The sequence below is a fragment of the Ixodes scapularis genome, unplaced genomic scaffold, assembly GCF_016920785.2.
Source record: "Ixodes scapularis isolate PalLabHiFi unplaced genomic scaffold, ASM1692078v2 PGA_scaffold3__209_contigs__length_174095766, whole genome shotgun sequence".
Taxonomy (NCBI): domain Eukaryota; kingdom Metazoa; phylum Arthropoda; class Arachnida; order Ixodida; family Ixodidae; genus Ixodes; species Ixodes scapularis.
Window position 1 is genome coordinate 139,922,277 of NW_024609868.1, and position 144,179 is coordinate 140,066,455.

General features: G+C 44.4%; 1 protein-coding gene across 1 annotated transcript; it reads right to left on the reverse strand.

The window, feature by feature from the left end:
• Positions 1-839: 839 nt before the first annotated feature.
• Positions 840-91,536, reverse strand: LOC120849933 (nose resistant to fluoxetine protein 6-like). The gene is made up of 11 exons (XM_040222244.3): positions 91,221-91,536; positions 38,858-39,040; positions 30,947-31,040; positions 29,096-29,182; positions 21,912-22,077; positions 20,902-20,984; positions 17,312-17,434; positions 13,168-13,288; positions 5,224-5,410; positions 3,977-4,119; positions 840-1,109 (listed from the first exon to the last, which is right to left on the reverse strand). Exons 1-11 carry the CDS (start codon positions 91,534-91,536, stop codon positions 840-842), a joined length of 1,773 nt encoding a protein of 590 aa, XP_040078178.1.
• Positions 91,537-144,179: the final 52,643 nt, after the last annotated feature.

A 144,179-nucleotide genomic window follows, 5' to 3' on the forward strand; every position in this document is an offset into this window, starting at 1 on the left:
TTTTAACGGGCACGCGTTCCAAAGGTCAGAAGGAACGGGGAACGAGCTTTGGTTCCTTTTCTTGAGGAACGTGAACAACACTGAGGACGACCATACCTCCTTACTTTCTTATCAGTCACCGCTGATCATATCATGTTATTGATATGATTTCTTAAAGAAGAAAAAACTCAGGGCGTGGTTTATAAGATCCCTTGTGCAGATTGTCCAGCCACTTACATCGGCGAGACAAAGAATTTTAATGAAAGAATACGCCAACACAAAAACGACGTTCGCAAGCTCGACCACGAGCGCAGCGCAGTCGCCGAGCACTGCGAAGTCAAAGACCACCGGATTGACTTCGACAACACCAGCATTATCGACGCAGAAACTAACAACCGACATAGGCTTTTCGTCGAGTCCTGGCATATTCAAACGACGCCAGGCAACATAAATAGGTGCCTTGGTGCTTTACCAACAGTGTATGTGAACGGGCTTCGCCATATTCATGAAAGAAGAAGATCGAGAAATGCGCCACATCCCTGAGAAAAGAAAAAGAAGATCGAAAAACGTCGCTCCTCAACGGCCACAGTCGCCCCTGACGAAGAACCGAGTCGGTTCGAAACGTAGGGCCCCTACATGTTTAGGAATTGGTTGGTTGCCATATTTTAATTATTGTATTCCCCAACCAGAGAGATTTCTCTCAAATGTTTAGTTTCATGTTATTGCTTCTTTAAGAAGCAATTCAAAACCTTGAACGCCAGGCGCGCAACAAACACATTGGTCCCTTGAAAGCATACAATAGTGGAACATGCCTGTGGTAATTACAATGAGAAGATGAGTTATAGACATCGGTGTGGCACTCAAAGGTGGCTTGACTGTCCAGCAGTGATAGCACCGTTCCTGTTCCCGTCCTGCATTCCCTTTTTCTTAACGAGCACGTCCGGCGCACTGAAGTTCTTAAATGCGTCGTCCACGAAAGGTTTGTCGTCGTTGGTACCACTCGGCTTCTCGGGCCGCCTGCTAGGCATCAGGATTAGTTTTTCGAGGCGCCCCGTTGGTGCCTCGCAGACGACGAACAGCACGACGCTCAGGAGGTAGCTGGTAACAAGGGCGCCGAAGCACTGCGTCACCTGGAAAGAAAGGTGCAGGAAAGACTCCTTCTTAATTTAGCAGTTCATCTCACAAGTGCCTTACAAAGTTGAGCGCCGATTAAAACGTAGTGTCCGAGAAAAGGAGGCGACATATACGGTAACGCCTTGAGTTGAGGAGCAAAGAGGTGATTAGTTTCCATACCGAGGAACGCATCTTATAATTGTATTTATTAATTTCACCAACATAATGTTTATGGACTGTTTTGGCATAAAGGCGCTTAAATTGTTTTGTTTTTTTTGTAGACGTTTTGATTCTAGAAAATAATAGTAGATTTGACACCGATGGTGGGTCTGATTTTCAATAATTATAAGAACGTTTCAAATTAGGGGGACCCAAAGCTTGGGGGCCCCTTAGGCTCACCACTGCGTATGTGACGAACCCAAACTGCGTTTTGGGTTTTGGGTCGGCGCTCGTTCCTAACTAAAATTAAAAAAAAAGTAGCATGGGGCCTCTGTTCGCGTGGGGCCTGGTTACGTCGCCAGACATGCGGATCCCTTTCCGCTCGTTGCGGAGCGAATTCGTCATTGTCGCTGCCGTATTAGCCACGTTCGTTGCCAGTGAATGATGCCGCCGGCTTTCGTTTTGGTTTATCTCGCTCAAAAGGCAAATCCCGAGCGCGTAGCTCGGCCCATTTTAAAGATCGCCATCTGATTCTGGCCTTTCCTAAGCCTAAAGAGACTCGTTAACCATTGACATGGTAACGTCACGCTAGTCATAGGGTCCTTGAATGTTCCCAGAGTAGCGAAATCCATTTAGCCCGCTTCCCGGAAGTGAATCTCTTCAGAATCCAGTTTTGATTGGCTGGTTTACCCTTGGTGGAGGTTATCAGTCGGCCATTTTGGAGGTAGGCCCAAAACAACAAAAGAAGTATCTAAAACATTTCCTCGTTACCACGGCAGTAGTGGGTACCCACTGATGCGAGCTCTGGGAATCGATGTGTTAGGACTGTACGAAACGTGCGTTGGTTTTCTCTAGATTTTTTTCTTTATATATCGAGTAGTCGCTAATCTGGTTCGCCAAACAAGGTTGCCGGCTCATATGCTCGCTCCGGTGGCGCTGGTGCTGCGTTCGAATCACTAAGCCTGAGACGCTAGGCCTAACACTGTACTTCGATGTGTTTTGAGGCGACAGAGAGAGACGTGACAGCGAGAAGGATGTCACGTACCGCTCGGAACGAAAGAAAAAAAAAACTTTAATAAAAACAAACCAGTGTCGCCTCAAGTCATGAATGTGGATTGAAGAGCTTACACTAAAACGAACGCTGTACTGCAGGCTCTACGCTTCGACCGTGCAGTGCAGCGCCATGTAGGGGTCGTGACTGCTGTGCTGGGACTCGACTCTCAAGCGAAGATTGGGAGGTTTGGTACTCCGGAAAACATTCAGTGACTCAAGCTACTTCGAGACCATGAGCGGATTCTCTTAGCTCGATCAGCCGAGCGTTCGTGACACTTTACCTGTAGCTAAAAAACAAGTCTTACAAGGCTTTTCAAGTCGCTCTAGCTCAAACTTAAATAAAGCAACGGCTTGCAGAGTATGCTGGACCGCCTTCGTTTCGGTTTCGGCATAGTTGAAGGTCAGTGACAAAAGTTAAACGCGGCACACGAGCGCGACAAAGAATTTGAGAACGAGCAACTGATTAAAGCGCTACAGATTGAATTGTTTTGACTGAAATCGTCTAACGTTATACTGATTATAGTTTGTCTTTTGTAGCCGGGTTCATTAGGTTTTACGTTAACTATGATTTGCAAACAAGAAGTTAGTGTTAAAAGCATGCGTTTATGTTTTTTTTTTGTTTTTTTTTTTCAATATACGTTTGACAGCGTTAACGGCTTTGCAAGCTTGAAACGCAAGCACTCCGCTCTGCGTTGAGAAAACGCTACTCTATAAGCCGGCAGCGACAATCTTGTTGCGTTTGTGTTCCCCGATTTTAAGGACACCAAAACGTGTGGGGCCATCTGCTCTAAAAACCTTTAAGGTTATCTTACGGCTCCGTTAACATATTAGGTGTGCTCCAAAAGCGCGTAGATACATAGTACAAAAATATATAAACATAAAAAGAGGGAACATCACTGCAGAAAACGAAAACACAGAATAGCTTGTAGGTGCATTAATTTGGTTAAAGTTAGTTTTATCATAAACTTGCTGTCAAATTATGTACTATTTATATAAGGTATAGAGAATGTGAAAGATTAACTATACTATTTTGGTGATTTGAGCTAGTTAATATACAAGCTCTCTTGTTTTAATTTCTGCCTCAGCGAAGCTTTACTACGTTGAACGTTTAACTATGTTTATAAGGAAAATGCGAACATGTATGTTTAGATTATGAGATCAGACAGTTTCCTGATGTATCTTTATTTTGTTATTACAATTGCGTTCAAGAGTTTTAACTATTTGTGAGAAACAGGCTTTATTTCAAGGCAATGTCTTCTGATAAACGTTATGATCAGTGTTATACGACAGTTTTCTATGGCTGACTGAAACACTTAGCTTTTATAAGCTGCAAGCCTGATGACTATGCAAAACTTTGGATTCTACACGCATATCAACAAACGGTGTGTACTCCGCTTTGATTACAAAAATTAGTATGTGCGTGTAAAAACAAACATTGTTAAGGTGGTCAGTTGGGCGAGTCTGCGCTGATTAACCATATTTAAGATGCGCACAAAAAGACAAGGACGAAGAAAAATAAAACACACAGACAACAGACAAGTGAGCTTGTTTGTTGTCGGCGTGTTTCTCTTCTCAGTCTGTCTTTTCGAGTGCATATTTAGTCCTGTGTAAACACAAGTAACGACCACGAAAAGCTTAAGCCCCATGACGGTCCCACTTGTTCATCACTTACCATGGTGACATGTGAGAAAAAGAGCCTTTCTCTCGCTGTGCACAGGCGAATAAAGTAGTATGGTACATGAAGTAAATAAACGCCGAATGATAGCCGGCTGAGTGGAGAGAATGCTCCCCAAGAGAGGAAGTGGCAGATGAAGCCTGTGAAAGAACATCATGAATATAAACATTGCGTGGAGAAAATGAGAACTCAAGTTATTAGGGTAAATAGAATATTACTTTTATGACCAATATTTATTCATCACCGCCGAAACAAGTGAAAGATACAACGCTTATTTTATTTTAATATATTTCGTATCAGAACTCTTGCCAATACCAGGGTAAAACTATATGAATGTTCATAGTTACGGAAATACGTACAGACACATGTATCGTCATAAAATAGTAATATTTATATACTTTTGCCCCTACACCTTTTTTTGCGTTCAAAAGATTTCTTTATTTTTGTGAATTACTGGAGTGGCTTTTATTTTACGTTTTGCTTGACTGAAATCGTGCGTTTCTTTTATATATCTTAAATACGCCATTATTTTTTTTTAATTTTTATTGAAAGTACAAAGATTGAAGTGGGCGTCCAAACGTCCGCCTGACATGATAACCGTAGCACAGAGTAGTGGGATCGGAGAAATTAGGTTGATTAGTAAATATCTAAAATTGTTAGTGGCTTTGCAGTAACAAGGAAGCCATTTACAGATATTCGAGTACATCTTTGTCCATAAGTAATGTCAAGGTATGCCGTTTGGTATCTGAGATTCACCATAAGAGTTTGAAAAAAAATATTTTCTCCGCAAGAAGAGAACTATAGTCTTTTAAGTGGATGACAGCACGTGCAGTACATACGACATATTAAAACCATAAACCTGCACGAAAAGCAAAGCTATTTTGCTTTTGAGGAACAAAACAAGGAAGCTGAATCTGCAGGGCTTAATTAAAAAAAAACATGGTAATGCGAGATGTACAATATTTACAGCAAACTTGTAACATTTAAAGACGCATAAAAAGAATTACAACACACACCGCCTGCGTACGTATCTTCATTTCGCTTTCCTGTCCCGGGTTCAGGCCGGTCATGTGTTCACGAGGTCGACTGAGCGCTGACTGCCATTTTTCTTTTAAGTAAATGTTCAAATTGTTTGCGAGGTCATGACATTCACAAACTTGTCAATAAAATGGTGGTAAAAAAATCGGAAGTGCAAGACATGGTTTATAGCAGTAGTAGCCTTAAGACGATGATGGCATACTCACTTCCTCTTCCGGTGGCGCATGCAAAGGTGAGCCAGGAGAGCCAGATAGCCCAAAGAAGGCGTTCGGAGAAGGCGAACGACAGCTTGGCCCACTCCGGTGGATGCGCACCCCTGTTCCACTCGTACATGCTAAGAATAGCTGTCAGTCCGCATATCGCAGTGATGAGCCACATGCCTGCTTGGAACAGCTGAAACAAAACCGAAAAGAAGGTTTTTTTATTGCAGCTTTGTGCACTTGATTAGCCGTGCAACTTTCGCTTCACGTATAGTACCAAGGTTAACCTTAGCTTACGCCGATTAAAATTCAATTGCAATATTGGGAGAACGATCGACGTAATTTTCATATTCAATTACAAACCCTCCTATTTTGTTGATGTTTCTCCCAGCAAGAAGTTTATGTCCATGTGCATAATGATTGTACCCTGCGAATAAAGTTCTTAATCACAATGTTTCTGCGGCATCTTTTGGAGCTTGTGGCTAACATTGCAGTTTTTGTTTGTTTGTTATATAAATAGAAGCCGATGAAGAGGAAGCAATGAGTGCGCGCGGGGTTGCGTGAGATCCTCGAGCTTCTGTTCAAATGATCAGGGGGAGGATGCAAAGCTTGTGGCATCGGTCTCTACTCGCTGCTCGTTCGCGCTCAAAGGCAGAACGCCGTCGTTTGCTGTTCGGCGCTCGCTTTTGTCACTGCGTCTTTGGCTGGCGCCGAAATTCTACCATTGCCTCCTTGGCGTAGTGATGGAGCTCTGAGCTTCTGATCATGTGGACGCGGGTTCTATTCACGTCGGGACGTGTTCAAAATTTTGTTCCTTCTTCTAAGTTATATGTTCTTACACTATTGAAAAATCCAGCAAAAACTTCCAGTGACATACGGTGAACGTGCAGTGACATCCGGTGAACTTCCAATGACATCCGGTGAAACCTGGTGAAGTTTCACTCGTTTTCATCCGAAACCAGCATAGTTTACCACTCTTTGTCAGAATATTTGCCGGCAAACAGATTTTGCTGGAACTTCACCTTAAGCGGGTTTTCAGATTTCGCTGGAATGTCATCGGCAGCTATTTTTGTTCACCAGACTCCCCGGTTTTGCTGGAAGTGTTACCGGAAACGAGAGACTCGTTTCACTTGTTTACAAAAATTCACTGTAAGCCGACGCGAAAGGAGGGGGAAGCCGAGACGAGCCGGGGACTGAACCTCTAATTCAGGCGCCTAATACGCACCAAGGACAAGTTCCCACGCACCCTCTCTCATTCGCATTGGGTTCATAGGGGAAAAGTGAGGAGGTCCTTTTGCTCTTTTGAAGACAACCGGTTTCTTTGTCCGTAAACGAGCAGCGGCCCTGAACGGATGCTCAGTGTAGGCCATGTGTGCGGCCTGTATCTTCCAGAGCAGGTGGGTGTGCGGATAAAAAGAAAATATCTTTCAGCGACCTGTTCCTTACGCCTTACGTCCGTCCGGCTTCAGAAGCATCCAGTGAGCGAAAAAGACGTCGGAGGCGCCGTGACTGTGCACGTGATTTCTCAACGGCGGCGGATGTTCGTTCTGCGCCATCATGGTTTTCGCTACGCGTGCTACTGACAGTGTTTATGTGTGCGCGTGGTGAACCCGCGGCGACGGCATCAGTGACGACACCATGACTGTGTCCATGATACATTCTCAACGGCTGCGGATGTTGGTGCACGTTCGGGGTTCTCACTAAACGTGCTACTGACAGTGTGTGTTTGTGTCCGTGTGGAGCACCTGCTTGGTTTTATTAGTTGAACTACCGTACATCTAGAAATTTACCCAGCGACATTGTGAGTACCTTGAAAGATATCTTTTGCCACAAAGAACTCAGTTGTTCCTATTCGGTCTGAGTGCTTTTGTCTACAGCTGTGCAAACTCTTTCATTGGTATCAACCCTGCAAATTAAAGAAATGAAACTTTCAGGATTCTTCTTTCTGAACTAACCGCGTTTTATTTGTTACCAAACCGTCCAGCGTTTGGTGAACATACACCACCCACAGTTCACAGGCTTCTTTCTAAATGCCTTCCGTTGACGCCCGAAAGAAAAAACACAGTAAGTTCTTGTAAACTGCGGAGAATGCAATGATTTCCGGTAAATTCCGGTTTTAGCGGAAGTAAAAGGAGTCCGATTATCCAGTAAAATAATTTTTACAGAATATTAAATTCCAGTAAAAAATCGTTTTCAATGTAGATATATGTACAGGCTGTATTCTGAACGGCGTTTTACAAGATTCATAGCAGTTTCCAAGATGTTCCGTGGTTGAACGTAGCACAAAGTTGCAGTTAAGGGCTCGATGTAGTCCAATGTCTTCAGCACTGCCGCCAGCGGAGGTCGGCCTAGCTAGGCCAGTCATGGCGCGCCTAATATGGGCCTCTGTACAACCCGCCTCTATCGCTCCCAGGCTCCGGGACTCGGGCTGCTAGTGTGCAAGTGCGTCGATCCAGGGGAGCCCACGCGGAGCATTCTGGCCTGGCTAACCTGGCGCGAAACAGAGGAAGACTTATTCCGCGACGTCGCCGACAAAGTGCGGCGGCCGCCACCGCCTGTTGCGTTGGCTACACCGAACCACCGGACTGTAGATTGACGGCTCTTCGACAACGTGACGTAGGCAGGGCGCATGTATGCGCGCGCCCGCGTGTCGTCGGACTATATCGAGCCATTTAGGTTTCTAACGTTAGCTAGCTGAAGCTTTGCTTCGTGATCTTAGTTTAGACCTTATAATGTCATCGAGTTCAGGGTGACTGTGACTCGAGCCTTGCAGTATCAAAATGAAACTATCGTAATGGCAAATATTTTCAGAAGGGAGAAATTTATGTGTTCAGATTTTTAAAATAAATACGATAAAATACGAAAAGTTTTCGCCGGTAGAATTTTTGTTGATTCAGGTCTCTTGCATGAACTTCCAATCCCGAGGTCACAACTTCAGTGGTCCCCAGGAGAGGACACTTCAGCTTCTTTTGAAATTTCGCACTAGAGACAAATGGTTCGCCAAGGTATGCTGAGAGCAACGGGTCATGATAAATCTGGGTCTCGACAATATTCATTGTTTGTCTCCAGATTGGAGCGGACAAATTGTACTTAAATAAAGAAGGGGTAATGTTTATAGCAGTGAAATCTATGATACTTTAGATTTTATTAGAAGTATCGTTTAGCTGAAATTTCCATGCTCCCGAGCGACTACGTCCAGGTGTTTCTTATTATTTTAAGAGATCAACAGTTATTGATGCAACGCCTCTTTTCTATATTTGTCACGTGACAGTTATTATTACGGATGGTGAAAGAAACAATGAAAAATGAAGCAGCGGAAATATTATTCGATAAAAGCGATTTTTCTTCCATTCAGGGTACGTTTGTTTCCGCAATTTTCTTTTTTAATTAAATAAAAATAGGTGCACTGTAAAATTAGATTTAGAATGTTTTAAAAATTAAAAATTTAACAACAACAAACACTTAGAAAACACGCCTCGAATTTTATTAAAAATGAAGTCCGAAAAACGAAATCCTATACTTCATTTCACCTCAATTTCGGGTGCAGGCGACGCTACAAGGTGATGTGACCAATCAGACGGCGTGTAACGTACATCACCATGGTCTTAGGTATGTTTATGTACGTCCTCTATCACGCTGAACCAATCTCATATAGATAAGGCCCAGTTATTTCCGCTTGAAAGCTGATAGATAGGTATCATTAGCCGATTAGTGTCGGCTGCCTCTGGACTTAAGTTGAAGCACAATATAGAGCTTTCTATCGTTTATCACGCGGCTGAAAAATGATAAATCACTGAGCAGTAAATGCATGCCCAGTGTCCAATATACAGCGCATGCTCAGAAGACATTCTACAGCCCAGGAGACAATGATGGCAGGGCGCAGATGGCGATGTTTGCAAAAGGTCTATAGTGGCAGGTTAAATTAAAACTATATCAGCAGATCACGTGATGGGCTGGAAGACCCGCTCCACTAGCGTTGTCTCAATAATGTCGGCTGGTAATTAAAGGGTTATATTAAAAGCAAATCGAATCAAATTGGCACACTTCTAGATTTAGATTTATCACGTGTCGTAAGATATGGTTTCGTTTTGTTTCAACTAAGAAAGATTGAGCTGAGTGATGGCATCTCGATTACATTAGGTCAAGCCACGAGAATCGAACGCTACGTGCCGTTTGCTTACGTACATTTTAAATGGCCCATGTAACAATGACATCAAAGCTGCTTACTATGCGAACAAGACGTGAGGGCGCCAGTGTAAGTTTATAAGTGTAGAATTACCCGAGACTGCAGTGACGATAAAAAACCGGCAGGACATCAGTCCCTCATGGCATTAACTGGATAATAATATTTCAAAGCAGTCAAGTTGCTAAAATAAAAGGGCTGTACAACACTAGAGCGCATGACACTAGAGCGCCGACATTAGAGCGCCGACAGTAGAGCGCCACGACGTTGGCGCGCGCGACACGAGAGCGCCGCGACGTTAGAGCGCACGACTCGAGAGCGCAGCGACGTTAGCGCGCGCGACTCGAGAGCGCAGCGACATTAGCACGCGTATCATTAGAGCGCCCGTCACTAGAGCGCACAACCAGTTTAGCGCGAGTGGCCCGACCCGACCGACCACTTAATGTGCTTTAAGTGAAATGAATGAGTCGACGAAATGTTTGCGTGTGACAAACCAAGAAATGTTACAAAAAGCTGACAGGCAGAAAAAAATATATATCAGTAGCATTCATTTCCGCAGTAAAAAAACATCGCAGCTGACCTAGCTTCATTAGTTCTTTGATTTTAATTGATAAAGTTCACCACCGACCTGACTAATATTTAGTTTAACTTGTTTTACAACTTTCAAAAGGAAAGAAGCTACATGTAACATGCTTAACCGTATGCTGGGGTTTTCAAGATCAATTTCGGGAAAGAAGCTCTCGTGCCAAGTGTCATAAGTTTACCATCCATATTGTCACAAATGACAAAATTACTAAACTCTTAATCCGGGAACCTGTGCCGACAATGAAAATGACATATGCGTTCATGTCAGCGTAGCAGAGGGATCGAGCGCGGGGGCGAGACTGGCAGCATCCGGTGCGGTAGGCACCATTTCCTATGCGCTTCTCGGAATCTGGCCGCCACAGATCTTGACATATTGGTTGTGTCTCTGGAGACGTTTTTGTCAGAAAAAAACTGACCTACGAATCCTACAATCAATCCTTTAAATTTACTACCTGTGGCACTATCATTGTGTAGAAGTTCGGTCTCTATTCATGTCTAAAACTTTTCTGTTTAAACTTTTATTTCTGTCTGTGCTGCCGTTTTTTCTTCGATATTCATATATTTCTGAAATCTTTGGTATCCGTATATTTCTGAATCAAAGCACTCTCATTCGGCCCTAGAATATTGGACTACTTTTTAAGAACAATGATGAAGAAGCTATGATTCTGTAGAATGGAAAGAACGGACAACGCGATAGACAAGTCTTTCTTCTTTGTAGACTCTTTTCTGGGACATGCAAAAAGGGCATTATCTTTAGGTTGTGTTCTATCAACAACAGAAGGCAACGTCGTCACCGCACCCGACGCAACGAATAAGGATTTTAGAAAACAAAATTCTCAAATATATTTCACAGATTTGCAGGGGAGGTTTTTCTGTATCCGTCAAAAGGCTGAAAATCTCTGCATCCGATAAAATTGCACTGAGCTAGCTCCGGTGTGTGTTTTGCTTTGAGTTTTTTAGCGATGAGCTTTCTTCATTACGGTCATGGACGTCACAATACTATTTAAAATTATGTGAGGGACGTCTAAATAATCACTAAATAGATCGGAGCCCAAATGCCCGTCAAGAATAGACCAAATATAGCAAAAAGTAAACTATTTATAGTATATATGTATATCCGAGAAGGCGCACCGCAGCACAGTGAAGAAATCTCAGACTCACTGCTCCATCCAAATGAAGATGCGCTCTCGTGTCGAGCGCTAAACTGGTCTTGCGATCTCGTGTCGCGCGCCCATCTGGTTGTGCGCTCTCGCGTCGCGCGCTCACTGGTCATGCGCTCTCTTGACGTGCGCTCTAGTGTCAAGCGCGCTACTGTCGCAGCGTCCTCGTGTCGCGCGCTCTAACGTCGGCGCTCTAGTGTCGCGCGCTCTAAAGGCGCTCTCCCAAATAAAAGTTATGCAATCTGTGTCGCGGATTCGAGATCTGCTTCGATGTACATAAACTATACTGCCGTTATATGTTGATGTAGAGTGATGCTGTGTGTTGCGAAGTTGTGATCTGCTTCCATGTATATAAATACTCTTGCCGTCATTTAACCCAACTGTGCATCACAAGAAGCCTGCTTGTGTGTATTCAAGTGTAATTCCAAAAGGCGCTGCGGGTATTGGATAAGTGAATAAATAAAATAAATAGTATGTGCATTACTTATTCTTCAGTGGTTCATTTAAGGAGCCGATTATTATTTCGCCGAGCTCTTTAGAAATGCGTCACCTTTAATCGCCATATTTCTCATCCACACAATTGATTTACATCCCAGCCGCTGATCGCGTATAGCACCCAATTTTAAGCTGTTAGTTCATAAATGTGTGATAATCTTGGTCTTTTTTTTTTTTTTTTGTTCTGGCCAATGAGAGTGACGGATCGGTCATTGTCATTCTTCTCCGGAAAACTTCAATATATATTGTAACCTCCTCAGTTAACAAATATAAATATAGCTATCTATGTCCTATATACGTGACAGGTTGACTTCATATTAAAGTGTCTGAAAGACATGATCGCGTTTAATTTAATTGTCCTTGCGGCTTTTGAATGATACCCCGAACCTTGAAGCCCAGGCCTTGTCATAGTCAGTTGAGTCGTGGTGAGCATTGCCTGTACCGTCTCACCATGTTTAACACACCACGTATGCTAAATGGCTAATGCGAAGAAACGTCTCGTACTGCATTATCGAGGACCTTTGAGGGAAGTCGTTCTTTAGATTGGTCTCTTTTCAAATCTTAGAATTCGTATTACACGACACACTACACAGATGCAAGCGTGTAAATTATGTCAGTATATCTAGCAGATTCAGATCTATTAAAAGAGCTGCGGCGCTAGCAGCCAAATTTTGAGTTGAGAGATCAGCTGCAGAGAAGACCGACCCAATAAGCAGCCCCTTAATCAACACACAGACGTGCTAACCCGCACCGCCATCCCCTTACACTCTCCACTGCGCTTCATTTTAACATCGTTAGCACCTGTCTGGCATCTGTACACTATCTCATCAGACTATCATTAGGTGCTTCTCCAAAAGCCTCCATTGTATTAGCTGGCTATCTTTGTATGGGGTATGACGGGAGAACCAAATATAAAAATTACTGTTACTAAAATCTTTGAGGCGAATAAAATACATTATATTGACACAGTATAAGTATTCAAGTAGCAAAACGTGTAAAGGGTTTATTTTCAACATTTAACAGACAATCGGCTAAAATGTTAATATTAAATCTCTAAAAAAACGTGCTGCTTCTTGACTGTGGTATATTTCTCCTGATATTAAACACCCGTCGAAGGTAAGGGTCTTAGAGACAATCGATGGTATATAAGTAGGAAAAGTCCCAGTGGCCGTTTGATTTATGTGGTTTTATCGCCGTTTGTTAGCAGAATGATGGGTAGTGAAATCACAAAGAACTGTTTATTTGCCGCGTCTACATTCGTTGTGCTAATCATATTTCACTCTCTCCAATGTCTAACATTTAATTGCTCTGAAGGATAAGGCTTCCTAGAATCAGAGCTCAATTTCTCTGCGCAGCTCTGGTAGGTGTGCTTGAATGTAGAGAGGCATCTGAGAAAGGCTCTTGAATCAGTGTTCACCAGAGCCTACCGAACGTGTTATACACTCAACTGACAAACGTGTTCACAGTAAACCATCGGCATGATCTGCTAGTTTAATGAAAAATAAGGAACCCTCCAGAGGCACCTACCTTGCTGATTTTCACAGAACTGTACTTGATAAGCAGCTGTTGTGTAATGGCGCCAAGGAAGAATGCGGCCCCGTGGTAGGACGGGTGAGGGTACACCTCATTTAAGGTGCCGACGGCGACCCTGAAAAATGCAATATAATGTATTAGGAGCCACGGCCCTTTTTAGTAAAACGTACAACAAAATTGCGTTTTAGAGCGCAGCTCTTAAGGCTCTGTTATACTCCGACGTAACGAGCGCGCAAACTAACGCTGGCCGAAGTTGGCTACGTCACGTCAGTCACGCCGCTTGCGTCGAAAATTCGCCCTCTTTAAGAGGTATCCACACGAAGGAGAAATCCGCCCCTTTCCTCCGCGGAGCGCGCATCACGTGCGACATACGTCATTCCTTTTTGACTCCTCGCGGCGCCGTTCTCCTCCGTGGCGGAGGCGCGGAGGCTTCGTACTCTTAGCATGAAAGCTGCGCCGGTGCACGCGGCGGAGTCGGGGACGGAGTTTCTCGGGTTGTTGACGTCACGACATTCGTCCGCGGAGTTCTCCTTCGTGTGGACACCCCTTTATACTCCGGCGGGGCCCTGGCGGCTCCCGTGGCGAGCGTCGGTGTGCCGCCGGCGCGGCTCATGCGCAGAATCTGTCTACGAGGGCACGTTTCCTGCGAGAGTGCGCCATTTCCGGTTCTTTTTCGTTTCGAATAGCAGACGAAAATACTCGCGCTTCTTGAGCGCCAAGTTCAAGCGATGGCGTGGGCGTACTTTGCACGACGAAAACTCGCACTTGCACTGTTGGTGCACCACCTGCGCCGCAAACGTAGGCGGTCAATGTACATACGGTACATCTTTGACAAGTGTGCGGTCTACGGTACTGAAGCTTCCTCGTGTCGTAGACACACGCGTGAGGACGAATTCCCTCGATCAGCTTCTCGACCGACCGAGTCCGATTCTTCAAGCATGACGCCCCACAGAGTGGTGCTCCCGTCGTCTGCTATTGCTCGTATTCGCCGCGCTTTCCGCGCGAGGGCTGCCGGGAGCCAGCGCGTGATGCAACCTGGTACGGCGTCGCAGGCGCGGCCGGCGCGGAATACGGCATGCTCAAATTTGGCGTCGAGGCGGTCAGGCTGCGTCGAACGCCGCCGGTCGCGTCGGTCACGCCACGACGCCGGAGTAAAGAGCGTCGGGTTTTTGCCGACATGACGTCGCTGTGACGCGCGCGCACGCGCGTACGCGTTACGTCGTAGTATAACAGAGCCTTTAGGCGCCCGTTTCCGGCTTGAGCGGCGTCGGCGTCGCCGTCGGCGTAACCGCGCGGTGCTTAATGGGTAAATCGCCCCGCTAAATTTAGCGGAAAAATTTCCCCGCTAAATCTAGCGGAAAAATTTCCCCGCTATATCTAGCGGAAAAATTTCCCCGCTAAATCTAGCGGAAAAATTTTCCCGCTAAATCTAGCGGAAAAATTTCCCCGCTAAATCTAGTGGAAAAATTTCACCGCTAAATTTAGCTGAAAATATCTCCGCTAGATCTAGCGGGAAAATTTACCCCTAAATCTAGCGGAAAAATTCCCCCGGTAAATCTAGCGGAAAATTTTCCTCGCTAAATCTAGCGGAAAACATTTCCGCGCTAAATCTAGCGGAAAAATTTCCCCGCTACATCTAGCGGGGAAATTTTGGTCACGTGACCGGGGGGGTCACATGACCTGGGGAGTCACGTGACCCCTCCCCCTAGGTCACGTGACACCCCCAGGTCACGTGACCCCCTCCCGAGATCACGTGACCTCACAGGGGGTCACGTGACCCTTTCCCCTATGTCACGTGACCCTCCCTGAGAACACGTGGCCCTCAGTACCCTTCCCTCCTCCTCCTCAAGAGCTGCGCTCCAATTCGGCGTTACAGGGAGTTGTAAACGGCTTCGACTTTTTTTTTCCTTAAAAAAAAAATTATCTCACGCTTTGAAAGATCACAAAGGACTACTACTTTAAGAACCAGTGTAACTTCAAGGTTTAAGCTAGAGCTCGGTTACACTGTACTTTTACCGCAATGAGCTTCTCTCAGCTAGCGAGGAATTTGACAAATATAGAAAATAACCACCGATAAATTCATTGTCCAACACTTTACGCGGGAGTCACTAAAATAGGAGCTAAATCAGGGACGACGTTTTAATCAAAAAGCAACGAAAATAATATAACTATCGTTGTACGAGAATGTCGACAAACATTAGGGTGTAGTACGCATACATTATGCCATTTTGGTACGCAGTTTTATTTTCCATAGGTTGAAAATTCAAGTCGTATATGATTCAGTCCGGAAATGCTTGTCACTATTTCGGTGTTTACCGTGTCACACGTACATGATGTCCCTTCTTCCTATCATATGTTTTTTTCTTGCAAGCTTATATATCATGACCTTCTCATGTCATGACCTTACAAATTATGGTATTTGATCTTTTGTTTTATATTTTAATTAACTTACTACAAATTCTGAATTGAAATGAATATCGATAAATTCTTCTAGCAATAGTCGTTTTCCACAAGCAGTAATCAGTCATTTGTCTTGCCATTTAAAACCTAGTACCTGCGGGCAACTTTTCATTTTGCTGCTTAAACGAGCGTGCAGTCGAGCTGGTTCAATACTGACATGGTAACACCGGAGCTGGAGGAACCAGGACAGACAATACAAAGCTCCGATTGGCTTTGTGTTCTCCATCCCGTTTATCCCTTCTCCTGGGTAACTATCTCGCGTTTTGTGTTTTGGCGCTCGACTGGCGCACCGTTGGCTGTCTTAAGAAAGCCACAGCGAGTTCGATTACCTCGAGGCGTTTGATAAGCACTAATTATCGAGACATATTGCCACGAATGACAAGTGATGAGGCGATAGTAACTGAAGAAACTAAACGTTGAATGGGGCGGACTTGCGCCCAAAACAAAAATAAAAAGTGAAAAGAAGAAAAGAGCAGAGCGTCGCGCGCGTCGATGTCGGCAAAACCGCAGGATCGAGCGCTGGGGCGAGACTGGCGCAGCATGCCACGCGGATCCCCTTTTGTACACGCGTGGGCTTCTGGAACATTCGGCCTAGAACGTTCGGCTCGTAGAACATTTGTAACTGGATCGGACGAGAAGGTTCTCGAACTTACAAGAACGCCATCTAGAAAGAATAAATAAAAGAGCATTCCGCTCCCTGGAATCGAACCAAGATCCTTCGCGCGACAGCCAAGCACGCTGACCACTGGGCCACGCACGCGCTCGCTCAGCAACACGCGTGGCATTACTCCCCCCTTTTAAAAGCGCATCACCTCGATGCGACATGCCAAGAAACAAAACACAAAAACAAACAAAAATAATGGCAAACTACGTAAATTTGTGAAATACAGTCCTATCGAGCATAGTAAAAAACACGCTTCACAGTCCTATCGAACGTAGTACGCCTCGAGGCATGCGACGTGGACGACTTCCGGTTGTGCAGTGCGGTGCGATGAGTTCCGTATTCCTGGAATCGAACTCGAATCCTTCGCGCCATAGTCAAGCACGCTAACTACTCGGCCACGCACGCGCTCACTCGGCAACGCGCGTGGCAATATCTATCATTTTGGATTGCATGACGGAGTTTACATAAAGTCTACTAAGCGCAAGCCGAAAAATAGATTGTTACGCCTATTTTGCGGCTGTGGTGCAGCGGCTGAACGGGTTAGTTTACCAATTGTTGGGATGCACTCACAGCTACCGAAAGAGCTGTGGCTCACACTCACAGTTATCCAACACGGCTCACGCACTGGACTTGTTTGCTTCAGAAACACGCAGAGAAAAACAACAAATGCCGTGAGATTGCACTTCTGGTGCGGCTTAATGGCCTCCATTATCTCATGGCGTCGGGTGCGCTTTGCTTATGTGAAAGCGGAAGCATAATATTTGTTAATCAGATAACAGTTGTCCAAAAAAGCTTAGCGCCATTGTCCGAAACGGCGTAAAGCACGACAGCCTCACACCGGAACGGATCTGCCGCCTATGTTGAGGCACATTTTTCCGCGTTACTTTGGGTACATAATTCTTGTACGTCTCTTTATTGCTTGCCAACTGTGTGCCTTGGCATGCGCAAGCCGCTATAGGGAATAAACCTTTTGTTAGAACAATACTTATGTCTAGAAAGAAATATAATGCTTACGTGAAATTATCTGCCATAGGAACGGCGAATGGCGTGTACACTGTGTTATGTACCTCCCACATGGAGATGGTGCAAGCGATCAATGACAGCACACTGAACATGGTGACGGCAGTCCACAATCTCCTAGAAAGATAAAGTTTGCTTAATAACATATATAAAACCTTTACTTTTCTAAGACAACAAACAACTAGAGACCAGAGTAATTCAAGCCTTGATAACGGGACTTTGAGCCATACTAGCTACCTTGTGAGGAAGAAAAAGTTCAAATGTACTACCTACTAATACTGTGTCGTGGATATAAAATACCTAAGTGATACATTTTATCTCGAACTGGTTTTGAGCAAGATTCATTCATCAAGCGCCTTGCAGTGATTGCCTTTAGCCACAAAATAGTGTGGCAAATAATTATATAAACTCACAAAGTCGATAAAGGACTAGTTCATTCAAACGCAGTCTTTGTTATTTTGTCACACATTAAACGGTTTTATTTGAGCTCTTCGGTATTTTATATTGATTGATTACTTGTCTCGTTGCTCAGTGTAGCTCCCTTGTACCCGTTCATAAACGTGCACAGCCGAAAGGTAGGTCGCAGACATCATGCGAAACCCTTTTGAAACTATTTGAATGACTAATACAGTGCAATAATTGAAAATATTGAAGTACATAGGAAGCACACTGGCTCCGTCTAAAACTTTATGATTAAATATCTAGCACAACATCGCTGTTGGAAGCACAAATTGGTGTAATTACTAAACGGGTCACTTCGCCAAAGGTTAAGAATGCTTTAAAATTGCCATTTGAAATGCACTTATTACTCCTTCAAGATAACGCCGCCGACCGTGCTGGACTTCAGTGTATGAATACAAAGTTGTCATTTGAATTGTGTTTGCCTGAAATCTACTCCTTATCATTTTTCTTTGAATCACTTTTATTTGGCACATTCCTTTTAAATATTTGCTTCCGGTGGTATACAATAGGTTCTAGCACTTTTCAGAATGCAATGTTTTCTTGCGATAGTGAATAATGACGTTATATTGTCCAGTATCTCCCATACCAAAACTGAGGGGAAAAAATAGGGCTGTGCTTCAGCATTACGCAATATCATTTCTGTCTTCCATGAAAGATTGCCTGCCTGTCCCTACTCTTCCGTGTCCATTTATTTTGTTTGCATATTTAAAAATACTATAATTCTCTCCTCCGTATATAATCTGAAGAACCTAATGCAATATGTGTCGGTGTACAAAACACACAAAAAATATATTAAAATTACATATAACAATATTATATTAACAAGACATTCTTACAAATAAAAAGGTTACAATTAGCAAATGTGGCTCACCGAAACAGGAAGCTACTTACTTTAATACGAAAATATTAACCATTATTAACAATCATCATTGCCAAGATATACTGGTTAACAAAATCATCGCACCATAAAGAGATATGACATGCGCATACCCAAAACGACACGGAGCAGCAACAACCCGTCATTCATAACGCGACAAAAAATATATTGTGAGGGTGTTTTGGGGACAAAGAATAAGCAGGTGGAGACGACAGTTTGCCCAGCCAAGAATGAATCTATTCTGAAACGCGCGCGCAATCACGCCTCAGCACGCGCTGTCCATCGAGCACTTCGGCGCCCAAGTTGGCAGCGCTGGTCGCGCTACTTGGTCGGCACAAATGGTCCCTCTTCGGAGAAGGTCATTCTGGCCGAAAGGTAGAGCCAGCATGCTAAGGTTCGGGCTGGCGAGGTTTCACTTAGCGAAAGCTAAAACGTCTCAAATATACCAGATTCGAATTTGAGTGTATTTGAAGTACAGTTGATAATTGTAAGTACACAAAAAATAGACCGAAAACGTACACTTCTTTTTTTTTTACTTAGTACTAAAATATATTTCTGAAAATATTTTTAAAATACCCTCACTTAAACTACGCCTGAAGTTCCTTTCATGCGTTCTGAAATATGTAAATTCTAAATTAGTAGACACAGAATACCTTTCACATAGATTTCTTAAAATATTTATTTATTTTATGCACAATATACTCCAACCCTAATAAAAATGCAGCTATCAAAATATGTCCAGAATGCTCTTAAAATTCCTGGAAATCGTAAATACCGTTGTGTTACACCTAAGTATGCTTTGACTGCAATACTGTGGTAGTTTGACTTAAACTACCGAAGTATTGAAAAGTTCGCCTATCCGAAGTTCACTTCAAGCAGATGTGGAGTACAGTGAAGTGCCTAAAGACAACATTTGATTAGTTTGTCAATTGAGCTCTGCAACATCGCACTGATAAATCATCACAGTTTATGTTATTGTTTCCTTTTTATATCAAGAACACACCTGATGAGTTTCTTGCACACCAATCACAAACCGGGCTCGGAAACTACAACCACAACACTTGTTGACGCTGGAAAGCTTCAGCAGTGCTGTGAGCAGATATGTTTGGCGTGGTTGTGTTTGCGCAATGTTAGTTCACTGAATGTATATACTCACCACTCTACGTGATGTGAGTAACATTAATATAGTGACGTTAATGGCCGTATTAAATAGTCAACTAGTAAAGAAGAGAAAAATAACTATTTTAAAGTGAAGAAACTGCCTTGAATCGCTTCGTCCTGAGTAGTGCTATGCAGAGAAGCAATAACATTTCTCCTAGGAGCCGTTTTTGTGGATATTGTTTTAGCGACTGGGCCAAATTATTATTAGTTATACCAATGCTTTTTAGTAAGAGATCTCGTCCACGAACTTCAAAACACTGTTTCCCCTTTGACAGACTCCTGAGGAGAAGATCCAAAACTTGAAACCTCAATAAGTGCAGAGGTCGTCCAGTACCTCCAATACGTAGACTATATAAGGCTCTGGAGCAGACAACGGGACTGTGATTCAGATGTTCATTGCGTCATGGTGTTTGTGTTTGTGTTCGTTTCTAATGTGTAATTGTGGAATGTATGCGGTAGTAATTTCAAATACCACAAGAATACCATTTACTCACAAAATCCAAAATAAAAAAAAAATTATGTAGCAGGTTTTTAACGCACAAATGGCATCTTGAGGTGGAAGGAATTAGATTTTTGGTATATCTAAAATCTCTTGATTAACGTCTATGATATATGTTGAACACCTTACGCGCGAATATCAAATGTGTACAAAATAATACAGAACGAATACAAAATAATACGCATATTCAATATATTTCAACTATCTTTCAACTGCAGCCACAACGTACATGAATGGACCCAGACAAACAGAACATTTAGCTATGTACAACGAACTAGCCCAAACCAAAGTCCTAGCTTTATATATCCTCCTTGATCAATAAAATTCTCACAAAAGAATATTTTTATTTGCTTACATTTTTTATATATAGAGTATTAGAGTACTGTTCTGATATTTCCAATAACGATGATCAATTAAAATACAATGGCTGTGCAAAGGCTTTGGTGGCATATCGAGTGACATTATCGGGGTCATCGAAACTATCTCTTAAAACACTAATATCCTCAATCACTGAAAAACACCCGGTAGATACAGTGTGGGCAAACAGCGTAGGGCACATCAATAGCCATTGTAGTATCTACTTACTTCTTGAAGAGCTGAATGATGAACACCGTCACCACGAAGAGCTGAAAATCTGTGGACATGTACCAAAGGTGGCCGTACATCCCCTGTAATAAAAACACAATACACAAGAACTGCATAAAGTGTGAATGCATACATCCCAGTATATGGTGCTCATGTGTCTTACGGATTTAAAACCACGCATGTCACGTGTCTTATTTCAATGCACAATTAAAGTATCTGTCATTATCATATATTTCGGTTAAATATAATTGCATTTAAGTCAAACTTTCTGTGCCCCTTTACTTTTCAAACAATTATCGCCCGCCGATCCTCAGCAAAGTTGGTTATGTGCAGCTGGGGTGTTTGTTCGTCCCCTCCACCCCCTCCTTCGCCTCATATACGGCGTTTCCCTTTTAGTGCTTGCGTAGCGGAAGCTTCAATTCACTGCTCCGGGCTTTCAGCATGGCTCGCGAGCACACACCCTCGTGCTATACAAGCGTCGTTCAGGGCGACATGATCGTGCTCATAGCTTCGGCTTTTACCCAATGCCAAGTGTAGTGTCGCAATCCTCGCGATATCAAACAGAGATAACTCAAAATTAGATCATTATTACGTTCTCTTCAGCTTCCCAGCGAAGTTGAATCTTGCGGCTGCTGACCACTTGTATTTTGTAAATTTAATCGTCTCCAGCAGAACTTTACTATGTCTTTATGCACTAATTTGGTAATTGGGGTCCGATGCTTTGCTTTTCCATTATCTTCTGGCGCGAAGTTAGTTTCATTAAAGAGGAACGTGAACACTAGATGTTGGTTTAAAGCGGCGTGATGATGGCGTACGCGGGAGGATGCTACACGCATAGTAAACCTACTTTATATTTAAAAAAATTCAGTTTCTGACGATGTTCATCAAATATTCATATCTCAGCGTGCCTTCTTTTTAATAATAAAACTGTATTACTAATATATGTTGTAGCGCTGTGTATGCCCATAGACAATGTACTCTTTCATTATGCATTCCAGAGTATCACTTACAATGTGAAGGTCCTTCGTGAAGTTCCGAATTTGAAGCAGAAGCGCCCAGTACTGGTTTCTAAACTCCGTATAAAAACTGCCAAAAATCTCTTTTGCGTTGGGTCCATTGATAAAGAGGGGCAACAGGAACGTGCACATAATAACGAAGAAGATTGGCACTGTGCCCCTGCGGAAAGAAGAATACAGCGACTCTAGCATGGAGCTCATTCTGGATTAGATAAAGCAGACTTCCGTTGCATACTGCTCGAAATAGAGTATATATTGTCACGAATGACGAGGTGACAAACGAGGAATAACTGAGGTAACTGAAACGTTTAATGGGGCGAACTTGTGCCCAAAACCACAAGGAAACAGAAGATTACAACAGAGCGTCGCCGGCGTCGAAGCCGGGGTAACAGCAGGATCGAACGCCGGGGCGAGACAGACCGGAGATTGCCACCTGGGGTCATTTATGTACGCGCCTTGGCTTCTGAAACAATCGGCAGAGAACGTTCGGCGATTAGAGCATTCGCAACTCGATCAGAAGAGAATATTGTCAAACTCACGAGAACGCCAAGTTGCAAGAATAAATAAAAGAACATTCCACTGACTGAACTCGAACCTCGACATTTTCTTGCGAGAGTCAAGCACGGTAACCACTCGGTCACGCACGCGGTCGCTCGCCGACGCGTGTGGCATTTCTCCCCAATTTAAAAAAGGCATCGTCTTGATGCCACGTGAAAGGCAACAAAATAAAACAAGAAACAAAGCCACAAAAACAAATGAATTGGCAAATACGGAAGCTGGCAAAACACAATATTATCAAAAGTTGCACAAGATCACAGTTCACAGTCATATCGCGCGTAGTACGGCTTGAGGCACACGATGTAGGCGACTTACGCTCGTGAAGAGCGGCGTGATGAAGTCCGTGCTCCGTCCGGCCTCACCTCGTAGTCCAAATCGCCGTGTCGACGAAGCACTCTGTAGGGTCCGAAGTAGCGCTTCAGGAGTTTCTCGCTTAGACCGCGTCGTCGTATCGGTTTACAAACCCACACACGGTCTACAGGTTTGAAGCGAACGTCGATCCGGCGAAGGTTGTACCGGGTAGCATTGACACGTCGTTGACCTTGAAATCGGAGTCGGGCGAACTGGCGAACTTCCTCGGCTCGTTGAGCAACCACCGGGGCGTTGGGGATACTATCGTCAACTAGGTCGTGGGGTAGCATCGCGTCGAGCATTGTCGTTACTTTTCTGCCATACACCAGCTGAAACGGGGTTAATGTTGTGGTCTCTTCCACCGCCGTGTTGTAAGCAAACGTGACGTAGGCTAACACCTCGTTCCATGTCTTGTGCTCTACGTCGACATACATGGCGATGATGTCGGCGATAGTTTTGTTCAGCGGTTGTGTTAGTTTATTTGCCTGCGGATGGTACGCAGTGGTTCGACTGTGACCGGTGCCACTGAGACGAAGGATCACTCGCGTCAGCTGGGTCATGAACGATGATCCACAGTCTGTTATGAGGACTTCGGAGGCGCCGTGCCGGAGAAAAATATACTCGATGAAAAACTTGGCGACTTCAGCAGCCGTACCTGATCAAAGGGCTTTCGTCTCGGCGTACGGTGTGAGATAATCTGTGGTGACGTTTGTTCAGCGGTTTTCTGACATTGACGGCGGGAAATGGTCAATTAAATCCATTCCGACCTGCTGGAACGGCGTGGACGTGGGAGAGATCGGATGCGGAAGTCCTGACGGCTTTGTCGGCAGTTTCTTGCTTCGCTCACACTCGTGGCATAATCGAGTGTAGAGGTGAACGGTCTTCGGTAGCCTCGGCCAGTAGTACTTTTCTCCAATCCTGGCGAGCCTCCTGCTGTAGCCAAGGTTTCCAGCCGCTGGGTCGTCATGGCATCCTTGGAAGATTTCTTCTCGAAGACCAGAAGGAATACCCAACACCCCTGCCGTGTGATTATGGACATAGTTCTCTTTGTACAGCAACCCTTCCTGTATGGAGAAGGTAGGCAGGATTCGTAAGAAAGCACGGGGAACCGCACTCGCTCGTCCCTCTAGGTGCTCGATGAGCGCTCGTAGTTTAGGGTCGTCACGTTGGAGTGCTGCCATGTCACTGATATCCAGAGTGCTGAGGGAACACTCATCGTCGTCGTTTTTGATGCAGGCAGTAAGTAGGCAGGACCGGCCTCGACTGGGGCCCTTGACAGGCAGTCGGCGTCATTGTGCTTCCGACCGGATTTGTACACCACGGTCATGTCAAATTCCTGCAGTCGTAAGCTCCAGCGGGCGAGGCGTTCGGGGGGTCCTTCAGATTCGCGAGCCAGCAAAGCGAGTGGTGGTCCCTCGACCGCGCGAAACGGACTTCAATACTAACATGGGCGGAACTTTGTTATTGCCCAGATGACAGGAAGACACTTCTTTTGAGTCGTTGAGGAGTTCCTCTCCGCCTTAGGCAGCGTCCGAGTCACGTATGCGATGACTCGCTCTGCCCCGTCTTGCATTTGGACTAGTACCGCGCCAAGTGCGGTGTTACTGGCGTCCGCGTGGATCTCTGTTTTACCAAACTGGTCACAATGGACAAGACTCGGGGGCGTCTGGAGTCTTCGTTTGAGCTCATTGAATGACCGCTGGTGTTCTTTTGTCCATTCAAACTTTACGGCGTCTTTCGTGAGGTGCGTCAGCGGTGCGGACAGCTTGGCGAAGTCCCGAATAAACCATCTGTAGTACGCACAGAGTCCGAGAATTCTTCTCACGGTCTTCTTGTCAGAGGGCGGTTTAAACAAAACTAGGGCACGAGTCTTTCCGGGGTCAAAGAAAACACCTTTGTTGTTTACAACGTTGCCAAGGAACTTTAGTTCACCATAGGCGAACCGACACTTTGTTGGCTTGAGTGACAGGCCGGCGGTCTTGATGGCTTGAAGCACGGCTCGAAGTTGCCTCAGGTGTACGTCGAAACCGCGTGAAAATACCACGACGTCGTCCAGGTAGACACGGAACCTCTGCCATTTCAGACCGTCCAGCACGATGCCCATGACACGCCGGAAGATGGCTGGTGCTGTACAAATTCCGAACGGCATCACTTTGAATTCGTACAGGCCGTTGGGGGTGACGAACGCATTTTTTTCGCGGTAACGTTCGTCGACTTCAGTCTGCCAGTAACCCGTCCACAGGTCCATCGACGAAAAAATGTCGGGAGTGGCGCAGCCGGTCTAACGTATCGTTGATGCGGGGGAGCGGATAGACATCCCTCTTTGCCACCACGTTCAGTCGATGATAGTCATCGCAGAACCTCAGCGTCCCGTCCTTCTTTTTTACAAGGACAACAGGGGACACACACGGACTTCTTGAGGGCTGAATGATGTCGTCGTTGAGCATTTCCTCGATTTGATCCTGAATCACCTTTCTTTCCTTTAAAGCGACTTGATACGGCGACCGGTGGTCAGGGAGCCCGTCCTCGTCGGTAATAATGCAAAGTTTCGCCATTGGTGTTTGACGAACTTTCGACGACGTGGCAAAACAGTCACTAGATTCGGCGAGGAGGTCAAGTAGTTGCCTGCGCTTGGGAGCTGGTAGCCCGGGGTTGAAGCCGAACTGCAGCGGTGACGTGCTCATCTGCTGTGACGACGAGGTTTCCTCGGATATTGCGGTGAGCACGGCTGGCGTCCGAAGCTCTCGACGTGGTCCACGATGCTGCCCTTCGTTAGGTGCTGCGGCTCCTGTCGCAAGTTTGTGACGAAAAGAGTTGTACGTCCTTCGTGGAGATCCGTCACGCCTCGTGCGACGCCCATTTCTTTTTGAATGAGCAGTTGGACGCTGCCTTCCAGAAGAGCTTTGCCGCGCATGGCTGCGTCGGTTATGGCGGTGACGAAAACACTCGACCGCGGCGGCAGGTTCACATGGTCGGCGATAACTCCGATCGCGGTTGACGTGTTGTTGTTCTGCAAGGAAGTAAGAACAGGCTTTCGCAGCGTCAACTGGTTTTACCCGAGGTTGAAGACGGTGCCGTGCTCGCAGAGAAAATCTGTTCCAGGGATAACGTCTTTCGCACAGTCTTGCACAACGACGAACTTCACAGGACACGTCTCACAGTGGATATCGACGCGAGATGTGCATCTTCCGATGGTGTGATAAGGTGCCCTCCAGCGGTTCGTATTTGAGGTCCATCGCACGGCGTCGTCACTTTATGTAGTTTGCGAGAGAGCCTCCCACTTATGAGTGAATAGTCTGCTCCGGTGTCCACGAGTGCCAATGCGTCGTAGACGTCGATAACAACATTAAGATTGTTGAACACCGATGCAGGAGCGTCATTGTTATGTGTAGCGTCGGGAAAGTGGGACCGCTCTGTCGTTCTTGGAGCCTCTATATTTGAGTCGTCCTCGGCAACGCCACCTCTCTGCGTTGCCGCAGTTAGTTTCCCCGGCGAGGAGCGAGAGGCGACAGGCTTTCCCGTCGGGGTGGGTGCATCGGCGAAGCTGGACGTCGCAGCGACAGCGACCGGAACTCATGGCGGGACGCAGGCTCGGGGGACTGAGGTCGTTGCAGGTACTTGTCGATCTCCCGAGAGCGTTTACCATAACGGGGGTGCGGGTCGTTCGGGTAGAATCTGCGCAGCCCGAGTCGTCCGTATGGGCATCGGCGGTAGGTGTGGTCGGCTTCCCCGTGGTGGAAGCACAGAGGGTGTCGGTCGGGCGTCCGCCATACTTCGGTCTTCTGGGGTGCGCGGGGCTCCTGGCAGGCGTACTGAGCCTAGCCGTCGTGGCGTCGGTCGTGCTGCGCCGCAAGAGACTGCCATCGGGGCGGCGCGGCGTAGGCGCGAGGAGGAGGCGGTGGCTGTCGGGCCACTCTGGCGTAAGTCAACGTGTGGTCCTCGGAAGCTGCCACGACGTCGGGAGCCTCTGGTTGAATGGCTTTCTGAACTTCATCCCGCACGGCCTCAGTGATGGAAAACGAAGCTGGTCTGTCAGTGGCAGGTAGCAGCTGTCAGAGCTCTTCCCGGACGATGTCGCGAATAATCTTGCGAATTGTTGGGATACTGGAGCAAAGGGCGCCGCTAGATGCCCTGAGGGCAGCGAGGCCGGACAGTCTCCGGTAGTGGATGGCTCTGGCTTGCAGGGCACACTTGATGCTCGTTGCCTCGGCGACAAAATCTTTGACAGTTGTCGGAGGGCTTCGGACTAGTCCACCGAAAATGTCTCTCACACCCCGCATGAGGATTCGTAGTTTCTTCTCTTCTGTAGCCCGAGGGTCGCCGCGGGCGCTCAGGCGCAGAGCGCCCTCCACAAAGCCGGTGACGCTCTCGTTGGGGCCCTGGGCTCTGGTTCGCAGTAGGTCTTCGGCTCTCTCTCGGTGGTGGTGGTTGATGAATGTACCCTTCAGTTCGGTCCTGAAAATGTCCCACGACGTCAAAGAGGACTCATGATCTTCCCACCAGTGCTTGGCGGCCCCCTCCAGCGAAAAATAGACCTTGTGCAGGCGCTGATTGTTGGTCCAGCCATTGTGGCGGGCAACGCGTTCATACTGGTCAATCCAGTCTTTGACGTCTTCGCATTGCTCGCCGTAGAAGGGAGCAGCCGTCCGCGGTGCGACGGGCAGGTAAACGACGCCAGAAAGTGCCAGGGTCTGGGGCTGGTTGGCCATTGTCGTCTTCTTCGGTTTGTGCTTGTCCGGCAGCAAAGCCAATTCAGGAGCCTGTCTCTCGATGCGGAGGCCGGCCCGAGTTTCACGTTCCTCGCATAGCGGTCTTCTCGACGGGCTTGGAATGGGACTTGCGCTGCGGGCCCTCGTAGGAGTACTCTGCACGGACATCCGTTACCCCGCACCTCCGCCAAAGTGTCCCCAATGGCGAGGTGAAAAACGAGGAATAACTGAGGAAACCGAAACGTTTATTGAGGCGGACTTGTGCCTAAACCAAAAGGAAACAGAAGATTACAACAGAGCGTCGCGGGTGTCGAAGTCGGCGTAACAGCCGGATCGAACGCTGGGGCAAGACTGACCGCATATCGCCACCATCGGCCTTGAACGATGGGCGACTAGAACATTCGGAACTCGATCAGACGAGAATGTTCTCGAATTTACGAGAGCGCGAAGTTGAAAGAATAAATAAAAGAACATTCCCCTGACTGGAATCGTACCTAGACTTTCCGCACGACAGTCAAGCGCGGTGGGTCGCTCGCCGACGCGCGTGGCAATATGTTGTGTTGGAAGTTTCAAACTTATTCTGAGATTTATCCATTCCGATTGCACCGTTATCCAAATTTATGTTTTTATCATTATCTAATAAATATTTTTAAACGTAATAGAATTCAAAAGGTTCGTCACACTACACGAACACATTCAAAACAAGAAAGATGCACCGAAATTGCTTTTTGGTTATAGAACAGATAACCTTGAATGTTGAGCGAATAATTATTATTTTGAATGTTTTTAAATGGCCGTTCCAGTTTTTTTAGAACGCGCTCTTCCCTTCTTTTAGATATTACAACAAGACGCCACTGTAGTAACGGTAATAGTGGTAGCTACAAAACGCTACTTATGTAATCAGGGCTATCAATAAAAGGACTATAAGGGATATCAGACATATTTACGAAACTTAATAGAAGAAATAACTTAACAGAAAACTTGTTTCGAACGATGCGGAGAGCAGGTTGTCTGCTTCTTGCGAAGGAGTTGTGTTAACCTCAGGACGTCGCCAAGCTCTTATGGGCTGATTGAAACAAACAGTGGGTAGACCTCAATGCTAGATGCCTAAACGCCTATCCACTATTTTTTTCAATCAACCAATAAGAGCTTACCGTTCTGACACAGTCGCAACCCTTGCGCAAAAAAGCACACGTCTTGCTCTCCGCATACCACCTAATTATATTGTCGCGATCTACTTCTCTCATAAATAAAAAAAATACTCTGAATGATATTTGCAGTAACCACCATAGGGGATAGAATAGCAAAACAGTATAGCGACTACCCTAACGATGCCTTTGATGCGTAGTGTGTCTCATGCCCGCAACAGCTATTTATACCCATTTTGTTCTCTGCCTTCGGAGCCAAGTTTAAGTGGTGTAATGCTACAATTTATAAAAATTTGCACATATAAATAATTTGGACATTTCAATATCATACAGTAGGTACCACAATAAATAAAAAACTCCTATACCATGGACACCGTGGTCACTATACCTTAAGCATTTTTGCAGCTCTTACCTAATCCACCGCCGGACGAGAACAATGCATCCTCCAACAAATCCGTTGACGCGTTCTCTCATCAGGTTGTACGTCAGAAGAAAGCCGCTGAAAAGGCGTAATAGATAATTGTGACTCACAGTGTCGAATTGCAACGCATCATATGACAATGCGAATATTATCGATAAGCTTGTTTCCTCTTTTAGAGTGTCGCGTACTCCGGAATTATTTTACACTTAAACAATGCTGGTTAGTTAAAAAATTAATCGTTTCGCACACCTGATATGACAACCATATAAAAACAATTTATTTGCTCGTAGCCTTAATTTAGGGTGAGAAGCGAGGGAGGACGCTACGTGGTGAAAGATGAAGGCCTTGAACACTGTTGTGTACTTAGAAATACAATATGAAAACAAACATTATCTTAGATTGTCCACTAGGCTGTGAATGAGGTTTATATAAAGTTAAAAAAATAACACATCGAGATGTTGGTTTAATTAGGACATCGCAAAAGCATACAGGTAATCAGCTACTTTTATCACAGCATATGCCGTGCGCAAAGTAGTTAACGATGGTGTGCAGTGCTTTATTTCTCGAAGCAGCGAGGTATTTCATTGTTGCAAATAATTATGTTTTATGAGCAAACTCAATTTGAGTATTTGCACATGGCATTATAGTTAACTCGTCTGGAATTCTTAAATAAAAAATTAGTGCGACCAAATAAAAGCTACGCCTGAAAAAAAAAGAAAGAAAAAAACGGACATTTTCTTCTTTTTTTAAGCTAGATAATACCATGGTGTCCTACAAAGCATATCTTATCTATTAATAAACTTGCAGTAACTACGGATGAGTTGTTTATAGAGCAGAAATTGACCATGTACATAGACCTTTCAAGAGTGCATTTTGATTAATCATCATGGGATCGTTATAACGACTTAGGATAAAAGACTGTTTCACCGTAATAATTTTAAGCACATAATTCGTCACTTGGAGCTGTTTGAAAACAAGCATCAATCACTTGGTGAAGAGGTTCTTCGCACTGGATTTGTTAGTGCACTCAGTGGTAGTCTTGTTAATATCTAACCAATCCCCGCAAATAATCACCTATCTGGCTGCCTGCCTATTTTGATTCAAGTAGCACCTACCCGCATTCGTTCCACTTTTCAGGACTCATCTCTTCTGGTCTAATACTGTATATTTCTATTTTAAATGCCCCCAATCAAAAATCGCCTAGCGCATGCTGCAATTTATCCTGATGGTCCTGGTTTTTTTGGTTTTTTTTTTGTCCACATCGCTCAATCGATTTGGGTGTCTAAATATCATAACCTGCTAACAAGCCCAAAATAAAATGACCGCCCATATTTTACGATGTCAGTAAGTAATTTAATGTTTTTACGGATTGGAAAAAAAGAGAACCTGGACACTGACTTTCTTTGATGCTTGCCTTTTTTGCCATTCACCTTCGTGGAGAATCCACAGCTGCTGAACTGGGAAGTTCTGAAAGCTATCACATTGTGTTTTCCAATGGCTTACAAGTCATCCATTTGAATTTGTCCTCTTTTGCATGCAGACACGTAATAAACCACATGTCCTGCGTGTCAAAAGGTTCTATCCCCAGCAGCGAATTACAACAAGCTTCGGGCTTCACAAAACGCCGAACACCTAGCCACTAAACTTTTCACACTCATGGGCTAGCTGTGATAGAATTTATTCTATCAAGAATTACACCGATACAAAAATAGGTGATTCTTTTTTGACTATGCTTCACGAGTAAGTAAATTTTAACATTTATTTTATAGTTAGAATAGATTGGTGCTAAATGCAAACCTTGAAATGAAACCCCCGATAATATATTTTTATCAGAATACTCACGCCAGAAAGAGGAAGGTGTCCACACTCAGGTAGCCAGCCGTTATAAAGCAGCCTGCGATGTCGTCGCCATAGTGAAGTGCATTGACCAGACGAGCTGAGGAGAAGAAAAGCATAAAAGTGCATTGATTTAGATGCTTTGACAAATTATTGTGCTACATCAACGATTTCCTAAATGCCCATGTGCATGCTTTCCAGCTATTTTCTCGATACTTCTCTCATTTGATAGTCAATACAGGTTGTTAAGGCAAACTTGTTCTAAGACTCAAAAAAAATAAAATCTTTGGCGCATGTTATAAGAGAGAAACGGGGATATCGTATTGTCGACAGACCAATGCAGCAAGATAATATAATTTTTGTGATGGTTTAAACTGGCTAATTGACCCAGAGTAATTAGCTATAATTTTAAATAAGAACTAGTGCTCGGACCTTACTATAAAATAATCGTAGTCCGGGTTGAGGTGCATCCAATGGTATCGCTTTCATGAAAGTAGTGTTTTTGTGTCTAATTATTTCGAGCTTTGTGTAAAACAAAACAAAAAAAACTCAAGCGCTTTTTTAAGGCCTTAAGATATGAACGCAGGAAGGCTACTTGCATGTTAACGAAACAAATGGATATCTCTAAACACTTTTCATAGCTTTTGTAATTGAACACTTGACCACAGAAACCTCTAAACGATCATGCGTGAAGAATACTGCGCTATTAAACAATACACGCGCAGCGTGCACAGGTGTAATTAACCGACCAACCGACTTCAATAGTTGTGGTGAGAGAAACGTATAATCTTCTTCCGTCCACCGAGCACCGAATTCAAGCGCTGCATTTTCAGCAAAATTGAACTAAATTACTGGAGTATCTCAGCGGCTGAAACAAGTAAATATACGAAGTGCATTTTAGATTATATTGTAGACCATCATTAATGCGGTGTAGTCCCAACAGGAGTAACGGCCAACGTTCGCGCTGACTACATGCCTTTTTAAGAACGGAATATGCCCTTCGTTTAGTTCTTCTAGTAATCCCAGAAACAATTTTTGACGAATAAAGGAAAGAATGCTCCAGGTGGCCATGCACTACAAAACACCGAGCGATGGTGCAGATTAGGAATGTTCTTCACGCGTATTCAGTTTTGCAGACTTAATCTCCACCTCTACGTAGGTGCATAAAATAAACTATGTTTTTTTTTTGTTTTTGTTTTTTTTTTTTTTTTACAATTGCATTCAGACTTTGGTCTTCCAAATGTTAACTATTGTATTTTTTTTTCGAATCAACGAATACTGAAATATGATGAGACAGGTGTTTCTTGTCAAATAAAACAATACACGTGCAGTTAACAGACAAATGCATGTCTATATGTTGCACATTATTGCCGCGCGCGCAGCTGGCCAAGTAGGCAGCGCGCGCGTGGCCCAACGGTTATCGCGCCTGCCTCCCACGCGGAAAGCCAGGGTTCGATTCCTGGGAGCGACGTGTACTTTGTTTATTCCGGCAATTCAGTGTTCTCGAAAATTAGCGAATCCTGTTGCTAGTTCGAGGTCCGAATGTTCTACGCGTCGAACTTTCTACGCCGATTATTCCAGAAGCCCACGCGTGCACCTAAGGGGTTTCGCGTGGCGAGCCAAAGTCAGTTTCGCCTCAGCGTTCGATCCTGCTACTTCACCGCCCGTGACGCTGTGTTTTTATCTTTCTTTTACCTTTTATTTTTTGGGCGCAAGTTTGTCCCCTTAAACGTTTAGTTTCTTCAGTTATTATTGCCTCATCACCTGTCATTCGTGACATTTTGGTGGAGATGCGGGGTACCATCCTATGCCCGTAAAGCGTACACCTACGAAGACACCCGGCCCGACTGAGGTGCTCAGCCCCGGAAGGCTACCCTTCGCCGAAGACGCCGAAGCCTGAAGAAGCCGTCGGACGAGAGGTCAGTCCCCTGAATTGGGTCTCTTGCCCGAGAACCGGAGGAAGAAAATACCGTCCATGATCACCGCACCCGTCGTCATCCTGCCCGTCCCTCCCCGTACTCCGACGCCCTTTCACCGCGAAGTCTACGAGGATGTCGAAGACTGGCTGCAGCATTACGAACGTGTAGCTCGCCACAACGAATGGACGGATGAGCAACGCCTCCAGAATCTGTACTTCTCGCTGGAGGGCACCTCGATGCGCTGGTTTGAAAACCACGAAGCCTCCTTCACTACATGGTAGTCCTGCGTCGCCGAACTGAAGCGGACGTTCCTTAACCACAACCGTCGCCAGCGAGCAGAGGACCTACTTCAAACAAGGGCGCAGGGCCCCAACGAAAGCGTGACCAGCTTTGTTGAGGATGTCCTTCGGCTAAGTGCCCGAGCGGATCCGGAGGTCGCAGAGGAAAAGAAACTTCGAGTCCTCATGCGTGGCGTCGAGGCAGAAATTTTCGGAGGCCTGGTCCGCAACCCCCCGACGGCCGTCGATGCTTTTGTGAGTGAAGCTACCAACATCGAGCGCGCACTGACTGCCCGAGCAAGCCACTACCACCGAATCGCCGGCGCGCCTGCTGCTCCAACTGTCGCTGCTTCCCTTCTGGACATGAATACCAGTAGTGCCGACAGCCTTCGAGAGATCGTCCGTGAAGTCGTCCGGGAAGAACTCCAGAAGATACTTCCCGCTGCGGATCGCCCGTCCTCACTGTCGCTCGCCGAAGTCGTCCGGGAGGAAGTTCACCGAGCCTTCCAACTTGAGGTTCCGATCAACACGACGACGCCAGAGGAGCCGACTTTGAGTTACGCCGCCATGGCCCGACGACCGCCGCAAGCAAACCGCCAGGCCACGGCGCCACCCCGTCGAGACCTTCCGATGCCACAGTATCCTCGACGCCAGAAAGGACAAGTCCAGGACGTCCGCCCGGAGCAACCCTTGCCGAGGAAGACCGACGTGTGGCGAACGGCCGACCGACGCCCGCTCTGCAACCACTGCGGGGAAGCCGACCATGTGTACCGCCGATGCTCATACCGACGACTCGGGCTGTGCGGATTCCACCCAAACGACCCGCGCCCCCGCTATGGTGAACGCCCTCGAGAGATCGACGAGTACCTGCGACGACCTCAGTCTCCCGAGCCTGCGTCCCACCGAGAGTTCCGGTCGCCGTCGCCACGACGTCCAGCTTCACCGATGCACCGACCCCGACGTGAAAGCCTGTCACCCCTCGCTCCTCGCCGGGGAAAATAGGCGCGGCAGCCCCTGGAGGTGGAGTTGCCAAAGACGACCGACGCCAAGATCCTCCACGAATGTCGGAGGGCCCCCACTTGAAAGCTACCAGAGACCGAAATGACGCCCCTGCAGCGGTGTCCAATAGCCTAAACGTCGTCATCGACGGCCACGACGCATCAGCACTCGTGGACACCGGAGCAGACTACTCAGTCCCGAGTGGAAGGCTCTCCCGCCGCCTTCGAAAAGTCACGACGCCGTGGGATGGACCTCAAATACGAACCGCCGGAGGGCACCTCATCACGGCGGTTGGGAGATGCACTGCTCGCGACGAGATCCACGGTGAGACGTGCCCTGTCAAGTTCGTCGTTCTGGAAGACTGTCCGAGAGACGTTATCCTGGGAATGGACTTTCTCTGCGAGTATGACGCCGTCATCGACCTCGGAGAAAACCGGCTGACGCCACGAAAACCTGCTCCATCAGCGCAGGAACAGAAAGCGGCGTCGCCCGCGTTATGTCTTCGCAAACCACGTGAACCTACCACCGCGGTCAAGTGTTTTCGTACCCGTCGGGGTTGATGAGAATTTCTGCGGTGACGTTTTGCTCGAAAGAAGCCTCCAGTTGCTTCTAGGATGAGGGATCGGCATCGCAAGAGGCGTCGCGGAGCTCCAAGACGGACACACTGTCGCACTCGCAACGAACTTCCGACAGGAGGCCCAGCAGCTTACGAAAGGCACCGCCATGGGTCACGCCGAGGAGCTCCCGGACTCAGCCGCGATCGCCGGAATATCAGAAGACCTCTCTTCGTGGCCACCCAAGACAACGCCGCCTTCGCACTTTGACATCGACCCAACCCTGTCTACCCACAAAGACGACAACTCGGTGACCTTCTCGCCGAGTTCAATGGGTGCTTCTTCACATCGTCAAAGGTGCGCCAAACGACCGTTGCGAAGCATCGAATTGTCACTGAAGACAACGCGCTTCCTGTTCATCAGTCGCCGTACCGTGTTTTTGTGAAAGAGAGACAAGTCATCCAGAATCAGGTCCAAGAAATGCTCGATGACGACAATGTCCAGCCCTCAAGCAGCCCGTGGGCTTCAGCGGTAGTCCTTGTGAAAAAGAAAGACGAGACTCTTCGGCTCTGCGTGGTCTGTCGCCGACTGAACGCTTTAACAAAAAAGGACGTCTACCCGCTGCCACGCATCGATGACACCCTGGACCGGCTCCGCCACGCCCGATACTTTTCGTTGATGGACGTGAACTGTCGGTACTGGCAGATCGAGGTCGACGAACGAGATCCTTAAAAGACTGCCTTCGTCACGCCGGACGGGCTGTACTAATTTAAAGTGATGCCGTTCAGACTATGCGCAGAACCGGCGACGTTGCAACGCGTAATGGACACCGTTCTTTCCGGCTTGAAATGGCAAAGTTGTTTCGTCTATCTCGACGACGTCGTGGTATTCGCCAGTGACTTTGACGAGCACCTCAGACGCTTGCGAGCCGTGCTACAGGCTATCCAGAATGCCGGACTGACACTGAAGCCGTCAAAATGTCGGTTTGCTTACGGTGAGCTCAAATTCCTGGACCATGTCGTGAGTGCTCAAGGTGTATGTCCTGACCCTGCAAAAACATCCGCTGTCGCCAAATTTCCGAAGCCATCAGACAAGAAAGCCGTACGAAGATTTCTTGGGCTGTGCGCATACTACAGGCGTTTCGTTTGCAATTTTGACAAGATTTCTGCACCGCTCACGCATCTGACGAAGGACGACGTGAACTTCCAGTAGGGGGAGGCGAAAGAACAAGGGTTCAACGAACCGAAGGAAAGACTTCAGTCGCCCCCTATCCTCGGACACTTCGATCCATCACTGGAAACGGAAGTTCACACGGACACCAGCAACGCCGGGCTAGGTGCGGTGCTCGTCCATAGACAAAACAGAGCAGAGAGGGTGATCGCTTACGCAAGCCGGGCACTGTCGAAGGCAGAGGAAGATTACTCGGCAACCGACAAGGAATGTCTCGCTGTGGTCTGGGCGTTAACCAAGTTCCGCCCATACCTGTACGGGACCCCGTTCCGCGTAATCCCGGACCACCACGCAATCTGTTGGCTCGCCAACCTCAAGGACCCGTCAGGACGCCTCGCTTGCTGGAGCTTTCGACTGCAAGAATTCGGCGTGACCATTGTGCACAAGTCTGGTCGCAAGCATAATGACGCCGATTGTTTGTCTAGGGCACCAGTCGCATCTCCTCCCGACAGCACCGACGACGATGATGACGCCCGTTTTGTCGGAGCTATTTCAGATACCGACATGGGAGCACCTCAACGAGACGATCCCGAACGTCGCGCCGTGATCGACCACCTCGAAGCTCAAGGGTGCTCAGTTCCGCGAGTCTTTTCCCGAGACTTGCCCAGCTACGTTCTGCGGCGAGGCGTGCTCTTTAAGGAAAACTTTGGAACGAGCAACCCTGCCTGGCTGCTGGTTGTTCCGGCCAGCCTGCGAGAAAAAATTTTTCAAGCATGCCATGACGACCCGACGGCTGGACACTTTGGCTACAGCAGGACGCTCGCCCGGATTTGTGACAAGTACTACTGGCGGAGACTCCCGAAAACAGTCCACCTGTACACACGGTCGTGCCATGGGTGCCAAGGACGTAAGAAACCTCCGACTAAGCCAGCAGGACTCCTGCAGTCGATACCTGCACCGACTACGCCCTTCGAGCAGGTCGGAATGGATTTACTTGGGCCGTTCCCAACATCGACACAAGGAAATCGGTGGATTATCGTCGCGACCGATTATATTATACGATACGCCGCGACGAAAGCCCTGCCATCGGGAACAGCTGTAGAAGTCGCCAAGTTTTTTGTCGAGTCTATTCTCTTTCGACAGGGAGCACCTGAAGTGCTGATCACAGATCGCACGTCATCCTTCATGGCGCAGCTGACTCAAGAAGTTCTTCGGCTCAGTCCTACCATCCATCGACGAACAACCGCTTATCATCCGCAGACCAACAGGCTAACGGAGCGGCTCAACAAGACGATTGCCGACATGATCTCCATGTATGTCGACGTAGAGCGCAAAACATGGGATCAGGTGTTGCCGTACGTCACGTTTGCGTACAACACAGCGGTGCAAGAAACCACGGCAATGACACCGTTCCAACTGGTACACGGCCGAACGGTTATGACAATTCTCGACGCCATGCTGCCTCACGTGCCGGCCGACGATGGCAACGACGACGCTCAACTGATCTCGCAACGCGCGGAAGAAGCTCGCCAACTGGCAAGAATCAAGATTTATGACCAACAGCGGGTCGATGCACGCCGCTATAACCTTCGTCGCCGGGACGTCCACTTTCAACCCGGAGACCGGGTGTTGGTGTGGACACCGATACGCCGCCGTGGTCTCAGCGAGAAACTCCTGAAACGCTACTTCGGACAATACAAAGTGCTTCATCCACTCGGAGATCTGAACTACGAGGTGATTCCCGACGGAGCACGGACTTCATCACGCCAGCCTCCACGACCAGAAGTCGTCCGCGTCGTGCGCATGAAGCCATACTATGCTCGATAGGACTGTGGACCTTATGTGCTCCAAATGACTCTTTAGTTTACCGTTATGTCTTTTTGCTTTGTATTGTTTTGTGCTGCATCGGGGAGTTGCATTTTTTAAAGGGGGGGGGGGGGGAGTAATTCCGCGCGCGCAGCTGGCCAAGTAGGCAGCGCGCGCGTGGCCTAACGGTTATCGTGCCTTCCTCCCACGCGAAAAGCCAGGGTTCGATTCCTGGGAGCGACGTGTATTTTGTTTATTCCTGCAATTTAGTGTTCTGAAAAATTCGCGAATCTTGTTGCTTGTTCGAGGTCCGAATGGTTGTACGCGTCGAACTTTCTACGGCGATTATCGCAGAAGCCCACGCGTGTACATAAGGGGGTTTCGCGTGTTGAGCCAAAGTCAGTTTCGTCTCAGCATTCGATCCTGCTGCTTCGCCGCCTTCGACGCCCGCGACGCTCTGTTGTTATCTTTCTTTTTCCTTTAAGTTTTTAGGCACAAGTTCGCCCCATTGCACGTTTAGTTTCTTCAGTTATTATCGCGTCATCGCTTGTCATTCGTGACAATATTCATTATATGTGGTACCTTATTACAAACATGAAACGGAAAACAAATTGTGATATTTAGAGTTTTTCCAGGACGACATGAAGCTCTTGCTAATAGCCATCAGCAATGGGCCGGCTTTGTTTAGATTTTATTTGTGACCACCCAGTAACTATTTTTCATTACTCTTGAATTGGTGCCGTGTAAGAGCGGAAACAGATGGCAAGACAAGAAGCGAAGTAAGCAAACATCCAGCGCTGTGTTTGTAGGTAGTCTCCACCGATATTAGAGCCCCATATGCCGTCACAGTTAAGTTGGCGGTACTAAGGAACGTTTTGCCGGAGGCACTTCATTTTTAGGGAGGAAATAGAACAAAGACTTACCCACTTTCATGACCCAAGCAAAATGTGCCTGGACAAAGCGAACCGATCTTCAGGCGTCTGAAATCGCCTTGTCGAATGGGTCTCCGATATTGTTAAATTGTGCTAATTATTTCTAGTCCAGTGTTTTCTTTTATATAAATTTTTTTAATGTCTTTACCTGAATCATGCACACACTAACCAAATATATGCCTTTCAACCTAATACATGTGAGATTTCAACTGCAATACATCTTGAAATTTATGAATTCAAGGAATCGACAACCGCTCACAGACGTTGGAATAGTTGAAGGTGCCGTACGAGTGGCCAAGAACGACCCAGACGATGCTGAAGAACCGGATTCCGTGCAGGAAGCGAAGCTTGTAAGCGTCCGACTGCTTGTCATTGTTTACAGCCAGCATAGTTCTTGTGCTCGCAGGAATGGAGAAGGCCGTTAAGTACTTGACCAGTTTTCCTGCGGTAAGAAAAATTGTCACGTGTTGTGAGCACTTTAAACTGGGATATATTTCCAGAAGAAAATAATTCATTAGGAGAGATAGACTGAAATTGTGTCAATAACTAGAAAAAATAAACACTTTGTGTACAAACATTTCATTCTAATACTAACCCCCAGACTTTGTGAAAAATGCTTTCCTGTTCACTTCTGAAAAAAAACACAAAAAACGAGGCTCTGTGTATTTCTTATTAAACTGCCAATAAATGATATCAGAAACATAAATTCACAAAGCGCTTGTTTAAAAAAATTGATATGTTCGATTACAAAATCTTTCTGAATGCCACCTCACAGTTGAAAACGTTTCTTTGGCAGGTCATACGACTAGTAAACTTCACGCTCCAAAGCATTGTGAACATTTTTAACGTCCAAAACTCGGTAACGCAGGGAGCAGCTAATTTAAACGGCGTCTTTTGCTTCGTAATTTTGAGGCATGTGTGTGGGGTTTTGCTTTGATCGCACGACTCCTTCCGAATATTTCACACAATCAGATCTCAATATTCAATGATTTTTAATTTTTGACTGTGAATCTGGTCTTACGCTTTACTGATCCCTTTAAATATTAAAGTTTTAATATAATTAATATGAATCTACACTTGTTGTCGGGGGCTAGCATGGGGTCTAATAAAAAAAAAGTTTACAGTGAGGCAGGCAAAATATTTACATTATAAAATAAAATTAAAGAAACCGCACAACAAAGTAGGCATGCAAGTGTTCTTTTTTTCATTAAACACAAGATTATAAGTATCCAGTCTTGTATGTCCCCCTAAAAGTCAACAACACAATTAGGCATATTAGCTTGTCTTTTCAGTTTTACGGTGTTGGATATGATATTTCAGCTGAAAATAAACTACTCTTTAATTTGATTTTTTTTTATTCAGGATTTAGACTTAAGATTATTTTAAGATAATTACTTGCTGCAGTCTTCGAATTTTATGACGAAACATAGGCTTTCTCTCTCATTTCTGAATAGCACGCGGGTAACCAACTACTAATTTGTAAAGGTGCGCCTAGCGATGGACGACTTTTCAGAAAGGAGAGTATCCAAAAATATACAGAGACAATGAACGCACAACATTAGCGCGCTAGTTGACGCTGTGCCAAATATAGGCCCATGAGCAATAAGCAAATGCGTTACTAAGGCCCATTTTATTAAGTACTTTACTGGTCAAATAACAGACAGCACAATCCCTCACGCATGCTAAAGCCACATCACGACACGTTTGCAGGCTTAGGAAATTTTTTTAATTGCCTTAGAGTATACATGAAGTGCGGGAGATCAATATGGAGTGCATTATGAGGTATAAAATGCGGGTATTTGAGTGTGGAAAGGTAGAAAGACGTGTTACTTATCATATGTGGAGTGCATGTTCCTGTGTTCCAACGTGCACGTTTCAAGTCAGATTCACTTTAGTGCCAGGTCTCTCATATCGATCACTGACATGTTTCCTATTTTGTAACCTCCTAAACAATAGCACAAGATATGCAAAGAGTCCTCAAAGCATTATCATTTCCTAAGAAACTACACTTTTATGATTTTGTGAGTGAATGATTGTATTTTCAAAGAGTGTTCACTTCTGGACAAGGAGTAGATCATTCCTCGAGCAGCGTTGGGATTTATAGCGTGAAACATAATTGCTACTTTCAAATTTTTTTTCGACAGTTTAGAGAGATATTCTACGAAAACTAATTGGAGCTCAAAAGACGAAGACAAGAAAGGGACACATACACGGCGTTTACTCTAACCCAGGTGTAAGAATATCGCTGTCTCTACTGTGCTCGGGGAGTTCTTTTATAAGTTTAAAGTGTGCCGTCAAGTTATTAAAACGCATACTAATATACTTCCATTAAACAAAGGGGACTTAACTGCTTTCTTAGATACCGCTGCATTATTTATAATATAAATCAGACACAAAATACAGCATGCACAATCTAGTTTAGGGTTAGAAAAATGTTTCTGGCCTATATTCGAACATAAAAAAAGCAATCATATCTCCAGTTACCTACCTCGAGACGCATCTTTCCCATAGCGATATTTCTGGATGAGATCAATCGCTGTGCTTAAAACCAGGACCAAAGCGAGCACGCAGAGGAACATACTGAACAATAACAGTTCGATAATAATATTTTGACATTTACATACACATTACACGTCACTTTGGAATGCTAAACATTCATAAGAACATATTATACAACAACGCACCTATCGGTGTCGGTATGCGTCAAAGTTTTGATACGGAAAGTATTCTCAGCAAATAGAAGACATTGAGGGGACCGCGTGAGATTGTAGTCACTGCAACGTTCTGGTTCACCAGGAGCAGTGTTTGTTTTATAGAACAAATTTAATATGCAGAAAGCAGGGATCAACAACTACCCGCAGCTTCGGATTCATAAAAAAATTGCTAGAATTTCTGGGTTGAAACAATGGTGAATAGGCGAAAATCACACTTTACGAAGTTGAGTGCAAATATTCAGCAGGCACAACTACTATATCTATCTTTTAACTCCAAAACCTCTTGTTTTGACATTTTAGTAACTTGCCTATAGTGTGTAATGCTACTTTAATTAGGGAAGCAATCGAATATTACGAATACGCAAAAAAAAGTGGAACTTGATTTTTTTTGCTTTTTAGTTTGGAGCTTGAGAGGAAAAACTGGGCACATAAAAATCACACACTTTTAAATTAGAAAAAATAACGCTTGCACAAATATTGACATACATGTTCAGTGAAGATAATTTATTGTCTATTACCAACAGTACATTCGAAACTTTGTTAACTAAAATGAGAAGTCATAGCTGACGGGACGGCAGCAGCCGACATCGAAATTGAACATATCTCAAATGCATAACCTAATAACGCAATGCGAAAGATGCATATCAAAGTATATGGTTAAAACAAAAGCATTCAGTGAGACTTCCAACACATTTTATTGTCAGTTTAAAATCAGGCTTTTATAGAAGTGTCGAGGCAATAATCTTATTAGACTCTGTTTTTTATATACTGCAAAAATTGGTGAACGCCTAAGCATTAGATTCAATTTATACAACATACAAAAAAAATTATCTTCCCCGGAAACGAATTTGGCCAAATGATCAGTTGATTAGATACTAATAGAAAGAAATAGCTACAATAACAATGGCAAGTTGTCTAATTGCCTATCACCACACATAAGAAGACCACTCAAATGTTTTAGATCGTAACAATATCTCGTTTTGGGGTCATAACACAGTAAGGAAACCTGAAAAACCTTAACATTAAAATATGCGTGGCATTTACCACTTTTCAAACCGCGGCCAAGACATCGCGATACGACTCTTTTCTAAGATATATCTCAAAAAAGGGATGTTCGTAGGTTAATTCGCAAAACACCATCATTCATTCACTACACACCTGCCCATATTAGTTGATCAACGTGTAATTTTTTAGAGCCCAGGTTCGCAAACCATGCCCTTCAGGAACGACAGCCAAAAGGCGAAATACGGTTAAAAAGAAAGGCCATGGCGCGCTTTCTCACTTGAGTTGACTTCTTTTGATCATGGCTTTACACAAAGGGCGCGTGACCTTCGAAATTCCAGTCCGTGACAAAAGGACGGACGACCTCAATGGAAAGGTAGCTGTTGTAAACCCATCATTTTTACCCGGCGGTAAAGTTCAGTATCCTGGTCACAAGCACAGTCATTCCCTATACCATTACTGAATAAGGCCAGCCATCGTAGTTTCGCGATTTGCAAACATCGAAACCTTAGCGATCCAGAACTGAATAATTTGGGTATCAGCACGTCCATTATATATACTTCGATCGCTATCCAACCAATTATAGAGTTTATTTATGAGAAAGGAACAAACGGTCATATGAAGGGCATATAATTGTTTCTACTATCGACTACTGCTTTGAATGCATATAATGCCCTATGATCCATTGCCTGCAAGCAATCTAGTCTTCACTTTGAAATATTAACAACCAAACCTGGCAAATAGAAAGGAATCAAAAGGTAAGCGTTAAACGCACTTTGTTTTCTGCCATCATTAGCTGTATTCAAGATTACGGTTGTATTGACACGTAATGTGTAATGCGTCTCAACTAACAATTGCTTTACGTGAAGACAAGGAGCATCCCAAACTTGGGTCCGGCAGGTATTCTTGAATTAATCATATAGGCACAACATCTGCTCGAATTAGATGGTGTATATCATAATATTAGCAATATTCCACCTTATACAATATGTGCGACAAATATACTCGTTCGGTGTTGTTCTTCTTACGAAGAATTATGTTGATCACAATCTGTGGCAAATATATCTGGGAAACGTGAAAGCCTGAACGTTGGCGAACTGTGTGGTCTTAAACTCAGATAATAAAATGATTCTATCATTTTGGTAAAGTTGACATTTTGGGTTAGCTACTTTGTGTGCTAAATACCTCCCTACCTTTTTGGAAATGCAAGCTATTTGTTTCTTTGAAACTTACTTTTTAGGGCTGTAATTCTTTCCCTGCACAAATGGCCACTTAGCAGTTAATACTTACTTGGTCATTTGGTCTGTCGAGAATGTTGATAAAGTTAAAAGAAACAGGGACATATCGCTGTGTATTGGGATAACCGAAATACTGGAATTGGTGTACCATAGCGATGCAGGATGATAATCTTTTATTGAAGCCTTTTCGTTTTATTAATTAGAGCGTTTTGTGTGACAACCAAATTTAAAGGTCTGATCGCATCAGCAGTGAAGAAAAGAGCAAATGTCTGCATATGTTTACTGATGTAAAACTGTCAGCTGTGACTATGACTCAAGTATTTCAAATGTTTATAATTTGGAAAACACGACAATAATAAAAAAGTATTTGAAAGAAAGATAGCAATGAAATATGGTAACAGAAAATGTACTTCTATTTTCTGAACGCGGGTTGTCACTGAGGCAGTGATGATTAAACAAAAAAAATAGGATTACGAGGTCAGCGACGTACATTTTTAGGGTTCGCAATACATTAGTTGAGGAAACAACCACCACAGTTATCTGGCTAGCACACTAAACTAATAACCTTTTTACTATTGTTTTCTTGACCACTTTCATTTTCAAGAGACTCATTATATGAAGGTAAACTGATACAACAATGTGTAATTCCAACACGTTTGCAGGTATTCATCGATCTGTTTTTTGCGTTCTTTGCGCTTAAAAGCTAGGTAAAACAAACAAAGAGCACAGAAACGTACGTCCGGAGTAATGATGACAGCTAAGTCGTAGTCCACCTGCGCGGCTCGCCATTATTTCGGCCACGAGTCCTTGGTAAATGTGGCGACGTCGCGCTGCCCAGATAATGGCGGACCACTCCGAAACAAGTACGTCACTCTCTTCAATTTTGGGTCAAAGTGTCAAACAAAACAAAATGTACAAGTTGAAAAGAAATCTAAAATTGAACATTTCGACTTAATGGACGCCATGAACTCGATAGCGAAAAACATGCAAGTTCGTACAATTCAATTGTTACGTGTATTTAGATACAGATAAACGTTTATCTAAAAAAAAAAAAAACTTCTGCAAAAATACTTTTTGACGTTACCGTTTGCAACCGCAAACCTCTCAAAATGTAAGAGAATGACAACTCCGTCGTACTCAAAGAGCGTGAAGGGGCATTCTGCGGGACATTCCGCAATTGACTTTTTGCCATCCCTTGACTTCAACTTTGACCAACCATTCAGAGCATGAAACATTCCATCAATAATGTTCGGGCCTCCACCGGCGCTTCTCCCCAATCTTTTTCCGATCTAAATTTCTCAATCGTTATTTGTTTGGGTCGTTCGAGGCATTAGAAGTGAGCGCCACGAAATTTCACATCCACTTCGAGGGTAATTATTTTCAACTGATCGAGAGCAGGCGTTTTCCGGGGGACATACGGCATACAAACTATCCCATAACGTAATGACAAGTCTTTTTCCTGCCGGGGCGCCTTACCGGAACGTCGTGCCTACTTGTGATGAGCGGTCTTACTTTGGTCAGTCCTCGAACGCCGGCGTATACGTCAAGACGTTGGGGCCTAGACCTCGCCGTCTTAAAGCACCCCCCTCGCGCACTTTGTTTTAGTGAGAAAAACCAGCCACAGCAAATTTCCTTATGCAACACGACCGCCAGCGAGCAAGCCACGAGTGCTAACGGGCCATCGAGGGACGAGAAGTGCGAGAACGATCAGTGGCCGCCAAGGCCTTCTCTAGAGCTCGAGTGGCTGAGCAAGCCAAGCGAGCCACAGGAGGAACGGGAGGAAGAGTAGAAGGAAGGGAAGAGACGCAACAGAGGGTGCGAGCGGGCGAGGACGATAAGTTCGTCTCCGAGCGGTGTTCCTTGGTGGGACTGCTGGCAGCCCTTCAAGTACTGCGAAAAACAAGACCTTGTCCGTTGTCGATCGTTTTTTCGCACTTGTCAGCGTTTGTACCGGGTGTTGGTCGTTACAGAGGGCAGCATTAGAGACGCGAAACTTTGTGGTGCCGCCGGACAAAAAGTCGTGTTCGTCGCTCTAGTGGGACGACAATGTAGCGCGTTTCCTAAAAATCCACCAATGCATCTTCATGTAATTTCTGCTTTGTACTTCGGTACCACGTTTCCTACTACTTAAAAGGACACCGACACCCCTCAAAATGTTTTTTTCATTTTTTGCCAGGCACTTTATTATGGTTTTCGGAGGACTAGCCAATTAATATTTTGCAACAGAGTAGCGTATATTTTTATTAAAGCCAAAACATGCGACTGCTCAAAACCGAAATCGAAACCCGCGCTCGGAGGTCGGAGAAGTGGAGAGGGGAGAGTGGAGTGGCGGAAGACACGTGGCTACACTCGTACCATGCTCTTCTTTTTTTTTCCCCTCTGCGTAGCAGACGACATGCGTGGCGGCGTAGCGGGAACTGTTTGCCGTGCGATTCTTTTGCGTTGCGTGAAGATGTTGCGTGAAGAGCTGGCTCACATGCCCTGCGTCCGAAAAAAATTGGAAATGTACGACAGATTTTTCGAACGATCAACGGGATCGGCACCAATGGCTGGCTGCAATTCCTGGAGAACATTTACGGGCACCTCGGAAAGCGGACGCTACCTGATTTCTAGGCTCCTTGTATTTTGTGGAAAGTGATTACATTGAGTTCGCAGGGGTCAAAAAGGAAATCCCATACCATTTAGTTCAACGACGTTTTGTCCACAACATTTGTTTGTCATTTTTTTGTTTGTTGCTTCAGTGATAAATGTAAAAAAAAGGCGAAAAAATAAACATCGCAAAATGTTTGAAAAAATAAATAAAAAGGCACGATACCCTGGATCGAACCCGGTCCTGCCGCGTGTGAAGCGGACGTCTTTCCACTGATCTACTGGCAACTCTTCCTCAGTAATAATGCAGCCGGTAAACTGTAAGTTGGAAAGTTTGCTGCCGATTTTCCTCCAGCAAAAGCACTCCCGGGTCGAAGTCGGGAAGCACCACGTATTGGCGACATTCGCACCTAGTAAAAAAATTGCAGGCGTGCATATTCAACTCGAAGTAGACACGTTGTGCTAGACGTGTGCGCGAGCGATGTTTTCAGCCACGGGAAGGGAGCGACGGCTCGGCGACGTCATCGTGCAAATCGGCTTGGTGGTCGGGCGTGTCGTACGGAATGAATACCAATTTGTTTGATCAGTCCCCAATTATTCTTTTAAAGGCAGACAGTATTCGCCGGTACCGCGAGCGACAGTTCTGAAGTAGAGGTCCCACGCCCGTCGTCCGCTAGCTGCCAGCTTCCGGTTCTCTGTGGAACTTTTCTTTTTAAGCAACGTATTTGCAGCTTTTTAAAAGCCACAAAAAATGGGTTTTATTTTTTTCTTTCTATTTTTAATAGTGAGTGTGTGCCTTCAATGGCCAACGACTTTGATTAAATTCGGTGGTCGCGTCGTAACATCAGAAAACCGCCCGTGACCAAGGAAAAGAGAGTGAGCGAGACTCGAAACAGTCAGTTCTTGATCGGCGGTGTTCGGGCGGAAAGAAGCCGAATTTCGAGTCGCTAATTGTGTTCTGGGTAGTTGGGCTCTCATATGTCATGTACAACTAAAATCCCGGCGAGCATAAATACCCTGTCAGTGTCCCTTTAAATGTCCGAAAGAATAGCGCACAGCACACTTTTTGTTTCCTGAATTTCGGCAACAGCTCTGGCATATTCTGACGCCGGGTAACGCATCTCTCATTGAGAATTAATTATTCAAGTTCATATTTTTAATGTCAAGTGGCGTATTCCATGCACTGTTTTCGCCGCTTATCCACGAACACTGTCTTTTTTAAGTCAGCCGCGGTGGATAAGGTTATCCTGCCGAACTGCCCGAACAAGGAAATAATCACGCGGTAAAGTAAAAACGCTTTGCATGTTCACTATACCGGTTGCTGGTTAGGCGCGCGTGGCAAGCTGCATGCGATTTCTCAGGTTGCTACTCTCACAAAACGCTTTTGTTTGTTTTTTATCCACAACATTACATGGCAAAACCGTCAATTGTTCTGGTTGGTCACGGACAGGGCAAAGGAAACACAATGCAAATTCACCTCGGTGAAGAACGGAAAGAACTTCGCGAGAAAAAGCATGGGATTATCACTGTGGCGGATTAGCTAAGCTGTATGTTTAGAGACAATTGTGGTGCTCCTATGGATAGTTTTCAGTTCTTAAACTGTTCCATACTTTGAAATAGTTCGAAGAACCTTCGAATGTTTCGTTTAGTATGTCCCATGTGAATTAACAAAGTATTATAATATGTTGTCATCAGCTTATTGCGGTAGTTCGCGACTTAAGCACAATCATGGAGGCTTTCATTCTAACTGAGATTAATATTAATGAGGAAATTACAAATATTTTTTTTCGATTCGTGGTTATGCTCGTTTAGCAGTTACAAGACCGTCTGATAGAAGGTGGGAGGTATATGCGTTTCTGTAAACATTTGGTACGCAAGTCAGATTGCCATAACAATGACACATGCTGAGGTGCTTAGGTCTCCAGATAGCTGCCAAGGTTTTTCTGTCGTCCTCAATTCAGTCTATCGTCCGGGGTCAAGACACTGAATTTTTTTATTGAAGTAGTTGATAAAGCTCTATCGGAGCTTAGCGTGATAAGTCAGTTCTGCTTGGCAGACGACTTTAATAAAAATAACATGGATTCCTTACGCCATATTGTATGCTACTATCTTAATTTAATTCAGCCTACGGTATGAAGCCTGCACTACAGGCACCAACTCAGAAATTATTTTTGGGCGACAGATTAGTTTCGTCGTGTATCGGCCATATTTATATAAGTATATTTAACAAAACCACGAAAGCCGCAATGATAATAAAAAAATAGCGTTTTATTACATTCTTGCTTTCCAGGTGAGCTGAAAAAAAAAGTGGACGGTTCAAATAAATAGATGAAAACATAAGAACTGATCAAGTGCATTTCGATCAAATATTAGGTAACCACAACTGGAAAGTTTTTTTTAATTGGGTAGAAGCATTGAATTTGTAAGATACGTTAATTGACTAATCCTCTCTATTTTGATCCTTGTATAAAAAAGGTGAAAAAAAAATAACGACAACCTGACCAACAGTGGCGGACGACAGAAGTTTTATCTACAATAAATTATCGCAACTTTCTTTGGAAACATGGCAAACATTCGCCAATAAATGTATCACCGAAAAGCTAGTTCAAAATAGCAAGGAATCAATCACGCGCCCAAAATACGTTTCTCTAAGTGTAGATATTTTAAAATTAACTTGAAAAAAATCGGTTTGATAACAAGAAAACTTGGAAATTAGCCAATCGGGTTCGAGCGGGCACAAAACGTCTTTCGATTGATGACATGACATAAAAGTCATTTCCGCCTGTTTGGGAATAAAACGATTGATGACTTCAACACCTTTTTGCTCGTATCTCCGGGACAAACCACAATAGTCAGGATGCAACTAATGTTACGCTGAGTGTGGTTAATGAGGCTTCAGCATTTAATCCCTTGATATCTGAAGGTAAGCGACGTGATTATCTATATTCAATAAAAGAAAGAAAATCACGGGGCCTCGAGAAATTACGCCTACGTAAGATACGAAGAAACTTTTATAAACATGTTATTCTAGAGGTGCTGAATAATGTCTTTGAAACAGGAAATTGTCCAGCAGGAATGAAAACAGGGGTTGTGAAGCCGCGGTATGAAGGAGGTTCAGCGAGAGATTATGAAAAAAACTATCGACTAATATCTATACTGTCGTGCACTGCAAACTTACTAGAAAAACACTTGTTAAAGGTAATGAGCTGTTTTTCAGATCGCTTTGACCTATTATCCGATCACCAGTACTGTTTGGGTTCGACTTATTCTCAAGCTTTATTAGAAAAATTAGCCGACGCACGTTATGAGAATTGCTACACCTGTGCAGTGTTCCTGCATGCGTCAAAAGATTTCGATAGCATAAATCACGAAATACTGTGTTCTAAATTAAACAAACTTGGTTTTAGGGGTCCATCCTTTTCGTATTTGAAAAGGGCACCTCCCAGGACTATCCCAAGCCGTGTCTTTTAAAAGTAGCAAAAGCCTTAGAAGTTCTCTGACTGCAGGGGTGCCGCAAGGCTCAGTTCTGTCTCCCTTGCTGTTTAGCCTTTTTTTAAATGATCTCCATAATGCTGACTCAAAATATAAAATATAACAATAACCAGGCGACACGGTTTTGATGTCATGGCCCGGGTTCAAAAACTTCAAAAATATTGTTATTTACACAACGGACTGGTTCTATGCTAACTTAATTTAAGTTAATGCTTCAACGACAAAACTTCTTTCCTTTAGGCACCCGCTCAAGAAGGTGGATCTATCAAGTATTGTAGCGGCTGTATACTTACACCTGTAGTTCTTGTGGCTGCGAACCTCTTCAGTATGTCAAATCGGTAAAATGCCTGGGTATGTACTTCGACAGTGACTTGTCATGGTGCACTCATATGACGTATTTATGTAAACAATTAAGAAGCGTATCATGTCGTCGTTACATTTCAACCTATTCCTGCCCTTCTGTTAGAAAAGCGATAGCAGAAGCCTTGGCACATGCTACCTATGGTACGGTATACCCATTTTTTCAGCCTGTTCCGTTCTTTAGCGCGACAGGGCAAATGTTTCATTAAAATGTATTTTGAAAAACATTATTATGTATATTTCGCAAACTTCAACTTTCGTCTTTCGAGGGACTTTAAAAAAAAAACACACACAGCCGTCCCACAGCACTTCTGGTATTCTGTGTTTTAAACGCCATATCTACAGCAGCGACGAATGAGACCATCACTTCGTTTCTTTGTACTGCGCATCAGAAGAAGGTATGTTGAGAGTACGCGAATGTTTTATGTACCACGGGTTTTCAACCACCCACCAGAGTTATTCCTTTTTAAAACATATAAATAGAAACTCACAAAAAGCACTGCGAAACTTAGACCAGTGAGATGGCATTTTCTGTTACCATGTGCTAAGATGTATCAAATGTTTTTTTTTTCTCTTTCGTCAATACAGTCTAGTTTTTCTGAAGCATGTTTAAAGGGTAAATAGATATACTCATTTTCTAATTATACCAAGACTTCTGCACTTGCCGAGCTAGGTACATATCAGTGTTGTACGTAACGGCGTTCCTGGAACGCGTTCCTTTCAGGAAGAACGAAGGAACGCCGCCGTTCCAATTTGCACCGGTGGAACTGGAATGGAGCTCGTTACTTTTTTACTGGAGCGGAAAAAGGAAAGGCGTTCCTTTTTTTCGTCCAGTGGGGTAATTTTTATTTTATTTCTAAGAGAGAAATTCTAAAAGCATCAAAAGAATATCTTTACGAAGATCAAGATCCCGTTAACTTTCTGGTTACTTATATTGGGGTTTATTTTGTGTGGTGTTTGCTTGGTAACAGTCGGTTTCAGGAGATCTAATGGACTTCGATTCCTTTTTCAGTGCCCGAGACTGCGGTACAAAGGGCGAAACTTTTAGTCGAAGAATAAGACGCAGGAAGAGGGACGTATGTTTTAAACACAGCTACTTTCTGTGCATCCACGAATCCTCATACACTCAGAAATCTAGGACCAACTACAGCCCTCACTAAACTTCCACAAAGAGACCTACATTTACAACAAAAATAAAAAACAGGTTAACAGACATAAAAAAAAATCCTTGTATCCCGAACACTAGTCACTTAAAAGATACACAAAAATTAATCTTTGTACCTTCACTCATTGTCCCCCACCCTCAAACTGTACGAATCCGACTTTAACGAAGAAGGACTTGTAGTTTTCAAGATTGATCTTCCAAATGCCCTACTCTGTTTATCACTTGCTCGTCTTGAGGACGGCAACATCGGGAATCAACTGTTGTTAAGTTCGAACAAGGGACTTTGTTAGATTGAAACGTGTGAGGTTGTTGTAAAACGTTCGTGCAATGTGGGGTAACAGTACATTTGGCTCGTCTGAATCGCTCGCCAAAAACATGAGTGCAGTTAAAACCTTTGATTTTTAAAGGTGAATATATCAACAAATGAAACCCTTCTTCCGCTTGTTTTCTTCTCCTGGTGCTTTTCCATCACGGCACACAAATGTGTATGTTCCCATTTAATGGGATAGCTAAAATAACAAAGAAGAAAACTTTCCTCGATCTAACTAAATATTGTAATAAGCAAAATACAAAAGTAACGTATATGTAACGATACGTTCCATTTTTTAACTGTAACGGGAACGAGTTCCTTTTTCACATATGGAACTTGTAACGGGAACGCTTTCCAAAAATCGGAAGGAACGAGGAACGTTCTTTCGTCCCTTTTTTCGAGGAACGTGTAGAACACTGGTACATATGCCCCTGAGGATTATTCCGGATCGCTAGTTGAATTTTGGACATCGTTACTCATGAAAAGAAAGCTATGTTCTGTGTTCTATGTTCTACTGAAACAACATCAAACTGGGCGGGTGTAAACACATAGTACTTACATAATTCCGGCTTGCGTGTCGTCAATAGGCGGAACCTGGTCTGTCACGCAGTCTTGTACCTTTATCTCCATGTCGCTGATCAGAACTGAAAGACAAGTGCGAAGCAGAAGGTTAGAAGAAAAAAATTACAAGATCGAAGTTTTTTGCTTTCGTGTTTTACAATCTTAGTTTCTTTCTTTTTACTTCTGGCCATTCTTCAAAATTCTTATATACGCTAGGGGCAAAGGAAATGAAGAATATACGAGGATTACGAGCAGGTAGAACAAGGACGAACCTATAGAGGCCCCGACGTGTGTAATGCAAGTCATAAGTAAACCCTGCTGCGCCGCAGGCAAATGTCCAAGTATACGCGGTTCCTCTTTGTACAGGGCTCGCAAGTATGCGAGTTGTGTACAAACAGGAACCTTTCTAGAATGATCACAACGCAAAGAGACCTAGGATGGCTCCGTAAGATAGGTGGCTTTATTCATTCCTGTTTTGTTATGAAAGACAGGGTGGAAGAATTCTAGTCTTAGTTTTTTACTTCTACATTCGGGTGTTTCACATCCCAGCCTAGCTTTCATATCTGTAACACTAGCATAAGGGTCATTGTTGTTCAGTACAAAACGCGCGGCTTGATTTAGATTTTTTTCTAGTTTATTGAGAAGGAAATCGGAATCAGGGTTCTACACAACGCACTCGTAATCAAGGATAGTTCTTACCAAAGAAACATAAAGTGTTTCTTTAAGGTTTCGTGACGCGGATCTAAAATTTCGGCGGATAAAATAAACAATTGTACTAGCCTTTCCGATTGTACGGTCTATATGGCTGTTCTGTTTATAGGGAATCCGCAAACATCACTCCTAGGTAAACATACTCGAAAAGAGTACATAAAATGGTCCCGTTAATTAGGAAGCTTTGAGAATCGCGCAACTTACTTGTTATGAAAGGAATATGTTTGAATTTACTTAAATTTAGGCTCATTTTCTATTGATTGCACCAAGAAGATAAAATGTTTATGTCGGTTTGTAATATAACAGGGTCGCCTGACTTCTTTATTTCCCTGTATAATACGCAGTCATCGGCGAACAGTTTAATATGAGACTTCATATTTTCGGTGATGTCATTTATGTTTTGAGAAAAAGTAAAGGCCCTAAGACACCCTCTTGTGGCACACCCGACGTAACCCGAGTTGATGTGGATAGAGAACCGCAATATTTAAAGCACTCCATGCATTTGGTGGGGAGAACTCGACCACAAGTTTTAAAACTTTTTTCAGCATTATACACAAATGTCCTAAGTAAACGCAGTTTACTCGAGCTTTCAATTGAAATTGTGGCAACCACAAAACGAACAAATATATATGCGAAGTAATTTACCCTTATGGAAGAGGTGGCGCCCACTGTAAATATATTTTGTTGTAAAAAACCTGAGCAAATTGATTTGCCTGGACGAGCGGTTTAACGTCTAATGACGTGTTTTCTTTTCAATATTCACGCAAACACAGAAATACGAGACTAGCTGGCTTACTGGAGAAAATATATCACAAAACCAACACAAACTTCAGAAGGGAATAACATGTGCCACCATCACTTCTCTTCAAATAGCGGGCATAAAGCGCAATCCCGTTCATGTTAACAAACCCCCTATCGGTCTTTTAGAACAACGTAGGTCACTATTTTAATCAAGAGATGGACATTTTTTTGTCTTTAGTTACATTTGCAAAACGTAGAAGTGGCGTAATTCATTTTTATACCAAAAGTGAAGTCGCACGAAATAAACTATTTTAGTTTGTATTTTTAGAGCAAACAAAAAGCCGAAAATCGTAATCAACGCCATTACGGTGGGCATAAAAACACAGCAGTAAAATTTGTCCTAGATTAAAAAAAAGGGTTAGTTCTCTTTGGCCTTACTAATTAGATTGACAATCAATTTTTTTTGGGTGCCTAAAGGTGTTCGATTTTTCAGGTGAAATGTATCTGAGATGGAGAGAATCTATCTAAATATAAATGCGATTCATGCTGTCTTTTTTGTTGTAAATATTAGTGCTGTCGGATAAATGTACGCCTTCCTGAACCTGAAACCATTAAGAACCGTATAATCAAAGCCAATGAGAGACTAGATTTAAAGCGGTACTCTACTCTTTATTATTCAAGGTTATTTTATCGTCTTTTCCTTTTTCAGTCGTGTGCCTACCACGCGCTCTAGCGATGGCAAAAGAATATAAAAGAAATTGCAAGACGTTAAAAAAAATCTGGTTTCTGTTTTACTTGTTATTCACTACGGGGATATCATGGAGGCAGTTCGACCCTCTTCGAAGCGCTACGTTCATCTCGAATCATTGATGTTGCAACATACCGGAATATGAACTTCTTAGGAATGCGCTCATATTGGATTCATTACGTTTTCGAATGACAAGAAAGGGGTCGCACTACTCATTCGCAGTTTTATTGCATACTAATTTGAGTTTCGGAACTTTGGTGTTGCATCACAAATTTAACAAAATCCAACATTTAAATTTCTCAGAGTCACCCAAAAACACTGTTTTTATATTCTCCATCGAGTTTAAAATTCTGTTTTCGAATCAATTCGTTCCAAAATAATGAACTTTTGGAGAATAAAAGTAACCTTTTATAACAATGGTGTTTCACCAACCATTGTGAATGTTATTAATATTTGTTAAAAACGAGAATTAAAAAAATGATTCACTCGAAATGAAGTGTTTAAACTAGGCACACGTCAAGGTGGGATTGAAGAGCAGTATCTAGAAACTATTTACCTAAACTGTACTAATACTTTTTTTAATATTTGTCTCATAGGAAACTTTCCAATAGGGGTTTGCTTCCCGTTGTCAATGGAAAGAAGTCGTAAAACTAAATTCTCCTCCGCGCTAAAAATATAGGGGGGCACTTTATGTCACGTGTGCTTTAGGGAGAATCGCGGTTGTTAGCCATATTCATTCCGCAGCGAAAAGAACACGGAGGAGGAGAAAAGGACAAGCAGAACAAAAGAACGCTGACTCCTAACTAATTTATTTTGAAAGAGGAGAAAAAGAAGCCACAGAAATGAACCGCAAGTAATAGTTAATAAGGAGAGCACAAATTAGAAAAAACTAGAAAAAATATCGGCAAACATGGTTGTTTTCAACGAAAAAGAAAAAGGAAGAGGAAATCGCAAAGCACGCCCATGAAACAAGATACAGAAAATAAAATAAATATCAAATATAAAGAACAGGAAAGATAGAATACGGCACATTTTTAGTGCAGGCTGCCTAAATTAACTTGCCTTAATCGTTGGCTAAGAATGTCACCTCCTTTGCACTTAACAAAAGAAAAGGATGGCAAACGCATTGCTGTCCTATTTTTCGAATTTTATACGCCTCGAATACCTTTCGGGTAGTCCGATCTTCAAATTCCCCGAGTGTAGTTGTGTCAATGAAAGTCGGTGTGCACTGGCAGGTGACAGATTGTTTAGGCAGGGTTTAGGCAGGCGTGAAGGAAATTAAAATTATCTCTAAGCCGGTCTTTGAGGCATCTTTCAGTCTGTACTATGGAGCAACCACCTCACCTTCGGGGGCTCTTGTAAACTGCAGCTTGCGTGCAGGAAACGAACTTGCTTTTGCATTCTTAGTGGCAAGCGGTTTGTAAACGATTTCACATTACAAAGCTCACCTCTGCGCAGGTCTTAGATAAACTTTGGGGGGTAGAAAACACCACTGGGTCATCTTACCTGCTGGCTATTTGTTTTAAATTGCGGGACACTGTGTGCAGGCACGGGACTACTACTGGGCGCTTTCTTAGTACATTTTGCCTGGTGCTGCTAACGCCTTTAACGTCCTTCAACAAGGATTTCATTACCTCTCTTAAAACTGCCAGAGGAAAACCAAATTCCTTAAGGCGTTCAAGCTGAGATCTACAACTGTCCTTAACGGCGTGATTACGTGACTTTGCCAGGGTCGAGCCTAGAATGTAGATGGCTATGCCACTTTTGACAATCTTAGAATGAGAGGAAGTGGAAGGCGAAATGTCTTTCTTTGGCAGAAAAGAAAAAGACCAGCATAGGCGATTGACTTGTGCCGACAAGGATAAATCTAAAAAAAAGCAGGTTCCCGTCCTTGGGTTGCTTAAACGTAAACTTTAGACCTGATGCGCACTTTGCAAAAGTTTCCGATGCTAGATTTCTAACACATGACTTTATTTTGACGCTCCAATGTTCTGAGGAGATGAATCTTGATAAGATAACAAGGCGTAAGCTTTTGAATAAGTAACCAATATGAACTTCTTGGTACCGGTTTTTCAGTGACGGGAATCGAATATTTGCAAACTCTTTTTTCGCAAATTCGCATGTCTGTTTTTTTTTGTGTATTACGTGTATGAAAATATGTTTAACGTTTGAGGCAAACAATAAGACACAAATGGAGCCATTAGTTAAAATGCTCTTCAAAAGCAGGAATCAAACAGTAACATACATGTGGCGACTAAAAAACAAATTGTACTTCTAAAGAAAAAAAAACTCCCACTTGGTTTACTAAGTTGTTCACTAGAATATTATTAGCGCCAAAAACTGCGGTTAATCGTCAGGTATATGTAAACAAAAGTTTCCAATTTCTGCGTTTTATTGGTATGTTGATATCAGTGTAATATTATTAATGCAATTTTAACATTTACAACCAATGCTGTCAAAATAAGCTCGCAAAAAAGGTAACGGTTGAATATTATACTTTGTTGGTGAATTAGAGCCATAATATATTTCTAACCATACAGAGTGACTTCGTTTTGACCTCAATAGCATCGTTCACTCACAGTGATTTCATTCAGTGTTCAATCACTATTGAATCAATAGCGACTCTTCACCCTTCGGGTGTCACAAAGACTCTTTCGGGAAAACCCAGAATACAGTGGAAAACGGTTCCCACTAAATTTGGTGGAAAACGTTCCTCCGTCAAATTTATTGAGAGTACTAGAATCAGTTCATAATTGTCGCAATTCGTATCATGTCATGTACCCCATGTCGCGAGGGTGGAGCCTCAGCACATGTTCTTGATATAAATAATAAATAACTCAGCAAGAAAAGATTTAGGAATGCTATTGGATTACACCACTTATGGTAGTGGCCAAAGAGATAACACACATTTAGAAAAAAATATTGTTTTAATATTACCTTACTACACTCTCTTGAAAAGATTTCCCTTTTTTTGCACTTAGACATTGTAAGCAAAACCCCTCAGACTGCAGGAAGCAACAGGTGACGAGGGGCGAAATCACAAAATATGCGCCCTACACTCGAGGCGACTGAATCCTCTGCTTTCGAGAAAAGTTAGCAGTGAACTTCCTTAGGCTTCAAAGCGCCTCTTATTTTCGTCTTCTTTTTCTTTTGGACGCTTTCGGGAAGTAAGAATTTCGCCGACCCGACCACACCCTAGTTAGTAGTGTCAAGGTACGGTCACATTTTTGAACAGCGTCTTTCTTCTCGAGGCATTTCCTTCTTGCAGAGCTAAGACGTGCTGGGCTTTCTGCACTGACGAACATCTGGCATGAAAGCAGGTCATTAACCTAAAAAAAGTCCCGTAAAATTGCAACAAAAAACCCAGCAAATATTTACTATTTGACTGTGCCGGTTACAAAAAAAGCGTCATAATCAACAATTATTTCTTTTTGTAAACCCAAAGCAGGTATTCGGTGTCTTACCTATAACATTATACGCATAATAACAACAACAACAAAAAAAGAGGACCGGCATCCTTTAATTCCGCACTACCAGCATCCGTCCCTTGTATGGTTCTTTGAACCTCTTCCGTCAACGTGTTGCTGTAATCTCTCACAGCTGCATTGAGTTGGGATTCTTCGCGCAAGGTAGGGAAAGAAAGCGGGAGAACTTACTGAGTTTGAAAAATGTTTCCAGGTCCTCCTCGCAACACTCGTGCGGAACACAGAGACCAATTCTGACACCGTGGACTCTCTTGTCTTGTTGATACCTTGCAAACACCGGTGTCTGAAAAAAGATATAATAAAACCGCAAACTGTAAACGTTAACTCCAACACAGACCCGTCGCTTTGGGCAGTGAAACAATAATATTTTAAAAGAAAGGACTTCCAATGATCAAACGATCACCACTTTGGCTAGCATCTTAGATCTACTTTTTTTTAAGATTTCCAAGAAAGAATTATACTTTGTGGTTGGTCGTACATTTCTGCGAACGTGTATTTGAATTTATTTTATTTTGTCCAAGCTTCTCAATTTAAGTTTTATAAAGCTTGCCATTGAATTTCGGTGTATCGATTTGGTTTTTGTTTTTTGCTTCACGGTGTCCTGATCATGTAATAAAGTTCATTAGGTAAGAGGTTGTTATAATTCACATTTATATATATTTCTAGACCATCATTGATATAGATGGCTTGTTCAACATCATGAGATAACCATGCTAACTGTCTTATTTTAAGATCTGCCATTGTTTTAAGGTATATAAATCTCTACAACTTTTTCACGCGCAGCCATGGTAAAAAGAAATAAAAACACCGGAGCCCGCGCCATTTCGAGCCTGCAGAGAAGTTCAGTAGAACTTGATTTACATCTCCGGTTTTTTGCCGTGAAATTACATTCACCCTTCATTCACCACTTGCAACGCGACACTCGCCGGTTTACCTGTAGGCGCACTTTTGGTTTGTAGCGCTTTATTATTTAAACGTTGTCAACTACGGCCGGAAACAAAAGTGCAGTGCAGAGTGATTTCACGGCCTGAATTCGGGTTTCAATCAATGAAAGCTGACTTTTATTGGAACAAAATGACAGCGGTGATAATACAAAATCCACGCCCCTTCCAAACTAAATTAAAATGGGTTCAACGAAATGACTAAGAAGAATTCGTGAACAAAATACTCAGGTCGTGAGGGTGCACGATCAGTCACCGGAAAGGCAGGCGCTACTATGAAAGACAGGCATCCCTCGTACCCGGCCACTCAAGTGCACAGCGCAAAGGCAGTGTCGTTGCCGTTGAATAACAAGAATGAGAAGTGTCGCGATAAATAATAAAAAAAGTCGATCCTGTGGTTGAAACACTCTCCCGATTTGCCGCTGTGAGGCATCCTAAGCATCGCTCGGTCGTCGCTCTGTTAGCATTTATTTTGACCACGGCTGAATGTGACGCTGAATTTTGGAAGAATACAACTTCCACCAGAGACGCAGTGCCACCAAACGCTCACTAGATGAACGGCATGTCGCTGGAAAGATCGGCCTTTTCCCACCCTTGACCCCATGACCTCTGCACGATTAACAGAGCGCTCTACAGACTGAGATAACTGGGAACTAGCCACCAGTTAAGCAAACGGATGTTAGCAGTTACCACTAGTCTTGATCGTACACACCACAAGGGTGAGTATGACTTTTAATGGTCATGTGTTGACAGTTTAACGTGAGTCTTAATGTGGAGTATATTTACGCAAGGGTAAGTTCTTAACTTATGACGTTGATTCTTGCCACGCGCCTTGCTTTGCCTTTCAACACACCTGGTGAACTTTGAACACTTCTGGAGCACCCAGAGAGCTGAACGACATCAGGAAGACTCGCACGGTCTCAAAGTATTCACTGCATTTAATGACAGCTAAAGGAGTAACAAACAAAAAGCCTTCCATCCATGTTTTGTATTATGAAAGTTCAATGAATGCACAGGAACGTCGAAGAGCGCGCCCGCATGGAATGTTTACCATGTTATTTGCGTCACCAAAACTAAAGCATGCATGACCGAATGCTTAGTCTCTGCCCAAATTTAACCCTGGTTATCTAGGCCAGCTGCCAACGTTGCAATGCTTATCGTTACCTGATTTGAAATACACTGTGACTTTAGAAAATTTTCTATGGGTAAATCAAACTCGTTCCCGGTAGAGGACGTCATTCATCTCTGTGTGTTCGTTTGTTTCGTCAGCCACCATATTTCCATCAAAAACTCGCGTATGATATTATAATTCATGGCTAAATATACACGACCTGAATTACTAGATCATACCGCATCCCTACATATTGGTGTATAGTCCATAAATAAAAGTGGTATACTGATCATAAAGAAAGAGCGTACATGACCTCTATAATTGATTTGCTTTTACTACCGATTTTCTTTTTATATTGCGTTGTCTTGATTGAAATTAGGGTTACCGAGATCTGTTCCAGCTGCATAAAAACAGCATTCTCTTTGCGTGCCCCGCATCGCTCTTTGTTGAAAATAAGCCATGTTGAACGTGCCGATCAGATCACAAGTTCGTAAATGTTGCTATCTAAATTTGCACCGTTTGTGCCAAATTTTGGCGGAAACAGCAATTGGCGATAAGTAGATTGTTTTACGATAGGGCAGCAGTAAAATGATTTTAGAGTAATCATGTATTTGATTCCAAAGGGGGGTATCTAATGCATATTGAAATCCGGAGGATCACACAACCTGCGTGAGCAGATCCTAAAATATACAAGGACAGGCAACAACATGTTGAAGGTTCGGCGTTCACGCAGAATAACACTTTAGAGAGGAACCTGCATTGATATATTTTTCAATACCTTTTTCTTTTTGAGATATATAATACAGAATATGATGATTTACTACTGAGTTACTTGATGTGAAAATAATTGTAAGGGAAAAAAATCCTGAATTCTACGGCAACGTTTTATCTACACAAGATGTGCTCCTTACAATAACAGGGAACTGTGATCGCGTTTTCAAGAACACTGAACTTTTAGATAAGTGTTTTACGTTCCTTAATGTGAAGCTGAGCGACGTATTTAAAAAAAAAGCAAGTAAAACAGAGGTTGCTTCTAGCGTTGTTTTAGCCCGTGAATCTGAATATCACGTTCGCCTTCCCCGAGGATTTTAATAAAAGCAAGATGACACGAAAACCCTCCGACCAGTCATTACGTATAAAAGGGACCTTTCGGCCGCCAAGCGAGTGTCGCTCGAGGGCCGCTAGAGCAATCGCTACCTTGCCAGGTTTATTCCCCCGCTCTGGAACGAGTCGTGACGTTCTTTTCTGCCATTTTTAAATATAGCAAGAGTGCTTGTGCATAGCTTGAAAAGGCGATGAAGGTGCGCGAGATTGCAAAATCCGAAAACTCTTTTTGTGACGTCACGCTCCGGAAAGGAGGGTAACGTCCATGCACCCAACTAAAAAAAAAAATCGATATCCGATATCCCGGAGGTCGATTGAAGAACATTTAAGGGTGTTTCCTCAAATACAAATCCGCTTCAGCATTTCTTTCATAACACACGTATACAATTTTTTAAGCCACATTTTTATTTTAGAGCAGGTTTTGCGTCGCAAGGCGCTTCTGTTTTATTCTGAAGATATACGGATAGAAATGGAGGGAGAGGGACGTGTCGAGAACGCGCGGATACGTCGGAACACCAAGATATGGTTAGAGTAATTAGTGCATCGACGCAAATGCTAGCTGCCTTTGTCTCGTTCACTTTTCGAACCAGATCGAACACCGAATGCCGGCGTCTGGTGTTCGGTGTTCGCGTTCGAACACCCTCGAAGAGTGAGTGGATACATTGAGTATCCACTGATCATTCCAAGCAGATCTTAGTGTAATTTAGATCCCGCTCGCCTTCGTTTCTTTCTTTACTTCAATGTATCGTCGTAGCCTAAGACTTGCTTCTATTGGGTGACGTTAAAGAAATACAAAGCCTAAATTTGGATTTTGGCAACTAAGCCCGCAGGTGCGTTGAACGGGGCGCTACGAACTCCAAAACATCACTCATACATCGATATCTTAAACGGATGGCCGTATTTTTGGACAAGAAGGACGCGATCCATTGAGGACTATGATGTCATTGTCACCCTGGAAAATTTGAAAATACGGAGCAGGCCTCGCTTCTCTCTTCCTCGCTTCAGTTCACAAGCTCGAAGGCCGGTGGCGAGGCGCAGAGGGAATGAGAATCATGCCGTGGATTGTCTCGTCGGCCTTGTCGGCCGTGTTTAATAGTGAACTTCTATTCAAAAAATGCGGCGATCCGTTAGAGATATCGCTGTATGAGTGATATTTATGGGTTTTGCAGTGTCCAGCCCATCAGCTTGTGAATGGGGCCGCTGGATTAGCAACATTTAATAATGCCTCTTTTTTTTTTCCTTTTCTGCTAATCCTTGATTCCGGTTTACTCTTTTTTTACATTAAAAGAGATTTTTAAAATCTTTACACTTGATTTAGGTTTCCCTTTTTTTACACTTAATTCGGGATTTTCTTCCTTTTAACGCATTGACCTTCCTGCTGTCGGAATGTTCTCATTCCTTCTCTTTTGTCTTCTGTAAGGGATCTTCCTCTTCTTCTACCCTTGTCTGGAACTCATGTCACTCCCTGGGAAGAGAGCGCTATCTAACACTCGAGGGAGTTCTTCATCAACACACCAGTCGTAATGCCGGATGGCCGGATGTGACTTATGAGATTGGGATTCCGGCAGCTACTTTACCCAACTCATTCAATCCATCATCAAACACATACTCGTCAACTACATACAGTTGCAAATGTCGGATCAGACGTTTAAGACGTTTGTTCTTGGTGATGACTCCCGGTTTGGGATCCCAGATGAACTGGGATACCAGCCTTGATTTATTAGCTCGAAATTTCGCTTCAGTATCCCTTCAACTTCCAAATTAAATTGTGTTTTAGAATTTTCTTAACTTCACATAAGTATCACCACGTAAATATTGCACTTTGTTGCTTCCACTGAAATTTTTACTTCTCACATATGCAACATGTAGAGGCAGGTTAGATCTTAGAGTTCAAAGATAAGGCAATTGACATCACAGCGGTATTGCACAGCTTTGAGAATCGCTGCAGAAGAAATATTACATTTGGCAGATAATAAATACTACAACGCCAAATTTTGAAACTTCAATAACTGTATTTCGACAATCATCATTTCCTACTCATGTCCTGGTGCCCACGCCATTAATAAGAATATACGAAACGATTAATTGATGTTACTTCTAGTGTGATTTAATCAATTATTGTAACTTTTACTTTAATACAATTTGTAAATCCTACACGCTTGCTTGCTTAGACACACAGCAAATGAGAACAATATAATTTGTTTTCCAACTATGCTAGTCTAGACACTGAAAGAAGCTTTTAAAAATCAAATTGACTAGTCCCAGGCGAAGTTTCGATTTCACTGAACGTTTGGTCGTAAGTCACTCCAATAAAAAAAACAGTGGCTTTTAATTAACGTTAATTTGATCCCAGTAAAATAAACAAAACTATTATTCAGGTCTGCAATAAATATACTGCCCACAAATGAAGCGCTAATTTGTCAAATTTTATTCGTAACTACGTAATGTCGTACTTGCGTTCAACCAGAGTCGTGCTTTTTTTGCCATTTGTAGAAGCTGTTGCCAACGTTAAAAGGTTTTTCCCTAAAACACACATATTCCCTTTCCGCCATCTGAATGCCAGGTTTCTCACAGATTAATCCTGGAATTAATATAAATTAGTAGTTATAAGGACATCGCTCAATTTGACTTGCTGTCAAAAGGCGATAGATGACGCAACTACTTTGTTTTAACAATCTCTCCCGTTAATACAATTTATGCAAAGCCACTCTTTGGAATCCAAGTCTTCTTGAAAGCTACTCGGCATTTCTGAGGTGGAGCGCATATACCGGGAAGCGCGGAGGGGAAGGGGGGGGGGCGTGTTTTTATTTCTCCTTCCCCTTTGGATTTCGCAAAAGTTAAAAGCGCGACTGACGTCATTCCGGCTTGGACGGAAGAATTGGCAGCTGGTGCAAGTGGTTGCACTCCTCAAAACCAAACCCGTCGTCCATTTGTTTTCGTGGGAGCAAGAGAGCAAATTTCAACTGATGTACTAAATGGGAGGAGTTGAGTGAGGCTGTCATTCGTGATGTTTCAAAGGGAAGCTGTTCTGGACTAATGTATAACTGAGTATTTTAATTAAGGACACTATTAACGTGTCTCAACCGATGTCTGACAACTAAGTTTCAGCTGCTTTATAAAATATTAGTCAATATTCACAAACTTGAGCGTTACCGGCCCCAAAGTAACAGGTTTGTTGTCAACTGCGCGCTACAGCCAAGGATTGATTGGGGTCTTGAAAAAAATTTTTGGCCCTCATTCTTAAGCAGTGTGATACAAGGTTTCGGCTAATATCCAGACGCTGCCGACCTTACCATGTAATGGTAAGGTCGGCAGCGTCAAAAGCGAAAGTCACTAAGCCTTTTTTTGTTTATGATTGATTCAGCCATGATGGAGCACGCACAGAAACATGACAAACAACATGATGGTGCGCTTTTGACGGTGCCCGATTGGTCCCATCATCTTGTAGCGTCGGCTGCGCCTGGACCTAAGGTAAAGCGAAGTGTTGTGTTTATTCGTTTAGCAGGATACAACTTCTCTAAGCTGATGTTCGCAAAAGTAATGCAGTTCGAACCTCGGCTCATGCATTTACCAAAAATATATTTTTCAAGTTGTAATATTTTGATGCTAAGCGCAATATAACACTCACAAAGAGTAGCCCGTTAAGCGAGCATATACTTTGCAAAACTATGGTTTATTCTCTGACATCTTGTTTTTTTTTTTTTTTTTTTTTTGTTTTTTTCATCGGTTTTAGCTCGTATCAAAAATCAAACACACCGTTTACGATAAAGTGAGAATGATGAAAAAATGAATTCTTTTACTATACTTGATTCGCGAGTCATCTGGCGACCTGAAGTATTACTGAGGGGCCATAAATTATTATGTAAATATCGACAATCTTAGCAGAAACGTTTCTGTGTGTGGCGGTAGGAGAAGACGTCTCAATTGGGATGCGCCGCGAACATATTTTAACTTGGCGGTTCGCTTTCGACCACCTATCTTGTTTTCAAAGTGCTCGCAACTGGGAAAACCTAGGCCTAAGAGCAAAAAACAAGGGTTCCAGTTGCCGCAAGGTCGTCGTTACTCGCAACAGATAAGGTGATTCAGTCGCTATCTTTCTCTCACTTTTTTCCTCCTCGAACCGTTCAAAAGTAATGTTATTGTCAGAAAATACTATACGTTGAAGTTAAAGCTGGTGGAAAAACTGGGAGCGAAAAAAGCGCATCACTAGAATTTAATGGCACTACAAGATATATTATGGTTGCGGTTAATTTGTGAGCCTAAAATGTAAATATTTATACAGCTTGAAACCGACGCGGTGAGTCTTGTGTGAGGTTGCGTTTATTTTGTTGTTGTTTTTTTTCGAATGAAAGTTTCAGGTTATGTCTTAAATGTTCGATCATTTCATGTTCCGCGAATTTTTGTATTTTATTACACATTTCGAATATGAGGTTCCTATTGGAGTAAAATTTGATAAGCTTAATTATAATGCCGCAAAAATACTTAGATTTGCATGTTTGAGTAAATGCTGATCGTTTATGTAACGTCATTATACTGTTCACATCTATTATCTCTATTCTAGGTTTTGTTAAAACAGGAAATACTTGTGCATGATAAAGTTGCAAGTCATGATTGAGAGGAGGTTATGCTTGACGCAGGCATTATGCTGAAATAACGCAATACATTAAGAAATTCGGGATAGACATATCGTCTGCCGCAGTACATCGTGTGTTATATATTATGTACTTCGTAATTATTAAAAAAACAATTTTGGGGTATACCGGAATAAATAGGATCCCAATACAATCCATACGTTCTGGTTTCGAGAGTGTGTCAAATAAACCGTTACGCGGGAAACAGAAGAACGGTATCTAACCTTGCAGAGATTCTGTCCTTAGTTGTAATAGTATCCAAAACGTCCGCCTCAAAAACGTCCGTGCGCTGTGTTTTATACTATAACTCCAAACAAACAATATCAGTGTAAAATTTTGAGGGAGCTAGGCAAGAAGAAGGCTAGTAAAAGCTTTCACTGAAGTATAAAGAACGCGACCAAGCATGGTGTTCAGGTTGCTCACGCCATGCGCCGTTTCAGATCGCAGGCCTTAATGGTAGGACGCAAAACATTTTTCGGTATATTAACTCTTAGATGTTTGCGAATAGGGTTTAAATTAAATAGCTGAGCGTAATTTACAACTTTCAGAGGAGGTCCATTCAAACCCCTGTCAAACCTAAAGGGTTACATCATAGCAAGCCGGTGATTTTTCCGGTAGGAGTGATCGAGCGTACGCATTATCCTAAACAGCTCTCCAACAAAACCGATCGATTGTTATTCAATGCAGATATCTAAATAAATGAATTGACGTCACTCTTATTAGCATCGTCTATTTAATAGCTTTATCTCTTGCGTAATATATAAGTTTTTTTTTCTTGCGTGTTATGTTGCAGTTTTTTTTGTTTTTTTTAAATTCCAAGTACTACTTTTAAAAAAAAAGAACTTGGGGGAAGTGTAGGTCCTAATCTGCGCCGAAGCCAAAAAGATTATGACATGTGTAAATTGGATATAAAACTGAACAAAACAAAATAATGAGCGAATAAAGTTGAAGGCCGTCGAGGTTTACGTAGACCACGTGACGTTGTGACTATTCTACGAAGGTCGTTTTTCTAGTACTCCAGTTAAGCGTCTATTTTCCTTTCGTTAGATATGTGGTGCAGAGTGTATCGATTCTACTGGCTGATTCAAGGAGAGGCCAGGCTCTTTAAATCAGGGTGTCGAACCGGAACCGAACCGAACCGAAAACCGGAACCGAACCGTTATTTTCAGCCGAACCGGAACTGAACCGAACCAAAATCATCGCCGCCTACTTGGAACTAAACCGGAACAGAACCGGAAAAATATATAACGGTAACCGGTTCAAAACGGTTCGCGGTAATATTTTTTTCGCTTCTTTTGGTATCACAAAATTAATATTTGGGAACAAAAAATTGGCAGCTGTGTTTCTTATGTATTGATCAAATCGTCATATACAGAATTGCAATGTATGGTACATTGTCGGATTTTGAGGCGCTTTTATACTCGTACTTTGATTAACCATGTATCACGTGGTCACGTGACGTCATGGTGTCAAAACGTGCTGCCAAATTGTGTCACGTCACGTGACTCACTGCGTGAAGTTGATTTAATTTGAGAAAGTCACTAGATTTATTAACATATTTGACACCATGACGTAACATGACTTCCCGACTTCGCATCGAGAGTCACGTGACACCCTGACGTACGTGATTTTTATGACCCCGTGCGAGTGCTCGCGTTCATGACAATCGGCGTCGCCAAACATCTGGGTAACGACTCACGTTCAATTAAATATGATAATATACCAACTGTAAAAATACCTGAAGCTGAATCCATGCTCTATGGTTTCCCAAGCCCCCTGCATGACTATGATGAACACCTACGGTATATAATTACCGTCAGATCACGTGGCCGCTTGCTCTAATTGCAAGCTGAGGAGGGGAAATCTGTTTCTTTTATTTTTTCTGCGTCTGCCATTGCGCGGAGGAGAGAACTAATGAATGTTTTTTCCAAGCTATCAACATCAGGCATTAGTTTCTAAAGGTATTTACTAAAAGTACAGAAATAGTTGTACGACCCATTTTACATCATTGAGCCACCGAAACATGTTTCGTTGTTGCTGAACTGCCTCGGAAAGTTGTCCCCAAGAATAGACGTATTGAAGTGACTAAATGTGACTAATTAATTTAACGATAAATAGAACTACAAGTGTGTACGGGAGAGATACTTGAAAAGAAAGATTCATTGTGGCCTCAGACGGATAGCCGAACGTTGGCAGCCGCTCTAATTCTCACAGGAGCGTCGCTCTCAAGTTATTCTCCAAGTGTCGACCACATATGCATTTTGTTTAAACTTCACGGTTGGGTTCGAAATAATAGCAACGGAGGGTTACTCTTAAAAAGTGGCAAATGTAATTGTCTAATTAACATTCCAAAACGGAGGAGGCAGTTCCTTAGGAATAAAAAGTATTCTTCAAAGGAGCAACGAAACAAAAAGGGGGAGGGGGGAGGGGGGCTAAGTTTTGGAAATATACTGTGTTATAAAGGTTCCCCTGTCTCGCATCTTCGGCGCGGAGCAGAAAACGTGGCCCCGGGAACTACTTTGTTTGCAAAAACGCTCTTGCCAGACTGCGCGTTCTCGCTCCCGCCGATGATGAAAGGTTGTGTGAGGGGGAGGGCGGAGAGGAGGTCCAAACAAAATGAAAGATTTTTTTTTTTTTGGAGGGGGGGGGGGGGGCGGGCCTTATGGGCCCCCTCCTGTCTACGTGCCTGCGTCACGTGCATACCATGTCAAACAGTGTATACTTCTGGTGAAATGCGATGTTCGCAACATCGGTGTCCAAATTGTAAAGTTGTGCAGTATTTATAGCAGTCTAGCGATGATATACGGCAGCTTAATAAAATGTTAGAGCACATGACTGGTAAAGCACAGAGTTGTAAAGTAAGGGCCCAAAGCAAGTGTACGTAAGACCGAATATAACACTAGCCTTCCGAGGCAGTATTTCGCTAAGTTTCGAGCTCATGCAAGCTGACAAAATCTGATTTATATTAAGATTTTCATAATCTTTGTCTGTCCTTCACACTATTTATGTATAACGAGGGGTGTCATTATAGGCATCTCTATATATTTCTTTTTATATAAGGCGCGTTGTGTAAGCGATTGTTTAGAAAAATACCCTATTATCTCTTTCCCTCTGCACATTTCGTGTATTAGCCCTCCGATCTATCATGTGAGCACAAGGTCCTTTTTGGCATACGCAGCAACCCGATGTTTCAATTTCCAATCCGCGTTTTGAGTATCGTCCTCTCGTGTCGGTCTCGCGGTTTTGCGGACTTCATAAAGTAAAATTTATTGATGATAATAAAAATATAGTTAATTACGGACTGAAGATTTCACAACAAAACGACGATCATCTTAAAGATATACACCATAAGTAAACCCCCAAATTATCTGAAACAGGCTCTGCAAATATTTTGGCGGCGTTTTTATCCTCGATAGGCACGTCATGAGTGTTCTGGAAGAGCATTACACAAATTTCTGATTTTGAAGCTAATTTAAATAACTATGTGTTCCTGACACATACAACTTCTGAAACATATAGAAGTCTGCTATTACCTCTTTTATATGGTGAACAGAGCTTTCATAAGTCTGTGAGTTGGACAAAAACAAAGTACACACGGGCGCGTAGCGGAACTATGACGATTGAGCACGCAAACCGTCAGAAAGTGTCCAATAAAGTAGCTGCCATGTTAGCGCATTAAATACTACTTTGTTTTATTTACACAAAAATCATCCACTAGCAAGGATGAAACTTATTTGCAAATTGAACTGACCGCATCTTGTCAAGGACAGACCTCAACAGCCAGGCTATGCCAGCTATGATAGTTTATCTTGTATAAGAGAATGTTCACTTGGGCAAGGGCTATTTTAGGGCAGATTCGATCCGGGTGCGAAGGCACTTATAGAGTAGAGTGAACAGTTTCGATCACTCATTTCTGCATTATTCGTCGCCTGCATTACGGTGCTGAGTGTAAACAATGATTGGTAGAAAAACAAGCATTCTGATTGCCGCTCAGTGTTTCTGTAAAGGATAAAGTGAAGCTTGAGCTCATACTTTCGTGACATTTTGGAAATTGTATTGCTTTTAGCTCATGACGAAAATAATCCCTGGAGAAGGTGAACAAGAGGGACAAAGGACAAACCCAAATCTCCAAACACAGCTAGGCGACTGGTGCACGACCGAAAAAATCCGCCTGCTCCTGGTATCGAACCAGTGACCTCTCCATTTCGAGTGGAGAGGTCCTTTGTCTTTCTTGTTCCCCTTCTCCAGCAATTATTTTCGTCATTCTTGTCCAGCTCGCTTGCCCCTTTGCATTGAATTGCATTATAATCTTTTAGCTCACTTGTGTCGTCATAATATGTATATATTATGTAACGTATTTCGTAAACCATAGTCCATGATATGTGTGGCGATTTAACTTTTAATACTGGGACGCAAAGTTGTACCAATCACGGGCATTTTATGTGACCTACCACACTTCGCGACAACATTTTGATACTTCTAAATATATCAGCTTGAAATTTAGAGCTATACTTAAATATGAAGGAGGAAAGGAAAGGAGAGGACAGTAAGGCTCTAAAATTCAAGCTGATTTATTTACAAGTATGTACGGAAGAGCTAAACTCTTTACTGTGACTTACACATTTTGACTCAGGTAAAATATATGTTACCGGTAAATAACCAGGTTTTCAGCTGTATTAACACTACATTTTGTCTGTTAATGCAGATTTTCCTTTACTGTTGCGTTGAAATTAAATAACAAAATTATATGTTTTTGGCAGCTTAAAATAAAAGTGGATTGTACGAACGATAGGAAAAACTATATAGAAATTCGTTTCACGGTGTAAGTAGTGTGTATGGCCAGAATAGAGCAGAAAATATATTCTCAATTTAGCGGTTCAAACCGGTTTGAACCGTTATTTTTGGCTTCCCGGAACTGAACCGGAACTGAACCGAAAGCCGTGAACCCGAACCCGAACCGAACCGATAAACATTTCGGTTCGACACTCTGCTTTAAATCGACCGCCAAATTCGGTTTTTTAAGCTATCGCGCTACGACTTTGTGCAGCGTTGCCCACAGATGGTGCATTTTTTTGTAAAATTTGCAAAGAGCGAACTTACCTCACGAAAAGTAAAGAAAGAAAAAGGCTTAGCTCCAATGGAAACTCAGCGACGCCACCGGTCTTCAAACAACACGGCGCCGTTTCGCACGGGAGACAAGAGATGGCGCAAAAAACGCCGCCAACGAACGAGCATACGGCGCCGAGAGCCGGCATCTTTAGCAGACAATCTTTTCGACTCAAAAGCGTCGCGCGTTCCGCAGGCGGCGACAGTCGCAGAAACAAAAACAGGCGCGGTAACAACAAGGAACTGCAGTTTTTTGTCTGCTAAAGACACCGGCTTTCGGCGTCGTATGCTCGTTCCTTGGCGGCAGTTGGCGTGGCGATCGCTTGTGCCATCTCTTATCTCCCGTGCGAAACGGCGCCGTGTTGTTTGAAGGCCGGTGGCTTTGCTGCGTTTCCATAAGAGCTAAGCCTTTTTCTTTCTTTACTTTTTCTTCAGGTAAGTTCGCTCTTTGCAAATTTTACAAAAATATGCACCATCTGTGGGCAAAGCTGCGCAAAATCGTAGCGCGATTGGTTAAGAAACCGAATTTTGCGGTCGATTTCGTCCCACGTCTTGTGCTCTACGTCGACGTACTAGAGATCATGTCAGCGACTGTCTTGTTGAGTAGCTCCATCAGCCCGTTGGTCTGCGGGTGGTACGCAGTGGTACGACGATGGCTGGTGTGACTGAGCCTGAGGATTTCTTGGGTCAGCTGTGCCATGAACAATGATCCGCGATCTGTAGCCAGAACTTCGGGAGCGCCGTGCCGGAGTACGATGGACTCAATGAAAAACTTGGCGGCTTCAACAACTGTCCCCAAAGGAAGGGCTTTCGTTTCTGCGTACCGCGTGAGATAATCGGTGGCAACGATTATCCAACGGTTCACCAGGGTCGACGGCGGAAAACGACCAAGTAGATCCATTCCGTTCTGCTGGAATGGTGCAGTCGGCGGGGCGATTGGCTGCAAGAGACCTGCTGGCTGCGTCGGTGGTTTCTTGCGTCCCTGGCACTCGTGGCACGATCAAGTGTAGAGGTGGATAGTTTTGGGGAGCTTGGGCCAGTAATACTTTTCACGGATACGGGCCAGCGTCCGGCTGTAACCAAGGTGTCCGGACGTAGAGTCGTCGTGACATGCTTGAAAGATCTCCTCCCGAAGATCGGTCGGGATTACCAGCAGCCACGGCGAGTTGTTGTCCCCGAAGTTCTCTTTGTAGAGTACACCTCGTCGAATAGCAAAGGTCGGCAGGGCTCGTGAGAAAATGCGTGGTACGGAACCCCGCACCCTTCCATGTGCTCGATTAAGGCTCGCAGCTACGGATCGTCTCGTTGACGTCGTGCCATGTCGTCGGTGTTCACTGCTCTTAGGAAGCACTCGTCGTCATCGTCGTCACTGCTGCCGGAAGGTGTTTCGACAGGGGCCCTGGACAGACAGTCAGCGTCGCTGTGCTTCCGTCCTGACTTGTAAACCACAGTCATGTTGAACTCTTGTAGTCGGAGGCTCCATCGAGCCAGTCGCCCTGACGGGTCCTTGAGGATCGCAAGCCAGCAGATCGTGTGGTGGTCCGTGACTACGCGGAACGGGCTCCCGTACAGGTACGGGCAGAACTTCGTGATTTCCCATACGACCGCAAGACATTCTTTTTTAGTCGTGGAGTAATTTTTCTCCAATTTGGACAGCGTCCGACTTGCGTTGGCGATGACTCGCTCGGTGCCTCCTTGCACTTGATCTAGTAACGCTCCAAGTCCTGCATTACTAGCGTCCGTGTGAATCTCGGTTTCAGCATCCTGATCAAAGTGTCCAAGGACAGGAGGAGTCTGGAGTCTTCGCATCAGCTCGTCGAATGCCTGCTGCTGCTCCTCGGCCCATTCGAACCTCTCGGCGTCCTTCGTGAGTTTTGTGAGCGGTGCGGAAATCCTTGCGAAATCCCGTACGAACCGTCGATATTAGGCACAAAATCCAAGGAATCTTCGTACGGCTTTCTTTTCTGTCGGCGCTGGAAATAACGCGACGGCGCGAATCTTCTGGGGGTCTGGGCGGACGCCTTCGTTACTAACCACGTGGCCTAGGAACTTCAGTTCGTCATAGGCGAACCGACACTTCTACGGCTTCAGGGTGAGTCCGGCGGTTTGGATGGCTTGGAGAACAGCTCGGAATCGTTGCAAGTGCTCGTCGAAGTCGCTGGAAAACACTACGACGTCGTCAAGGTAGACGAGACAGCTCTGCTACTTAAGTCCTGCCAGTACTGTGTCCATGACACGCTGGAAAGTTGCTGGCGCCGTGCAAAGTCCGAAAGGCATCACCTTGAACTCGTACAGTCCATCCGGCGTGACGAAGGCTGTCTTCTCTCGGTCCCGTTCGTCGACTTCGATCTGCCAGTAGCCGCTCTTCAGGTCCATCAATGGAAATATCAAGAGTGGCGCAGCCGGTCCAGAGTGTCGTCGATGCGGGAGAGTGGCTAGACGTCTTTCTTCGTCACCGCGTTCAGCTGTAGGTAGTCCACGCAGAACCTTAGCTCCCGTCCTTCTTCTTAACCAGCACTACTGGAGACGCCCATGGACTGCTTGAAGGTTGGATTATGTCGTCGTTCAGCATGTCTTGAACTTGCTCCTGAATCACCTCCCTTTCCTTAGCGGAGACACTGTACGGCGATAGATGCACAGGGCGCGCGTCGTCCTCGATAAGGATGCGGTGCTTCGCAACGGCGGTTTGGCGCACCTCCGACGGCATCGCAAAGCAGTCGCGGTATTCGGCGAGAAGGTTAATCAGCTGTCGTCGTTTCGGGCCCGGAAGCTTAGGGTAAATATTGAGCGGCGCTGGCGACGTACTCTCTTGCTGAGGTGGCAAAAATTCGTCAGTAATGGCGGCGACTTCGGCGGAGTTTCGGAGTTCCTCGACCTGGCCCACGGCTGCACCTTTTGTAAGGTGTTGCGCTTCATTTCGGAAGTTCGTCACGAGCACCACAGTACGGCCATCCTGAAGTTCAGAAACTCCTCTTGCGACGCCTATTCCTCTTCCAAGAAGCAACTGGAGGCTTCCTTCGAGCAGAGCTTCACCGCAGAAAGCTTCAGTGATTCCGACGGGTACGAAAACACTCGACTGCGGCGGTTAGTTTACGTGGCTTGCAAGGACTTGGACCGCAGATGACGTCGCTTTGGGTCCCTCCGGTGGTGAAACAGGTTTCCGTAGCGTCAACCGGTTTGCTCCGAGGTCGATGACGGCGCCATACTCGCAAAGGAAGTCCATTCCGAGGATAACGTCCATCGAACAGTCTTGCAGAACGACGAACTTGACAGGGCACGTCTCACCGTGAATCTCGACGCGAGCAGTGCCTCTCCCGACCGGTGTGATGAGGTGCCCACCGGCGGTCCGTTTCTACGGGCCATCCCACGGCGTCGTGACTTTTCGAAGGCGGCGGGAGAGCCTCCCACTCAAGACTGAGAACTCCGCTCCGGTGTCCACGAGTGCTGATGCGTCGTGTCCGTCGATGACGACGTCTAGGTTATTGGACACCGTTGCAGGAGCGTCGTTTTGATCACTGGTAGCGTTCGAGTGGGGACCCTCCGACGTTTGTGGAGGATCTTGGCATCGGTCGTCTTCGGCAACTCCACCTCCAGGGGTTGCCGCGCCCAGTTTCCCTGGCGTGGAGCGAGGGGCGACAGGCTTTCACGTCGGGGTCGGTGCATCGGCGAAGCTGGACGTCGTGGCGACGGCGATTGGAACTCTCGGCGGGACGCAGGCTCAGGGGACTGAGGTCGTCGCAGGTACTCGCCGATCTCCCGAGGGCGTTCACCATAACGGGAGCGTGGGTCATTCGGGTGGAACCCCCGCAGCACGAGTCGTCGGTATGGACATTTGCGGTAGGTGTGGTTTGCTTCCCCGCAATGGAAGCACTGAGGGCGTCGGTCGGGCGTTCGCCACACGTCGGTCTTCCGAGGTGCGCGGGGCTCTTGGGCGGCTTACTGAAGCTGGTCGTTGCGGCGGCGGTCGTGCTGCGGCGCAGGAGACTGACGTCGAGGCGGCGCAACATAGGCTCGAAGAGGAGGCGGTGGCCGTCGGGCCACTGCGGCGTAGGTCAGGGTGGGCTCCTCGGGTGCAGCTACGCTGGCAGGAGCCTCCGGTTGAATTGCCCGCTGAACTTCTTCGCGCACCACTTCGGCTATCGACAGCGAAACCGGCTGGTTGGCAGCAGGCAGCAGCTTCCGGAGCTCCTCCCGGACAACGTCTCGAATGACCTCGCGGATGCCCGGGTTACCGGAGGCAAGATCACAGCTAGACGGCGCCAGGGCAGCGAGGCCGGGTGGTCGATGGTAGTGGCTCGCTCGGGCTTGCAGGAGACTCTCGATGTTCGTTGCCTGAGTGACAAAATGTTCGACTGTTGTCGGAGGGCTACGAACAAGGCCGCCGAAGATGTTCTTTCTCACGCCCCTCATGAGGATTCGAACCTTCTTTTCTTCCGTAGCCTGAGGGTCGGCGCGGGCGCTCAGCCTCAGAACGTCCTCCACGAAGCCGGTGACGCTCTAGTTGGAGCCCTGGGTTCGGGTTTGAAGTAGTTCTTCGGCTCTTTCTCGGCAGTGTTGGTTGAGAAATGCTGCCTTCAGCTGGCTTTTGAAAACATCCCACGATGTCAAAGAAGGCTCGTGATTTTCGTACCAGTACCTGGCACTCCCTTCGAGCGAAAAATACGCGTTTTGCAGACGCTGCTCGTCGGTCCAGCCATTGTGGCGGGCGACGCGTTCGTACAGGTCAATCCAATCGTCGACGTCTTCGTAGAGTTCACCGTGGAAGGGGGCAGCCGTCCGCGGTGCGACGGGCATGAAGATGACGGAAGAAGCGGCGGGGGCTTGTGACTGGTTGGCCATCGTCGTCTTCTTCGGTTTGGGCTTGTCCAGCAGCAAACCGTACTCAGGATCCTCTCCCTTGGTGCGGCGGCTGGTCCGAGTTTCAGGTTCCGCATTGAGGGGTCTTCTCACCGAGCCGGAAATCGGACTTGCACTGCGGGCCCTTGGAGGGGAACGCTGCACGGGCATGCTGTACCCCGGACCTCCACCAAAATTTCACGAATGACAAGTGATGAGGCGATAAAGATTGAAGAAACCAAACGTTTAATGGGGCGAAGTTGTGCCCAAAAATATAAAAAAGGAACAGATGAAAGCAAAGCGCCGCGGGCGTCGAAGTCGGCGTGACAGCAGAGTCGAACGCCAAGGCGAAACTGACTCCGGCTTGTCACGCGGAGCGGCTTTTGTACACGCGTGGGCTTTTGGAGCATTCGGCTTAGAATGTGCGACGCGTAGAACATTCTAAACTCGAATCAGTTAGACGGTTCTCGAATTCACGAGAACATCACATTACAGTGTCAACAAAAATGCGTAGTCGCTGTCAGAAATCAAACCCTGGCCCTTCGCGCGGGAGGCAAGCGCGATAATCGTTAGGCCACGGCCGCGCTGCCTGCTTGGCGCGCGGCGATATTCCAGTTTTGGAAGAATAATTGTTTTATATGCTAGCAGTTTTGTTATAGTCGGGGCCAGGTTTAACAGATTTAAGTTGCTGCATAAGTAATGTATATTGGCTTGATGACTTGCTTGAATTGGCAGCAACAGTCATTTGTTTACATTTGTAAAGAGATGACCGTTGATTGGCCCTGCAAGTGCTTTCCCAGAAGGCAGATGCATTTTTTAAAGTATTACGTTGAAGCTGCTTCACTTGCAACAAGAGTTCCTGAATGTACGTCTTTTCAACCCCTTTCGATGGGTTGAAATCAGGACATAGTAATCACAGACTCAGTCATTTACTTCTACAGACACGCCTGGAGGCTTTATGTTCATTCTGAGAAGCGCAAAGTTGTATATATTACAAGCTGCGTATTCCTCACAGCGACTCTGGATAGCACCTGGTCCCACCAACTGGACATTGCGCAACATCGATTATGACAAAGTATGGGTATTCACGGCACCCTCGGTGGCAGCACTTTGGTGATATCCACTTTCACGTTTTGTTTTGTTTTTCTCTCTTCCAAGCGTTGCTTTTTTTCTTCTTTTAGAGCGCAGCCCTTAGGCGCCCGTTTCCGGCTTGAGCGGCGTCGGCGTCACCGTCGCCGTCGCCGTCGGCGTAACCAAGGTCACCCCAAGGTCACGTGAACCCTCTCAAGGTAACCCCAAGGTCACGTGATCCCCGAGGTCACGTGACCCCCTATTTCACGTGACCCTCCAGGTCGCGCGACCCCCAGGTCACGTGACCCCCAAGGTCACGTGATCCCTCCCAAGGTTACGTGATCCCTCCCAAGGTCACGGGACCACCAAGGTCACGTGACCCCCCGAGATCACGTGGCTTCAGGTCACGTGGCCCCCCTCCCCGAAGTCACGTGACCCCCCCACCCCCGAGGTCAGGTGACCCCCCACGGAGCATCTTAAAGAATGAGGGGAGGAGGAGGAGAAGGAGGAGGAGGAGGAGGGGTCTACCCTCCCCTCAGTACCCTTCCCTCCTCCTCCTCAAGGGCTGCGCTCCAATTCGGCGTTACAGGGAGTTGTAAACGGCTTTCACTTTTTTGTTTTCATTCCAAGCTTGAACAACTTGTACTTGAGTAGATTAAGTTGAGTGTCGCGTCTCAGCTGTATGTTCTATAGCGTAAGGCAGGATGATTATGCATGACGTCCGGGTGAAATCTTCATTACCTGTCCAAGAGCGTAGTTTTCCGTTGTAACGTGGCAATTTATTATATATGATGGAGTTATCTAAAAATGTACGGAGAATATCAGTCCTCATAAGCTTTGAGTAAATTATTGTATTGCGAGTTTTCTTACATTATTCTTAGCGAATGATGTAGCTTCTGCATGTGAGAAAGAATAAACGCGGAACCGCACAAAATGGCGCATAAATTATATGTTCATTTTCCGTTGTTTTTCCTTTAGTAGTGTTTCACTGAACCCAACCCAGCCCAACGCCACCCAACCTTCATCATAATGTTAACACCATGGCCTTAGAGTGTAAAAATTATTTGAATAAATAAAGGCACGTGATACAATGAGGTCATGTGACGTAAAGTCACACGACACCTTGACGTCAAGGTGTAAAGTTCTGGTACGACGTGACACGTTGATATCACGTGACATCAAGGCGCCAATATGTCACGTGACATCAAGGTATGTCACATGAATGAAGATGTTTTTCTTCACTCCAGAAAACGACCTTCGAATGTATTTAAACTTAACCGATCCCTCCTTGAATACTAGTTACCATGCATTTTGGGAATTCTAAGATAAATGCCATTGGTGATTTTTTTTTCACTTCCCAACCACCTAAACCAACATTTTAATTGTATAAAATTTAAATAAAATAAAACTATGCTCTATATCAGTGGTTCTCAACCATCGATGTTTCGCGGGCCCCTTGTGAATTTGCGGAGACGATGGAGGACCATGTTCGTCGTGAAGGGAGGGAAGAAGAAAAGGTTAATTATGATAATGATTTAATAAAGGGATATTACTAAGGGCTAGCGCGAAGTAGGCTTCTCTTATTTCAGATTTTGTACGAGAAAACTCGTCCGAAATTCAAAACATTTCTTTTCAATCTAAAATAATACAACTTTTATTTCCGGGCTTTACTGATGAGGCAGGACTTGGCGGACACCCAGAATGCCTTCGTGGACCCCCATTTGAGAACCAGTGCTCGTTATTATGGCAACGTTTGTATATTATTTTTGTTTTAGAAGTAGCTCATGTGTTAAGCGCGATGCATATGCGGGTTGTACAAACGCTTATTATTTAAGGCTTGCGATTGCTCTTTGACGGTGCCGTATATAATAAGCACGAAAAACGCCAACTGATAAATAAATAGCACGTCTTAGAGACAGGCGTTCACTGTTTTTTTATAAGGACACGTTTGATATTACGCAACATACATTTCCTTTCTGGTGTGCGTTTTTTTTTTTCAAGCAGTTATTAGAATAAAAAAATTAAACGAGGCAAGAAAGGACCATGCTCAGCAACAAAAGCATAGACGGCTCTTGTATACCAATTTTTTCTTTTAATGTCTTTACATAATTAAAAAAAAATGTTTCCGCCAGTCAACTACTCTGTGTTTTTTTCCGCGTTCTCATGATGTCTTAATAAAAGCAACGCTTGCGTCATTGTTATAATAATGCCTGTAGAAGGCGTTCCCTTTTATTCATATATCGTTTAGAACAAGTGATTAAAAAGCGATCATTTACCTTGTTCGTAAAAAAAAATAATGATGACTGTAAGTCCATCTGTGCCTACAGAAGGAAGTGAAGCTGGTGATTGATTATGCTCGCACATTTTCTGAGCACGTCTGACACGAAACTTACTTGTCCTTTTTTCCTCTGAATTTGAAATGCATACCGCACACATTCTTCCGATTAATCTTCGATAAAAAAGCAGCTTGGCTGGGAGAAATTGAACTACAGTACACAAATTAGAAATTATTTAAACACTTGCTCTCCCTTTACAAGAAATATTCGGGTAGAGGTAAACCATCACTTTGTTTAATCCTGCAGAATTCTACTTAGGTTAGGGATTCAGAATTTAAGCGCGAGACACATGGACGGCAGAATCGTCCGATCCGACGTCCGATCCGACAGTCCGAACGCCCCTCCGAATCGCCGCACGCGACAGTTAAGGCCCATACGCACATTCGCGTTTGAACGCGTTTGAGTGCGTTGCGGAGTCCTTGCGGCCAGGCGCGGTCGCTTGCAGAGCGACGCGCGCCTTTCCGCAACGCTCGGTAGCGCGACGCAAGCGAGTAGAGACTCGCTCAACTTTCCGAAGCGTTGCGATGCGTTCGGGTGCGTTCGACCAATCAGAAGCCGTAAGAGGAGAGGGGGTGACGTGTTCACTCGCCCCACCCGGCCGACTCGGCGAGACGTATCCGGTTCGCCGGTCGCAGTGCTTGCTTTTTCGTTTTGGGGAGCGGTGAGGACTGTATTTTCCAAGGCTGCGATGGTTCAAGCTTGACAAAACGTCGGGGAAGCCGGCGAGATTCTCCCAAGATCGAACACTTCGACGCTGTCGCCGTGCGCCGCCATGTTGCCTTGGATTTCGCTTCCTATTGGTGAGCCACTAGCGACTTTAGCGCGTTCTTATTGGCTCTTGACTGCGGTTGACTGCGTGTCAACGCAACTGTGCGTACAAGTTTGGCGCAAGCGGTCTTCGCAACGCAACGCACCCGCTTGCCGCTACGGAACGCACCGCGCTCAAACGCGAATGTGCGTATGGGCCTTTAGAGACACACGCTTCCGACCTTGCATGCGACACGACGATCCGTTCGGCTCCGCCCAGGAGACCCAAGCACTCCAGCGGAGGTCCGCGTTCACAGATCTCTGGTCCCAGATTGACGGTTTAGCTCACACGAGCGAAGTTAGAAGCTCGTTCTCGGTAGCGCGTGCATTCTTTGCCGAAGCCATCTTTCTCGAATGGGTCAGCGGGATCCACGCGTCCGGCTTCCCGTCGCCCGTCCCGTTTTCTTGTTCGTCCCGACAGACCCAGTACGTCATCGCGACGTTCGCGCTAGCTGTGCTGTCATGGGCTGGACGCATCAGACAATCCGTCCGTCGTGCGAAACTATCTGGCGCCTTGGACGCATGTCGGATCGCCGATCCGACGTCTGAAGCGACAAAATTTTTCGGATCAGGCAATCGTACCGCCGGATCGGACATCGGATCGGATGGATTTTTCGCGCATGTGTCTCGCGCTTTACTCTGCAGCAAAGAACTCAATCTGACTTGTATTGAGATGTTCTGTTCTCCGAAATTTCAATAGATATCTCGCTCTTTAAATCAATATTTAGAACGTCAAGTAAATATTTCGAAAACAAAAAAATCTACTAGACTTCATAGGAGAAAAACACTTGAACTTATTAAGACCTCTTTGAAACTATGTAGCTAATTTCCTTTTAAAATACAGCGTAGGGCACCTTCCTATCCCTCTTAAAGCGTGGTGCATGGCAATGAAACACCCGGTATATGCGCTGAGTACGAGGTTACAAAGGGGGCACAAATTTCACGAAGGGACAATTTATTCCATAAGATATTAGGTTTTAATTTAATACGCGAAAATTTGCTGTGTTTTGCCACACAAGATGTTCCGTCGACATTCATTGAAATATCATGCATGCGACCTGACGCAATGAACTAATGTGATAATGTGTTACGATAATTGGCCCGTCAAGTAAAGAGCACTCATATAAATATTTGTCAGAAAAGTTATAAGTATTCTCTGAAAAACTGAAACAAATACTAGAGCGGGGCCCGCAAATACTAGAGCGGGCCACGCACCAACGTATAATACAAATGGCGGCCACTTCGCAGCAGACCGTTAATCAAGATTTGTCTCCAGCGAACTAGAGAGATCCAGATGGACAAAATACTGAGGGCGGAATGGATATAAGTGAGGCTTCGCGTTAATCTCCTTTATGGACGAGTGGTAATCTGTGAGACCCAGAAACAAATAACAGGGCAAGGACGATACACGGCGCAGAACTGGCAAGCAAGTGCTGCATCGACTGCTCCAATGCATATATCTGCTCTGTAACAAACACTAGCAAAACGCCATGCGGCAGAATAAAAGGTCGGCGCGCGGGACTGTCTTCGGCGTTTAAAATATAAATCAGTTTACGAAAGGAATGATCGACGCAGAGCACCCGCCATCCCGATTAACGTCGAAGCAAGGGGGAACCATACACATTGCACTCGCAACTCCAGTTTAGAAAAAAAAAAAAAAAAAGAGAGTTTAGTAAAACAAACGCGTACATTAAAAGCAACCTAGATCTGTCTAGCCATATGTGTGCCAACCTGGTCTGATATACCGCGTGTCCAAAATGACGGCCAGGCTTTTCAAATCGACCGCAAAAATCGGTTTCTTAAATTATCGCGCTACGATTTTGAGCAGCGCTGTACACAGATGGTGAATTTTCTTTTGCAAAATTTTCAAAGCGCAAATTTACCTAGGAAAAAAGTAAAAAAAAAGGCTTAACTCCTATGAAAATGCAGCGAAGCCACCGGTCTTCAAACAATGAGGCTGCACCAGATCGTAGCGCGATAGGTTAAGAAACCGAATTTTGCGGTCGATTTAAATACTGACCACTATTGATGAAACCCGGTGTTTGTATTCATTTCCGTTAAAGCTTCGTAAAACGTGCTTCAGAAAGTAGAAAAAAATGGTGTACAGGCAAAAACAGATTAAATTCGTTTCTCAGTGTTGAGGAAGTGGCATTGACGTAAAAGGCTAGCTAGGGAACATTTCGAGTGATATGCGATTCAACGTGTGCGTAGTTTAGCAAACGTCAAAAGTGAACCACCCTTTCTAAATATCGAGTCGTTGTCGTGAACTCCTTCAAGCGTCAGACACTACGATCAAGATTCAACGGCTCATTGCCAAGCGATCTACTAAACCTTATTTAGCGAAGACGCACAGCAACGGTAGCCAGAATTGCGTTTTTCCTGGGACAAGTCTAGAAACAAGATTGACTTAGCGTTGTCGCTTTTACGCCATGTAGTTTGGCAGCCTTCCGTCAATCTTGCTCTTTCCGGACGCTAGAGTCCCTCATGCAGCACTTACGATGATGGTCTTGAGAGTTTAGTACAGTGAGATAGACGGGTATGCGTAAGCCTTATACATGCCATATCTGTACAGTCCTTCGAGCAGCAGAATACATGTAGCGTTTTTTGCTTTCGCGGCAGGTCGTACATGATGACAACGCTCAATGAAATATCAAGTCTCTAGGACATTATCATTAGTTCTCGGAGGAAAGCAGCACAAAAATGCTGTCGCCGGATCAGATATCAACATCGCTCTGAAAAATAATCCGGATTGCTAAAGAGTAGCCTAGCATTAGGTAGAAAAATATGCAGTTACACAAAAAGATTAGTTTCTCGTTGCAAACGCGGTTATCACTTTATTTATAGACAGCAGGTCCGGTTTCACAATTACGTTAGCTTAAGTATGCTGGCGAGGGTTACGGCCAATAAGTATGGAATATAAACCGGGTAATTAATTAAATATAGTAAGGCGTAGAGAAAGAAGATTTCAAATTACTTTTTATTTAGTTAAATATATCTTTTAATATTAAAGCTATCTCCAGTTAACTAAAGTGCAAAAATAAACTGCCTGTGGTCGGTGCGGTCTTGACAGTTTTCTGAACAGACGAGCGTCTATTTAAAAAAAAAGGAAGAAACTTTTTGCGTAAAACAGTCATTACGCGTCATCTTTCATTTCAGCATCTAATGAGAAAAAAGTGTGTGTCTTTTTAATTAGCGCATTTAATTATGGTACGTGTACAATGCAACTTAGTGGTGTTTGATTATTTATTCCTCTTCTCAGCGACAAATTAGAGGAAATGAAAGACAGGACAGGTGGTTCTCATCAAGTTGTATAACAAAAATGTTATTTGTAGTGAGTGTAGCCTATACCCAAACGTAACGTTATATCATACACACATTTACACAGAACTCATGCGCAACTCCAATAATCCAACAAATAGCGAACGCGATTGCTGACGTGAACAGGGAAGAGGCTGACGTGTTATGGTATTGAAGGGGAATTATGTTTGGCACGTAGAGTGAAATCGATTTCACTTTCGTAATTGCTATTCTCAACATTTTTCGCCGATCGTATTTGCAAATAATGCATCATATTGTATTAGGGCTGGTCAATTGATCGATTGATCTACCAATAAATCGAATAATGTTTTGAACGCGAATAAAATGTTATAATCGGTTAACCGGTAAAATTTTTACGGACCAAAAGAAAGTAAAAATTGAACGTTTTTATCATTCAGACCATTGACGAGTATGAAGGGCAAACTTTAGGTCAAATTTTGGAAGAAAGTAAACTGGGGAGCTAGTTTTGTAACAACTTCAGACAAGTGCAAAAGGCTACACGCGTCTCGGCCACTTAAACGCCGCTCGAGTGTCCGTTCAGTGCAGCAGTGGATATTGGGAACAATCAAAGGAGGTCACTCTTGCCGGACAATACCAACGAACCTCTATCTGTCATGCAGCTGAAGTGAAAAATCTCTGGCTGTGAACGTCTTTGAACTATTCTCAACTACACATAGAAATTGATTCACAATCCATATTTTATGTTGTACCATTTTCACGTACTCAAAGAAGGCAAACAAAAAAAATTATATTTTAACTTTTTTACATTACGGGCTTATTAATCGCTTAATTGATCGATTAAGTGGTGGTGATCAATCGGGTTTTAAGTTTAATCGACGTCCCGCCCTATATTGGATACTTACACTCAAAATGCTTTAAAACATCGTCAAGTTTGTTTTATATCCGGTCAAACCGCTGCCTTTAGGTTGATGCGGTGTTATTTATCATCCATCTATTGGCTCAACAATCATGCAATGCGTAAAGCGCTTAAAGCGCTTACGCATTATCAGTTCTCGGGTTCTCGCACAAGACCATGATTCAGCGATACTTCTGGTTCGGAGATTTTGGCAGAATCCGGCGTAATTCATGTTGGAGGCATTCATCGCAGTTATGCTTTGCTTTGCTCGCTTTGGGGCCATGTTCGCGCTGTAGTTTGTCCATCCACGCGAGGTTTAAAATGGTCAGTTGCGCCGTAATGAATTCTTCCAGAAGTAAAAGTTGCACTAAAATGAATGTACGGCCAGCATAATTTTTTTTTTCTATTTTATTAGAACGCAGGCAATTTTTTGGAACCACGACATTGTGACGTTCCAGCAATCGGTTCGTCGACGTCGTTAATGACTTCCTACCCCCTAAGGACATATGAACCGACCATCGCGTCAGGTGATGAGCCTCTTTGCGGTTGACTAGGGCAAGTAAAACATACGAAATTATTTGTGCGGCAGTTCCTCCTCACCTGTCTATTCAGTCAATGATTTGGTGTATACGTAGATGCGGTAATTTTCTTGTAAGTCACCGGAAAGGATAAGCAGACAAAGCTATTTTTGCCGTCCGACGGTAGTCTTGGTAGGCGTTCATTGACGCCCAAAAATATTGAACACAAGGCACGCTTATTCTGTCCTGTGTTCCGTCGGCTGCTCGCAACCAATTTGTTTTGCCGTCAAACGCGAGCGAGGCGAACGGCAGGGGAGCGATATTTTTTACTTTGGTTTAACTTAGCTACAGATAGTACTATCGCAATTTGGACGATATCAGCTGAACATACAATTAGAACCATTCATACATATGATAGGAGAAAACAATGTGCATTCAACCGCTGGACTACCAACTGTTTAATGAGTATTCTCACTCTTCGACTAGCTCGGTCTGTTCTATTTTTCTTCTTCATTTTTTTTCTGCGTTCTGCATTTCATGAGAGTCTTCTTCATCGACTATCTTATTTCTTCTCCTCGATTTTCTACTTGTTAGAAGTGCTGTCGCCTCGCAGGAACAATTTCTCTTTTTTGGATAGGGAGACTGATGGTGAACTAACGCACTCGTCTTCTTTCGCTTCTATGCCCAAAGCCACCGCGCCTCGCGGGCAAACTGGTTTCTGTGGCGCCCCAAGATCGTGACATTCTAGAGGTTGGCCTTGCACGAGCATGCGCGAGAATGTTCAGCAAGGTTTCCTGCTGTCATCAAGTTTTTTTTTTTTTTTTTTTTTTATTGTTCGCATGATCCCGTGTTATGTCGTTAATGCAACGGCCCGTTTGACTGATGTAGCAGCGCCCGCATGTCAAGAGAATATTGTAAATGACTTCCTTTTCACGCGGGGCGTATTTGGTCTTGTGATTTCTGTTGACTTGTGCCAGGTTCACTTTTCGGTCCATCGAATAGGCTTTACTCGGCGCCGAGCTCACCACTGGTACTTCTTGTCGGCTTCAATCTTTTCTAATCTATGCGTCATCCTATGGAAATACGGGACCAGAGCAAACGGTTTACGTGTCTTTTTGCTTTTTGTTATGCTGTGGAGTCAATATGGTCGTTAGTCTTCTTGATGTTTTGGCATATTTCTTCGTATATGAAGACGAATATTTGTTGGGGGTAGCCAGCATTCTCCAGTCTGGATATTTGTTTATCGAGGCTTCGTTTGATTTGATGTTCACCTGAGATTTTTCTGGCTGGATGACAAGGCTGGGGTAATATACTGTCTGCTTAACGGTTTTGGAATGCTCTGAGTTTAAGGGGAAGAAACCTTTACCCGATCGGGCTTGGTACCTCCAGCATACATGTCTTCCGTTGAATTCTAATGTCAAATCAAGATATTAAATGGTTCTCCTGATGGGAAGCTCATGCGTGTTTCCATTGTTGGAAACTCCTCAGGATGGTAATGAGCATGTCACCATATTAGGATGCAACAGAAACCTGTTTGCCCGCGAGGTGCTGGAGGCTTTGGCCATAGAAGCGAAAGAAGATGAGTGCGTTAGTTCACCATCAGTCTCCCTATCCAAAAAAGAAAAGGTTCCTGCGAATCGACAACACTTCTAAAAAGTAGAAAATCGAGGAGAAGAAATAAGCTAGTCGATGACGAAGACTAATTGAATGCAGAAGACAGAAATAAATGACGAAGAAAAATATAACAAACCAATCTTGTCGAAGAGGAAGAAGACTCAATTAACAGTTGGTAGCCCAGCGGTTGAATGCGCATTGTTTTTTCTTATCATCTGTATGAATGGTTGTATGTTCAGCTGGTATTACCCCATTTATGAATCACCAACTAGCTCTACTTTTCCCCGTCGATAGTACTATCGCCTTCAATGCCTGCAATATGGTGCCAAGACACTGAAACAGACGACAATGGTGGTTTCGATTTCAAGGCTAACCGAAATTGACGTTAGGTGCAAGAAACCTATAGTGGATAGGCAGATACTTTAGCTTTAAATATGCGCTTTTAAATTATTACGGGTACCAGAAACGTATATATTTTATAACTATGCATGGTGGTGCTAGAAATAACTAAAAAAATAGTTAATGGTAGGAAAATATTACAGCTGAAACCTTCGGCGCCTCAAACCCGGAAACATATTTTTGTCCTACGCGATAATGCATAACAACGTTGGAGAGTTTTGATATACGAATAGAAGAGTAAACAAAGGAGGACGACAGGTTTCGAGGTACCGATTTAAGATGTCCTTCCTCCGCGTAGTCCACCCCTACAACGCGGAAGTAGCGCCTTGAAACGTATGCGTGCTCATTGTCCGACACGTCACGTGAGAACGTTCCTTGACTTGTCTTTGTCTCCGCATTGTTTTCAGATGGCAGCAGCGCTTCTTCCCGCCTCACTACGAGGGATTTCTGCGTCTTCTGAGTTTGGTCACGGCCGCCGCCGGCAGGGGAAGCGCGGGCCTGGCGTTAACAAGGGCACACCGAAGGCGACTTGATCGACGAGCTCCATCGCGCACGCATGCGCTGTTGTACTGAGAATGACGCGGCGTCTATACAAATCGGGTCTTATAAAAAGTGCTGTATATTCGTTATGACATAGGCTGCAACACTTTCGCTCCTAGATCGGTCAGGCTGCAGGTCCGAACATACACGAGTAGCTGGCATAAAACCCGTATTCGTTACGCGCAAGGCCGATCCGGCTACATTAATGCAAGGCGTCCGTGTAGCTTGACGTTTAAAAAACAAAAGTATCGAGAACAGACAAAAAACAGGGACGATGCTGGTGGAATGCGAAGCCCAGTCGGAAACTGAAGTATAGTGAAACGAACATATATCTTAAAAGTTATCTATTAATTTATTGTCGCCTTTATCCAGTTTGATGTAATTTAACTACATTATAAGCTTTTATGCGCCCTGCTTACAGATGCTGCTCTTTCAGAGGTAACAAAAATATGCACCAATACTATATTCCCAGCTATCTTTTTTTTAGTAAATGTGTTTATAGATTTCCAAGATGCAAAGTAATACGTGACGCAGAAGCACACATTCAGTAACATCAAGCTGCTTTGTCTTATTTCCTCTTGGTGTTTCATATATTTACAATTTCTCCTTTGCTTCGTGTGCTTTGGAAGACACCCCATTCGTACAAAGGCGAAACACGAGAACAATGAATCACTTTAAAATAATGATGATTAGCATATGTACAGCATTGAAATGTGACGATCATCAAATCTGAATCTAACAGTGTTACAAAAATTACTAGAAACAAACGGGAATTACTATTGACATAATCACCGCAGCTTCGACTGTTGCTGCCCTTCATGACTGAAATCTAATAAATTCGAATGTTTCCACAGGTGTTTAGTATTAAAGAATTGCAGAAAAACGGAACCAATTATGTAAAGTATCTGCAAGTACCGTAATTTTAGCCAGTAATGTGGGATGCCCATGGCCGCGTAAATAGTTAAAATTTTCTTAGAACAAAAACCAAAACTCTAGACGTCGAATTTTCAGTGTCAACAGCTATGCATAAATATTTCGATTTTAATAAAAATTGTTTTTGTAACGGCCACTGAGAGACTATGTGGCTCTACAGGTCCATTAGGTCTCTACCGAAAAGCCCTTATAAATATAAATCATGGGGATGCCTATTTCATTACGAAGTCCAATCGAACTACAAATGATCCTTGGGGAAACTAAAATTCGCATCCGCGTAATATAGCTAGAAGCAAACAAATCGAGCACGTAGACTTGTAGGTATCGTGACATCATTTATTGAAGTGACATAATGGCATAAGTAAAACGAGTTGCTTCTTTATTTTGTTGCACATAACTTTGAAGAAAGACGATCCCTGTGATGCGTGAACGTTTTCTTCTAAGGCAAAAAAAAAAGAATTTTTTCTTTTTGTATCGCGACATATTTTTGCGCAAAGTAAACAGATAATACATCTGCGCATTGTGCAAATAGGAAAGAAAAAAGAAACTGTAGCTCTTCGTCGTACCACGCAAAACAATGCCAATTAACGCAAGAGGATATACGACAGGGCTAAACTTATTTCTCTCAATGTTTCAGGCGAGCTTTTGCTGTCGCGTTTTCATCCCTTTTCTGTTCTCAATATTTTATTGAGTCAGTAGCTATTTTCTTCCTTCAGTTTTTCTGCCGCCCTAAGCCTTAGGCGAATTTAGGGTGAGGCTTTGGGGGCGGGGCAGGGGGGGGGGATTTTCAACGACGTGTTACATCACAAACTAAATTTATAGTCACTGGGAAATGCGATATCAAAGGCAGAGGTCATTGCCATTTCACTAAGAACGAGGCATATTTTGCAAAAAAAAAAAAAAGCACAAGGATATGATGTTTTATATAAAAAAAATAAACTTTGACCTTGACACCTAAAAGTCAGGGAAGCGGTCGCCCCCCCCCCCCCCCCCCCCTCCTCCTTAAGTACGCCACTGCATGAAACCGTGGTAAAAGTTTAATTGATCAATTGGCTAATCCCCGGATGTTCGCCACGCAATAAGATTCCATTGTCAAATATTTATTACCGGCAGTTAGAAAAACTCCGTCAAACTGAAGCATTCTTATTACACATCTTCTACCAAGGTCGCACTGTGGACACAATTATTTATGAGTCAGTTCATCCAACACAAATAAAACACGGCAAGTTGTTGATAGGATGTTGCATTAAGTTAAATTAAATTATTGTCATTCTTTTGGCTTTAGGAATATCACATGCGTATTCTCTTTTTGTAACAAAGAAGTCACATTCTTTTCCGCTGCGATTGACTTCCGAGATTGCTGCTAGAAACCCCGACACTTTTCGTTTCACAATTTTGAACTGTATTACGGGCAACGCACTTTACAATGGCACAGTCATGACTAGGTCGGCCGTCGCCAGAGCAAGTGCAGGTAACGCAGCTGCCCGTGGTTTCCTACTAAGCAGGATTACGGCCACAATTAGCGGTCACTTTATAAAAGACGAAGGTGACGAGTACTTTGCCGCCCTAAAGACTAGTGACCGAAATCGGCGCGTGGGGTAGCTAGACATTTATGACAAAAATCAACCTGCATCCGTACTCGGATAGGGCAGGAACATTTATTCTTGGGTGAATTCACCATCTTGCTTTAGCATTCACTGTGGGTAAGTCAATTTAGGCAAATCAAATTTATAGTGTATGCGTTGTGTACGCAGAAGATTTTGCATCTTGTAAAAGAAGTATCACCCTAGTAACCTATTAAAGCAATCATACATTTCTGGCGCCGATCCGCATCAATTGAAAAACAAACAAGAATATATGAAAATCATTTTTAGCACTCAACAGAGTCACCCACAATGAAGCTCATATTCGTGGAAGTGTTTTAATACTGAGGGCAACTGAGGGCAGTTTTTTTTATAGGCATGGCAAGAGCACCGTTGAAGGGCAACATTCGTACAAGTAGATGTGCGGGCGGTTGAGTTCATGTGACTGGTAAACGAATTGCCTTCGTCAGGGCACATTTTCAGTCACGTAAAAAAAAAACCGTAAATAAAAGTTTCACAGAAATTTGATCCTTAAATGTGGAGAATCATGAAGTCATATAGGCATGTGGGGTAAGCGTGCGCATTGAGTTACTTCATGAAGTCTACATTTTTACTTATAATATATACGAGTAGATGTTATCAGCATACGTAGTTTTATCATGTTTATTCATTTAATATATATTCGGTAATTATTCTCGTCTACTCTCATCTATATGAGGCTTTCTCGTATAATTCGGTTCATTTTATCTTAAAACTTATATTTGCCTTCATCCATGCTCATAAAATTTTTACTCTTTAATAAACTGCGCAAACTACACGTGCGAGTCGCGTGCTATCATTGTTCCTGAGTTATGTTTCTTTGTGTTCTTTGTGTATGAATGTTCAGATCAGCTTCACTACTCTGCATACACCCTAATTTCTAAAAAAAAGATTTAGCGAACTATTTTCGTTGAGCATTGTTTTATTCATTACTACAGGGAGACGTCCATAGAACCAACCATTGTAATATTTACAATACCTAAATTACAGAGGCCAATGTGTTTATTATAATGAGCATACAATTATAATTATTCTTAATTGAGCAATCGCAAAGAAATTTCATACACTGAAGCAAACTATTTTTCACTATCGTCTATAATAATCAACAGCTGCTCCTCTACAGCATGCACACTTCCTATGTATTATCTGCACAGTCATTTATAGAGTTGATAGTGCGGTGAGATAGCATTTTATGTGCACAACCTCGTGCACAGTGGGTGCAGCACAATAAATCTTAGTTTCGTAAAGGTATGCGCGACGATATCCAGGAGTTCCTTGTCATTAATACTTTCACAATTCTAAAACCCAACAAGAATATGCTGCCATATAAAATTATAGTGCGGTGGATACGTTTTAGACCTCTGACGTAGTAGTTGCCAAATACCATACAGACGTTAATGCACCTTGAATCGACGTGCGTAAATACAGGGCTTTATTACCTGTTGCTTTAAAAACCTATGTTTTATCAAATGTAAAACGCTCTTTATTTAAAATTTTATCATTTAGTCATTGTCACCGAACGCAGTACTAACCCCTACAACATTAGATATTTCTTGAGAAAAATGTGTTGTTTCGTTGAAAAAAGTGCGGTTCAGAAAGGTTGTGGGAAAAAAGTTTACATAGTAACTCCTCAAAGTAACTTCTGCGTTTTCTACATTGAAAAATAAAATTAAACAGGAAAGTAGCATCGGTTTTTTTTTTTTTCACTTCCAATTTTTTTTGCCGCACAAGTGTCCGCGGCAGGACGTGTGGTATGAACTCACGTCTTATTGTCCAGGGCTCGAAGTTCCGCAGCGCGTGCACAAACTTGAGCAGCTTGAGACTGCACTGCGGCGACAACTTGGCACCGAGGAACCTGTCCGCCGAGGAATCGTAGGCCTGGTCAATCAGAGTCTGGAGCATCTCCCGCAATATGGCCAGGGCGTTCAGCTCGGGGGCCTCCGTCGTCCAAGTCTCGTTGAAGCCCACATCCCCCGCCGGCACGTCGGCGGCCGTCCCATCGCCCACTACTCCCGAACACAGGATGAAGGAGACAACGATGCCCCGTATCCAAGGGCAACTTCCGCAGTTTGATTTCATAGTGAATTGTCGGTCGTAGCGTGGAGACATCAGGCAGTGACTCGACGAGCCGCGGTCCCTCTGTCCAGGAGCGTGAAGGAAGAAAACTGCAAACACCGACGCGCACTTTTGCCCAGTGCACGTCGAGAGAGTGCTCCCGGGAAACTCTTTGGCTCCGGTCGGAATACGGAAATCAACCTTGATCGCGAGGCCCTTTGTGGCCGCCAACCTCCACACGCCTGTGTAGAAGGAAAAGGAGACAGCTAGGTTGCTTTACGTCAACGCCCGGCAGCTGTCGTGTGAGCGCTTTCTCGCTCTTTGGCATTTGCTCCGCGAGGGGAACTGCGGCGACCAGCGAATGTTCAGTCCGAGGGAGATCCAGACATCTCCCCTCCCTGGAGCGCGCTCCGTTCCTGGTAATTAGGGAGTTTTCGTAGACCGCGTTTCCCCCTTCCGCTATGCCCTCGGCAACGAAGAAGCCGCTAATGCGCCTGCGAGCCGATGGTCTTGAGTGTAGAGTTCCCGGTATCGTAGCGGGCTGCGAAGAGCATTGCGTGACAGCCATCTTGAGCAGCCAGGTGTCGATAGCAGAATCCACATGTCCGGGCAACGTTTGCTGCGGAGAAGCTTCTTCTGGCGGCCGCCCCATTCGGCGCCCAAAGCGGTAGGCAAACGGGTTGCGGAAACGCCGTCGCAAGCTCCGCTGCCTCCGTTCTTGTTCGCCTCTCATTGACTACGTCCGTGGCACGTCAAGAGAAAGTTGCCACTAGTTCGGGGGTCCTGCCGCCATCGCTGCTCGTTTCCGGGATGTGTCAATTTGTGTATCGTCACCGGCTCATCAGAAGCCCGCGTTGCCTTAATGTGAGTACTCGGTAAATGCTACAAACGTGGGTCAGCTGCTTTAAGGGCCCTCAGTCGTAACAGCGCTCGGGCAGTACAAAGGCTTTTTTAAAGGTATGACCTCTCGTTTGCAGCCTTCGCCGCGCACTTTCCTCGACGTGTAACTGAACGTGACAGGCTTCGCTTGCTCACCTCCGAGCGTTCATGTTTCCACTGCCATGATTGTATGTTCTTTTCGGTCTGAATATTTCGCAACATTACGCGCTTCTGTCTTTTCCAGTTGCTTATGCGCCAACGCCAGCGTACACTGCTGCATGCTTATGCACACTACATGATCTTTGTATGGACAACTCTAAAAGCAGGATTTATGAAGCTATCACCAGAAGTTGGGAATGGGAACTAAACCAATTTCTAGTTCGCTTTTTTGAATATCCCATATATAAATATGTCTATATTCAAAGAATCTGCGATGGAGCATGTAAAACCCCATCTTTATTATATAGTTACTGTTAAAAACGACATTAATGGGGGAAGGCAATCAGAGGGGTCTGTATGTCCTCAGGTCTTAAATAACACACACACACACACACACACACACACACACACACATATATATATATATATATATATATATATATATATATATATATATATATATATATATATATATATATATATATATATATATATATATATATATATATATATATATATATATATATATATTCTATCCTTCGAGGCATTTAGCCGCTGCCCATGTTATTCTTAAGAAAACAACAAAAACCTTCTTCCTGGGACACTCCGAAATACCTGTCAAGATTCGTGTGAAAGATGCTAGTACTTCATGGCTCTCACGTTGCTGACTACCTCAGCAAGACATCGCTACTTTTTCAAGGCTGCTGTTCGACTTTGTTCTACCAAATACTGGCACCTCCGCGGTTTTCTCTTACCTACCTCTATATTGAGCGGAGATAGAAGCTGGACTCATACTCTTGCTCCAGACTCTACCATTCCCAACTTCCTTCGACTTCACCTACTCGGAGTATGCATGGAATGATAATTTAAACTGTACAACAGTAAGCATCGCATGTTCCACCGGAATATTTCAGAGGCAAGTCATAGAATAGCAATGAGCAGTAATTAAACGTATGGACGCGCACAGTTTTCTTATTTATGGCCCTACATGTTTTTTTTCTTCATGAGTTTCTATGATCCACATTCACAATACTATCAAGGTCTGCTTTTCTTGGGGAAAGATCGTAACGTTCCTCAGGTCTGTAATCGCCTGGGCATCATACAACGCAAATATACAGTAGAATATAGATATCTCCTAGAAAACATTTGATTTCACGGAATGTGGCAGAAAAGTAAGCATAACAAGCAAATCTTTTTTTTTTTTATGCATCATATTTTGCGCAGTTTTCAATAGTAAGTAAAACGACAACAATATATTTGAAATCATTTTGATTAGTCATAAAAGAGCTCAAACTCAAGCAGGGGTGTTTATTATTAATGGTGCTTACCTTGCTAATTGTACGCAAATATTTCTTTGGGCAAGAGGGTCCGTCTCAAATACAAGTGTCTAATCCAGCTCAGTCCCGGCCGGAATTTATTACGAGGTTACGCCGTTGCACAAAAGCCTTCGGGAGGTCAGCGCTTGGTCAGTTTCGGGACCGAGCGCACGTCTTGGTCGAGCACTCTTGACCGCGCTTTCATTTCTTCAAGTAGCGCCCGTTCTGGCAGCTGCTTTTTTCTTTTTCTTCTGTTTTGTCTGGCACCTCAACTATTGTTGCTCCATTATTCATTGGGCGGGGTATGAGGCGCACGGCGTCGCGTTTCGGCTCGTTCCCTTAATTGCCCGCTTGTTTCGCGCGCTGCCAGCGAGGCATTCCCCTGTATTCTCTTTTGTACTTCCGGGGGAAGGTGGCGGCACAGATCAGAATAAGAGGAAGCGCGTCATCCACTTTCTGATCTGACTGCGAAGGGAGGCACTGTTTCTTATAAAAATAAACGGACGCAGTATGCACGCACAACAGAAAGAGTGTACAAAGAGCGAGATATGCGTACCTTGCTGTGTCAAGGGCATGGTGTTTGTAAGGGCATTGTTCTTCCTATTGTGCGCTCTATCTTCTTCCTTCGAGCGTGCTCTGTTCTTTGGGAGAAAATTCGTTTTATCGCTGCTCTTCTCAGTTCGTGTTTTATAGACTATGAAGTAGTCAGTGAAACAGTTTGCTCGATTTAAATAAATGTAATTATGCAAATACTTTCCTCGCAAAAGAAACATTGGGAAAGTCGTGATATCGGCAAAGATTATTTTACTTGACATTAGTTGAAATATTCGTCGTGCATGCTGCTACGTGCGCTCTGAAGAATAAGGGTGTAACGCTTACACCCCTTGTCATATATACGACAGCCCAAAATTTCAGGTCGTCTTACAGTCCACTGACGTCAAACTGACGGCCCAAACTTTTACGAGGCGCTTGGTGACGGTGCGATATAAGATATTGAACAGCCAACGTACGCATCAAAAACTACAAAAAAAAAAAACACTGAGGTTTAGCAGTAAGGCCAAGAAAACCGCAATTACTTTTTTTACCGTCCGTTAAACTTACTTAAGCTATTTTATTAGGTTGTACAGCTCGTCTATGATGCCACTTAAGAAAGTTGCTAACGTCGGTTGCACGTCAGTGTGTTGTACGTCTCACTGAAGTTCAAGCGTGTCGCATATGTGACAAGAAATATAAGGGCTACACCAGTTTTATTGTGTGGTTTCCGCTTTTGACTTATTTCATGAGAATTCAGGAAAGCGTAGAGTGAGCTGTTGTATCTTCAAAAGGAAAAAAGCCCGGTGAGCTTCAATTAGTACTAGTCAATGAACGGGAAAAAACGTTCGCTCGCAGTACAATCCTATTTGTCTATTTTGCAAAGCGAGCATTTCACTAAAAAAAGCTCCGACCTGGAGTTTATATGCGCGTCATGTATCAATGCTTTAACGAATGCACTCTGGCACCCGCTCGTTCATATTCACACGGAGAAGATCTGCTCGAATTTGGCATTGAAGCGCGAGATTCTGCGACTAGTATAATTCGTGTTTTTTTTTTTTCTTCTATTAGTTTCTGGAAACATGGAGTTTCGGCGTGGGTGCCTGCTAGCCAACTATTCTAATGCGCGTAATAAACTAGTGTCACAGGTTTGGGACTTGTATTTATTTTTTTAAACAGAAATGACTGCTGACTGGGCGATTGATCCACGCCCGGGTGATGTCTTCCCTTGATGGGGATACAACACAGGTTGGTCAACACAAACAAGATTTTAATTAAAATACATATAGTAATGTGATCAAAACCAAATGCAAGCGACTCATGAGCTCGGAAATCTTTTAGCAACCAGCCTTTTGATTCATGTACTTAACCCTACCCGTGAGCGGGCGGCAACGCAGACACACTGGAATTACACGGAACCAAAAATAGAGGACAATGCAAACCTAATACTAGTTCAAAAATCTCAGTGAACGCATGATTATACAAATTCTTAAAACCACTTTACTCATACTATATGACAATGCTAAAAAGAAAGGGCGAGTTTACTATTTTGTTGAAAAACCTGAGACTGGGTGTGGAAAAACTTGAAACAACCAAAAGTAGAATAGACAGAGAAAAATGTCAGTGAGGCGCCGTCTCAAATTGAGCTAATATGTTTATTCAGTAACCCTCTTATATACACATTTAAACAAACTTCCTCAGCAACCAGCACACACAAACTAAAAAACAAAACAAAAACTTATTTTTGTTTACAATTTTTGCAGTCAGATAGTACACACTTATGAGAACGCCATTATCTTGCGCGGTCGCTCTGACTTCTGGGAACCCCCAACCAGCCTGGAAGGCCTTGCTGGTCAAGCCCTTTGAACTGATAAGTAAACCTCAAAGAGAACAAAATACGCCGCACGCTCCATACTATTTGTCACGCTCACACTGAAACCTAATTTTCTACAAAATACCTGTACTGCTACACTAAATAAACACGCGAACACACAGACACAAGGCAAGAACCAAAAAATAATTAACCTAGGAACGCCTTTGTACGGTCAGCAAGGTACCGGAATGACTGGTTCGTACAGTTGCCTGCTGCCCTAATTATATTTATTTTCTTACAACTCTCTCGACATCATTGAGCTCTTTGCGCTCTAATTCTGTCTCCGACCACTGTGCCATGCAGTTGTTGCATTCCTGTAAATTTGTTAATGTGTGATAATTGGCAGCTTTGATTTCCACGTTTTTTTGTTTAATGCTCACTTAGTCTATCATTCAAACATCCGAAAGTTTGCCCCACATACTTAAGTCACATTTAAAACCACATTTACGCCGAAGTTTTTCGCACAAGCTTTTACATTGGGAAAAATCGCGTAAAAATATGGCATGACGCTAATGTTTTTTTTTTTTCAATCTCTTTTGTCCTTTATTTGTATCCCTCCCTGCTCAGCCTCCAACACATACCTTGGACTACCTTCGCTGTGGTACGTACACACGAACTGTTTAAAGCATTGGTCATCAATGACCGAACATCACCCGCTTTTAAAGACTTGCAGTGGCAACTCATTTTTGGAAAAATAAGTTTTGGGTTTGTCTTCCTACATTCCCATCTTAACGCTTTACCAACATGAATTCACCCCTATAAGTTTGTAGATCCAAGAACTTTAGGAAATTATTCTCTGGCAGGTCCATAGTGAACTTAAGCTCAGGAGCAGATTGCATTATTACCATTTCTACCCGCCACTCCCAGTCTGAAAAACAAACAAAACGATATCGTCGACATATCTTCTGCCATGAGGACTGTGCGTTTGGATATTTTTCAGACCGTCAGTCACGGCAGAACTAAGAAAGTTTAGGTAAATCTCCATTACTTCTGGTGCCAAGGAGGAACCTATGCAGACCCCTTCTGTTTGCACATATCTACTTTACTCACACTTCAAAACAGCCGAGCGAATATAAGAAAATTCAAAACCGCCAGAAAACAAACTACGAAGAACCCTGTATCTGATTGTAACTTCACTAAATAAATGTTAAAGAATTATTTCACTCCCTTCATTAGTTTGTACTATTTCAAGGAATAGTACAAGCCCGTTATATCAATAAAAGAAAAACGCCAACATTTTCTGCCATAATGAATTCCCAATATACTGATTAATTCGTTTCTGGTCCTTAGCGACAGAGACTTTTCTAACTGAACACACCGCAAACCTTGCTCCAGAAACGTGAACGTTACTTTCTGCCATATTCCATTTTAATACTAATCGTGCTTAAGATATTTCAGAAAAAAAACCTAGGGTCAGAGGTCTCCCTTTCAAAGCTATTATGCTCTTCACCTCACGCTCGAAATCTTCCTCCTTAACAATCTCAAAAATGTCTCTCCCCATTTTTTTATATTTCCGGTCCATTCCCCCCTCTCCCCTCCCCCCTCCCCCCCTTCATCCTTAGCCTTCGTCTGGCAAACTCACATTGGCTAGATTGTGAATTTTCCACTCCTGTCAGTTTGTACCAACTCTAACGATTTTTCTTCTAACTCATATTTTACCTTTCCTACTTATCTAACGTTCCTTTTTTCTGTTGTAGAGCGAGTTTAGGGAGTATTGTCTGTCAGGCCCGGGAACGTCCTGCCCTCTAGCGATGCACTGTCCAAGGGGGAATAGTGTTGGAGGGACGTCAAACTGGGGCAGTCTGGCAGGTGCAGTCTGGCAGGGGAAGGACTCGCAGCGCTGGCGCGCAGAAATTAACCATTCGGTGACCAGATGGTGCCCTCCTCGCTGCTGCCCGCGGGGTGACGTCCGGAGCCCAAAGGTATAGCGGCTGGCTGCGGCTAGTTCTCCAAGTCGGCTTCTGACGGCACGCCGCTCCGGGGAAGTACGGCCGAGGAACAACTCGCGGAGCTGGCGCACGGAGACCAGCCACTCAGTGCCCAGGCTATGTCTTCCTCGGTGCCGCGGTGCACATGGGCCGGCATTCGGAGTCGAAGGGACGAGAAACTGGTGACGGTTAGTTGTCCACATCGACTTACCCGTCGTTTATCAAAAAGAGAGAAAAAAGGGTGGTCATAACTGTTGAAAATAATATACAAAATATATTTCTTCCGTTCCAACAAAACATACATTACACCCACAACCCTATCGGTGGCGAAAAAGCGCATCGCGCCTAACTTTACAAGAAAAAAAAATGCAGGCGACAAACAAAACACATTAAACCTACAAGTTTCAGACTGTTACTTAATTCCGAGGATCAGTTATTGTTACCTCGATGCCGGACGGCCGAAAATTCGGGTAGGAAAACCATAAACAAAAAAACCGGACCTCCTCCCAAAACTCAAGAAACAATAATGTAAGTGTAGGACTCATTCGCAGAGGGGGAATTTGTTTGGGGTTTCTTACGTTGCGTTATAACTTACCTAAGCATCTATGCCTCGAGTGGCGAGTGGAAAGCTATTCCTTGAATTACGAAAATAATCGCTAGAGAAAGGGCGATACCCGGGTTCGATAGCGGGACCAGGCGGATTTTTTCGGTCGCGCACCAGTAACCTACCTGTGTTTAAATATTAGTGTTTCTCCTTTGTCCCTCTTGCTCCCCCTTCTCCAGGGATTAGGTTTGTCCTTCTCGTCCAGCTTACTTGCGCCTTTGCATTTAATTGCATTATAATCATAACCTTAAGATGAAAGCCTTACACCCTTGTTTGTGTTGGACTGGTGGCAGATGACAAAACATGTTTGCTCTACTAACATCTAACTTCTGGTTAGCTCAATTCCTATACCACTCTACTGGAAATGGAAAGGTCCCGGGTTCGATACCCGGACCGGGCGGATTTTTTCGGTCGCGCACCAGTCACCTAGCTTTTTTTACAGTTTGTGTTCGTCCTTTGTTAACTCTTGTTTCCCTTTTCCAGGAATTATTTTCGTCATTCTTGTCCAGCTCGCTTGCACCTTTGCATTTAATTGAAATATAATCCGTGAATTAGTAGCGCGCTTCCTCCGAAGCACACATGTCCCGGTGGTTTCGACGTAAGCAGACTGCATGCAGGCTGGCGAAAGAAATGCTATCTCATTTCAAAAGCATCGAAGTCACTCCCAAGATGTTTGTGATAATCTTGAGCAGCGTTAAAAAACGCCGGGCGTGGCGAGTTCCGAGCAACATGTCATCGCTCGGCGTCCAATGAAATTAGGACTTCAGGAGATAAGAGCACCGAAGAACGAATCATGAAACTGTAAGCCCGAATATAATAAGCCACCCCCTACCTTGCTTATGCGCTTGGTGACTCTTCAAGAAGTCTTTCAGAAGACAGGGTTTAGGTTATACCTTATACAATGAAATGCGAGAGTTGGCCTCGTGCTAGTTGGCCTCGTGCTTCGATGTGGCCTCGTGCTTGTTGTTTTTGAGTGTTTGCCTCCTTGTTGATTTAATTCGTTTATTATGTGTAAGTCGCCAGCAAGGTTGCTAAGCAGCTCCTTTAAAAGAAAAAAAAAGTTACTAAGTGTCGTGCTCTGCCATACTAAGCCAAGTTCAAAACTTGAATAGCAAAAGCATGAATACTGGATAACGAGACTCACCTCCTGTAGCAAGCAGTTGGACTCCGCTCACTAAATTCGGTAAAAGAAAACGACTAAAATAAAAACGAGCAAAATCGAGAGAACGACAAACACCTACCAGCTTGACGACGCACTTTCCCTTGTTCGGAAAAACGGAGAACCTACACAGCCGCCTTTTGAACACGAAGGGCGTGCGTCGCAAAAACAATATTTTATACAAGAAGACCTCGAAGCCGCGCTTTCAGTGAACGAGCCCTGTTCGAAACACACTGGACCTTCTCACGCGTACACAAACACGTAAGTTGTGTGCCGTGCTTCAACGTCATTACTGTCGTGGCTAGCGTGACGCGAACGTAAGCAGCTTGAGGCACACGTGAAAAAAAAACAAAGAAACATTCATGGCGTTGATCACGTTCAAGGTACACGGGCGCACGTGTGTATGCGTTGGCAACTATGGCACTATCGGGCCTCCTCGATTATGGCAATGGCTAATGCTCCGACGAATGTCCCGTTTTAACTCGCACTCACTATACGAAAAAGCAAATATTCTAGCTATACAAGAGATCACCACTACGATTGAATATGGATGCATAATCTTGGTATCGTAACGACGCTTGAGTTACGTGGAAAGTTTTACTTTTTTTGTGTTTCTGTTGGTTGGTACGTCGAGTCTTCGGCAGCGTACAGGCTTAAACAACGCCCGCAAATATACTGTAAAAGTCTGTCTCTCTTTTCCTTCGTGCGCTTTGACAGCGAATGTCAGATGAATTCTAGTTTGAATAAAACTACATGTTTGGTCCTGCGAAATCTATTTTTGTGACTGTGTACCACTTTCTAGATTTAGCGCTGTTTTTATATGTATATATATATCTCAACATAAAGATTATTTTAGACTAACAAACGAAATTGACATATACTTTTATTTGTTCTCTGTTTTATATCGTCACAAATGACAATAGAAGATATACGAAAGATTGAAGGAAACTAAAACATTAATGAGCCGAACTTGTTCCCAATACAAAATAGAAGAAAGCTAGCGTCCCAGGCGTCGAAGTCGGCGTAACAGCAGGATCGAGCGCCGGGTCGAGACTGACTCCGGCTCGGCACTCGAAGCACCTTTTGTACCCGCGTGGTTTTTTTGAGCGTTCGGCGTAGAATGTTAGGCGCGTCGAACATTCGTAACTCGATCAGACGACAAGGTTCTCGGACTTCCGAGAACGTCAAGCACAGTAACCATTCGGCCACGCATGCATTCGCTCAGCCACGCACGTTGCAATATGCATTATTGTAAATAATGGGAAAAACAGAAATCTTGTCCCCTCTTATGTTTTATGTTGTTCCTATTATTTATATTAACGTTTGCACACGCTCTTCATTTCATATATATATATATATATATATATATATATATATATATATATATATATATATATATATATATATATATATATATATATATCGTGGCCTCTTGTTGAGTGAGCGGAGCCCTCAGACTCAGGACCGTCGGGCGAACCTCGTACTAACTTTCAACAATAAGACTCCGAATGTCGCACCCATATTAAGAAAACATTTTAACATTTTACAACAAAGTGAACGCCTCGCAAGGATTATCCCCTCCGTTCCCAGAGTGGTCTACAGACGCTCACGCAACCTTAGGGACGCCATAGTTAGGTCAAAGACAACCTACACTGAAAGCACTGGCAGTCGCGCTTGTGGAAGAACAAATTGCGAGGTCTGTCAACACGTGACACCTAAAACCACGGTAGAGAGTACGAATTCCAATTTCACCTACATAATCCACGGAAACTTAAACTGCAGCACAAGTAATGTGATATACCTCCTCACATGTGGCACCTGCGGTAAGCAGTACGTGGGCCAAACCAGCACACCTTTCCGATTGAGGTTTAACAACCTCAGGGCGCATGTAAATTCATTTCCCAAACTCCCCCTTTCAAAACATATGGCTTTACCCAAACACACGTTTGACAAACTGGACGTTACATTTTTACAATCCAATTTCAAAAGCAACCGTGATCGCGAGCAGAGAGAATCGTATCTTATTTACAAATTTAATTCAATCCGGGCCGGTATTAATGAATATCCAGGTATAATGTCATCTATGCATGCAATCTACCTTGATCCCCCTGTAGCGGAGTAACTGTAGCTAATTCGATCCCATTCGTTCAACCCTTTAATTTTTTCGTGTACCTTTCTGTATAACCTGCCGATGACTCAACGGGTCATGACCTTCAACAGGCATCTTCCACCTGTTGCTCCTTGTTGAATGTTCTGGGACTGTGGTTAACACTGTTGTATTTACGCTTTTGTTTTGCAGGAGATTTGTTTATGCTTTTCGGCCGAGCGTTTGCCTAATTTAATGCGTGCGCTTTTTTATATATTTTTTTTATTTTTTAATGCAGGGGACTTGTCTATGCGCGTTGGCATTGATTTCCTCTGTGTGCTTATTTCACCTTTTCTTTCTCTATGTAGGGTTTTTTTCTATGCGTTTTGGCGTTATTTACTGTGTGCGCTTATTACATTCCTCCCTCTTTTTTTTTTTTTTCGGCTTTGTTTGACTTTGCGTTCGTCCGCGGCGTGCGTTGCTGGCCATCTGGGCCGATCCAACTATGTGAACGTTACTGCGCCTTCCGCACGTGACGTTCCTGGGGTCACGAAGTCTGACGTGGCCTTTGGTTTGCTCCGATGGCTGGCGGCGTCTGCTGCGGCCGTGCGTGGAGTGGGGGGAGTACAGCAGCGTTTTTTCACTTGGGCTCTTTTACTCGGGCATTTTCACACGTGATCTGACAGGTGACGTGGCCCGGGTGGGGAAAGCGAAAACAACCCTGTAACCGACTCTGGCAACCAGTCTTGAAGAAGGCCTGTCTCAGGCCGAAACGTCGACTCACTAAATGCTTTAAAACTCCAACAACGTATCGAAGTGCGACTTTATTACTTTATAGTCTTCGGCATCCTACGCTATATTTTCTTTGTCTATATATATATATATATATATATATATATATATATATATATATATATATGTATTGATCGTGTTATTTTTTACTTTGTTTTTTCACTACATCCTAGTTAATATATATTTAAGAATTCTCCGTTTATGGTAAAGCTCAATTTTCCGAAGACACGCAGGGAATATATGAAACACTCAAAGGTATATTTAAATACCGATAATTGTGCATTATTCATCGTTTGCTTATGTATGTCTCTGTTTGATTCATTTTATGAATTGCTTAGGTGCTAGTGTAATGTTTCCGGGAAATATAAGAAGAAAAGAAGAACAGATGTGCTTCGAACGATTTAAACATTAAACTGATACCCTGTGTGGAGTAGTAATATCCAACTGCTGCTTTACTATACTCCGCGACAACTTTTCTTGGCAATGCAGGGGAAGGTACAGGCCCGCGTCCCCTCTCCCATTTTGAGTGTGCGCGGGCTCTCCTCCTCTCCCCGGAAATGGGGGAGGAGGAGAGCCTGCGTACACTCAAAATGGGAGAGGGGACGCGGGCCTGTACCTTCCACTGCATTGCCAAGAAACGTTGTCGCGGAGTATAGTAAAGAATTGAATAAGAAACATTACAGCACTGCAAATATCAACGCTAGACATATTTCAGTGTATTTAATTGACTATACTGGTGGATGACATGAAGTGCCTAAATGGCTGTGGAGTTGAAAGAGGAGGTGGAGAACGTTGTAGAAAGTGCCAACATGATGTTGCCATTTCTTCGACTTTTTGCAGACATATGTTAAATAATATAATAAATTACACCATTCCTGTATCACGTAATATTATGAGTAATAATAGTAGAAGATGGGTGTCCTACGCGCAAAAGCAACTAAGGCTATGATGCACCAAAAAACTTAACTGTCACAGGAAAAAGGTTAACAAGGAAAAGAGCTTTTGTAGGAGGAAGTTAATGAAGTTATGAACATGAAAAGTCTGTAATAAGTGACCATGATGTTGTAATAAAATAAAACTAAAGTTCGCGTAAAAGGTCGATTCGCTCTAGGAAACCAAAACCCCGAGTGTGTGGGAGCAGTGGCTCACTTCCAGGTAACACACCAAGATGTAAAGGGACATGTTTCCTGTAGAGCTGTGAGAAATAGCGTCGGTCGTTTTTTATCACAGTCTGGACATTCCAGAAGGATATGTAAAACACTCAAATCTTCCTGGCAATGCTCAAATTCAGAAAGCACTTCTGCTCGCAAGACGTGTCCATGCGTATGACGCGTATGTCCGATGCGCACACGACATAGGATGACCTCTGAAACCTTTCTTTATGCCTGGCGCAATCCCTTTCGCTAGAAAAAGGCTTTATCATATGCAGCTTGTTTTCAACATGTAGGTTCCATTCTGTTTGCCAGGGAGGCTTAAAGTAGTACTTAAGTGAAGCATAGTAATCTCTGAAAGGAAGGCTACTTATATCTACAGCACGGATACCGCAGGCGCTCACAGCACGATCCACTTTCTTATTCCCAGTGATCCCAACATGACTTGACACCCCTAAAAATAGAACGTTACATCCCTTCCAGGTTGCTGCTACTATTTTTCTTTGAAGTAGACTAGTGAAAAATATTTTTAGGGGTAGTGAGTGACGTCAGAGCTCGTAAGGCACTTAGTGAGTGTGTGTATTGGCCTCTGGTCGCTGCGATTTTTCGACTCGGGCGACCCTTATCAACCAGAAAAGTCTCCCACCCGCCTGAGCTGCGGAAATTCGGCCAGCGCGACTCCCCACCTGCATTGTGCATTCGGAGTTCGCCAGCTTTCCTTGAAAGTTTTTACTTTATTTGCTTGTTTAGGATGCTTACCCTTTCTGTGTTATCTTCCACGGTGAGAACCAGGGAAATCCAGGGCTCGCAGCCTGCCCGGCCTTCGCAGGAAACAAACGAAGAGAACGAACGTCAAGCAGACCGAGACGCGGGCCGTTCAACTTAGTTCGAGGATTATTTCCGTCGAGATAATCTCCCATAATTCTTCCCGCTACGTTTCCGGTGTTCGCTAAGAATAGCTGAGAGGATCCGGGATATAGGGACGCAATAGATACGTTTGTTTATTTGGTATCGTGTTGTGCAAACACAGCTCTCTTCAAAAGGTGCCCGAAAACAAGCCGGATACCGCCCGTTCGTCGTGAAATAAGTCGTCGGCAGTGTATATAAGATATACTGTGTTATTTGATATGTTTCTCGAATAAATCTTGTTTGGATAACTCAACACCGTGGGGTACGTATAATATACGTTGTTCGATTGATGAGAATCGTTGAATTTGGTGTTGTGAGCGGGGAATGCCGAAGCATTCCAGCTATCCTTGGTGGTCAAATATTTTTGACAGTTAAGACCTTCGCAGATTTACACGGCCGGGTGTGTGACGTGGTAAACAAATCAGCATAGAATCAAACCACTGTTCCATCTGCATTTGTTCGGTCACGTACAGACTCCCCGAAAATAGCTTTCATTTGCTTGTTTTTGTTTCCAAATATAGTACAATGCTTTCTTAAAACCCTCGTGAAATTCTATTCGCCATACAACACAAAATGAACCAGACGTAACAATTTAGACGCCACTAGTGTCCTGAATTGCGTCTAATCAGGCTGGAACGACCCACTGACGAGAAAACCCACAGCTCAGCGCAGCCGGGCAACACTGAATTGCACTTTCAATACCAGGGACGCGCGCTATTGATCTCTTCGTTCGAGACTGCCGCTGGAAAGGCCTATATCACTGTAGTGGAGTTACTTGTCTGGATGATATGATCTACCGCAAGATGTAACCCAGTGAAATTCCGCAGTCAAAACAGTCGCGGCTTAATTGAGCCTTCGAACACTTCTTACTGAAGGGCCGATCATGGCGCATCCAGCAAAATATTCCGTGTTTGCGTCATCTGTCTAGTAATGATCACAACAATCGTGTTCCTTATGAAGTTTGAAAAATCCTTGACACAATGTGGTGTTACCAGCAGATGCGACCGGCTCGAGTTACCGAGCGGGCGCGGCCGTTTCGAGACCTCATGGGGTTTCATGTTAGCCGGCGGCCGGAGGTGCCGCTGAGTCGGAGTCCAAGGCCGCGGCCAAGGCTGCGCCGGGCTGACTAAAGATGACGCAATGTTCTAGAAAGATCGCAGCCTGTTGGCAGGCTCCCGGCTCTATATATATGTAAGGAAGACGAATAAAGGGGGTTTTCCGGTTGGGCCTTAGGAGCGGGACTCTGTCTTTCTTTGGGGTCGTAGGCCCGAGCAGCGGCCAAACGCTACATGGTGTCAGAAGTGGCCAGTTAATTTCGCAATTCAGCAGGCATGGAAGGCGACGAGCGGGAGCCACTTTCATCAAGCATGTTAGCCGTCCAGCAGCCACCAGCTTTCGATTTCGACAAGAAGGCGGAGTGGCCCACATGGTCGCAAGCTTTCGACGACTACCGGTTTGCGTCTGGCTTGAACAAGCGCAGCGAGGAAGCCCAAGTACGAACTTTGCTGTAGGCGATGGGGCGACAGGCAAGGGCAATTTTCAAAACCTTTGGCTTGTCAGCCGACGACGAGAAGAACTACCAGGTCGTCAAAGAACGATTCGACAGTCACTTCGTCGCGGCCCGCAACATTGTGTACGAAAGCACTTGCTTCCACCGCCGCAGTCAGAAGCCAGGCGAGACCTTTGACCAGTTTGTCACGGCTCTGCACACTCTGGCAGAGAGGTGCGACTTCCTAAACTCCAAGGAGCGGATGATTCGCGACCGCTTCGTCGTCGGACTTCGGGACGGGAAACTCTCCGAAATCCTCCAGATGGATGCAGACCTCACGCTGGCGATGGCGCTTGCCAAAACGCGACTCAAGAAAACTGTCCACCAGCAACGGCAGGAACTTCGACCGGGGGCCGGTGACAACGCAGCCATAGCGGCAGCGGAAACAGAAGTGGACTTCGTCGCCAAGAAGTCCAGCTCGGCACAGGGTCGGTACAAGACGCAAGACTCAACCCGTCGCGGCGTCGCGACGCCTCGACGAGGCAGTGGCCAGCGGTGTTTGTTCTGTGGAAAAGCGTCGCAGCCAAGTCAGCGAAGTTTCACCACTGCAACGTGAAAAGACACTTCAGTGTGGTCTGCCGCAAGAAAGCCGTCACTCCTAGGAAGGTAGGACTTTTATCGCTTCAAACGGACAATGGGGTGCATTTCCTCGTGTCTGTTGGAAATGATTCCGCGAAAGCCAGGTTCATCCAGCTTTCCATTAATGGGATCCCTGTTTTCGCGAAGGTAGACACGGGCGCAGAGGTGTACGTGGTGCCATCTACATTTCCTGGCATCCCGTCGAGACTAGAAAGAACAGGTGTTGTCTTGACCGGTCCTAGCAACGAACGCCTAAAGGTTCTGGGAAAGTTCACCGCAAACATCCACTGGAAACAGGCAACGATAAGGCAGACGGTATGCGTCGTTGCGTCGTTGCGCTCAGTACTCTTGGGACTTCCAGCGGTGGAGGAACTAGGAGTAGTAAAATTTGTGATTGGAGTGGGATCTAGCGAAGCTTATGAGTCTCGTACCTTCAGCTGTTCCAGGGGCTAGGAACTTTCACCGGAGAGTACACTATCCGCCTTAAGCCGGGCTCTGTTCCGCACTCAGTCCATGTGGCACGTCGAGTTCCAATTCCGATGAAGGACGCGGTCAAGCGCGAACTCGAAAACATGGAACGTGAGGGGGTGATACGAAGGGTAGAAGGGCCTACAGAGTGGTGCGCTGGAATGGTCCCAGTTCGACCAGTTTCCCACCCTCGGGCGATGTTCGCATTTGTGTCGATCTAACTCAGCTGATTCGATGTGTCCTCAGGGAGCGTTATGTACTGCCCACCGTCTATGACACTCTGGGTCTTTTGAGTGGGACAGCAGTTTTCTCAAAACTAGACGCCAACTCAGGGTTCTATCAAGTTAAACTGTCAAAAGACTGCCAGCTCTTAACCACTTTCATAACTCCCTACGGAAGGTACTGCTTCGAACGTCTACCTTTCGGAATTACTTCGTCCCCCGAATAATTTTCAAAAAAGAATGTCAGAAATCTTGGCGGGTGCACCGGGTGTTGTTAACCTCATGGATGATATGTTGGTTTATGGTGCCACAAAGGCTGAGCATGACAAGCGCCTCCAGCAGACGCTTGAAACACTTGCACAGGCGGGCGTAACTTTGAACAAATCCAAATGTTGTTTCGGGGTCACCGAAATTTCGTTTTTGGGTTGCCTCGTCAGCAGGACTGGAATAAAACCCGATCCGGACAAGGTAACTGCTATCGAAAACTTAGAAACGCCCCGAACAGTAGCTGATGTGCGTAGGTTTCTTGGCATGGCTAATCACCTCGCACGATTTCTCCCGCATCTGTCGCAAAACGAGTGCTCCCTTGCGGCAACTACTGCAAAAGGGTCGCGAGTGGACCTGGGGTCCAGCCCAGGAGGATGCACGCATCCTTCTTATTAAACTTTGTTAGTAAAAAGTCACAGTACATGTTGTTATAATTCTATGGAGCCACAGTCTTTGGATCAAAAGCAACTGACATGTCACTGTCAATTCTAATGGCCCAAACAGCCTTGGTGAAACTCCTCAAACTTTTTTAAATCTTGGTGTGTATGTGTTTAAGCTTTTATTTAGTAATAATTTCTAAAACCCTGGTGAAGTACCCAGCATTTGGAAACAATCTCAATCTGTTCCAGTAATGAATTTGTTGAATATAGGCCAATGTCTTCAACTAGTCTTTTTAGCTGAGTTGTGAAACACATTGCATTTTCGTATACAATGAGCTACTCGTGCGCCGATAACTGTCTTTTATTTTTTAAATGAGTGTTGTTTCCGCCGTTTACACTCATGCGAAACGCAGCTTTTTGAGCTAACTAGGTTCATTTGCCCACCCCTGCCCGTTTCGATCTTGATGAGCATCGTACTGGCGTGCGGTCGTGCATCACTACTGCGTTGTGCACGTTAAAGACCCCAGGCTAGCGGTTGTACTGCACTGGCTAAATTTCTCATCTACAGCACAGCTATAAATTAACTAATACGAAACCAAGAAACTCAGGTTTTAATATTTATACAACAACCGACGGGCGGTGTTGACGTTATTGTCAAATAGGCATTTTGGTGTAAAAGAGGGAGTCAATTCCAGTGCATGAGAGCGATGAAAGGCATACTAAATACTTAAGCGAAGCCGTCGATGATAAAAAATAAAGCTATGCCCGAATACTCCAAATATATCTCATGGCGACAGTACATCGGGTAGACTTAAACAGAGTGATATTCATATGTATCTAATGTCGTAGAAAACGTTTCATGCGGATAGTCTTTTTTCTGCCATCCTTTCAATGGTAAAAGTGAAGTAAAGTGCAAACAAGCGAGGGCGAAACTTTAGTGCCAGATTTATGAACAACTACTGCCATATTTACCATAAAGTAGCAAAAACGATAGGTGAATATTCATTAGGATGTGGTAATTGCAGGATTTCACACAATGCACACACGAAAAAATTTGAATGTGAATGCATTTTATGTCCTCGTAACTGACGGGCCTTGTTCGAGTGATCGCAGGAAATTCACAAAACTCTGGATGCAACACGAGCTGGTTTAGCTAAAAGCATACCTGTTTACTGCTTACAGTAAGTTGCGAATATTATCTATCTCAATGTAAGAATGCATAAAACACAACAAATATAAAACACAAACCATTTTGTAGTTGTTTTCAGGTAATGAAACGTAATCAAAATTGCTTAAATATTAGTATTAATCTCTAAAACTTCATTTACAAAACAGTTTCTCTGTTGGGAAGCCCGTTGTCACCTTGGGATTACGCAGTCAGACACTATTGTAGAACTTTGACTTGGCGTACAAGAGTAACCTGCCTTCTTCGCTGATGTTCATGGGCGCTCCAGCCTGCAGCTGCTTCGCTGGCCCAGGAACTGTGCGGTGGAAGTTTTCCTCGTCACGGCATGTCCTCTGCATCGCCATAAACATTCGAAGGTGCGCCAGGGCCCTCTTCTCTTTGAATACATCGTACCACATGAAGCACAACACAGCGACTGTTACGAACACCACCAGCATCCAACAGACGTTTACAAAGATGCTCAGCAGTACTCCTAGAGTCGCCAGCCCGCATAAGGCAATGGTTATCAAAGTCGGCACGAACAATAGAACAGCGTTGTCGTGGTGGAAGGAGTCCGATTCACTTTGAATGTCGTCGCAGCATAGAGCTTGTTGTGTGCCGTGCGAGCTGTCCATGGAACCTCCAGGAGCAGGTGGCGAGCAGAAGTTCTCTGCCCCGTTCTACCCTTTCGTGTGAAGACTCATGCCGCTTCGCCAGCTGTTGCTTCTTTGCCTCGCTCGAGCACACGTGGAGAACACAATGTAATGCGTTACACACACATTGCTTCAGGGTGTCATAGAAGAGCAACTATGTGTGGGTGTGCGTTCTATTCAACGAGGTAGATAGGCTTACAACAATAAACCGGGCTTCCGGACCGTACCCGCAAGTGCCCAAGGCATCTGCAAAACAATTAAATGTGACTACTCGTCACGCGAACCAATCAAATACGTGACGTCACGTGCAAGATGTCAGCTCCCAGGCAGCGGCTGGCCCCAGCTGGGTTGGAGCTTGCCGGGTGCGTTTATCGTTATTGTTCTCAACCAGTTGATTTCAGACGAGGGAGCCGTGACGTCAAGTCGGTCAAAGGCGACTTCTCAATTCAACGTGATCTCTCACGTAGCTGTAGCGTGAAATACCGAAGTTTGTTTAGTGCGCATTTCGCTGACGATCCACAGGGAAAGTTCCACAAAAGAGGCAGAATCGACCCTATGTTGAATAGACATCGGATTGTTTCAGATATCGCTAGGATATATTTTAACCGAAGGTCTTTGCGCTCTCGTTGACCATCGGAATCTCCGAGGTCTGCAGTGAACCATGTGCTATGTATTTGGATACACAGTTGAGCTACGTAATTTCGCATGCTGTGCTTGGCAGTGTGCGGTCGTGGGGTCGCTTCGTACAAATGACTGGAGGCTCACTGTGGTTGCGCGGCGCACGGAGGAGCTGCGAAGCTGGTAAGTCCTGTGCGTGATAGATGACTACGTTTTGATTTATAAATTGCTAAGGCGCAATGTAGACGTGTACATTAACGAACCACACGCGTTGCAGTTCATGCCAGAAAAATGGTTCCACATCCATGTTAGTTTCGCTTGTCCACAGCAAATCATTTAAACTTTTCGGAGAGTTTGCTACCAAAGTAATGCAGTTTATTTAGTTGTCAGGACAAACGCCCTCTGTCTGTTTTATTACATCGTCATGGATGCTTCGTCCAGTACTTTCTTTTGACAATCTTTCTTCTTTGGAAAGGTCCAGGCAACCTTCGTCTGCCATCGTGGGTTACGGGGAAGGTACTGCGTGTTTTACGCTATGCCCTTTCCTGCTCTTACATCACGGAGAAACCGTGAACGAAGTCCAGTCCCCAGCATGGCAGAAAAGCAGCAAGATGAGCGGATTTCAAGGAAGAGTGAAACAATGCAATAGACCTTGGAGAACGGCAACTCCGAGCCAGTCCCCGCTACTTCGTAGAATACAATTGAGAATCCGTCTAGGGGGCCCACCAGGATTTCTGAAATGTGTCGACCTAACATTAAAAATGTTTCATATATTTAAAGCTCCGTCAAAGTTGAGTTTCTAAGGGTCCTGACGTACTTTATAAGAATTCCAAAAGAGTGTAAAAGACCCGTCATAGTTTCTTTTATGCCTGTGCTGTCTCTCCCAATCCTTTCCGTGAAACCACGGCACCCATCAAAATTATTTTAACGTATTCGTGGATGAGATCATGTGACACCTTTTGGGATACACGCAACAGGGAAGCCGTTTGGCCATTTTGTTCAAGCAGCCACGACGAGTTTTGGAAATTGAGGAGACGCTCCCCCGTCCCTTCCCGCCGTGGCGCGGCCCCAGTGAAGAGGAAACGGGCGCGCACCAGAAAACCCGTTATGAAATGGTTGTCCCGCCTCTCCTTTTTACTTTTAGTAGTTTCCGCCGTTTCGCCCCTTGTACTGTTTTTGTTCACCAAGGCTCCTGTCGCGAGGGAGAAAAATTGCGTTGGGGGAATAGGAGGGGGACGTTTTTGCTGCTTGTTTGTAGATCACCGTTTTAGTTAGTCGAAATACCACCTTCGTCCGAAGCTGGTCACCCTGATCTATCTTCATCAAGGAGCGCAAACTAATTACACGACCACGAACGGACGCTCAGTTTGGGCTGCTTGACTTATTCATGGTAGCTATGTGCGGACCAAGAAAGTATTTTTGTGCCTTGTGACTTGCCCATATTCGGCCGTTCGGCTTCCTAAACATCAAGCGAGCGAAATAGAGGCCGGAGACGACACCGTGACTGTGCCCAGGATTTCTGAACGCCGGCGGATGTTGGCTGCGCGTTCGTGACTTTGGCTAAACGTTCTAGTGAGAGTGCGCAGGTGTCCGTCTAATGCACACGTCAATTTTATTAGTGGAACTACCATATATGTCAGGAATTCACCCAGCGGCATTGCGAGTACCATAAAAGATATTTTTGCGACAAAACATTCGGTCGCCCCTTTTTAGTCTGATCACTTTTGTCTATAGCTACGAACTTCCAGAGCGAGTCAGAGCATCAAAACAAAGGCAGCGCTATAGCCCAAGTCAGACTTCAGCGACGTGACCGAGGCACTTGCAGTGTCAGGAGCACCTTGCATACACATACCTGAATAGACTGCACCATTCAAGCTAGATGTCGATCCAAATCGGTCATCACATCAGACAAAAAAAACTCCTCGAGCTAGTTGACAAGTTCACAACACCTGTGCTGCGCCATCCAGGGTTCGCCAGACCATCGTCGCCAAGCACAGGATTATCACTGGCGATGCCGCGCACCCCGATTTGTCAACTGCCGTAGCAGGTTTTAAAGATCAAGAGGAAAGCCTTCTATAAGGAGGTACGAATAATGCTCAACGACATCATCATCCAGGCTTCAAACAGTCCATGGACTGCCCCTGTGGTGCTGCTCAAAAAGAATTGCCTGGGCAAAGCGGGCTTCAAATTCATTCCACCGTGTGGCAGTCACATGTATTGCCAATTCCGCCACGCACACGGAAATATTATGTTGTTTATTACAGCATTTAGTTCATATATGAACTGCCAATGAAAATTGTCAGCTCCTCATCCTAGCTTTCCTCGTGGAAATTTTGTGATGGACCATAGGCACATCGCATCGAAAAAAAAAATCTTCTGCTAAATGGTGTGCATAAAACTATGCTATTAACATTTCGGTAAGCCTCGGATAACAAACAGAATCGTTGACCGGTCAAGTTGAAGCACTGCAACATCTCCAGTAAAAGGTTGCACAGAAGAAACGGAAAGCCCACTCTTATTGGTTTTATAACGAAGCCACTTCACTGCAAACTGATTTTCTGCTCCCAAAGCATTTGTCAACTGACTTGAAGTTTAGTGACCCACACAGCGTCGACACACACGATACATATTCTACGGTAACAGCATTGTGTGACGAATAGTCCTTCATTCCACTTACTGTGCGACCAAGCTGAACGCTGGTCTGCTTTCAGGATTTCCTGATATTTGGATATTAAACGCTACGATTCATTTTGCGACGCAAGTCGGAAGTGAATCACTTGACATAGAGCTATTCGATTTGAGAAATCTAAGCTAACGTAAACATACAAATATGTGTTTTACTAAATCCTGGTCATAGTATCATGGCATAAATGTAAGCACTGCTTGACTTGGTGCAACCTACACGATTTTAAGACAAAGGAAAGCAGTGAACATACCCTGATCGCGGGCCCCAACAACGGAAACGGACAATAAATCGAGATTACCACGAAACATACTTGTGCACTGGGCACGACAAAGCAGCTGTGCAGCAAAGCAGCGGCAGTCGATTTTCTGTCGCTAATCATCCAGGGGAAAGAATTTGCCAACACCCGTATCCACTCCACCAGGTTTAGTTCGCAGACGGTTTCTAACTTTGGAGGATAATGTCGCTAAGTGGCTTGAAAAAGTAAAATTGTTGGTCGGTTTTGAAAAATTAACACCTGGCATTACACAACCTCACTTTGCCGCACGAGACTCGCACACGTTGCAGTGGTAGCGGCATGCAGAAAAAAATGGACCTTCCGGAATGGTAGTGGTTTAAACGACAAACAAATAATGTTGCCATTAATTAGGCCAACGGTGCAGCAAAAGGTACAGCCACGTAAGTAACCTGTGCCCAAATTCGCTACATTGGGGCAGAAAACTGCCAGCAAAGTTTCCGGATTACAATTTGAAGGTATGTGCATACAGATATATACCTATATTTTAAACGTTTACATGTCGGCGAGCTCACCAGCTTCAGCTTTTAATGTGGCAGCAGCGGCAAATAACGGACGATCAGAAAACGGAGGCTGCCCAGGCAGCACACCAATGTCGGTCCGACATTGGCCTAACATTGGAAAGGACCGGCCTCAATATTGGACAATATTGAAAGCGCTACCCTTTCCAATGTTGGCCCAGAGTTTGGTGCCAATGTTGGGCCACTGCTCAGCCATCGTTCCAGCCAATATCGGCCCCATCATTGGTGCTAATGTTGGGCCATTGCTAAACCATAGTTCCAGCCAAGGTGCTCCCACATTGGCGAAGACCGGCGTAATATTAGACAACACTGGAAGCGCGACCCGATCCAATGTTGGCCGTCATGCTCATTTTTGGCCATCGTTGCACTCGCCCAGCTCTTTGCAAGTGCACTCGCCACGTTGTTTGCAAAAAGGAAGGTAAACAGACACAAGGGACTGTTTTGAAATCTCCTAAAAGTTTTTTACACCCAGCTTATTCTGTAGATAAGCACAAACTCAGCAATGTGTAATATGTGAAGAGGTACTACACAGCTGTGATACAACTAAGAAGATTGCAAAGCAAACAACAACCGGGGTAATTCTTGGGTAGTGTCCAGTCTCCCGGCAGCTGGCAGAATTTTTTTCCCAAAATTCTACCGCTAGTCGCCCCTCATTGGCGGTGCAATAAGTTCAACGAACTACATTTCAAAGACAGATCGTTTCATCAACACGCGATGTTTCATAAAAAAACTCAAAATATGTTTTTTTTTTCCTTCTCTTTTTGTTGCAATGAACCGCTTCAAATTTAGCATGAAGCGGCGTGAAAGGGTGGGCTGGTTCGGTGAGCACGCGCCTCAGGAATAGACGCGCGACGAAATGCTTCTACAGTGCGCAATTCGCGTAACGAATGTCAATGAAACGTATACGTAACGTTTCGTGGCCACCATAAAGGTGGCCACAAAACGTGTTTTTGCGAAACGCAGGGAGATTAAAAAAGTCAGTATTCTACCTGCAGTTGAGATTATTTCAGACAGATAATGGCAGGCGACTGTCGGTAAGATTGCGGGAAAATTATTCTCCCTGCTGTCAGGAGATAGGCAATGCCCAATTCTAGAGGTTATCCGGAAGATTACCCATACAAGAACGGAGAATGATCACCAAGTAGGTTGCAGCACACTTACGTTGAAAATACCGGACTTGAAAGATGTAATCCGACTTATATGTCAACACGGGCACTGCAGAACAACCACTCAAACACAAAAACTAGAAGGAAGTGATCCGTGAAGATTCAACACGATGTAGCACACGCTGCCATTTGCCGAACTGAACACTAAACGACTCACAAGAATGCCTTGGGCTTCTTTGAAGAAATCGACACGGGTAGGACTTTTCGAACGAGATACCATTTACCACAAAAGCGAAATCCACAGCGGGCCTGCACCCCGCAGGCCGCATCACGCGCGAAACTAATGTCACATTCGCCCGGGCCGCACCGCACCGCACCGCGCTGCACCGACGGACGCGTCACGTTCACCAGGTCCTGTCGGTGCGGCTGCACTACGTTCGCCTGGGACTTCATGCGGCGCGCGGCCGGTGCGTTGCTGCACCAGCTGCACCGTCGGAAGGAGACCATGCAGGTCCTCGCACTGCGACCTTGAGTTAACGCTCTCCGCTTCCTTCGGCACATCCTCTCTCTCTCTCGCCTCGTCGTTGGTCTTCCGTCCTTGTCTCGCGAAACATGGCGGCCCGCAGCTCGAGAGAACGTGATGTCGGCGCTACTATCTTCTTTCCCTCAAGCCCTCTGCTCTGGCTACGATTCCAGCAGTGACGACGGGCGTCGGTTTTTCCCTTTTCGGGAAGTGTGTGTGTGCGGTGCTGCGTTGCGTCAGCCACCGAGCAATCAGTCCACCACGCCGGTCACGTGAAGCTTTCGTCGTTAGTCGGATTCAAGACGTCGGTGAGTCTTCGGGCTTCGTTTGAACTTTTCCCTGGACTTTGGGTCCGCAGTGGGGACTTTCCTTTTTGGAACTTTCGTCTTCTTTGCACCGGCGAACTTGTTTCCCGGCTGCAGTTTGTGTCGCGAGCGGTGAGTTGTTCTGTCTTGTTTTTTTCGCGGCCCCGCTGCCCGAAGATTCGTCAGTGTGTTTGGAGTAACGAGTGTTCGCATTTCGTTCTGATGGTTTTGTCGTGTTGTCGCCGTGCGCGGCTTTTTATCGCTTAATTATATTTCTTGTTTTTCTTTTAACCCCTGCGTGCCCTCGCCTGTGTTAATTTTCATACCGGACGTGCACCTATCGCTTGTCACCAGTCCGACAATAAAATCGCATATGTGTAAACACTCTGTTTTATAATACATGTGTTTTTGTTTTTACGTTGGCGGGCGAATTTTCGGTATAACAAGTACATACGTGAGCCGTCCACTTGAAAGACAATTTGTTACTTTCATTCCTCGCTAGATGGCGCGAGCCGCCGCTCCACTCTTGCGGATATATTTTACCGTCCACCCGTTCATGTTTTGCCCTTGCAGTGACCTCACCGAGCGCGTCGCACGGCGGGATGCTTCGCGTTCGCCTGGTAGTGCGTCATGTGGCACACCTAGACGGTGGCGTGGCCTTGGGGGCGACATTTTCCCGGTGCCGTGCGCGCCCCAGACGAATGTGACATTAGTCCGGTCTTTGCGACGCAGGCATTCTGTGTTTGTCAACGGCTAATGCGTCATCCGTCAAACCACGTGATCACGCTTCTGCCGTTACCCGCGCAGAGAAAGCGGATTCAAGCGATAAAACGTGTACGAATCATTCGTCCGGCGTGTACGCACCGTCTACCGCGCCTTCAGCTTAGGGAGAGATAGAGAAAAGAGAGAAGGAGTACAAAGCAAGCTGGGCCAGAACGGGGGTGGGGTGCGCTGCGAGAGAATTTGTCACTTCTACTCAAGGTTGATAGTGCAGTAGATGTTATGTGTGACCTTGGGCTTTAGGCAGGTTCGCGACAGTAGTCACGTGACCCTAACTGGAGACACGATTGGCCTTAAACACGCATAGCGTCTAACCTGCTGTCAATACCAATTTGACAGGACAGCTCTTTGAAGGTCAGCTTTCGAACTTCTAAAGAAGCTGTCCAGTCCAAAAGTGGTTCTACACTCTTAAAAAAGTTTGTGCGTCTACTTTCATGCACAACACTCGGAGAGCCAATCACCGCAACTTACGGAGGCAGCTCAGCGAATGACACTGCCGAAACATATGTTTAGACCAAAACACGCACTCTGAGTTGTGACATTAAGCAATGCAAAACGTCACGCTTGAATTGCTTAATGTCTCAACTCAGACTGCGTTTTTTGGTCTAAACATATGTTTCGGCATTGTCATTGGCTGAGCTGCCTCCGTAAGTTGCAGTAATTGGCTCTCCAAGTGTTGTGCGGGAAAGCAGACACACGGGCATTTTTTAGAGTGTAAACGGGGCAAGTTTGAAGAGAGTATGTTTTACGTCGTATAACCCACATTATAATTTAGAATGAAGAACTAAGCGCGACTAGTTTTTTGCGCACGATGTACACAAATATGTAACTATATAAATATATTTTTATCAATAAATTCAAAACTGTTTGTACACTGTTAGGTTCGCGTTTTTAAACTTCACATTTTTTTTCGAAAGGGTTACACATAAAAGACACCCCGAACAGCACATCGTCCGACTTTCAACACACGATGAATCGCCGACGCTCGCAGTCAGAAGGTTGCGATGCTGCGCGAACGGTTTCTGAAAGATACTGGGAAGGGTACTCCGAGCGCAACGGCTTCGCCACCGTTCGAAGGGCAAATGATTTGCGACAACGAAGTAGCGTCTTGCAGCTTCAGTAAGCTAACGGGGCTCGAGAGTCCCAGGCTCACATTTCCGCAGAGCAAGCGCGGCCGGCCAGATCGAGGCGCAGTATGCTCTCGCGTCGCGATTTCTACGTCTTTGCTATGCCTACACTCATGACATGCGCACTGGCAGTCGAAGCAACCCTCTCGAGCTTCACTCGAGTTTAATATATGACTTTATAGCCCGATAGACTCTCGTAAAACTAAAAGTAGAAGTCATTTCGGTTGCGGCGTAAGCGGCGGCTTTATGTTTGTTGACACCTGCGTCGACAATGACTAAATATTCACAGAAACATTAAATATAAAAAAATAGGGCACGCACAAAGAAATACAAACATGGCAGGGGCACGGACAAAGGGAAGACGTTAACGCTACGTATACATACAAAATACATTGGAAAAGACAAAAATACTTAAATCTACAAAACGGAATTAAGTTGTCAACGCCGAGGTAAGGCAATGCGAAGGTAGAGCAGCCGGCAAAAAACTGCAATAGTCCTATAGGCAGCTAAGGACGTATTTGTGATTGCGGTTATAAAGCGCCGGCGGCGTACGCCCCGTGAGGTTGGCTAAATGAAATTCTCGCCCGAGCGAGCTCATGAATGACTCTTCCAATTTCCTACCTCTGCAATGCAAAAAAGAGGGTCGCGGGTCTATAGCCTAGGTGACAGAAATACCGATAAGCCATTGGCTATGGCAGTACAATATTGACCAGCCTATACCAAGACATCTCCAATATTGGAAACGTTTGGCTTTGACAGATTAATATTAACCAGCTTAAGCCAGTGTATATTCAATATCGGAAAACCATTGACTCTGACAGTCCAATATTGTACAGGTTATGCCCGCGTATATCCAATATTGGAAAGCTATTGGCTTAGACAGTCCAATATTTGACAGCTTATGCCGGCGTGTAGCCAATATCAGAAAGCTACTGGCTCCGACAGTTCAATATTGGACAACTTATGCCGGCATATATCCAATATTGGAAAGCTATTGGCTTTGACAGTCCAATGTTGACCAGCCTATGCCAACGTATCACCAATATTGGAAAACCATTGGCTTTGATAGTCCATTATTGTCCAATGTGTTTCCAATATTGGGAAACATATGGCTCAGTTGGGCCATTGCTGGGCCATTCTTTGCCACATCAAATCCAGTGTTGGCCCAAGAATGTGTGCTGCCTGGGTGGGGTCCGGCCTGACCATGGGGTCAGTCAAAGTTACCACTCAACTAAACTGAACTGCCGTTCCAGAAGCTGGAGCGTATTTCGACATCAAGTAGCACAGGTATTATGACTGAATGTCTGACGTAAAATTGACGAAGAAGGAACTTCTAATGAAACTGTTTGATCAGAATCAATATTCATGAAATCAATTTGAAATAAACATATTGAATACACACCCAAATACCTATCATTTTCATATTTCAGCCTTGCCTCTTTCAAAGCCGACACCCCATTCAATCGTGTTCACTGCAAGCGGTGAACTTTCGAGGAGCTTCGAAACTGTCACCCCCCAATATGATTAACTGGAACAAACCAGGTTGGTGTATAAATTACGATAAGAAAAAAAGGGACATGGAAGACAAACGGACGACACAGCTCGGGTGGAACCAGCTGAACAAACGAAGGAGGGAGGGAGACAGGAAAGAAGAAATGCGAACCGACCGCTGTCTCCTGGCTCCCTCCGTCCTTCCTTTGTTCAACTTGTTCTTCCCGAGATTTACAATAACCAACTAGCTCAGCTCATCCCGATTGGACAACACAGGCTTTGTGTCGGCCGTTTTCCTACCATGTTCCTATTTCGTTTTCGCAATTTAGTCAACAAAACGATCAACCATCCATAGGCTGGTGATATGGGTAGATATGCTGCACGGGGTTGCACTCCTTCAATCTCTCGTGAACATGTGGTGCCTCCCAAAACAAACTCCATGGAGTTTGTTTTGGGATAAATAAATAACATTTCCACATAACTGCAGTTATGTGGACACGTTTTTATTTCCACGAAGTTCTCTTGAAAGCATTGCAGGTAGAACATATAAAACTACATACACACTTGAATAACCACATCATAGTTAATTCACATTCATGGACACAAAACAGGCGCATGTATTGGAAACACAAATTACCTATATAAGAACTATTTATTTCTAAAGGTTGTTCACCATAAAGAAGAACACATCCCTGAATGTCTAGTGTAAAGGATAGTTATATAGCAGGTCATTCCATACCCATATGGCAAGATAGCTTTTGCAAGACCCCATCAGGCAATATTGACATTCTCCATTTATTTTGGCACGTAGTATGTGAATAAAGCTCATTTCACTTCGAACGCTGCTGCAGCATTCGAGTCCAATAGGCGCCGAGCGGAATTCCCAGTGATTGCTGACATAAAATGTTTGTCAAATACATTCCGAGAGTGCACGCCCATGGTATGAACACCTCACGTAATGTTCGCATTGGCTACAATGCTGCATTCGAAAACAATTCGGCCAACAGCGAAGGCTAGTCCCAGTGAGTCTATATGCACGTCGGAGAGGCACGTGCCAATGTAATATCGTTGTGCTCTCCTCATGCGGAATATTGTTACAGAGCTTCCCTCCGTTTACCCGACTGCCTCGAGGGGGCTAAAGCGTTTTCTTTTTGAAAGTCTATAGTGAAACAAAATACAGGTGGCGCACACTTTTGCGAAAAAAAGAAGAAAGTATATTGAAAAAATTGAAAGGTATGGTAGAGAACAGTTTGCTACAGGACTGGATTGTTTTGCAAGGGACAAAAACAAATTATTTTGATCGGGTAATTTAAACAAGTAATTAGTCGAGCACATCTGCAATGGGCTCTTGTGCAAAAAATTACGACTGCAAGAATTACCACGTAAGGGAAAATATACTTTTATTTTTCCGTTTCGGCGTTGGATTAAACTTGACAAGTTGTTGACATGTGTGGTGCTATCTCGATGTTTGGTAAAGAGCAGGCTGCATTTGTTTTTAGATTCGAGAAGTGAAAGGATGAGTAAGAGAGCCATCTGTGAGGAGTCTGATCACTCATTGTAGGCGAGTCTGGACTGCTGATGCCTGTCGGAAAGGTCAGAACTTAGACGCCTAGTAATACTAATATCCAAGGAAGTTTGGATGCAGTAATCTTTGCACTGACCAATAAAAAATGCGAAGACTTGCTAACTGTTTTTGGAGTACTAAGGGGTTAAACTATTTCTGAATGATTGCTTCGAATATTTTATAAGAAATGCCTCTCACGTTAGATGAGCGAGCGCCAGGATTCAAGTTTGGACACATATTTTGATATGATGCAGGCTATATCAATAAAACCAAGTTTTTATCATAATCTTGAGAACCGCCCATTCGTAAAATCGAACATGAGTACAAAAAATTAAAGGTCTTAGGTTCTTTCTCGCTAAAAGTTGCTGAGATTATACGGTGACCTACGGCTGAAACAACTTCCCCTAGATTCTGCACACGACGCATACCGTCCGCTTTTGTTCTTAAACATTTCAACGCGAAAAAAATCTATGTCAATTTGAGAAGCTCATGCTAAATGTTCTATCGATTCAGAACACGCCTAGGACTCCCAACACGTCTCCGGTAAAACGATTAATGCTGTCCCACCAGTCATAGGTGGTAATCTTGCCAAAAAGCGCATAAATTTCGTTCGTGTTTAAGCTTATGCCTGCGTCAGTTATAATGTGCTTGTCAGCTCGCATTACCAAGGTCCGGGCGCAGCCATTTCACCGGTGGAGTCACGGCTCTTGTGAGGTCACGTGACGAGTATTCACGTTTGCTTACAACACTGCGGAAACCGATTGGGTGCAGTTTAGGACATCCTGTTTAACACTCTAAGCCCCGCTATCATGTTGGTGTTATTCTACGCGTTCCACATGCTGTTTCAAAAACCAATGAAATATGAGTTTTTTGTTTCCCTTTTCCACGTTAGCCACGTGACAGCAGGACAGAAAAAGAAAGCTCAGCTATTATTCAATTAAACATAGAGTTGCGCCACTTGCCATTGTCCTTTGTTGAAAGCAAAAGTGATCTTTTCACTATCTTTCAGCAAGGAAGAAATGAGGTCCACCGGAGCATGCTTTATTCAGCTTGACTATATGCCGACCATAGCTGTGTATATCTGGATATCTTGCGTGGGGGGGGGGGGGGATTGTCAACTTTTCCAAAATAATATTTACTTTATCTTAACGCTGTTTCAAACGTGGACGATGACCCTCAACCTTAATAAGTGCAATTAAGCATAATTTATCAAGAATACCTATAACTACATATAACTGCATTTAACTATATACGTATATTGCTAGCACAATTCTAACTGTTGTACCAGAATATAAATATTTAGGCGTTTTGTTTTGAACGTTCGCTGTACGTCGAACCTTCTAAAACGCGATTTTAGGCAGGCCACCTGTAGAGCTTAGATAAACTTCATATATAACTAACATGGGTTCAATTTTTGAATATGCTTGTCGCGCCTTGGACCTTTATTCAAAGTCAAGTACAGGCCTGTTGCTCTCGGCCGTAGGGCGCGAGCCCTTCTATAAGACGAGACCATGTGAAGCTTATATTGAGCATAAAGCGGGGTTATTAGCTTGATTACCTACAAGTCAGTGTCGTTTACAATCGTGTGCCAGCATTTGTCTGCGCGCTGCAACAGAGCCCATGAAAAAACTAAAGCATGTTTAAATAAACAAGAAAGAAATGCAGCTCGTGCTTTCGGTGTGTTATCTAAAGAAGGGGAATTCTTTTTTTTTTACTATTTTAATATTGTTATTTTTCGAAAATGTATATCTACCGATGAAATTCTGCCTCTTTGGCGACCGCGAGAAATATGTGAGAGCGTAATGACACGCAGCCAAAACGCAACCTAAAATTATTAAATTTTGCTTGCCAGTTGGCGTTGTCCAAACTGGGGAGCTGCAGGACTCTAGATGAGCTTGAAGGCATACCAAAACGAGCAACGCCGTTTGAGCCTATGAATTTTCTTACTTTTCTTCTGCTATAATTCCTAAGTTAGGATCGCGTTTGCTTGCAGACCGGAGTAAATATCTTAAATTGTTCTTATAACATAGTTAAGGACAGAAATGCCATCGATAAAATACAAGACACGAAAGAGCCTACGTATGTGTCCCATTGTGCATACCATAAACTTACAAAGGTTGAAAGCTGGGCTAGTTGGTAATCGTTGTACACATTGGAATAAAACAGCGCGAAGATAGAAATAGGAAAACAGTAATGTTTTTTCTTCTTCTTTTTCTGTATATTTTTATCTTTTTTCTTTCGCTTTGTCTTTCTCTTTTTCGTTGAGTAAATAGGCCGTAGTTGCGAGTCAGCGCTCTGTCCTGTCTGGTGTGTCTCTTCCTCTTTCTATCTTCGCGCTGTTTTATTCCATTATGTACATAAGCTTACAGTTCGTGAGTACATGTCAAGAATAAACACATCTAAGTACACCTTTTTTTTTCTTTTTTTTTTTTTTTCTCGAACCGTGCATGAGTGGAATAACCGTACAGTTGAAAGTGTATCTGCTTCTTTTTTTCTCGTTTTCAAAGCACTGCAAAGCATACGGTTCAACTAGTTTTCGAATTGCTAGATTGACCTCTGTTATTAATTTTGTACTCATATTCCTTTTTCTTTTCTAATTGAAAAGTTGACCTGACGTCATTTTCATTTGAAATCCTACCGCATTACGTAATGTTTCTCACTTGTAATGCACTCTTAGAAAAAAAGGAGTCCAAAGGGAGTCACTGCTTCCATGACTCTCTTTGACACTTCACGACTCTCTTAGAGAGTCAATTTTTCGTGTGACTCTGTTTTCACTCTTCCCCTTCTCAACGGGAGTCACAGGTCAGCAGCATTTGCCCTACCGAAAAAAAAAGTATGAATGCTGCTTCGCGGCGTCCATCCGGCAACCCAAGCCCCGCCGTTTCCCATGCACCTCTAGAAAGGGAGTCCGACACCATTTAGTTCAAAGCTTTGTCGACATTTTATTTTCAATAATTGTGCAAAAAAAATTAAAAAGGAAAGAAAAAAAAATAATGCACAAAGTTTCGTCGACATTCATTTTTCTCAAGAATAATTGTAAAAAAAAAACAAAAAAAACGTATGTTTATTTTTTGCATCGATCCTGGGTTCGCTCCGTAAGAAGCGGGCACCTTTCCACATGGCTACACCTGCGAGTACTCGTTTTGAGAATTCGTTTTATACGAGATTCAACAAGTTTCGCGTCGTGCACATTATTCGAAACCGAATCCTGCGTCTGCATTTTACATATTTCTAGAACTGTCGTGGGGTGCGTCTCTGGGAGCGAGTGAAGGTGCAGCAGCTTATTCAAGACTATACTCCGTTTCATACGTAGCATGCAACGCAGTCAAAGCTAGCGCACCGGTTTGCATCGCCGACCGTGTCCACGTTCACCCCATAAAATAGTGCGTTCCCTGCGAAAACACTTATAAAAAAGTCGAAAAAGGTGCCTCCTTGGATCTAAAAACTGATAGTGGTGTTATGATTTCGACGGAGCACAAATTGTTTTCAATAAAAAGGAAAAGATAATGTAAACTACTTTAAATTGTTTTCGCTTTCGTCCGTGCGGCAGCAGCAGCGGGTTTTCGGGTTGTGTGGCACTGGCTGGTTTTGAGAAGATGGCGTCTTACGGAACAAGCTCAAGTACCTATCCTGCTCGAATATTTTCAAAGATTCGTTGTGCGCAGACCTTGAAAGAGTGCAAGCAGGTGATCGCCAACGTGTACGCGAGTACAAGAACGCGTTTCCCGGAGAAGTCATTCGTGAAGTCCTGGAGACGGTCAGTAACAATACCGGAGTGTGCGCCCGTACTGTCGCGAAGTACAAGGCGCAGTGTCTATCTGGCAAGCTGGCGTCCCCGAAGCGAAGACCTCGCCATGTAGAAGTTTCGAGCACGGGGACTGTCAAGCATGCCGAATTCACACACAACGCCATTCGCCTCAAGGTGCATCGCAAGTACCCCGAGAGGGGGATTCCTACCCTTGACAGCTTTTTCAAAATAAGCTGTTCAGGCCACAACTATTGTCGATTAACGTGCTATTATAAATTTTGGGGCAAGGCTGCTATCAGTGAGATTCCTCATTCCACGCTGCACGAAAAAAAAAATATAACTCGGTGCTGGAGGCAAATAACGCTTGCAAAGCGGCAGAGCAGGTGGTAGAAATGTGGCCTCTCGGCGACTTACAAATAAATAGCAAGAAGAAAGGAGGAATCGAAATATGCAGTTCGGCAATGCGCACAATCTTGCACAAAAAATGACTAAACAGAAAAAAAAAAAAACTGCGCGTCTAGCGTGTTTGAACCACTGCCGCCGAGACGTCGGTATCGCCAGAGCAGCCCTACCACTCGTCCACGATACGCGCTCAGGAACACATTTTTTTTTCTGTATTTTCATGCGCACCACTTCAGTACCTTTGACAGCTATGCACGCTATGTATGAAAATGAGTATAAGTGCCCATTTTGAGAACCACACTACCACACTGCGAGTTGAAGCAACGCCGAAGGCTCGCGTCTCGCAGCGCCGCCTGTTGAATAACCATTCGAAGAGTTTGCACACTGTGAAGGTAAGAGCGCTCACACCGAAGAGCTCTTTTTACAACGCCTACACACACACACAGAGCTCACAATTGAAGGGGGGCCACTGAGGTTTTAAGTGCCACTGATCGTAGCAATCGCATTCCAAAGACGCCGCGTTGTCGTAGATTGTTTTTCACCAGCTATGTCCTGTAGGGATGAGGCCAAGGCCAAGGCTGGGGGATTCATCGCCGGAAACGTAAAGGACCCAAGCAAACGACGTGAGGCTCGCGGAAGCGGTTCGTGGGAGGCGACGACGTCCAAGCCACGATCCAAGCAGCCGTAGTAGGAGCCTTGCTTCCGAGAAGACTGTATATTCTTTCCGGCGGGCACACAATACTCCGACAGCATGTTCGCGGCTGATCTGGATTGCAGGAGGTGGCTAACAGGACGACCAATGCACAGAAAATAGGTTGAGCACAACACAGCACACAACGATTGTCGCCGCCATGTTGAAATAAAACCAAGCTGAGGCAGGCCAAGCTACAGTTTAGTATACGACGAAGCTGAGACAGGCTAAGGTTCAGTTTAGTACACAACCAACATACTTCATTACAAAGAATTAGGTAAATGTTTAAACAAATTTTTTTACGTTTAAAAGTTCTAATGTATGTCGATTAAAACAGAAACATTCACGTTGCGTCAAATGAGTTTCGTCGCAACCAGCGAACGTCGCCAACGTCGCCGCGTCGGCCGCAACGAGCTTGAGTCTTACCTTAGAGCGGTAAACCGGAACCCACTGCCTGCAGCGGAAATGGCACCCCCCCGGTTGCCGCCATCTTGCCTGTTTGCCACATTAGTGATCACGTGACGTTAAGATGGCTGCTCCCAAAGGTGGGCCAGATCAGATTGGCCAGATCGTTGTCAGCAGATGGGCACTCTGGGGCTGCGTTAGAATCTTACTCGAATGGCGCCGAGTTATTCCGGCGGATCAAGTCACGTGACAAGACAGATGCAGCAACGCTTGGCGCGGGTAGGTTTTAGAACGCAACGGGTACGAGAAATTCACCCAGGAAAGAGATAGAAGCTGCGTTCGATTTACTTGCACCTCCTGCAGCGGTGCAGAAAAATGTGGGGCGGTGTACTTCCGGTCGTATCTCAATACATATACCGGAAGTAGACTGCCCTACACTTTTCTGCACCGGCGGAGGAGGTGCAAGTAAATCGAACGCAGCTTTTATCTCACTCCTGCCACTCCTGGGTGAAGTTCTCGTAGCCGTTGCGTTCGAAAACCTACCCGCGTCCAGCGTCGCTGCATCTGTCTTGTCATGTGACTTGATCCGCCGGAATAACTCGGCGCCATTTGAGTAAGATTCGAACGCAGCCCCAGAGTGCCCATCTGCAGACCGCGATCTGAAAAATCTGATCTGGCCCACCTCTGGGCGCAGCCACCTTAACGTCACGTGATCACTAATGTGGCAAACAGGCAAGATGGCGGCAACCGGGGGGGGTGCCATTTTTGACCTCTGGTTTACCGCTCTAAGTTTACTTAAGCTCGTTGGTCGGCCGCGACGCCATCGCCAGCGTAACCAAAATCAAGAACAAAGCAAGCTGCAAACTTTCGGGCAGTTTCAGGCCTCAAGTGCCTTCGTAGAACGTTCTCCGAAAAACAAAAAGTGTCTCAGATGTCGCCGTGCCCATGGACCGAGCTGTGGGTTTTGTGTCTACTTGGTGAGTACTCGCCTATTCGCTTGACTTTTTCAGTGCTTTCTTTTCGGAGCGTTTGTGAAGTGTCCTTGTGTGTGTGTGCAGGAAGCGTGAAGGCGAACGCGGCGAACGTGTGGGGCTCCTTGTCGCACACGTGCTTTGCGCATGGGATGACCTTCGAGCTTTTCCCGAGGAAGTCCCGCAACGGACCTGTCACCACGGCCTGTCACTGAGCGAGCAGTCAGATTGCGGGAACGCACACAGAGGCGAAGGTCCCACCGAAGCCGGAGGGGGGGACGGGACTTCGTAAGTGTATCGGGAGCTTTATCTCGTGGATCGGTGGACAAGGCGAGTTCTACAAATCGGGTGGCGCCTTGGTACGGCTGTGGTACCACCTAACTAGGCGGTGTGTTTCGCGGAACCTATGACTGCTATGGTACCCATTATGTGCTGGCGCTCGTATTTGCACCCCGTTTGCTTTCACTGCGGGTGCTCGAAATCAGGTTCGTTTCTCTGCATTGTTGATGTTACTTTCGAAGAGTTCTTTTTTGACTAGGGAACGAACTTTTTATACAAAATGCTGTATATGTGGCAGTTATTTGGTAGCCCTCTGGCTGTAGTGTATTGTAAAGGTTGTGGGAAAAAAACGCGCATTGAATAATTACAAAAAAGATATACCGGGTGTTTTTGCGAAGACTTTCAAAAATCCTAAAAATTAGGGCGATTGAAAAAAGAAGAAGCTCTCTTCGGGAACAAACTACCAGCCACGGCGGACGTCAGGAATTGCCAAAAACCTACTAATTAGCCAGATAATAATTAAAACTTGTTAATTAACTTTTTAATTAGTGGAAATAGACATATGATTCCAATTAGAAAGTTGCTGAGCGTCATCGATAACCACTAACTCAGTCATTTTCAGAAAGACTTTAAGCGCTTGAGAAGCGCAGTAGCACACTAAAGTTACCACTCGTGGAGCAGGTACAAGGCTGGGGCTAGATAAGAGGCGGGAAAATCGCGCGGGCGCCTCATCGCAAACGCTAGCCTTGTACCTGCTCCACGAGTGGTAATTTTAGTGCGCTACTACTCTTCTCAAGCGCTTAAAGTCTTTCTGAAAATGACTGATTCAGTGGTTTTCGATGACGCTCAGCAACTTTCTAATTGGAATCATATGTCTATTTCCACTAATTAAAAAGTTAATTAACAAGTTTTAATTAATTATCTGGCTAATTAGTAGGTTTTTGGCAATTCCTGACGTCCGCCGTGGCTGGTAGTTTGTTCCCGAAGAGAGTTTCTTCTTTTTTCAATCGCCCTAATTTTTAGGATTTTTGAAAGTCTTCGCAAAAACACCCGGTATACAGTGCAGTCCACTTATAACGATATTGAGAAAACCGCAAAATCCAATCGTTATAGCCGATTATCGTTATATCTGGATCAAATCAAATCTAAAAAAATAGCGATCAAATCTAAAAAATTTGATCGCTATAAGCGATATATCGTTATATCTGGTATCGTTATAAGTGGATTACACTGTATATATATAATGTAGTGTCGAGTAACGTCCGACGGCACTCTTGCAGAACGTTCACGTGCCTTGCAGTGGCACTCCACTCACGTCTTGAAGTGCCGTCCGAATGTCTTATGTAAAGCGAATTGTCAAAACGAGTTTTTCGAAGTTGTAGCGTAGCTTATTGGAAATTGTAGCATAGCTCGCCTCATAGGCAGCGAACCCGGATTCGATCCACAGTGTGGGCTTACTTTTTAAAATCATTTTTTCAAACATTTTGTTTTGTCGAGGCATTTGGCGATATTTACGTCATTTCTTTTTTACCATTATTACTGGGGAAAAAAAAGATGTTGTCGACGAAACTTTGCTTAAAGGGGGCCCTGCAACAACTTCTTGACTGGTTTTTAATTTGCACCGAACTTGAGCGCACTGAATGTAGTAGTAACTTAATCTTTTCTGAAATTTTGCTTTATTTTAAAAGTTATAGGCAATTTAGAATTACAAAAACAAACAAAAAATAACCTCTTTCATGACGTCGTAGGTCCTGGCTTGAGTGGCCGTGGACTAGAGGAGTAGTGAGCTCATCGAGCGCTCACGGCTGTTGCACTCCGTGTCGACGGCTCGAGAGGGCGCCACTAAAGCATATTCTGGATAGGCTGTATGAGGCGGGTGGCCAGGGCGGCTTGCATTGCATTTGCTGCGCGATTAAGGACTAATTTGGCATAACACTTCATTGGCCACAAACTACAGCAAACACGGTGTAAAGATCAGTTCAGAACGGGAGCCACTTCGCGCTTCCATACCGCCAAACGGCCAAATCGCCAGCCAAGCCCGTGCTGAAAGCCTTCGGAACGCTCGGAACCGGTCGAATCCTCGATCTGGTATACGACCGCAGCGCCGCCGCGTACATCCGGGACCTTTCTACGCTCGCTCTTCGTCGGAGCCTCATCCCACAAGCCTTTTCTAGTATGCGCCGTTTTTTCCACCGCTTGGTGGCGGGTTTATCGACGAGTCTTTTCTTGTTTCCATACTTTATAAACTGCATTTGTTTCTTTTCTGATCTAAATTACCAAACAAAAACTACTTTCATACATAACTGAAACGGTTCGCGAGACTTATATTTTGTATTTCGACTAAAAAAAAGCTTTTAGCGGCTCTGACCAGTGGTAAGCCCAGGACCAAAGACGTCACATATTGAGCGCTTTCGGCGATGCCGGTCGCCCTCGTAAATGGAGGAGGTTTCCGCATCTTCCGGTTAAAATATGACTCACTGATATTTAGTTACTCTCTCCGTGCCCGCTGGCTTGCCCGAACCCCAAGAGACGTGGAAACCGCAAAGAAGGTAGGCGCTTAAATATGATTGCAGGGCCCCTTTAACAAAATGGTATGGGCGTCCCTTTCCGGAGGTACATGGGGGACAGCGGGGCTCGGTATGGGACAGAGGGGCTGGACGCTGCGAGGCGTCATGTGGAACGGGGCCAAGTAGGTTAATAGTTTTGTAATTAGCAGCCGCATACTGTTGCCGCGAGGCGGCATGAATGTATGTGGGGGGTTGGTTAACGAGCTCCCCAGGGATACATGTGCTGTTCGACTTTCTTTCAGACGGCACTTGTAGGCACGGGTGGAGTGCCATCGGACGGCACTGTAGACAGCCAAAAAAACAACAAAAAATGAGGTGTTTCAAACAACTTTCTTGAAGAGATCATGAACTGATTTTTCAACTACTTCCTCGTGAGCTTTCCTCCTTAGTACATAAGCAGAGTGAGAAACCATGTGGTCGTATTTCACTGAAACCCAAAGTTTTGCCAGCAGTATGAGAGCCGGCATGGACAAAGCCCTACATAAATTTCACACTTCACATTTTTGCAAGTGCTGACAACCATGAAGGAAGCGACGGGACAAGCGATGGCGACCCTTTTTGCTATCGCTCAGCCACACAGATGAGGCACACTGCGACGTTTTCTAGTAATTCAAGGACCGAGCAGCGTTAAAAGCGACAGTGAGAAATCTCCGTCGCTGTTGCCGATGCTCGTCTCGTTGCTCACTAAATCGCTTACATGCGGTCCAGCCTTAATTGTCTGAAAGCGAGAGACACGTGCCACGAGTGAGTACCGTGCTGCCATTCACTTCCAAGTGCCTCTCGTTTCAGGGCTACACTGCCATTTGCTTCCAAGTCCTGCACGGGCCTCCTGCTCTGGCGCTTTGATGCCACTTACGAAACTAGCACAAACTCGTCAAGGGGGTTTAGGTGGGGTTAGTCATCCGGTTTGTTTGCCGCACCATTCTTTACGGTGCCTCGACAGTCCACAGTCACTTCACAGTAACAAGTTGGGACGCCATGATCACAGCGGCAGTTGTGCCTGCTTGTCTTATTCACTAGAGGTTTGAAGACCAACTGCAGACTTTCGGCAGCATGACAGTTTCGGTTTTGTAACATCATTGTTGCTTCCTTGGGACAATTCTTAATACATGGGAGGAACAAGATGGCAATTGCACCAGTGGAGAATACGTCCAGGCACTATAGCTGTACTAAAACTTGCTTGACCACCTATTTATTTATGATTATCTTTACACTTGCAGCGTTACCTCCAAGGCGGGGTTTCCCCGACCAGAAGAAAAATTTGACAGGGCCATAGGCAAGGCCAAGTTCGACTCGCGCTGCTGATCCTGTTGTCCCGCTGCCTCTACAAGGGCGAGGACCTGGTCAATAGGAGTGTGACAGGCTAACCTTCCAGGCGTGACAAAGTATGGCGCCGTGGGAGGGAAGCTCATTACACCTGTCAAAGTGGATGCAACTGCAGGTGCGTGCCTTGCTGCATGTCCACCTTCCCGGCTCTAAACTATGTAGAAATTGGAAGGTTCAGCATCGTGCATTATATAGGTTTTATAGACCATACGCGAAATAGCTCTTGGGTATCATCATCATGCCGCACGGAGCAACATGTGGTGGGTTTTGATATCTTGAATGTGAAAATGCCACTATACCTCGTCTCGCCTCAGCATGAACTAACTGCAAAAGCTGTGCAAGCGCAAGCGGGTAGCCTTGGCTGGAGGATGGAACCGCAGTATGTGTGCGTCCACAGGTTTCCAATGTCAACGGCAGAAGCTTCCGAGGGTGTCCCAAGCATGCACCAGCAACTTCGGGAGGATACATGGGCACTGCTATCTCGGAAGCACTTTCCAAGATTAAAGAAAATTAACACAGTTGGCAAAAACTTGAGTCTTACGGCCCGTTCACACTCTTGCAACCGAGTACGACCGACAGAGACGAGATCTGTTAAAACTTCTTAAAAGTTCTTAGGACGAGGGTACACACGGGGGCATTCTGGCACCATCTATGCGTTGACCCTGGAACTGAATTTTACAAGAGCGAAGGTTTCGCGGAATTTCCGAGGTCAATCGTGTGTAATACCTGTAGGAAAGGCTTGTTTATAACGTTGACAAAAGGTTTTCGAGCCAAGAAAGAAAGGATAATGCGCAAGAGAAATAGTAAATATGCCGGACCGCCGAGTTTACACTGCTACCCAATAGATGGTGCCAGTGTGTCCTCTCGTTGTAAGAGGTTTTAAGGAACCCAATTTTAAGAGGTCGCAAGAGTGTGAACGGGCCTTTAGAGAAACATGCAGTGAACGGAAAACTTAACAGTTCATGCGTTCTTGAAATATCATCAGGTTGTCGCAGGCCTCTTCACGATGTATAATATGTGCATTACTTTGGTATTTGTTGATTTTTCTGGAAACGGGTGCCAGCAGGTACGGGCATAGACAGTGATAATTATATTCGTGCATCTGTACAACTTTTTTTGTTATTTTATTTTAAAGCTTGCTATTTAGTTTTGCAAGAACTTCGTGCTTCCCATGGCAAAGTTGCAAACATGATATTGGTGCGCTCAAAACCAGTCCAAGGTCAGAACTAATGCCAAGGCATCTAAAAAAAGTAATGTGACCAGAAACAATGTCATTTATTATGTTGTTAAGCTAGGCCTCGCAAATATTAGCCAAATCGGGTCCACTAATACCCACCCATGTAGGAGGGTGTCTTTAGTGCCCATGCTTGTTGTTTAATTAGACCTTGAACATAGTTCCTTACTATGTAGGACTTGCATTACGAATGAGTTTTCTAGTTAACGGTGGTGTTCCTGTTAACAAACCATTGCTTTAGGTAGGTAGAAAATGAGAGTGAAGTGAACTTTAGTCTTTAATGGCAAGTAGGTTCATATAGAATCATTTTCGCTTCAGTGGAGGCTCAAGTATGCACGACACTGAAGGGACTTTCTTTTCAGTCGACGCAGACAAGGGTACCACAAAAGCCAGCGAGGGAAAGAGAACGGGACCTCTTGGTGTCAACGCCTTGCCGTCTGCGTGGCTGTGCCCCGAACCGTGCAGTTTTTACCGAGGTAAACAATTCGGCCTTTTGAAAGTTTTGCGGATAAAAAAAAACATGACTCACTTGCATGCCTTGCTGTAAACAATCCATTGCAGCACTGAAATTTGTGAGTTGCAGATAATGTCACAGGTAGTATAGATAACCTCTACATTCTCGGAGTTCTGTGGACAAAGGGGCTGCCCAAAGATTACACAGCAGGATGGTGCCCCGCTACAGAGCACCAGTATATGTCGTACCATAGCCTCCTTTATACTGACAAAACCTGGCAGATTGCCACGAGAAGCGGTCGCCGAAATGGAAAAGGTGAAGTGGCATACAACAAAGAAGAGTCTTGCTGCAGCGGACGCGAAACACGAAAAAAGTATGTTTTGGGTCCTCGCCACTGCTAAAGCTGTGTGCTGACGTCCACGTTCCGCGAGGAACGGCTCTTTAATGCTCTGTGCTACCAAATCCTCACGCTCCAAAATCTGTGACCAATCACCCTATGACTCCGTCGTCGAACTGGCAGGCTTTGTGAGTTTAGAGGTGCTATGGTCATACTTTAATCCACTTTACTCCTTTTTTTTCAGGGGGAGGGCATCTTTTTGTTTGCATTCTTAAAAAAGAGGGTTAGACTGTTATGATTAAATTGGTGTGGACAACCACTAACAAGCTCCGTTTGCTGTCGTCAGGGCGTACGCTATTCTTATCAATTCCAATCTTCGCCAAAGAAAAGATAGGGGAAGGGACAAAACGGGAGGAATGTTGTGCCGTTTGCGTGGTCGATGTAACTACTCATGCTAAAGATAAATCACATGTAACTATGGTTGTTTGAGATAAATCTGTTTGAAAGGGTGTCTTCGCTATGCCAATCTGTAAAAATATTTTTTTAAAAGCTGGAGACCAAGTGACACTAGTATCATCGCTGTCTTCTCAACTGGTTATTTCAATATTTTATTAGGAGTACTTGGCCATGACTTAAAACAAACCAAAGACCATATTCGGGCTCATGTTGGCCTTAAGCTGAATTTCGCCAGAGAAGTAAATGCTGAAACTAGACAACATAATTCAAAGCAAACTTTCTGCAGCGACAAAGAGTTGGAAATAGTTACTGAAAGAATAGAGGAAGCAGTTTCGGGGCAACGGTATACAGATTGGACCTATGAGAGCCTAACCAGGCTTTTTGCTCTGGAACTAAGCAAAGTTCAGAGTAAACGAAAGGGGAAGCAAGGACATAGACCAAAAAGCTGGTGGGACAAAGAAGTGAAGCAAGCGATACAAAAACGTCAAGAAGCCTCTAGAGAACACAGGTGTTCTAAGCGCAGTGGGGATTCAGAAACGGAAGTAAAGAGAAAATGGGACACTTTTATAACTTGTCGCCGAGAGGCATCCAGTTTGATCAATGCGAAAATTCAGAGAAAGGGTGAGGAATGGATGAGTAATGTAAGCAAGAAAGATAGCAATGCAGCTAAGAAGTTTTGGGAGCACTTGAACTCACTCGGTGAAACGACGCAAGCTAGACAGAGGTTCATACTCTCGCATCAGGGAGACCAATTAGAGGGAGATGATCCGGTACGATATATAGGAGCAGTGATAGATGAGAAATTTCGGGAACGGGTACATGTGGAAGATAGAACCGAAGGAAGTAGCAGTCCAGCTTGTGATATCGCGGATTTTGGACAAAGAGAATGGGAAAAGGCAGAACGAAGAGTCCCTAGTGGCACGTCGACAGGCACAGATGGGATCCCAATCAAGCTGGTGAAGAATTTGGGTCCTAAATCTAAGGCAAAACTAAGGGATGTAGTGAGCACTATGATAACAAAAGGAAATATTCCAGATGAATGGAGGCTTAGTAGGATGAGTATGATATATAAGGGAAAGGGAGGCTTAGTAGGATGAGTATGATATATAAGGGAAAGGGAGATAATTCTGATATTAGGAATTATCGCCCCATAACCGTGACACCAGTTATTTACAGGTTGGTAATGCAGATGATAAAGAACAGACTGGAGGAATGGGTAAATTGCGAGGGCATACTGGGCGAGTTACAGAACGGGTTTCGAAAACAAAGAAGGTTGGAGGACAATATATTTTCTCTAACAGAGTGTATAGAAATAGTGCAAAAACAAAACAGACAGCTCTGGCTGGCATTTCTGGATATCAAGGGTGCCTATGACAATGTGAACCAAAGGAACCTGTGGGACATACAGGATAGCTTAAACCTAGATTAAGGACTAAAAGCCCTATTAAGGAACATTTACAAAGATAATAAGGTGATTATAACATGGGAAGGAAAGGCGACGGGGGAAATAGAGGTAAGACGAGGCCTTAGGCAGGGGTGCCCATTATCGCCTTTGCTGTTTATGTTGTGTCCGAGAGGATTGGAGGATAGACTAGAGAAGAGTGAGCTTGGATTCAACCTTTCGTACAGCAAACTAGGCCAAAAAATTCAGCGATCCTTACCGGGATTGATGTATGCGGATGATATTGTACTAATGGCTAACAACAGGACACAGTTGCAGGAATTAATGAGCATCTGTGGTAAGGAAAAAGAGGAATTAGGTTTAGAATTCAGTAGTAAAAAATCAGCAGTCATGATTTTTAACTGTGATGAAGTTGAGAGGCTGAAAATACAGAATATTACAGTTAAGAGAGCTAGTAAATACAAGTATCTAGGAGTATGGACATGCGATGGTGCACAATATCTCAGTGAGCATGAAAAGTATATAATAGGTAAGGGCAACAGAAATGCAGCTGTAATGAAAAATAGAGCACTTTGGAATTACAACAGGTATGAGGTGGTGAGAGAGATTTGAAAAGGGGTCATGGTGCCTGGCTTGACTTTTGGAAACGCAGTGCCATGCATGAAATCCGAAGTGGATGCAAGACTAGAAATAAAACAGCGCGGAGTAGGTAGACTGGCTTTGGGGGCACATTGCAAAACGCCAAACCAGGGAGTACAAGGAGAGATGGATGGGCGTCTTTTGAGAGCAGGGAAGTGGTGAGCAAGGTAGAATTTGAGGATCGGTCGAGGCAAATGGACAGGGACCAATGGGCACGAAAGGTCATCAGCTATTTATGCATGAGGAGTATAGACACAAGGTGGAGACAGCGCACTAGGAAATTAAGAAGAAAGTTTTTAGGCTATAGTGGAGATACGGAAGAGCAGGTCTCAGTTAAGAAGAAAGTTAAGGCCACAGAAAGAGATCGGTGGCTAGACGGAATGCAGACAAAGACGGCTCTGGAAAGCTATAGATTAAACAAAACAGTTATTGCCAAAGAAAGCATTTATGACAACTCTACGGTAAGCTCGTTGTTTGAGGCGAGGACGGGTGTTCTGCGAACTAGAACATCCAGAGCGATGTACCAGGAAATGGATACAGTGTGCACTGCTTGTGGAGAGGAGGACGAGACGGCTGAGCACTTGATAATATACTGTAAAGGGCTTCACCCTATGCCTACTGAAGACAACATGAATTTAATAAAGTCATTGGGTTTTAGAGACAGCGAAGGGAGAGTGGATTTCAAGACTGTAGAGATTACCAAGCAGAGATCAAGTGAATGGTGGCAGAAAGCGAGAGAAAACTAGGTATTTTCTTATTAACTGATGGCAAGGGGTTTCATAGCCCCACTTTCTTTGCGGTGCGGAGTGAATATAGATTTCACATATAAATATTCTAAGCTTAAATGGTGAAACAAAATGGCTAGGTGGCATAAGCTACCGCCCGATCCATAGGGCTCAGCCGGATTCATCTATCTATCCATCCGTTGTAAGAGGTTTTAAGGAACCCAGTTTTAAGAGGTCGCAAGAGTGTGAACGGGCCTTTAGAGAACCATGCAGTGAACGGAAAACTTAACAGTTCATAAGTTCTTGGCATTTCATCAGGTTCTCGGCAGGCCTCTTCACGATGTATATTATGTGCATTACTTTGGTATCTGTTGATTTTTCTGGAAACAGGTGCCAGCAGGTAGGGCATAGACAATGGTAATTATATTCGTGCATCTGTACAACTTTTTTTGTTATTTTATTTTAAAGCTTGCTATTTAGTTTTGAAAGAACTTCGTGGTTCCCATGGCAAAGTTGCAAACATGGTATTGGTGCGCTCAAAACCAGTCCAAGGTCAGAACTAATGCCAAGGCATCTAAAAAAAATAATGTGACCAGAAACAATGTCATTTATTATGCTGTCAAGCTAGGCCTCGCAAATGTTAACCAAATCGGGTCCACTAATGCCCACCCATGTAAGAGGGTGTCCTTAGTGCCCATGCTTGTTGTTTAAATAGACCTTGAACATGATTCCTTACTACGTAGGACTTGCATTACGAATGAGTTTTCTAGTTAACGGCGGTGTTCCTGTTAACAAACCATTGTATTAGGTAGGTAGAAAATAAGAGTGAAGAAGTGAACTTTGGTCTTTAATGGCAAGTAGGTTCATATGGAATCATTTTTGCTTCAGTGGAGGCTCAAGTATGCACGACACTGAAGGGACTTTCCTTTCAGTCGACGGAGACAAGGGTACCACAAGAGCCAGCGAGGGAAAGAGAACGGGACCTCTTGGTGTCAACGCCTTGCCGCCTGCGTGGCTGTGCCCCGAACCGTGCAGTTTTTGCCGAGGTAAACAATTCGGCCTTTTGAAAGTTTTGCGGATAAAAAAAAAACATGACTCACTTGCATGCCTTGCTGTAAACAATCTAATTCAGCACTGAAATTTGTGAGTTGCAGATAATGTCACAGGTAGGATAGATAATCTCTACATTCTCAGAGTTCTGTGGACAAAGGGGCTGCCCAAAGATTACACAGCAGGATGGCGCCCCGCTACAGAGCACCAGTTTATGTCGTATCATAGCCTCCTTTATACTGACGAAACCTGGCAGATTGCCACGATTAGCGGTCGCCGAAATGGAAAAGGTGGAGTGGCATACAACGGAGAAGAGTCTCGCTGCAGCGGACGCGAAACACGAAAAAAGTATGTTTTGGGTCCTCGCACTGCAAAACCTGTGTGCTGACGTCCAGGTTCCCCGAGGAATGGCTCTTTAATGCTCATGTGCTACCAAATCCTCACGTTCCAAATCTGTGACCAGGTACTCTATGACTCCGTCGTCGAACTGGCAGGCTTTGTGAGTATAGAGGTGCTATGGTCATACTCTAATCCACTTTACTCCTTTTTTTCTTCTTTTTTTCATTGGGAGAGCATCGTTTTGTTTGCATTCTTAAAAAAGAGGGTTAGACTGTTATGATTAAATTGGTGCGGACAACCACTAACAACCTCCGTTTGCTGTCGTCAGGGCCTACGCTATTCTGATCAATGCCGATCTTCGCAAAAGAAAACAAGATGGGGGAAGGGACAAGAGCAGAGGAAAGCCGTGCCGTTTGCGTGGTAGATGTAACTACTCATGCTGAAGATAAACCACATGTAACTTTGGTTGTTTAAGATAAATGTGTTTGAAATTGTGTCTTCGCTATGCCAGTCTGTAAACATTTTTTTTTTAAAGCTGGAGACCAAGTGAGATAAGTATCATCTGCTGTCTTCTCAACTGGTTATTTCAATATTTTGTTAGGAGTACTTGGCCATGACTTCAAAACAAACCAAAGACCAGATTCGCGCTCATGTTGGAAGGCGGGTCTTTCCTGCCAAACTTCAGAAACATTTATCTAAGCAAAGATGATAAACAAATTACTATTAGTTTTAGTGTCCTGCCATTTCTGCATGCAAAAGATGCCTATATGTGTACAGCACACGAAAAGTTATAAGAGACTTTGTAGTGCAGAGATGCATTATGCACTTTTTTTTTATTGTTGATGAGTGATGATGGAAATTGGAATGATTACTACCTTGTAGTAGGCCTTGTACATGAAGCATTCCCTCACATGCACAAAGATGTTAAAGCAAGCTTTAAGCCCTCTCTAAATTCCATCGTGGCTTGCTTTCGTTACAACTCAAAAGGGAGCACAATAAGACGGGGACGAGAAAGGAAGAAACAAGCGCTCACTACCAACTAGTTTATTAAAAAAAAAAGTTTTCCCTTCCTTTCGTCCCTGCCTTAATGTACTCTTTTCTTTAGTTGCAGCCACGAAGCACCTTGCCCAGCAAAGAATTTTATAATGCTTTCTTTGACTGTACTAGACACTCTCAGTAGATAAGGCCCAGTCTTGCCGAGCAACTAGATTATGCAGGGTGCTGCAGAAGAGGTTCAGCTAGACTTGGTATCCTCCCCTCTTTCCTCAGTAGGGACCGTGCCCCTTGTGCTTCAAGTGCTCTCAGTGCACTTACTGATTTATTATTTACGTTCTCTTTGAGCCTCAAATTGATATTCTTTTAAAAGAAAAAGCAGACAATAGCAGCAGCAGCCTCCCCCGCCCCTCCACTCTCTATCCTCTCCATGAGAATATTTTAGGTTCCTCCTGATGGCTAAAATAATTTTGAATGCAATAGTCTGCATTTTTATGGTGTCCATCTGTAACCTGATACATCATCAGGGTGTCTACCAACCTGAAATTCTCAGGGAAGTCGTCAAAAAGTTGGCTTCTTCAGGGAAAATGACCACTGAGAGTGGAACGGCGATACAAAACAAATCTTGATGGTTGCACATGGGCACGACTATGCTGAATAATGTTTCCGAATTATGATCCTTTGACCCAAAAGTGGTCAGGAAGTTTTTATCAAAATAGTCAAGGGAAATTCTATAAAAGTGGAGTAATTTGAAATCAGTAATTTGGTAGACACCCTGATGCACCAGTTCCACCGTACGAAATGCTTCACAATCAAGTGAGAATTGGGGAAAGCGAAATATAGAAAGGCAGCAATGGGCGTCTGCCTCACTTGCCTTCACTCTGTTGCATGGAGTTTCCATCTATGACACTGTGGGCACTTAACATGATCTCGACAATTTTACTTTGCTCACCTACAACTTCGTCTGACTTCCAGAACTTATTTCTTATCATTGGCTTCTTTTTTCCCAGGACCCACCCAGTAAAGACTTTCGGGAACCCGGCGTTACTTTTCACTGGAAAGCACCCATGGACATCTGGCAGCATGTGCGTTGTCTGTGAGGACCTATCAATGGGCATCCTGGACTTTTCAGCAGGAATCTCTCGGGTGTTAGCCATGTACTGAGCATAGAAAGGTCAGTATGGGGGGGGAATCGACGAAGCACACTTTTTGTGTTTGAGCACCCTCATGGGTAAAAAAAATACAAAGATTTCGGTAAGAGCTGTGAAAGTTGTGACAGCACTTGGAGCACATTCCTTGAACAGGGAAAAAGAATTACCAATATTGGTTACTCTTTTAATGTTTTCCATATGTATTTGGTGAATATTCCAGCTATAATACAAAGGTTTGTGTGTTCCATTGTGTATCTAAACTTCTGGTAGATTTTTTTTTTGTGCATCTGTTGATATGAGGATTCAAACCATAGAAGAAGAAACTGCAAAAAGAAAAACAAAGCTTTGAAAAAACAGCAAGTAGGCAAACAAAGCGTTTAGAAAACTTGTTGTAATTTTTTTTAATTCTAATTTAATCCTCAACATCAAGCAGGCAAAGCAAGCCTTCACAAAACTTGTCATTGTAATTTATTTTCGTTCTTGTCTAATAGTTATACCAGTTTTGTGTATTAGTATTATTTCTTATGATGTTATTTGTTTAGTGTTTGTGATAAAACCCCTGTGATAAGCCGAAGCAGGCTTTTGAACCAATATGTATCACATTAATTTCTAATAAAGTAATTGTTTTAAATACTTGTGGCTTGTTTTGCAGTGCCTGCATGGTAGGACTCATGAAGTTGCATTTCCACAAATGGCAGTGATGTGAGCTGAGAGAAAACAGCTATCTTTATTGTTAAATTTGAAGATTCCTGCAATTTATTGACACCCACCTGCCCACTCAAAGCAAGCATAAAGCAACAGAACATGCTCGTTCACACCAGCTCTTGCCAATAGTATAGACATGTGACAAAAAATATATACAACCTATTGTAAATGATAAGTATAACCAAACTAATAGAAAGTTAAGCTGCCGATAAAAAAAACTTTTACTTTTTTTTTGTTGTGTGCAAATTCCAATGTAACAAAACAATGCTGTCCTGAAAGCTTCTGTTGTGTTTCATAATAAATTTTAGAGCAGCATTCAGTTCAGCATCGTTAAAACCATCATCGTTCATTTTTCCATGTTTCATTAGAGGAAATTGTAAGATATCAGTTCTGCATTTCGACGTTTACACTTGCAGACAATTGATGTTACCGCTTCTTTTAGGTGGAATCGAAGTTTCCATTTCAACTTTTATACTTTCCCACAGTTGATGTTACTACCCTTGTTTTAGAGTAATTCAAGTTGAACCTCGCAGGCGGCAAGAAGTCTCCTAGCGATCACAATGCCTCCCTTTGTTCATCAAACTGATACTTGACTAGGGCTGCTATACTCCAGACAAATTGAGAGTCAGCACTGACTATCTTTCGGAGAGTCGCTCATACACTCCCATGACTCTTTTGCGAAAGGAGTCGGGGGACTCTGCATAAAAGGAGGGTCCTCACAACTCTTGTTACAGAGTCAGGGGGATTACCAGGAAGGAGTCGTGTGACTCCTTTTCTCCGTTGGATAAGAGTCGTTAAAGAGTCGCAGTTGACTACGTCACCTGGAGTCGCCCATACACTACCATGACTCTAGTGTGATGAGAGTCGCAGGACTCTTCTTTAAATAAGAGTCAAGTGACTCTACAAACTGGAGTCGTGGAGGAGTCAAATCTGTAGCGCGCAAAGGAGTCGTGGCGACTCTCTTTAAAAAAAGAGTCGAGCGACTCTACAAACTGGAGTCGATTCTGCGGCGAGCCAATACCCCCCAAAGAGAGTCATAGCGACTCTTCTTTTTTAAGAGTGTACACAGAGGGCAGAGCGCCCAGCGACCTGTTTAGGTTTCCTGGCGTGTGCTGTATTTGCCAAGATTCCAAGAAAAGTCTTCTTTGAAAATTGGGCTCTGTGTCCACCACGTGCGCGTTTGCGAAGTCAATGCGATGGTCTAGGGTATCGCAATGTTCGACGATGGCGCTGCGCTCACTGTCAAACTTCCGCACGTCGTTCTCGTGTAGGCGGATACGCTCGGGAAAGTTCTTCGTCTCGCCGATGTAGGTACACTACCATAACTCCAGTGTGATGAGAGTCGCAGGACTCTTTTTTAAATAAGAGTCAAGTGACTCCAAACTGGAGTCGTGGAGGAGTCAAATCTGTAGCGTGCAAAGACCCCCCACAGGGAGTCGTGGCAACTCTCTTTAAAAAAAGAGTCGAGGGACTCTACAAACTGGAGTCGTTTCTGCGGCGCGCCAATACCCCCTAAAGAGAGTCATAGCGACTCTTTTTTTTTAAGAGTGTGTGTGCTTTGTCTTTTGTTTCAGCTTCCTTCTAGCCTACCCTTCACCAATAGTAAACAATTCGGGGTGGTGTAGATATTAGATAAATAAATAAATAACAATTCATTTGGCACTCTTCTGTAGTTACGTTCCTGATAACCAAATATGTATGCAAATCCGATTATGGAAAGAGCTCAACTTGAACTCCACGAACTATTTCAATAATTGCTTTCTGCACGCTTCAAGTTTCGTCGACTGGGCTGTGGAACGCGTCTTGATCACGCGCAGTAGCTGTCCCCCGTCGAATGTCAGACGTCTCGCGTGCTTCAACAGCACAGTGGCTCACCATTTTTTTCTGTCGAATAAGCACTGAAAACTTGTATAGTACGTCACCTTTCTCAGTGTGTTAATTATACGGATTTATGCGTGTAGCACGTGAAAATACTTTCCTTTATTCTTTATTCACCGAGTATTTATTGCAGCCCTATTTTTTTACGCACACGGTAATTTATTTTGTAGAACAAATGCCAAGACGACGTCAACAGGAACAGGGTGTAAGATAGACAGGTGGGGAAACAAGAGCCAATTGATCGACCGGATTGCGTCCCCCTCGGGTTTCTCTTTTTCTGTGGCGCCATCTATGTGGAGCAACGGGAACTCTCACTCCGGGTGGGCGACCGGTGGCGACCGTCTAAACTGACGGAGATGGTTTCTCGTGGATTTTCAATGGAGGACTGTCGTGCTCTCGGTTTATTTTGTGCACTCTCCCATAGAGTTCCACGCAAATCCGATTCCGACTTTTTTTCCTCTCGCCGCAGCGCCATCTGTCGCAAATCGGGGGTACCCGCAAGCATACGAGTACGCAATCCGGTCACGGCGCTGCGGTAGGCTTCTATGGGCCGTTTCCGAACCTGTCTATCTTACACCCTGAACAGGACTCGAAACGTGGGTGCTCTAAGGAGAACGGGACGTTTGGTGACCCTATTAACCGGCATTAACTGCAGAAAACCCGGTATGGAACTTTTGAGATTTGCATCCTTGTTGAGGCTATGGCTCGAAACAAGTGAACCGAATATGTCACACTGATTGAACGTGAATTAATACCGCTAGACGCCAAGATATAACCCGAGCATAACCCACTAAATTAATGTAAGTGGTTTTAATTTTGGATCAGGTTCTCATAATTCGTTTAATCCTAAACCCTGACGATTATAGGAGTAAAATATAACAAGCCAACAACGTCCAAAACACACCATTAGGGTGGTCGGTATGTTTTTCTAAGTGTGCTATTGTTGCTTAACGAATCATTCACAAGGAAGGCCCTGAAACGTTGGCTGCGTTTCAGGGCCTTCCTTAATTGGTTTCTTAACCTCAAAACGTTGGCTGCGTTTGGGCTTAGGGTAAAACGAAGTATAGTGTAAATGTTGGAAGATTTTATGAAGGAATTTTAACACAGGCAAACATTTTTTTGGCGCCATCTTTTCATGTGTATAGCTTAATCTTGGTTTATTGTTTGCGGTAGGGACGGGTATCACTTAGCAATTCTAAACCCCAATCAAATGGTGCTTTTTAGTCGGCTAAT

Bases quoted from the DNA above. Each gene is read 5' to 3' on its own strand.
- LOC120849933 (XM_040222244.3), bottom strand. From the start codon at position 91,536: ATGAAATCAAACTGCGGAAGTTGCCCTTGGATACGGGGCATCGTTGTC. The intron at 5,411-13,167 runs GTAGGTGCCTCT...GTTTTGTTTCAG, and splicing joins GTTCTGTGAAAATCAGCAAG to CTGTTCCAAGCAGGCATGTG. The intron at 4,120-5,223 runs GTGAGTATGCCA...GTTCTTTCACAG, and splicing joins ATGCGCCACCGGAAGAGGAA to GCTTCATCTGCCACTTCCTC.